The sequence below is a fragment of the Cydia amplana genome, chromosome 18 (genome assembly GCF_948474715.1).
Source record: "Cydia amplana chromosome 18, ilCydAmpl1.1, whole genome shotgun sequence".
NCBI classification, from domain to species: domain Eukaryota; kingdom Metazoa; phylum Arthropoda; class Insecta; order Lepidoptera; family Tortricidae; genus Cydia; species Cydia amplana.
In genome coordinates, this window is record NC_086086.1 from 10,941,282 (window position 1) to 11,045,112 (window position 103,831).

Here is a 103,831-nt window from a genome sequence, read left to right on the forward strand (position 1 = left end):
TACGGAGCCACTAGCCGCCTAGACCGGCAAACTGTAATAGACATATCAATTTCCAGCGGTCGGATTACGCTCCCTCCTGGGCATTTAAAACGTTGCATCTACTTTGCCAAAATAACGCCGAGTCACAGATCGCGATAACCACCCCAACCTCCCCCTCCCCGAATAATACGTATCTATTAGAGCGTATATATCTCCGATTCGCCAAAGTATTTCTCAAACATGAAGATAGTCGACGAAAAATTCGAGTGGAGAAAATATGTATGGCAGCGGTATGCGAGGCGGCGGGTGGCAGCGGTGTGGGGGTAGAGGGGGGCCCCCGCGCGCGTCAGTTCGCTCGCGTAGCTCGTGCAGGAAGGACGTACAGTTCGTCGCTAAAGTTTCGCGTGTGACTGACCGTGCGGATTGCTCCAGTGTTGTTAGTGGCTAGTGGAGTGTTGTGTTGGTGTGCAGACGATGCTTGGTGTTTGACGCGGGCATGTATCCAAGCGCGGGCGCGATGAACGCCGCCGCCGCCGCAGCTGCCGTGGCGGCCGCCAGGCATCCGGTAAGACTTCGCCCGAGATCAACCCCGACCCTCAAATCAACGGATATCAAACAGATGTGCCTCGTTTACAATGTGAAATAGTGCCAGTGCTTTGTGCAACAAATTGATGTGATGTGCCAAATTCGATTCCCGTCGGCAAAGAATCGCAAACATTAAACTCATTTCCGAAGCTCATTTGCTCCTTTTATAGGGTAATTGTGTCAGATACCGTCCAATTATAGGAGATGTCTACTTTGAAATGCTAAAAAAAAATATTTAAGTAGTCTTACTTAAATGTGCTATATTTGTTTGTATTGCTCATATTGTCTATTTTAGGTTAATATTACGTGACCTTAAATAATATTTACGGTTTATTTTATAAAAAATATATTTTGAAAAAGTAGGGTTATTTCAGTTTCCGTCCGCCTGTGAGCTACTTTTCGTCCACGTATGAGTCAGTTTTCGTCCACTGTATGAAAAAGTACTGTAGGGTGCATTATTGCATTGAAAATCAATTATACCTATCTTTATTTTTTGTTTTTATGTTATATAGATAATTCTTAGTTAGTTACTAGCTTCTGCCCGTGACTTCGACCGCGTAGAATGGTTATTTTCGTGATAAATATTTATATATATTTCCTTCCTCAGGACTCAGACCGACAAACAGTGTTACATTCGCATTTATAATATATAATATCAATATAATAAGGAATCATTTATTTTTAAGCTATGTACGTTACTAGTACCGACTTAGTTTTGTTTTGCATATGCGACAAAAAAATCGCAGCGATTTTAAAATTGTGATTTGTCACATTTTTCCGCGACTGCTCGCGACGCCATTGTCACAAAGTGAATTGCAGCATACGGAGTTGTATGGCCCCGCGCGCACTGCGATAATAAAATCGCACCCCGGACCTCAGTCGGCATTTCGCTCTCCAAGAGTCAACATATCGGAACCTGCTTCTCCAATGGAGTCACAAGATAAGACGCTAGATGTTGACCGTTTAATTATAGAAATAGAAGGAGATCACCTTTGTGGTATAAATACTCAGTCATACAGCGATTGCATATTGTTTCACGCCTGGCGACTGGTACGAAATCCATGTCGAGAATGAACAAATCGTCGACTTTTCATCGCAGTGCGCGCAGTGAATTTTCTGCGATAAATTACAGCGCGATTCTAAAATCGTCTCGCAAAAATTAAAATCGTGGTGCGCGCTTGGCCTTACAGACGCCCGGACCGTGACTTTGCGGTCCGGCGCACGTTCGATCGTGTGTAAGGTGATCCGCCGTATGTACGTCCATTAAAGCCGTGTAACAGACAACCGCACCCATGAGTGAGAGCGAGAAAGAGATGGCTTTTAAGGACGCAGTTTTATAAAGCCCCACATTCACACTCCTACCGTGTAGGCCGCCTCGTAGTCCGCCTCGTTGGGTAGGATTGTGTATGGGGGTTGTGGACTACGAGCCGTCCTACAAACGGCTAAACGGTAGGACGGCTCGTAGTCTACAACCCCCATACACAATCCTACCCAACGAGGCGGACTACGAGGCGGCCTACAAGGTAGGAGTGTGAATGCGGGGCTTAAGTGAGAGCGAAAAACAGATACTTATTAAACCAGCATCCACACGGCCTGGTACAGCTATCAGTTCATGCTGTAGGATATAGAGCGAGATAGGGAGACAATTATATGTCTCATTCTTGCAGGACTATTTTGTAACATCGTGTAAATACTGCTTAATAATCATAGACATTTCAATTATTTTAAAGCCCGCTCCACACTCGTGCGCGAGATATTAAGGAGGGAAAATCGATTAAGATTTGACATTTTTTATATTAAGATTCGAGTAATGCTTGATGCTTAAATAATTAATTGCCTATTTTAACTTATTTCCTCGCATATTTGGGGCAAACCACTATGCTCCGGTGGGAATAGCAATTCGTGGAATCGTCTCATTGTCGGACTCAGTTCAATTCTTTCATTTCGTCGAACAAAATCGAAACTCATCCACGAATTGCTATTTTCGCCCTCAGTAATCATGTAATAATAAATCTCGTCTACACCACTCATAGTACATGGACGGAAACTGAAACAATATTTAAAGCTATTTTTAGTTTTCGACCACGTATTTTAAACATGATTTTAATCAAGCAACACTGACAAAATCGTGGACGAAAACTAAAATGTATAATCTTATAAGCAAGAAACATCATTTTAAGAGAAAATATATAGTAGTTTATAAGTCTTTTGAAGTAAAACGATCATAACAAATACTCACCTAGCTGTTCCAGTTACCGTCCGTGTGGTCGGAAACTAAATATTTTTCAAAATTAGTATGTCAGTACTCGTCCACTAAATTTATCAAAGATTATTATGAAAAAACTATAAAAAACACTTAAAATTGCGTTTACTATACTTTTAAGTTGCAGTATGTGCCAATAACGTAACTTAAACTAGTTAAATTAATTAATAAACTTACCGTGAACATTTGCCGCCAACACTTTTTTTTTCTTGCAAAATGACGTTTTCAAGCTCTGGATGCAATGCCGCCACTAACATAATTTTTTTTAAAGCCGCTATTTGTCAAATAACACTTTTATTTTGGTAAAAATATTGCTTAGACATTATGGATTGCAACAAATCCAAACATGTGTGAGAAGGCTTGTTTATATTCAAATTTTCCGCAATTCTTTGTAGCAACTCCGCCAAGTGGACGGAAACAGGCACTGGACGGCAAACAGACACAATTACCCTATATGAATTTGGAGTCGACTGACAGCTCCTACCATTCTTATTATTACAAATGGTCCCAGACTGAGAGAGCGGTGAAAGTGTGCCACCACATGACATGTCTCTAACTTAATGTGCTTATTCGCGTTCTTTATGTGCATACTAATTTGCAAAACACTCAAATTGCAAACAAACAGTTAACTTTTTTTTGCAGAGAGCTGTGAATAGGAAAATTGTAGAAAATGTAGAGTGGACTTAACAGTGCGCACACGAATCGTTGTGATGTCTTAGTCATTATCATGAACCGGGAATAGTTACAACAAAGAAATGCATTTAATATGTTTTTCTTATTTTTGTACAATTTGTGCAATAAATAATGTGTTTTTGTACGAGTTCCTAAACCAAAAGCGACCCTTCTCTCCTTTGATCTTTAACGACAAAGGGGCGACACAGGTACGCCAGGCCAGTATTATAAAGTTTAATACCTTTCAAGTAATTGAAGAGGAAAACTGAAATGATCGCTCCATTATTTTATATTTTAATGAAAGTTCAGGTTGATTACTTACTTCGCCCGATTCGAACTTTAAGATTACGTCAATATGACGTCAATTAATAGATCTAGAAGCGATATGGATTAGATATGTTAGTGTCAAATGTGACGTTTCTTCAAACAAAAACGTCACTTTTGACACTGATACATCTAATCCATATCGTTTCTAGATCTATGAATTGACGTATCTTAATTCTTAACGTTCGAATCCGGCCGCTAGTTTCTTCCGCATACATAATACGGCAGAATGTTGATGCAGAAATAACTACTGCCGATCTCATTTTGTCACACCCCGTCAAAGAACAAAATAGATTACCGCTCCGGTATTTTAAAAGCGAACAATAGTAAAACATAGACAGTTGTAAATATAAAATAAAACAGTGCTGTAGAATTAAGCTGGGGTGTAATAAAACGCCCCCCGCTGAGACGGCATGTCGCTACCGGCGGTACCGGCGCCCTCACTACCCGGTATTGTTGCCGTGTTTTATTTTACTAAACGGTTCTCAACGAACATTCCAGCTTCCACGAATAATGTATTGTTGTAGAGGGAAATATTCATCATTCGTTACAAGAACTACAATAATTTCAGCGATTAGATATTAATGATATTATTCTTTGGCCAATAAAAGTAAATAAGATAAATAATAATAAATGTTTTTGACGCTTCTTCAAGTCTACAGTTATATGAGGCAGGTAAGTAGTAAGTGTACTCGTTCAATGCGAGGTTAAAACATTGAGGAATATAACAAGAGACGACATCTCGAACAAAATGTTTCCGCACCTCAGAGAAGTGCATGCATGCATGCGAAGCCGAAAATTGTTAATAAAGACGCCACGAGTATTTTTTGACTCAGTTAAACAACGTTGCATACAATACTTTTTCTACGACTAAACATTTACTTTGAAAACTAAATAATAGTAAATCAACAGTTATTCCATTGCTTACCGGTGAAATGTTATTCCATCCCTTTTATTATATTTTCTTGTGCTATTGTTGCAACTTTTTAACACGCACGAAGCCATTTTTAGGGTTCCGTACCCAAAGGGTAAAAACGGGACCCTATTACTAAGACTCCGCTGTCCGTCCGTCCGTCCGTCCGTCCGTCCGTCCGTCCGTCCGTCCGTCCGTCTGTCACCAGGCTGTATCTCACGAACCGTGATAGCTAGACAGTTGAAATTTTCACAGATGATGTATTTCTGTTGCCGCTATAACAACAAATACTTAACAGAATAAAATAAAGATTTAAGTGGGGCTCCCATACAACAAACGTGATTTTTGACCGAAGTTAAGCAACGTCGGGCGCGGTCAGTACTTGGATGGGTGACCGTTTTTTTGCTTGTTGTTTTTTTGCTTGTTTTGCTCTATTTTTTGTTGATGGTGCGGAACCCTCCGTGCGCGAGTCCGACTCGCACTTGGCCGGTTTTTTAATTTTTAATTGTTTTTTAAATTTTCTGTACATGTGTGACATCTTGGTGGTCGGTGACGTACTAAGCAAAGAAGTGCATGCACTTCTCTGAGGTGCGGAAACATTTTGTTCGAGATGTCATCTCTTGTTATATACCTCAATGGGTTAAAATTAAAATACCCATCTTATTAGTATATAGCTAGAAGTTAGAACTTAGAACCACTACTAGAATTATATGTACCTAATCATATTTTGCCTACCTACTATTTTAAATCAACACTAGTCTTGAAGTCTGTAGCCAGGTAGAGGCCGCTTTCTGATAAATCCTCGTCAGACGCTCAATTATCCGTGAAATTGCTTCGGCGGATATCGAACCTACCTACCCACGGTCGCGCGGCACTTCATTCTGCTTAGTGAGATCATTATGCTAGGCCTTCGAGTGTAACGTAATCGTTTGTTATCCGTGTGTGAAATGTAATGTAAATAGTATCAATTATTATAATTATGTTGTTATGTGTAGTGTTAGTTTCACGACGTATTGGTTTATCTGTAATGTTGTGTAAACGTATTTATAAAATAAATAAATAAATAAATAAATTATTTAATTTTTTTAATAGGTATGCAATTGTGCACCTACCCTGTAACTTGATAGGTAAATATTGTATTTCTGATACAAACTCGGTCTCCAATGTCCTTTTAGATTTATTTGACTTAGGATTTATCGCGATTACGTGCAAATTGTCATCCCATTTGTTTAAAATGTGTGTTAATGAAATCATGAAATGTCCCTCTTTATTCTTCGGTATGACAAGTTTCCCATGACATCACCAGAAAAGTGGCAGCTATAGGTACGTTCCTAATGAGACATAATTGGAGCTCTTATACGCTCTAATTAGGATGTTACAATTGCCTGCCTGTCAGTAGTGAGGTAGTCTACCTACCTGGCAGCAGTAATGGCTAGATGTTTACAAAGGTACCTACCTAATGTGCCTACATAGGTACTACAAAGGATATAAATAATCCTAAAGTGCATATTTAGATATTTTTGAACATTTTGAATGGTATGAGTAAGGAGGAATAAATATTGAACTCATCAGCCTTAAGTTTAAGAACGTCATAATTATAGGTCAAATACCTAAGCGTCCCTCGACCGTCATTATGTCAATAAACACATCATTTGTTTAAATAAGTTCAAGCATTTGGTTCTGGGGTCAGTTCAATTTATAGACACTTACATCAGTGGAAAACACGTGTCTTATCAAAGTCATAGTTTCTTAGAAATAAGTTATAATTGTGATATTTATAACTCAATTGTGAACCAAACCAAAATCGTTGAATTTGATTTGACATACCATACCAGATTTGTGGACCTTATTTATCTGAGTGCGAGAAGATTTACTATGTACCTACGTAATTGGCTAGTTTCAATCACAGACTTGTCATAGGTACTCGTATTAAAGTAGACCGCGTTATCGCCTCTTAAAAAAGCGTCGAGGGTGACCTCTGTCCCTTTCTTTCTATAGGGTGACTATCAAGTTTCAATTGAATTAATGTTGCCAGAGCTAAACAAAACATGCATGTACAGGTACAGACTGTATAATTTATATAAACCTGGGCTAAAACAGCCGAAAACAAGGCAAATACCTTCAGGCCTGCAAACTAATCCCGCAAGAATCGTGTTAACCAGCAAATTAACACCATAGTCGTTGAGCTACATGGAACACTTAATTCAAACCAACGATCGATCTGACTTGGTTATGCTAATTTGCTTCCGCGACCACAACCAAAAAAACGCTAAAGGAAACTGGACCCTCAGACTTTAGCGGATGGTTGATTTTTGCTGTTCTCGGCTAATTCCGAAGTCCGACGCCCACCGCAGACCGCAGTGCATCTGTGTGACAATATTTCCCGACGTATACAGACCACAATTTAAATATCAATTTGCGCTAAAACCGTTTGTCATACAGCAATCGTAAACATGATTTGAATGGATTATGGAGAAAAAAAGTGCGGAGGGATTTGTATAGGTACTTGTAGGGGGAAAACATTGTTATTTGTCAATACGATTGTGACGAAAATGGAAAGAAGAATAATGTTTTGTTATCTTCACTTCTTTTGTCTGGCGAGAATCTCGTGATTCCATGCATAATAATGTTGACTGCACATAATGCGAAAATAAGTGTTATTTATTAACGATTTGTCACCAGGTTATTTGTTCAAGGCAATTAGCCGTTCATCACGCGATCTCTATTATGAATGATCGTGTACAGAGCACGGCACTCGAGACGAGAAGAGGTCGTATGTCACGGTTATCTCCAGTCGCATACAACTTTTCTGTATTGAGACATGAACGTCGCCCGTGTTTTAAAAATGTCACATGTGTTTAAAAGCTGTTATGGTAACATGAGTCGTTATTCCATGAATATATTGTGTGACGTGTCCACTGTACTGGGATAATGTTACATACGTTCGCGACAGCCATACTCGCATGAGTCGTTATTCCTTTGGGAGCGGTACAATAGCGGCTGCCGACCGTTCCCACGCCGTGTCGGAGGTTATGTTATAAGTTTATTGTTGACAATGCCTGCCGAACCATTATTTGCTATTCACGGAGTTAAGTGAGAGAATTTAAACCGCTTGGATTGATTGTTCTTTTCTGGTAGGTAGAATTTAGCAGGCTTATGTTGTATCGTGTAACATAATAGGGACTTAATAATAGTATATGTATTTACCACGACGTTCTCGAATTGTAATTGGTTCCACAGTAAAAATAATAAAGAGTTGATCGTAAACATTACAAAAATATAAAAGCTGTAACTTATTTAATTTCAGGAATTGACATTTACCATAATATATGCAATATGCATATTAATTTAATATTATACTTACCATCTTGTAACAATAACAATCTGAAAGAAGAATTTAAAAAACCCTTTTTTTTAATTTTTTTTTACCCTTAAATTTATTTAGTCACAAAATCATCTTGTTATCTCTGTATTTGTAATATATTCCCTCTCACTAGAGTACAGTCAAGAATATTTGTTTAGTTCCGTGTTTACGTGGGTAAATTACGATAATGTATGACGAACTTGATAAGACGCTCTTAACTTATCGATGTTTGCAAACCGGCTTGTAATGGATCTTCTGATTTGCAGGTATCTCTAACAACCTACACCGCAGCACTTAACGTAAGATCAACATAATTAAATTAATCAAATAATAGATTATGATAATTGTAGTTGTACTAGCGATTGCGCTGGCCGGATTGCTCATGTCGTTACACGCAGTATAAGAATTTTCATTTTAATATTCAAGATCGTATTGTTTACTGCAATTAGCGTAATAGGCTCAATAACAAGTTTCTTCTAGAGCAAATTTTCTTAAGTACCTATATCCCAACTCTTTCTCTGTAATACGTCACGTCGGTGTTTGCTGCGTCATTTGTAGTCACCGCCGAACGTCGAGGTGAGGAGATGTTTGTCAAAGAGCCTATTTGTCTGTTTTCTCGAAATCCGTGTCGTCCCACTGCGTCAATATTTGACTGACGGCATTACCGCTACATACCTACATACAAATTGGATCCTCGTATCCAAGTTTCTTCAAACATAAATATCATGTGAGCAAACAAGCATAATTTATATGAAACCGTGTCATTAACGATTATTTTGGTACATTTATAACTTAAAAGGGGTTATCGTGTTGATAAGTGAAGTGCCTTGTGAGCTTGAGTCAATGTTCGTCCGAAATAATTCCTGGCATTCGTGGTGATAGTGTTATCAGTGAAAATATACTCGGCATTTGGAGTAGGCAAACAGTTTGTAAGCGTCGAGATTCCGTGGCGTTACCGCTACGTAAGAGTAGCTAACAATGACAAAAATCACTGTCATTTTTGGGATTATAAAATATTTATATAAATATTTTCTATATACACCTATAGATACATATGTAGGTAATTAAGCTATTAATTCGTCTTCAGTTTAGTTGATTTTATTATGTAATTCAATACAAATAAGTCAATACAATACCGTACATTTTTACTCGTTACGCGAACATAAATTAACAAATAGACACATGAAGGCATTCACAGAATATTTAAATACAAGACACCCGTTTAAAACATAAAATCATAAATAATTACACATCAAAACAACTAAGGAGGTAGCTGGCCCAATGTTTTATTTAGAACAGTTAACTAATTATCATACCTTCCACAACTCTACAAGTGACAGCTCTCCCGCGCTGCCGACTCATTTGTCACTTTCTATAGGAAAACAATTGGACGTTATCTAAACAGAATCGTTTTAGTCGATTCACAGAAAGCCGTTGTCAATCGCCTTAGCATGCGGTGAAGTTTCTTAGAAAATAAAATCACTTTGGTGATTCCAGCGCTACCATATTAGTTTACTAGTTTTTTTTTTTTCAAAAAGCCGTTGAACATACTTTCAATTATTTCCCAACTTTAAGGCTATTGAATAGGGTTTATTTTTGTTTGAATTTAAGCGGAGTTAGGGCGTTACGGCGCCCAAGACTTGAGTACACTAGTGAGGAGTTCAAATATTTGTATATTCTTGTTTGATTTGTAAGTGCGAATGGTGTTTAGATGTTTACAGAGTCGCTGAACTTGTGTTGGCCGCGGACCTCTAATGCTGCTAATAAATCGTTGACATCGATCCACTTTATTTATTCACCGATAGAAGGCTAAATAATATGACCTTGTTTTTATATTTGTTGAACGAATTCCCGAAAGTAGCAGTTCATAAAATAACTGAAACCTTCAACTTATAAAGTGCGTCTACAAAAAGTAAACAGAACATGAAAGAGTCGCGGGTAATTAACCAACGTGTATAGTTTATAAGCAGTGATTGAATAGTCATGTTTCTCGAACCACGCGAGGGCTGCCCCGGGCCGCAGCGCTTAAAATAAAACTCGAATTCCGGCCCAATAAAAGAAGTCCTCAGCAGGTAGACGTGGGCAGACAGACGTATTCAATAATTTGAAGTAAGAACACGTTTTTCTTTTTATATCCGTTTAAACGCGTTCTGTTTAGTTTTGTTTTTGTGAGCGGCCTGCATGCGGGCCTTTCATCCGGGCTCAACACAATACTGCCACTCAAAAACGGTTCATTGTATTTTAATTTGACCTTTTCGGTGATAATTCATGGGAATCTTTTTTTCTTAAGCCGAGGGGACGTTTATTCAGTCTATTATTGCCGTCGATTATTTTCCTTTTGTGATCGGTTTGAAGATTGAGAATGATCTTACTCTTACTTATGTTATTACTTTGGCATTGAAGTAATAATAGGGTTGCTGTAATAATAATTTAACTGCGGGGTTGTAATTCTCGCATAACATAATGGTCCATTTGATTTCACGGCAGAATTAAATTTCACTACACCTATTCTAGTTTCGATATCAAGAGTGTCAATGGAGATAATTTATAAAACATTCATATTCAGTAACAATATAACGGGTTTCATCGAACCGTTGTTACTGTTGTTAGGATGTCAACTCATGAATCAAAATTACCTATTAACAAGCATGAAAACTGCCGTAAACTATATTTATACAGTAATCGAGTTAAATAACCAAATAGCAATTAATGCGGTCCGCATTTATTTTCCTACTGCATGATGTTTTCCGTTTTAATCGTGGCAATAAAACTTGGTACTACGTAGAACGTGGCGGGCGAAAGCGAAACAGCGGCGGTCGCGTAGCGGTCGCGCGGCAAACAAATAATTGAATCCAAACCGTAACTTATTGGCCCCAGATAAATCGAAAGGGTTGTTTCCGAAGTATTAAATTACAACCTAAATGTTAACGAAACATTGTAATTACTGATAAGTACACAACCACAGGGTATCCTGAAACTTCTAATTAAATTAAACATCGAGTACGCGCCCGTAATCAATTTGTTAATCTGGTGAGGTAAACGTGTTGGAATAAACTAGCCTTCGATCGGCCCACGTGTTAAGTGAATCGCTAATTATAATCGAGTGCGCACTCGACCTTAGAACGCTAATAGAAACTCGGGTTTATGGCATTGTATTGTACACACGTAAGTACAATGTCTCCCGTGACATGTCTCTGCTCCGATATCGTGCCAGACTCGCTATGATATGAACGCAGGCGCCGCCTCGCTACCGACTCGGATTTCTTTTTGCCTTTTATAATGCCATGTCTGTAATGTAACTGTCGATTTGTTTTATTCTCCGATCGTGAGATGTGTACATGGATAAATAATTGCACGCCGAGAGAAACAGAATATAATTGCCGCGCGAAGTGAAATGAAAACAAATCGCACCTTCTTTTATAGATCGCTCTCGTTAAATTAAAAAAAGTAGCTCGGGGCCGTCGTTACGAGTACATTAAGTGCTGATAACGGTAAACGACTGCTATATCATCAGTGTCCACATAAAATATTGATGGGCATTGTAAATGTCACGACATTAACGAAGTGATGGAGGATAAGGCGGTGCGGCGTGCTGGCGGCTGGCGGGCAGCGGGCAGGCGGGCTCACCGCAGCCACATTCACTAAATTCCCGGCATTTTCCCCGAGCCGATTGTCCGCAGCTCCATTTACAACGTCTACACGCTGCGCCAGTTCCTTTTACGCTTTTATTTACGCTCCTTTTATTATTTTTAAAGTCCGTTTGTTCGGCGTCGGCTCGCAGCGGTTATTTATTTTTTGCCGCCCGCCCGCCCGGCCTCCCGGCGACCGTGTGTTGTGTCTCTCGCTTTATTTTTATTTTCGTGCTTCTTATTATGGAGCTAGTTTTTTATTTTGTTTTTACTTTATTACGTGCTCGCGTGTTCGCGTTACTTTATTTGTGTTAAGAGGCGAGCGATGTTTTTTTTTTCATTAAAGCGAGGCTCACACCGAATTATGGTCATTAAAGGATAATTTGTATTACGATAATTTGGGATGCGTGTAATTTTTGTTTCGTGATAGGAATGTTTTGTCGAGACTGTGATTGATGGGATGTTTTTGTTGTGTCTACTTAATGCGTTTAACTTAAACTTGGCTGTCATTGTCAACTTTGTGACCATTAAAAGACCTGTTAGCATTCGCTTTACTAAGGCTTTCTGTGTTTCCTTGTTAATTATTTTTGTATGTAAAATGTTCTTTTACAGGGTCCCCCTCAGCCCGGGCAACCCATCAAGTTCACGGTGGGGGAGTCCTGCGATCGGATTAAGGAAGAGTTCAACTTCCTTCAGGCGCAATATCACAAGTCAGTATTTATATTTACCTACTCTTCTATTGAAGTCGACATCACATGATTATACATATCTGGTTATACAAACATTGATAAAGAGCTGTTAGCCTATGAGTGATATATTGAAGTGCAATAAACGCTCTGAGAATTTTCGGAACCTGGTTACATTCAATTGATTTGAAAGAACGACAAAAAAACATAAAACATACTTTTACTGTATGTTCAATTCAATTAAAAGTTTTAGACACAAGCATTCCAGAAAAAATCATTATCATTCAAATCCAGCGATGTAAGTGGATTCCGAGGCGTAAACCTAAATACGAGTTGCCCGCGTAAGAGTAGGAGCGCCGTAAATGTCATAATTCCACAGAAAATACTGTAATTAATCAACTGTGAACACTCCTTGGCTATGACTCGCAAGTTTACACTATAACTACCCGCACGAACGTAAGACATACCGACGTGCATAATTATATTTCAATTCGCCGTCGGCGGGCTATTATGGCGGCAAAAAACCGACATGATTATTAAAGTAATGCTTTGTTCGCATCTGGCGATAGCGCGATACGACGCTAATCATTGTAATTAAGACTCCTCGAGCGAATATATTATGCTTAATGTGGAATTAATTTACATGTGTGATCTGATGATCTCTGTGAGAGTTTAAAGCATTACACGTATTGTCCCCATTCATAAGCTACAAATTGACATTTTTAACAGACAATTATCTTTTGTTTTAATTAACTCAATTACGCTGGAACAAAAATGTACATAATGTACGTTGTCTGGTTTTATTTAAGTATACGAAGAAACAATCAATATTGTTAGTATAAGGAATACGCATCCCTAATTCCCGTAGGACCCTAATATTTTATCCATACCAGCGACAACTATATCACTTAAGTATCAGGGGGTAAAAAATCTCAACAGAGATTATCTCGGAATCCCCGTTAACAGAGATCCAGCTACCTGCCCCACAAAACCACCCTTCGTTAGATTTTTTTTCTATTGTCTAGCAAAAGAATTATCTATTTGTTTACATTGAATCTCTGACATAAAACATAACGATCACGTTACAATATGGACCTGAACATAAAACAGGTGGTAAAGAGCTTACGCAAGCAAAACCATTCGTTCAACTATTAATTTGGAAAAATACTCTTGTTGGAAATTTATAATTATGTAATTAGACATATTTTAATTGCAAGACATTTCCCTCTCATCTGAATCTGGTTGATATAGATACTTGACAATTGAATAACTTCAATATCGAGGTACATACTTGTTAGAAGTACAAGTCATTCTAAATTATACGATAAAATATGAATAAAATGTTCCGACTGTTTTGATAAGCATTCAAAAATCGTAATAGTTCATCTGTTTACTATAATCTGTTTGTTCCAGTTTAAAATTAGAATGCGAAAAGCTGGCTAGTGAAAAAATAGAGATTCAAAGGCATTATGTTATGGTGAGTTGACTGCTAATTTTTCCCTTGCATTCGAACGAATCGCACTACAAAATTAAAGTGCATTAAATCACTGACTGACCAAAATTAATCTCTGCAACCCCCGACCGAGTGCTTATTTGTGATTTCATGCTCTTTCGATTTTGAGTAGCGAAGCGTTCCACATAAAATACTCAGTAGGTTTTTAGTAGAGCATATGCGGGAAAGCTCGAGATGTTTATCAAATGATACCTACATCATTAATGTTTTGTCATTTAAGTTTAAATGAATTGTCCCCTTCGTCACCCGCATGCCCATCAATATTGCTCCATCGGATTCGACCGTTCATTTTGTCACCCTCTTATAATTTATTTGGAGATTATTATCGTCCCTTTCAATACCCCAAAATATCTATGGGAGTTATAGCAAACATGCATTGAAGAACAATTTATTGAGACGTAGGTATGCTAAGAATAAGTAATTGTAGCACCTGTGATTTAAATATAAAAGTTTTTGGCATTCGTTAATCCTCAAATGTTCGTTCCATTCAGTTATGAATCACGATTAAGTGTTGCCAAATCGCTTGCAATTTATTTTAATACGCTTGAGAGGAAATTTTTGTCAGTATTTTTATATGTCGGGAACACTTCTGGCGGCGGTCCAAGCTGCGCCGCGGATGTTTAGTCACTCGGCTCCTATAATTTGAGGAACTTATCTGTGCCAAATGCTTCCCGTGTCACAGCTCTGACGTTTAACATTTTAACACTTGTAATCGAATCTGTTAATCTGTATTTATGTTTCAGTACTATGAAATGTCTTACGGCCTCAATGTGGAAATGCACAAGCAGGTATGTGTTATTTTTGTATTTTATTTTAGTTTTATGCAAACACGCGGTGGCGGTGCGTACTTGCGGTTATTATTTGTGCACAGCGAGTGAATAATTAAAGTCAGTCATGACCCTTGCCTATGTGATAAGTGATAAAGACTAGCCTTGCCATTTGCCCCCACAGGAAAACCTCTGATCTGATCTAACAACTTTAGATAGTAACTGTCTTGCGTCTCGGTTTCAAATCGATTACGTGCTCATTCACAATGAATCCGTTGATTATTCTTTATCACAGTCATATTATTCTTGTATTTGTGTTGCTAGACTACTAGACATATGCAACTATTACTATCCTATATTTTATAATGGATATCACTATCATAGTGAAAGGCAATTTGATAACCAAATAGTTAAAAATGACAAATCAAAGTTCAAAAGCCGCGAGTTAACGCAAGCGTTAAACCGCACCGCGACCGCGTCCGGTGTACTTTAACGATAATGTTGCTACATTCCACGCGTAATTCCAACATAAATGTAACATGAAAAACACAGACCTGGTACAAATTTCCAAAGTAAAAAAGTGTGTTATTGCGCTGCTTGTTTGCTGGATAAATGTTGTTTGACGGCGCTCCCGGCCTTAGGGCGGGCCGGCGTTGACATTTCGGTTTTTAAATTAACAAACGTTTTCCGCTGAGCGCGCCGTTATTTTTCACTGTGCTGACTTTTTCTTTCAACTAATAATAAATGATAGTAGAAATAATAATTTGTCGAACAATTGATGGCGGTTAGGCATTTGTGTTGTGACGCCATTTATTCGAATGCATTATTATCAGCGAGGGACGCTCCCCCAAGCGAGACTAAAGTGGAGACAATATATCTGTGAGTTACGAGGTGCTTGCGACCATTCACGGGAAAGGGCTTCTAAGGGTTGCTTAAATTATAACTGTAATACATATTATACTACGTATCTTTACCATTTCTAACTTATGACTATCAATGATGATATTGATGACAGTTCATCCATAAATATTAAAATAATTTTGACTAAGTAAATGAAACCTAATAATCACGGAAAATAACATTTAATTAGTTTATCCCCTGACTTTACGCTCAATTACCTCGAGTTGAAACTCTTTATTGGTATTCAATATAAAGATTTAACTACTTTTTAAGTATCGGTAATTACAGTCACTCTTCCACAATTTGTTTAATTCTTTTGATATATTCCAAGGCATTTGAATGGTCTCACGAGTAATCCTGCATATTTGTAGCAACCCTAACCGCAGTTACAATAGCTATCGCAACGAATGGATATTATGCAGGGGTTCCTCAACCCTCGGGGCCAGGGGCGATCCGTAGGGGCTCCGTGGTAATCTGTTGATTTTACGCTCGGCCGGCCGACACGCTCCGACCCCGCTTTTTAATAATAACCGTACTTTAACACGTCCTCCAACCAAAGCCAATTTACGCAGATTCTATACGACTAACATGAAACGACTATAATTTTGTTTTCATAGTTGTATGAACGTTCATACTTAAGAAAGTTTGATCTTAGTTTTTCTTGGTAGGACAATTGTGTACATTGTTTAAAGTTAATTATTAGTAATAACTAGTATTAAGATAATATAAATATAAATAATTATGGCAAGGGGCTTGTAGGCTGTTTATTTTTATGCATATATCTAAATATATTTGGAGGTATTAGTAATACGGCTTCCTTAATACTTTCATAATAGTATTGGAGGTTAATCACACTTGTTGCAATTAAACTTCAAAGCAACACATTATAAATTAAAAACATGCCACTCACAAAAGCAAGCAAGAGATTCATATCAAAACCAGAAACTTTAAGACCTGTTTGAAACATAAACCAACGCTGTCAGTGCGTGAATATTTGCCGAGGGTCTGGTCTGCCCCGGCGTAAGGGTTCTTATTCGCAATGTCAAAAGGGCGTATGTAATAGGAATCACTAATATTGATACGCCTTTTCAGCCGAGAGCACTGTTGTTTGCTCCGGACAGATGGCTCACTAGCTCAACGCTTCAATGCGCTATTTAGCGTTCACTGTTCATTGTAATGGATTATTACATTAGCACTCAGCCCGCTCAGTCGAGCGATTAGAAAGAACCGTACCCCTTCAAGCTTTTATAGCGAGCGTAATCGCACAACAAGTAATGTTTTCTTTTTTGCCCGCCTTTGTGTTTGCCATAGCGTGACTGTGCCGGATTAAGCACTCAATAAAGTTTGAAGTCCGAAGCGAGTTTCCGATCCATGATCGGAGATCATCCTCATAACGCTGCGTGTAGGTTATTTTGTCGCGTCTAGTCGCGTTTTGGCGCGGCTCGGTCAGTTCCCGCGGTCGTGCACGCCCGGCGTGACCGCGTCTAACGCGCGTTTTCCGCTCTTTCTGACGACGACTAATTGCTTAGATTTTCTTTTGTTAGTCGCGGGGCTAGAGCACCGCGACCGTGCCGAATCGCACCTACTTACGCCGTGAATTGATTGTTTCGTCTTTGTGTAGCTGTATCGACACGGAGAGTTATTGTTCCGCGCCGCGAGACATTATTCATGCCGACTGACTTTCACGCTTTTGATTATTGCAACAGTTTCTATGTTTATATTTTACTACGGAGCGAATACTACTAGTAATATTATTTCAGTATTATTTTACTACATAGATTAGAACAACTGATAAGGTGTTTCTGAATGTATATATGTTATCGAACCGCTATTTTTATTACCATGGTTTATTCATCGATAAAGTTTATATGCTGATAAAATACTCAAAGAGTCAATATTTTAATGACCATTAAAGGAAGAAATCGAGTGTCACCGATTGCGATAACACAATGAGTTGTAGGGTTGTCGAAAACGTTCGGGCTCGGAGGTGTTACCCCTACGCTCCAGTGCACACATTCGCCACCCTTCACTGACACTCGCTCGTTACGCGCAGTAACATCTACTTTGTAAATACGAACAGCTCTTCGAGCGAAGTTGTTGTCACACAATAGAACCTATGAAACTTGCTAGAATTTAATGCACATCCCCATGAACTCTCTTAATACAGCATCATATTCCATCTCACGTACTCGATGTGGTAGTCTTACCTACTTATAATGTGAAATATTAAATCGTTTCAGAACGTTCAAAGAGCTCGTAAAAAATAACATAAATCTTCCCTCCGACGACGCACAGTCAGGTTCGGTATAATTCAATAATTTACTGGTTATTTCGATTCCATACGCCCTCACCCTCGAGTTGAAATTATTCATAAGCGGGCGGAGGATTGTTTGCCGTTGCATTAGGGTGCACCCGGTCATTGATAAAGCTACTGTTTGGGCTCAACCCTATATCACTTATAAGTTATTATTGTAAAGTGGACTCTATTCTTTGCTTCGCAAGGTGGCATTTGCACTAATCAAAACCGTATGAGATATGAGGTTTTAAGGATTGAATGGGGCTGCACGTGCGATGTTTATAATGAATAACTAGGGCTGTTGAGCGTACCCTGTAATCCTGTTTGTTTTTCTGCCACGCTCTATTATTATCAACAACATGCAAGAGAGTGTACTATACCTACAATACTGATTGTGAATAGGATTAACTTTATCTACTACGATAGGTACCATGGATAAGCAATATGATCCAACATCATTAGCTATTAAATTTTAACTCCAATCTTATCTAACGACATGAATTTATTTCGTTAAAAATGTATCGATCAAATCATTTTAATCTGTTTGTCAGCTGCTACATACCTACGTACAATACGAGTGGCTTAAAATTTATAAGATATAAGCAGCTGTGAAATAATAAGGTTTACCCAGTGACTATTAAATTATGTAATATTTATATAACAATAATCAATTATTCTTACCTTTCTCTATTACAATGTCGTATTTAGGTCTATTTACAATTTGCAAACTCGTATCTTTGGATGTGAATGTATATAATATAATAATTCCAAGTAAAACATTTAAATGGGCATAGGTACAATCCGCAAAAATGTTGATAGTAACGGGTGGCGGCGTGCTTTATCGAAGAGTGAGCGTGGAGTGTGAAGTGCTCACATCGCAGCGCAGACAGTCTTCGAGGGCCCACATAATTATGGGCGCTAATATCGTCCCATCTACAGGCGGATACAGCGTTGTGAATTGTTTAAACGAACGCAACAACTCACAATGAACGCTCGGTCGCCCCCCGCTTTAAAAGCGAAATTATCTCTCCATCTACAGGGTGCGTGCGCGGCAGATGGCGCTTGCAATAAAACCACTAAACGCGATATCGCTCGCTGCTCGCTGCCCCTCGCTTTATTATTTGATCGGGGAGCCAAATTAAAGGATTTACAGTAACCCCTCGCAGCGACCCTCGCTCGCCAACAATCACCTCTGTATTAAGTCTAATTGTGTTTTCAAATTCGACCCCTATAATATTAGGGGAAGCGATGCGCGCCATGTGAAAAAATAGGGCGTTTTCACCCCACCGGCTTTATTAAATTCGCTCATACAGCGTGCTCTCGAACGGCTATTAGTATTCGTTATTTGCGACATGACATTTGTCAGGAAAGAATGAATAAATTACTCGAGCGGTTTCCGTGTAATGTAGTTGAACACTCGTGACTGGTAAATATAGCTTTATTGCTAGTCCAAATCACGCAATGAGTCGACATAATAACAGAATCGTGTACTCAAAGCGCTCTCTAATAACAGTCGATTATCTCTCCGGTTTTCGTTCATTACTGTCGATATCAATCTCGTGATTATCCTTAATTTAATTTGACTTATTAAAAGGTTTAGAGGACATTCTGTAGATTATCGCCTCCCTCAGTCGCTGCACGTTTAACGTCATTCTAGTCGTTTATTTATTGCCCCTCGCCGGCGGCGACGGCGCGAAACTAATTACATTGAATACGGCCCTGCTCCGCAGGCGCCTTAATTGCACTGATTGAGACACGGATATTGATTTCGAAACAGTTTGTTGATGCCAGCTCCGGTACAGTCGACGGAGATATATCATCATCTATACTCGGAACCGTATTGTCAATGCCGCAAGGGCGTATTCGGACAATTTTGACAGTCTACTCGAGTGTCGGATGCATACATACTCGGCGGTGGCCGGGCGTGAAACGGCCCTCATGAATAATGTACGCCTTGTTCGCTCCTTGACTTTTCATTTAAAACAGACGATTTCTATTCGCCTCGTATTCTGCGCCTATGACTCACTCATTTTTCATTCAGTGTAATAGCCCGTAAAACTGCAGCTCGCGCGATGTAAGAATTTTAACAAGCGGCATTTCATTTACCTACTTGCATACTAATCGTGTTCGCAAACTCTGATTCCCACATAATAAAGTCTGGTCCCATAATTACTAATGTAAAATTAAGCCATTTTACTAAATAAAGTCCACTCTTTAAAAGCAGTTAAAAAACCGAGAGCGACTTAACAAACCGGTTTAATCACTTACACTTATCCGTTTTATTATATGCTGGATTAGGAATGTTTTATTAATAAATGATTACCTGTTTCCTGAAGCTATAAAGTAGATATAATAAAGAGATAAGCCAAGGAGCTCCTCTTCAGTTCGGTAAATTAATTGTGAAGGTTCGCACGGATTGTATCATTAAACCTCGTTTACATATCATGGAAACAGTAACAGTTGTACGGCGGTGGGACACACTCTATACAAATAGAATGAAACAATGCAAACAGGGCGAAGGGGTTACTACAAACATAGGGGGTGGCGACCCTAGGGGTGAACCCCTCACTGACAGTTGCTCAAAATGCTGCGGAATTAAACTTGCATTTTATGACTATTACAGAGATTGTATACAATGGAATTACAAATGAAAATGTTGCTGATTTCTATTTTAATACAGATTAGATTTAGTTACCTGTTTAAGGAGAAGGCGTGTGAATACCAACAATTCAATCACGTTATTAATATGCAGTTATTTTTTATTGATCATTCGCATGACTGCTGTAATTGATTGAATTAATTCTTTTGCTCTTTGAATGCTAATTAGCCAGCCATTAGAATTGATTTGGCACTAACGAGTGATTATGATTCATTTAATGTGTAAAAAATAAGTCCAAAGTATTTAGAGTGCATTAATACTTATGATAATTTTGGAACTGGTAGGTAAGTAGGTATACGCGTGTAAAAGGACCGCCAGGACCGGTTATCTTGTTAATCTTGTAGTGATAAAAATAGGAATGCGGAGTTAGCGGAACTGAATTCGAATCCGAGTAAGGCCAAATACCTACCTACAAGTGTCTATGAGTATGTTACTTTGTATTTAAATGAATATTATATAAATAAATACGTGTGCCAAAACAGTCAAGTTAGTAACTGTTACATATAACTAAAATATGGCTCAGTTTAGCAAACTCCTCTAATATTTGCTCTTGTATTCTTTACCCAACCCTCTTTCCAGCCGGGATCGGGTTTCCTTTTTCGATATATTTTGGCAGAGAGCTCTGTTATAGATTTTCTGAGTAGTTAGGCTTACACTCTTCAAAATTCAACCTTCTCTTCAAAGTTACTTGTTCACACCAAAATGAAAGGATATCTTTATCAATAAAATGAATTGTTGGCCGTAACTTATATAGTGATCAACATACATACTACTAATAGCCTCAGGAAATGCTCGTATGTGCAATTATCGCATCCGCGACGCCTGTGACATGTGCACGCCGCAGCCGCAGTGTGCATTACTTATGACTCCAATCGATGCAGTCGTCTGCGGTCGCACGATGCATAATTGCACATTTAGATGCTAATTAATGGCTATTTGATACCTTTTTATTGGAACCACGTGTTAAACAGTATGATGTAGATATTTATTTGTTATTAGCTTCTGCCCGCGACTTTGTCTGCGTTTAAATGTTAAGAGGTAACGAGATAGTTACTTTTGTATTTATAATATTACTAGGGGGCTATTCATAAATTACGTCATTTCAAATTAGGGGGGGGGTCTGGACCGATGTCCAGATCCGATGATGATGGTAGCATAACGTAATTTATGGACAGCCCCTAGGGATAAGTATGCGAACTGAATATTAAATAACAACTTCAGACTTTAGATAAGTTGTGATAATCATAAAGACAAGTGGATTTAGAAATCTCGAGTACAATACGCCTGAAATGTACTACTTTTATATTTTGCTATAAATAGTTTTATCTGACATCTATTTCAATGATCAGTACTTTATCAAACTTGAAAGAGTTATCGATGTAGAGGCACTAGAGAGTAGACAGTGTAGAAACACGTGTATTAGTTTGGTCTTATAGGTACCGAGGCAATTATTAACAAAAATAAACTCATAACTCTGGAACGGGCCCAACGATCAATCCTTAAAGTACTTTTAGGTAAAAACATACGTTACAGCACTATTGATGTCTATAAAGATGCAGATGTTCTAACAGTCAGACAGTTATATATCTTGAATTGTATTCTGAAAGTTCATAAAAGTATAATACCAGATGTTGGCATGTTAAAAAAACGCAACCCTTACTCAGTAATTAATCAACCAAGTATTTGTAGGACGTATTTTGTTAAAATGCAATTTAATGCAACATCTATTTATCTATACAACAAAGCTAACCGAATAAATAGTATTTACAATAAAACTTATAGCGAGTGTAAAAAACAGACTACAATATGGTTAAAAAGTAAAACATACGAAGAAACAGAATCAATTATACCCTGACCTTTATCCTACCGGATCTGAGATCCACATGGCTCATTTCAACCATACATTACAACCATACACATCAATAACACACACACACTTACTATCCTATCTAAATAGATCTTTACCCCTTTTATCTGAAATGTAAACAGTATTTTAGCTATGTAAGAAACTCCCCCCACTTTAAATACTTAGTTATAATTTTAATATTGTAAAACATATTTTTACCCTTATAACCTTTGTATGAAAGAGCGAATACCTCCTAACACAAGTGTCAAACTTAAAAGGAGGATTCGACACCTAGGCAAAAACTGGTTAAAAATAAACGAATTTTGAATTTTGAATTTTTGAATTTTAATTATACAATCAGATAGGATAAAATAAACTTTTGTAAATTATTATCACGTTCCCAAGGCACCCCCACAATTTCACAACAAAACGTGCTCTGGTTTGTTTGCATTACCCGACAAAAGACTTGTATATTTTGTCGTGTATTTGCTTAGCTGTGTACAATTTTCCCTGATGCCGGTATCAACCACGTGTTTCCGGTCTGATAGCGATCGCCGGAAGACCGACGTGGGCCTACTGCCGAATTCACGCTACCTGTCAAGCCATTCATCTGTTGAAGGACATTTACTTAGTATGGGAATGATCAACTTTATTTATTTATTCATGTCAAGAGCTAAGCGTGTAAGGTATTAGAGAATTAAATAAACTGTGAATTTCATAGCTTTGGTATTTAAACGGGTTTAAAATTTATTGCACTCAAGCAAAGTTACTTTAACCAAGGAATTACACTTTAAGTCGGCTTAGCCCTTGGTATGTTTTAGCACTGATCACTTTATCAGTATATCCCAATCAAAAATTTCTTATAACGTAATAAATGGCATTCCATGCATTCAGTTTTAGCAATTGTTGATTGGGATATACTGGGAAATTAAATAAAAGATAAAATTAAATAACATTTAATTTAATTTTATCTTTTATTAAATTTTACAATGTTATTATTATTATTCGACTATTTTTTATACACATTAATTACGATAGATATAGGTACATATGTATTATGAATTGTGATGAAATGTTTTAATAGGTGTTAGATAGTAAGCTAAATTTTGACTACCCTAACAGGGTGTCATGGATTGACCAACTTAACTGTAACATCTTATTATGTAATTTATGTTCATGACTATGCAATAAATAAAATATGAAATAACTTAAGCACGTCAATATTATGTTCATGTTTTGAACAGCCAAAATTGTACATTCGGATACGAAAGGTTAATAAGAATACTGCATCACATCTACAAATATACGGTAAAAATATATAAAGAGTCTTCACAAATTGGTTTATGTACTCGTATGTTGGACAACGTGTAGAGATCACACACTTTAATTCATTAACAAACATACTGATCTCACGTTGTCACCCGAACCAAAAATTCGTTGTAATTTATTTATATCAATACACGACCTGCTTATTAACAAACTGATAAGAACTTATGAAGTTTGCCCTCAATTTCGTTTTTAATTGCCTCCAAAATAATCTTTAATAATAAAATAAAGCTAAATATAAGGTGTTATCAACAACATAAAGAACGCGATAACTAGGAATGTTTGCAAGGGTTATCCAACATTGAACTGTTAATCAATGTTTGTGTATATTTTAACAAGCTTTAATAGTAATACTCAACCTATAAATAGAAATGACACTATATTTTTTTAAGTACATATTAATATTTATATTGAATTATTTTTAAAGCCTAAGATTTATAATTATTCTCAGCCAAAATATGTACCTAGAGGAAAAGTCCCCAAAATTAAACATTTTAAACTTAAGAATTAATTTTTATGTCTACTCACGCGTCTTGCTGTTTCTTATGGCAAAGAAAATAAGGTATAACATAACCGAATTCTATTTATATAAAAAATATGTAACAGCTATAGTAGGTACATATTAACCGATAAGTTTCCGATCAAAGTTCACGCTGAACTTTGGAACACTTAAGAAGTTAATCAGCTTTGTATAACACTTTGCTAGCTACTTGCTAGTATAATAGTATAGTATTATACGCGATACTTTATGCTATTCATGCATTCTCAGCATTCTAAAGTAAACTTTTTATTACTTAATGTTAGAGTATAAATTAGTAGAACACTCGCATAATCCTTTATGAAAGACTCAACATTCTGCTGTTTATAACTATGTATTTACTAACACAGTTACAAGGCGTTCGCGTGTGGCGCCACATGTCCCTACAAACAAACAGCTGAAATAAAACCATTTACCGGCCAAACCAGAACTTCAGCTTTCCTTTTTACTCACACACTACTGTGGCAAGTTAGAAAAGGACAGTCTGTATCCTGAATGGGCTGGAACGGAACGTGCCCACTAATGACTAATTCATGGAGCAAATGAATCGCTCGGCAACTATGTCGGAATTTAACGTACTTATGCTCCGCTCACGGACATAATTGTAATTATAGCACCGTTGTTTTGACCGAGAAATTGAATTTCACCTGAAACTAGACCTTGTGATAGAATTTGATATACTTGTTACGACTACTAGTAGTGTGTAACGATTAAAACTATTAACAATTTAAATGTGTACTTATCTATTTATACGACTAAGCACCGAATTATTATGAATATATAAACATGAAGAAGTATTTTGATGCCACGTTTGTGAATTTATTCGTACAAACATTAATGACCGATTACTCAAAAATTAAACGAACTTTTACAATTATTTCGTCACATTACTCATGTAAAAAATCAGCCACACAAAGTTTAAATGAGTGAAAATACGCTTAGTTTAAATTAAACATTATAGGTACCTAAAGAAGTCTAATATTAGAACAGGGGGCCGACCGCGGCGGCGGCGCGCGGCGGTCGGCCGCGGCGTGCGGTCGCGGTCGCCCGACCTCCTAGCGGCGAATAAATAAGCCCAGCTTTGAACCTGAATTTATTTAATTGTTGTAATTAAAACATTTACGCGCTGCTACTGGGTGATTTAACATTATTTGATGAATAGCGAATAGGAAGACTTTTGTATAATCTCTGTTAATAAATCTAGGTGTGACACGATATTTTGGCGGGGCATGTCTCTACTTTTTACCTGATATTTAAGGTTTTTTTTATAAATTTCACAATAAAATTGTTTACTTTTGCATTTTAGAATACGATGGTTAATTAGGAATATATAAATACTTTATCTAAATAGGTAACAATTGTCTCGCGTGTTAAAGAGCTTTACATGCAACGATATACATATATGTAAAATCAGGGTACACTACATAATTCCGAAATATTTAATGCCGAATTTTAGAATATCGAACTTTATTATTCCGATTTTTAAATGCTCGATCCATCAAAATTCCGACTGTCGTAATAACGAAGGATGAAAATCACGAAGGTATATATTTCCGAATAGCAAAAAAGCCGATTTTTTAAAATTCCGAACCACATAATTCCGAATATAAAAATTCCGATAGTGATAAACACCGAATTTAACATTTTCGATTTTTGAAATCACGAATTTCGAATTGTCATTATTCCGAAATTTTGAATTCCGATTTGACCTGATTCCTATTTTAACTATCCCCATTTTTAAAATTCCGAATTTATCGAGTCGTGTTCCGCATCTGCTCCGGCGCTGCGGGCAAAGCAGCCCCTTCGCCCTTGCGTATCAAAGCGCAGGCACAAATGCTCTGCGCTTTGCTACGGCGGGCGAGGGCTGCTTCCCCTCCGCGCCTCCGGCTTTTTACATACACTCTAGGGGTAGGACAGACAAGACCACGTGGATAGTGGGGTGCTCCGATTCGGATTTTCGTTAGTTATACATATAGACTTTTAAGTCTAAGTGCGTTTAAATCTTATTTTGAAAATCACGAATTTCATTATTCCGAGTTTACAAAAGATCGAATTTCTGAATACCGAATTACTTTTTTCCGATCGGTCAATGATTTTTTTCGGAATAGACGAATTCGGAAAAAATATTTTCGGATTTTTTTAAAATCGGAACTTTAAGCTTTCGTGCATATGACAATCGGATTTTAAGTTTTCGGTAATAGCATAGTCGTGATTTTCTTCTTTCGTGGTTTTCAAAGTCGTAATTTCGATATTTCGGACATATAAAAAATCGGGATTATGAAAATCGAGGTTATGAAAGTCGGAAAAACATATTTCGGAATATTTGGGTGTTCCCGTAAAATCATTCATTACATATAGGGGACCACTTTTTTTTTTCAAAATACACGAACACTTAGGTAATCTCATGATCTTCCAGTGTACTTTTACTTAAGTCTGGAACGGACTACAACGTGTATAAAAGTATCAATATTTTCTCTAGCATTCATCCGCATTCGTTATCTGTAGCGCAGCATTCCGCACACAGGTACAGTCGGCAACGAGTGAGCAAACAGCGCAGCGTAAACGGGCTTCGTAAACAATCCTCCGCAACGCAAGGGCGTTGCTTCGTCCAAACTTGTGCACGTTATATTCCGTATTTCATTTCATACCTTTAACAAAAATAAATTGGTATTAGAAATGGTGATACACACCGAATTCTCGGCTGGTCTGAACTTTAGCAAATGTTGGAACCCTGGTCTTACAAATAGACCACATAAGCATCATGTACTAGATGAAACAAAAGGGAATAATCCACCGAAGATCCGGCTTCTCAACCCAGAGATAAAGATAACAAACAATGGGGCAATCGGTCTCTGTAAACAGGCTGTCCAAGATACAGCATCGCGGCAGTCCTTGCTGCGTCATATAAAACAACAAGACGTCTAAGAAAATCTATAAAGATATTTGCTGCTCTTGCAATGTTGTCGGACATTGCGATCGTATTTTTATAAGATTGCTGGTACAATTGAGTTTTGTAAAAGTACAACATTTATGAAAAATCATATGATTGTAAAGAAAATCCTGCAATGCTTCAGCTAGTTGGAAGCCTCAAGTTTCGTAATTTATAAACTAGAAATACGAGTATGTCAGATGATGGCCGAATTGGGCCCCTCCGCCAGTACAGACGAGCTAGCAAACAGGACAGAGTAAACGGTCTCCGTAAACAAGCCGGCGTAGGTGCAGCACTTGGGTACATATTTAACTGCACGGGCATGGTTCCCTCCCTACGAGTAGCTCCCTGTCCGCAATACTGAGAGTAAGATTTGCGAGTCTTAACAGTCACATTTAATCTTTTAAATATAAAATTGAGTAAGATCTTATTAACTCATGTCAGTACGGATATGATGGTCGTTCTTGTCTACGTGACAGCGTGATAAAACGGTGTCCGTCACTTTCTTTCCCACGGTGTTAAACAGTGACAGTTATTTTATCACGTGGATAAAGATGGATAAAGCTATCCATAATAGGCTGGGGTGTTCATTAAAATAGGAAAATTACACATAGTTTTAAACTCAAAAATCAAGAACTTTCGATATGTAAAGGAAATGAAACCCAAAGGAAAGAAAAGAAGGAAAATATATCAAAGTTTAACTAGACTAGAGTGTATTGTATTTAAATAATCCATTTCCATACCTATGTATTTGGTCTCGGGAGTTTTTTCCATCAAAGTATATATTAATTAATTACGCTGGTTTTTAAAGCTACGTACCTATAACCTTATCGTAGTAATAATAACTAATATTTCCAAACGTCCTTTATCATCATAGTAAATCCAATGCCTTTCCGAGCAAATAACAAGCCGATATCAGTTTAGCCATCGTTCATAGCCTTAATCCGATAGCACAGAATATAGTCCAAAATACAGTGCCTGAGGATTTAGCATAATCAGGTAATCAATATCATGCAGGACACGATAAACGATATCTGTTCTTGAAGTCGGACGGTCTACAAATATAGAATCGTGGGTTGGCTAAGTGTTGAAGATATAGATAAAAGCTGTGCTGAGAATGTTCTCATAACTGTTACCTAATAAAAAATAATGAAAACCTCTTCATATATCATTTGAAACTTTCTTAATTGATGATAACATTCATTAACATATTTATAATGTAGTATCGAATAGTTACACTCATTATGTTGCGGTAGCATCCGCGCCCATAAAATAAATAATTTGTAGCCCCCGAGTCCACGTGGACTGCAGCAAGATAAACGCTGTAGCGATTTAATATACCTGTTTTGATATAAAATTATCTCGGTATTGATGTTATTATCCAAAATAAGCGGTTGATATCTGGCGTTTTATAGCTAACTACGGTTCGCCAAGCCGTCGCTGTGAACTAAAAATATAATCGATACTCGTCCGCGCGGCACTAATTCGATACTCGCTCGTGAGCGTTCGATTTTAATAGCATTTTTTGGAACTATATTCGCTTCCATTCGCTTGATATTTCGCAGTTTTATTTTTTATAGTTACCTGCCTAAAACAAATATTTTGAAATCGTTGTTTCGTTCGTTTGTAGGTGTACAATGAAATACCGATTTAAAATATTGCATATTTAGTGTCGATTTGTCAGTCAGATTATCAACGACTTTCAATCTTGCATAATCATCGATGAACTCGTAATCGGGGTGGAGCTTGCTATGTATTTCGATTTGTTTATTTGCTCGTGGTTAATTGCTGCTATTATGTTATAGAATGGTGGGTATTAGTTGCCGCACGCTATTGTGTTCTTGTTCGTACACAAATACACGTGTTAAGCGATCGGAGCCCGCGGCGCCGGAAACGCGAGTCATTACGAGCGGCTCGTTAATGTCGGCAAAAACCATGTACCACGCCTGATTGCTTACTACCGCAGCTTGTGAAACTATCTAGTGTTAAACTCTTCAATTGGTCAATTCAGCATATCGAGGAATTCGCACGTATACACTACATTAAAAAGTTAAAAACGCTTTATTTGCTAATCGTTTGCGCCATAAAATTAATTCCATTTGCTTATGCAAAGTCACCATCGCTTCTTAAACAAACATCAGACCGCTTCAGAAATTCCAGTAATCAACTTCGGTATACGCGCACTTGTAAAAAGTGCCGAGTCAAAAAGGCTTTACGCTTTAGCGAAAAGCAAGATACACAATGGGCAATAAACGTTTGGCAGGACCTAAACAAACAGGTGTAGCTAGGAAGCTGGCTCTTTGTTTGGCGAGAAACATTCGAGTCAACACGAGGGTACATGCATCTCGGACGCGGACTATTGTAGGTAACCACATGCCGTAGCAGCCATGTTTGCGTCGCTCGGCGCACGCAACATCAAGCTAGGTAATAAAATGACAATCGCATAAACCGATCCACGGAATCGATGCCACTGGCGTGTCGAGCGACCGTTTTCGTTGCTTTCAATCCTTGAATAAATACTTAATGATTTGTCATCAGTCGTAGAACAACTCGAGTTGTCGTGTTAGAACCCAATTAAAAGTGTTACGGTTGAATGTTGAATGTTCGAAAACTTGCAATCGTTGATAAAGAAACCTGCTTGCTGGGGCCTTATTCGACATGCCACTTTTGACGTCGCATGTTGAAGTTCATTTGAATCTGAACAATCATGGGTTGTCGAATAGGTAAAGTGTGTCACCTGTCAGTGAATCTCATGTAAACAAATCATTTCATCGCTAGACTTGGTTGTCTATTGGTATGGCCGCCATGTTTGGATTTATGACATTTAAAAGGGGATTCTATGGCATAGAGTAAACTGCATTTCTATTTTCTATAGTTTTTTGATTCCCCTACTCGACGCAAGATGGAGTTAACAGTCAAATTTCGATCTTGGCGTTATAAAAATAAACCGCAAGAACATGACATGCAGTTGCGTTGGTGTAGATCTATCATGAAAACGAATATATGACAATTGTCCAGAATTAAAAAAAACTTGACAATAAACATACAGCAATACATATACCACTAAATGTCAAAAAGAAAACAGATTTAGTATAATTACTAGGTAACAAATTATATATAAAGTTTAAATTTTAAACCAATCGTCGTGGGTCCTAACCCCGGCTCTTAGCAATGAACTTCTTGTAACTTGTGTGAAAAATATCATTTGATATTACACCAATTACTTTATGGTGAAGTAAAATATCATGAGTCATGAGGAAGACGGAGTAGCCAGTAGCCACAATAAGCTATATTTTTGTCCTCTGGGTTAGATGGCAGTGAAATAGGGAGAGATAGTGAAGAATGCGGCAAAATAAGCATTTATTGTGTTGTTAGTAGTTAGTAGCCTAGTTTTTTTTCTAAAAATGAAAATTGACGCAACAGCAAGCTCATAGCCCCCTATGAGCCAGTCTGTTAGGTGCAGGCTTAAGGGCTAATCCCGGGGGAAGCGGAGCGTCAGCGACTAGCTGGTGCATCTGCTTATTAACCTCTTCTCACTTTTACCTCAGGTCCTTTGATTAATAAATTAAGGTAAAATTCGTAAGAACTAGTGCCTGTGTCATATTCTAAATTGGACGCTATGCCTAATTAGTTGTTATAAATTAAATACAATAATTATTTATTTAATTAAATTTATAACAACGCAACGTGGGGTTATTCATGATGAATTTTAATGGCTTATATAAGACAGCGGTCGTATATTGCCTCAGAAATTTGGATTTTGTCAGTTTGAATGAACAGCAAACTGGAGACATTGAGATTAATTTTAAACTTATTATTTTAGGTGTTCGTAAGAAATAAGGTATTGACAGACATTGACGGAAAATCGCGAAAACCCGGCCAGGTGCGTCGGACCACGCAAAACGGAGGAGGATTCCATACTTACTTCTTCTACCATGTATCCATATGCCAAAATAGCAACAAAAAAGCCGAACAAAAATACCGTTTCTTCGCAGCGCTAGATTTCAGTCCTTTTTTTTTAGAAAAGTAATATATTTAGGTACATAATATATATATATATATATATATATATATATATATATATATACAGTATATATATATATATATATATGTAAGTAATTTTGTTATGTGAAACTTATATGTTGTGTTACGAGACTTACGAGTAGGTAACTTTAAACTTTAACAGCCTAACAGATCCCAATAAGGCCTAGTTTACCCTCTGGGTTGGAAGGTCAGATGGCAGTTGCTTTCGGAAAAACTAGTGCCTACGCCAATCCTTGGGATTAATTGTCAAGCGAACAATAGGTTCTCATGATCCGTGGCAAAATCGAGATAACGCGAGGAAGAATAACTTTGTCACAAGAATATTTGGCCAAATATAAATCCTTACTCTCGTGTATTTGACCTACCTACTCGTATTGAGTCGTATTTTGCCACCTAGTAGCCTCGAATTGGTTGTTATATGTGGCTTTCCATAAATTAAGGGTCCTTATGCTTCAATAAGGACGTTTTCATGGGGTCCCGTTGTTTCCCATAAAGTTTTAAGTCATAATGTATTGTTTGTCATATTATCATTACTCATAAAACTGAAACCGTTAACATTTCAAGATTTTAGTTAGGTTATCCTATAGATAGGTTAGGTTAGGTTAGATTTGTTTTATGGCAATCCTGAAAAGTGACGCGTTTCTGAACCAAATGAATTATGACTAACGAAAATTCGAGCAAACAATACATTATGGTTTAAAACTATTTGGGAAACAATAGAGACCCATTACCTATATGCCTATACGTAAAAACTAGCCAAGACAAATCCTTTATAATTTCAGGATTTTCTACACAGCACAGAACTTGGCACCCATATAGATCTCAATTCTTTTGTCGGCGAGTTAACAACGACACATATTCTCAATATTGAACTTGGCTCTCATTTCACATTTATGTTTTTGTTGGGATATCATTACTTTTTGTACAGAAATTACTATAGTATTCATCATGAAAGCAGTTTGCCTAAGCTGAAAAGGAGACCCTCGCTAACGCGCGGTTAATTGTCAAAAAGTTTCAGTTTCACATTTTTTCTTTTGTATACGCCTTATACTTTCATTCCAAATATCAAGTTTCTAAGTAATCTAGAAGTGAGTTAGGTTTTTGGTCTATAAGTATTTTTTTTTTCCATCGATATATCAATAATTTCCAGTTTTCAGATTTTTCCCTCTATATTCACCTAATAGTCTACCTTGATGCCAAATATCAAGTTTCTAAGTCATCTAGAAGTGGGTTAGGTTTTTGGTCTATAAGTATTAATTTTTTTTTTCCATCGAAATATCAATCATTTCCAATTTTCAAATTTTTCCTTCTATATACACCTAATAGTCTACCTTGATGCCAAATTTTAAGTTTCTAGGTCACCTGGAAGTGGGTTAGGTTTTTGATCTATATGTCAGTCAGTCACAAAAATGCCGGTTTTTAAAGGTTAATTTATCAATAACTGTTTGAGCTATGTTTATGAAATAGTGTATTTTGAACAAGCTAAGGGACTTGAATACATGTGCCAAATTTCATGTGTGTAGGTTAAGTAGGTTTCAAGTTGTGAAGGGGTCAAAAGTAGCTCGAAATGGTTCGTGTAATATTACACACGGTTGCTACGTCGCCAGTTCCTTTTTCTTTGAACTTGGCTGGACACGCTACCGCGTGTCTAGATTTGACCCACTTCTCGGGTGTTCAATGAAGCTGAAAATTTACATAAGTACATAATATGTAATATGGGTGACAATACAATATTTTTATGGTTACCATCGAGCTGATCTGATGGTGATGATACAGACAGTGGTCTTTTAAGTCTTTTTAACTTTGTGATAAAATAACGCAACTTAATTATATTTGAAAATATTTAAAGAAAAATACAGTCAGAAATTAGAAATTTTGTTATCTAACCTCTCTATTACTCTTGCATATTCGAGCGATAAAGAGGCAAATAGCTGAGTTTCGATTTTCGCACTTCCCGATAGGCCCCTTTGTAAACAAACCGCCTTGATGTGTCTATGTCAAATTATTAATTGTCTGTGAAAACTTGTTAAAAAAAAGTTTAAAACAAAGGCGTAGGCAAAGAGTAGTATAATATGTATATAGCTGGTCAACCAAATCTTGTCAGTAAAAAAAGGCACGAAATTCAAATCTTCCATGGGACGATATCCCTTCGCGCCTACAGTTTTCAAAATTGCCGCCTTTTTCTACTGTCAAGATCTGGTTGACCAAGTATACCTATATAGCGCTGGCGGTACACCGAGAAATTCAGTAAAATGCTGCAAATGATGTTAAAGGTATGAAAATCGGTACGATTGATCTGTAGAACATTTGAGACAATTTGACCCGAAGCACCAACACATAAAAAAAAAACGAGAGGAGTTATGACGTCATCTTTTTTTGTAAGGAATAAAAAAATATTGTTTAAAAACTTATCGTGTTTGGTATTAAACGAAAGGGCTTTCTGAGCCGATTCCAAACATATATCACATCATTACATTTCAGTATTTTTTTTTAATTATAATATAAATAATTTTCAAAACATACCAATTAAGTTTGGGTTTCTCCAGATACAATACGGTAAATTATTTTTTGTAAAATATACCTCTAATCTTATACCTACTATCCTCATATCTAACCCTAATAAAGCAATTTTGAAATTATATACATTTAGGTTTTTTTTATTTTTCAATTTTACATAGTGTGATCTATGAATCTCTCAATTAAATATTTAAAAAGAAAGCATAAAATTAATATATAACGGTTTTTTTCAGAAAGTCGCTTATATCTCGGAATCTATAAGTCGTAGTAAAAATTGTCTATGTAATAATTAAGAAAGAATTAACCGAAAAAACTCAACTTTAACGTCCCCCCTTTCCCGAGTTCTCCACCCCCCACTCATCAGAACTTTTTCTTACTTAAAGCTTAGATATTACCAAAGGAACATGTAATAGTATTTTATGCAACTGTTGTTTAAGAGAGGTCAAAAAAGGCGAGTGGCGTGAGTAACAATAACAACAAACAACAACCGAAAATTGTTAATAAAGACGCCACTAGTATTTTTTGACTCGGTTAAACAACGTTGCATACAATACTTTTTCTACGACCAAGCACTTACTTTGAAATGCAATGAAATAATAATAAAAATGGATGATGATGATTGTTTCATGTCCTAATGTGATAGGTTGTTCAGTGCGTGGGTTTCTTAAGGGGAACGAAAATTTGATTATTTTTGTGCTACGACGCACGGTTTAGGAGATACAGCCCTATAAAGATGAAAATAATCGTACCATTAACCAAAACATGTCTATGGTTTACTCATCTGTCAGAAATGACAATTAAAATTAGGTTGGAAACAATGTATTCCATACAATATTTTGTAAGTGGTGATTACACGAAGTATCGTAAAAGTGCCAAAAAGATACTGCGTGTATGCACAAATATTTTTTTGGGGAATAGACTAAAGACTTGTGTTGATAACTATAAGTTAGGGGTTTAAAGGTGTGTGCACGACCCTTTAAATGACAAATAAAAGTACGGGAGTAGAAAAAGCAAGTTTCAATACTCTTATTTTACCCGAATGACATTATTACTCGTATTGAGTAATTCGGCAGGGCTATTATTACACTTTGTAAAATTGAAAAATTAAAAAAAAAAAACCTAAATGTAAATAATTTCAAAATTGCTTTATTAGGGTTAGATATGAGGATATTAGGGATAATTTGAGGTATATTTTACAAAAAAAAAAATATGGTATTGTATCTGGAGAAGCCCAAACTTGGTATGTTTTGAAAACTATTTTTATTATAATTTAAACAAAATGACTGAAATGTAACTATGTGATATATTTTTAGCATTGGCTCAGAAAGCCCTTTCGTTTAATACCATACACGATAGGTTTCTAAACATTTTTTTTTATTTCATACAAAAAAACATGACGTCATAACTCCTCTCGTTTTTTTTTATTTGTTGGCGCTTCGGGTCAAATTGTTTCAAATGTCCTAAAGATCAATCGTACCGATTTTCAGACCTTTAACACCATTTGCAGCATTATACTGATTTTCGCGGTGTACCGCCAGCGCTAGAAGTGGGCAGCAAAGAGTAGTATAATATATAGGACAGTCGGCAGTCAACGTTTGTTCCTAATAAATATAACATTGATGAATCAAGGCGGTTTGTTTAAAGAGGGCCTGCCGCGAAACCAATTTCGTTATCTGCCACCATTAAATTTCGCTCGTATATGTAAGAGTGATAGAGAGGCAGATAACGAAATTTCCCCCACCCCCCTTTGGATGGTTCTTGTTTGAGTTATAATGTCACTGTATTGAGGACTCAACCTTTCCATTTTTAAAGTGTTTTTATATCGACATGATACTGGCTACTGTAGTAAATGCCAAAAAAGAAAAAAAAAACGCTGTCATAGTAACGAAAATAATAAACACGTCAATCGAAATAAACAACGTAATATCCAAGAAAAATTTGCAAAATAGTATATGATAAATATGTAAAACATCATTAATTATCGAATTAAGATAACATACAACTTTGTGTAAAAAAAATTGAGGCAATTATACAGCCCGATTATACGGGTTACATTTTGAAAAAGATGATTATCTTGGAAAGAAGAGTAAATATACATAGGTGAACATAATGGTGAACAAAGGTATAGTAAAATAGGTAGGGACATAATTCAGGGTTTGCTTGTCTGGTCCACGCATGCTGTACCTATCACGACCACGGCACGGCCGTCTCCTGCTAACTTTTCGCTATAATAGTAAAATCATAGGTCTAATACCTATGATTTTAATATTATAGCGAACAATATTTCATGTTCATGATCTCGAATTTAAGACTTTAGCTTAGATTTATGGCGTACGGCCTAGCGCGCGTTGCTTCTATGAGGAGCTGTCAAAGCGCTTTATATCTGTATGCTTTTGATGATGCGGATCAGCATTCTTATCCAGCGGGGCAAGCGGCCAGCCTGCAGAAGGGCACCCTACCGCACTTGGTAGGTCACTACACTCACTACCAGGATTTAGGGCTAATAATTTATTTATAAGTTTTTAATACCTTTAAACGAGCAATTCTTGTATATTTATTTATTTATTTATATGTATATATATATTTCGGGGATCTCGGGAACGGCTCTAAACGGATTTAGATGAAATTTGCTATATGGAGGTTTACGGGGGCGCAAAATCGATCTAGCTAGGTTTTATCTCTGGGAAAACGCGCATTTTTGGGTTATTATATGTTTCCAGAGCAAAACTCGGTCTCCCAGACATTAAGTTTTGAATTTAAGTGTTTTTATCATGTTTCATGTTTAAACTTACAGATGTGAATCACCAGCAGAGTTTTTGGAGAGGTGTGGTTTTCTTATTTCCTGTTACCAACCTGAAACACCATACCTCCCTAAATATCAGAAAATAATAAAGTGAAGAAAATTAAATAAAGTTGAATGCTTAAAAACTTTAATGTTTTATTAAAATTAAACGAAAAAAAATGTGTAAACTGAAATAGATCAATTTTTTTTATTTGTAGTTGAATAACATATATGTATTTAATCTCCTTTAATTAAAAATCATCTCTGAGTAGATATATATTAAACAATAGGTACTTTTAGGTCTTGGTAGTAATGTTAGGTCTTATGACCTACTGTATTTGACTATATTACTTACCAAGACCGGAGCCTGACCTGTCAGTCACCAACTATTTTGATGCTCTTTGTAGATAGCATCAAAATAGTTGGTGACTGACAAAGTTACCAAGTTACTAAGGTAGTAGGTACCTATATAGTAGGTAGCAGTAGCGCAATATTTAGTCAAAATATTTTGACCAATTTAGATTATTTTTATGCCAAAAAAGTAATACAAGCTATTCATGTTCCACTTAGTAATAAAATACGGACTTTTCTGAATATGTGGTTTACGAAATGTGTTAAGGTACAACTTGTGGTTTATTAACGTGGTTTAGAAATAGGCAGCTTGAGTTGAGAGAGGTGATGAGTAAATTGTTTCATTTTTTTACAATTTTGCGCGTTTATAGGAGAATGTGTGGAGCAAGCATTATTTGACGTGTAGGTGTGGGTTCAACAAAAAGATCGCTTGTCAATAAGGCATTCTTGCTGTTAAAATTCAATTATTAATAGCCTTTATCGACCATCAGCAATGTAGTCCCTTTTTGATTGATGGAAATTGTCACGTAAGTTCCACTACTCGCCGCCGCATCGCCTACAGCGCATTCGTTAGTCTATCGCTCACAAGATGTCATTAATCATGTAAACTTACGTACTGAAAAAAAAAAAGTTTTACTCTTTGCTATAAATTACCCTTTCGCACGTCAAAAACTCCAAGATGGAGCCGAAGGTCATAGAGAAACAAGTCTACATTTGGAATCATTACTTGTCAAAATTTGACATTAGCAATCCACAGTTAGGTGACAACCAAACCAAACCATTATAAACCTTAAAGTAATAATAAATCAAAGTTGTTTTTTGTTAAATTATTGTTTGTACCAAATGAACTTCAGCACTTGATGAACTTCAAATGAACTTCAACAGTTGAATTTCAAATGACGCGAAATTTGACAGTTGCACATGTCGAATAGGGGCCCTGTTTTATCGCCATTTTATTGGGCTCAGTGAAGTAAGTTACGTATTACAGACTCTTTAAGTGGCAATTTGCATGTAACTGCAGGAGAAATAATTATAAAATATATAACTGAAAGTGATGTTAATGATTGACAGCGGCACTTGGTCGCCACTCGGTGGATCGCAATTACATCGGATCTGATCACGGCGACAGCGTATAACGACGTGCCCGATCACTACCGCCTCTATTCCGCTTTTGAATAAACTTGTCCTACATAATTACACACTTTGCTTTAATGAATATCGACGGCGAGCGCAGGCGCGATCCGGTTCTCCAAGTATCGGGGCGTTCGAACACCAATTATTTTAAGTAATTTATAATGCTGTCCTCCAGTAGCACTTTACTAGTGATAAATTGACTACATGTGTTCCCCGCATGCTATTTGTCAAACTTCATTTTACCGTAAACTTCGAAAACCTTGTAAGCATAATAAGCAGAGTAGTTAAGGCCATTAAAATGTAAGGTGCAATTAGAAAGCTAACGACCCGCGAGGACAGTGGGCAGGAATATGTACTTTACATTATTGATGTGCGCCATCCAGCCACTAATGTACCGCGACAGGCTGTGTTTAAACAATTATTGCTGAGCGAATGCGATACGAATCGATGATAATGTTGGCCTCTGTCTGCTGCAATAATAGCCCATTTATCGACTCGACTGCCATTTCGTCGGAGGAATTATTTATTACCGCGCCATAAGAGCGACCGCGTCGTGGCTTTTAATACAATAGTGGCCTTTACGAGACTGCTTTGTTTAATGAAGTGTAGAAACTTCGCCACGAAGATAACGTGCATGAAATAATTTATGAAACGATGCCGCGAGGCGTAATGAAGGACGCGACCGCAGTTTGCTGGGAAGCGTCCGGTTTAATTTCGTAAAACAATCGCGGTAAAAGTTCATCGGGCGAAGTGGTCGGGACCGTAGAGTTGCGACCTCCCTCGTTTCTTGCCCTGCCACCGAGGCGTGGACATCGCGCTAACACAAAACAGACATAACAAATGTATGTACTAACGTTCAAGCACTCGCGTCCGCTTATTCCCGCACCATGTGTGAAGTCGACGTTCGTTCCGGGAGGGAAGACAATAAATTGCACCACGTGGCGCGGCCGCGCCTCCATTTGGGTCAGCCTCGCCGTATGCGTTGCACTCGGTTGCATTCGCAAGATAAGCGCGACTTCTTGAGAATTCGCATTACTATTTCAACCACTGTACGTGTTAAGCATTAAATTTAATGCTCACGCCGAGCACTATCAGTTTACTGTTAGTAAATGTGTTCTGCTGGTACAATAAAACTGCGGTAAACTTTTTTAATTTCCCAAGTGACTCCTGCTCTCGTGTTAAGAGCCGCCGTGCGCGACTCCGATTAATTTAGATATGGATGTTCAAATGGAGGGTAGTGCGGGGACAAATGGAGCGTCACCGCAGGCAAGATGCAGTGCCAGATTAAAAGCTCAACCGACTAAACCACGTGAAAATCGCGCAAAAAGAGGAGTCACGGGCGGCATTAGCGGATGAGTGTCGGAGCCATTAGTGCAGCCCTCCCCGCCCCCCGGCGCCCGCTCACCCTGAAACCCAACGTTCCTCTTTTATTTCTCGCCCGGGATGAACTCCTTAATGACAAACCGTACTATATCTTTTGTGGAGAGCTCGCAAAAGTACGTATTTTTGCGGCTCTTTTGTACCCGCTTTTATTCCGCCGCTCGTGGCTGCCGGTCTAGCTATAATTATGTACGTGCCAGTGCAAATGGTACGAGATTTTTCAACTTGTAAAGTCAATGAAATGTTTTAATCTGGAGGGTCTTTGTTCGTGTGTATTCGACGGCGTGGGCACGGGCTGATATGATGGGAATGCAATTGGATTATGTATTGGTTTCGGTCGAAACTGAACCTACGAAGCCGTGAAATGTGGTCTTTATCACATTATCTACGCATCATGGATGACCAGACTGGGGCCATTACGAGAGTAATAAATTTAACTTTGCATATTTATTAGGTTAGTTATAATAAATTTCACTTTAAATTTATTGATATTTAAATTTAAAGCAGTTTCCGTCTGGGATTAAAAACAAGTAATTAAAAAACTGTATGTAATCAACAATATTCCTCATTAACCGATCGCATGATAAATTGATATAATCTGTTTAATTTGCTTTCCAGAAACGCAATATAAAGCGAGATAAATAAATTAAATGAGTTCTCACGGTCTGAAAAGCTAGGTCTCATTAATGCGGACACGATGTTGCTCGGCGAGCCATCGGGAGGGAATGAAAATGTAATTTGCGGTAATTCGGGTTGTGTCGCCGCGCGCCGCGCACCGCGCCGGCCGAGAGTCGCGGTTACACCGCCAATACATATTATTTACACTATTTTAACACTTAATTCCTACATTGAAAATTATTTCAATGCATTGCATGCATGCAATTATTTGCATATTAATGCATTTATTGTATCGTCGTTACCTTTTTAGACTTGACTTATACATATTTGTCATTAAAGATCGGAGATGCATGCTCAGCAAATCTTTGGCTACATAATCAATTTACATATTTAGAGAGTAGTATTAGGTATTCTCTATGAAATGAAAATGTAAATTGTTTACCGCGATCGCCGCGTTTACACAGCCAACAAGCACTACATTTACACTATTAATTATTAATACTTTGAAATAATACGCGAGCTGATTAATGTTCGTTGTTCTTATTTTTTCACAAAATAATAAACATCTAAATCATTCAGTTAATAGGACACTTGAATACACTCGAATGGAATACTTACGTAACATCAGGAACTATGTACGTACATGTACATGTACAGATGCAAGGCGATGAAAGCTAGAAACTACAGATATTTGCAAACGAGTGTTGCGCTTTGTGTCGCTGTGCCATTTGCGGTGCCGGCAGCCGACGACGCAGAATTGTTCAGCTTGCTCCCCAACACGACATAAATACAAGCACTCCAGCCATACTTATACTACCTATTGTACAATTGGAATATACTTATACGATTTTTGACAAATAGGTGCATACATACATAACATAACAAACATGAAAAAAAAATCTGATCTGAAAGTCCTGCGAAAGTTATTTTTTTTTTATAATACATAGTGGCATAAGAAAAGAAAGTTGTTGGATAAACCTTTTTCATATTATCTCATAGGCAATTATGTACACATTTTCACAAGCCTTTTCTAAATTAACAATATAAAACTTATAAACTTTAAATAAATGTCATATACTAAGAAAAAGTGACCAAGGCCTCCAGTGCCCCAGGCTGGAATCGAACCAGCGTCCTCTGCTATCCAGCCGAAACAGCCTGATCCAGATCGATTCCAGCCTGGGGCACTGGAGGCCTTGGTCACTTTTTCTTAGTATATGACGTTTATTTAAAGTTTATAATTTATAGATAGATAGATAGATAATATTTATTTCTGATTGAAAATTTACATGTTACTTCCTTAAAAATAGCAGAAATTCACAAAAAGATCGTCAAGTGTATACAAACAAAATTTAAAGAATAATAAAAATAATAGTAAATTGTGAAATCAATAATGTCAAAAATAAAATAGAAATAAAATTAAAATGTCGTACAACTTAACTAAAATCTAAAACTATTTTGTATATAATACTAGTGCTTTCCTAGGTAATATAATGTCAAGTTCCATAAATAAAATGTCAAAAATGAATACAAAAAACCAAAATACCAAAAAACCATATAGTAGTGTGTCTACTTGAAATAAAAACAAATTAAAATATTTTCTGAAAATAATTTAATTTGTTCTAATACAATATAAAAATTGTCCGAAATTAAAAGTTACATCCAAACTAGTAGTGTTAATTTATTAATATCGACATATGAATACAAATACTCCAGCCATACTTGATCATACCTACTATACATTTATTATACCTATACGTTTTTGCTTTTGCGTTACACTACAAATAAGTTCAGAACATGAATAAAAATATTCTGTAAGATAATTGACATTGGTTGGATTTTGTAATTAGATAAGAAAATAAAGTTGTTGGTCAAATATTTTTTGGGTCTAAGTTAATTGTTTAATTATTTTACGTTCTGTATTCATTGAACCTCATCTCAAAGAAATCTCAAATCAACAACAAAGAACTTGTCTGAAATTTTAAAAAGTTAGGCCCAAGCTAGAAGTGTTAATTTAGGTAATATCGGCTGTTATTTATTATGATTTTAGTTGTTTTTTTTATTTAATATAGGTAAAGGTATCTATCATTTTCATAAGCTTGCCTTAACTCAGTTTACACGTATTCTAGTTATACGTATACTCATTTCAATAAAGCCTTATTTCTATAACTACGAATAGCTAGTACCTACCTTAACAAACTTCGTTCACATACGTACTTAACCATCGAAGTTCATAAAGAGAAGCAGTTCCGAGCAGTAACAAGGCAGGGTAGCGACAAACAGTCCGGCTATTTAGCGGAGCGGAATTGAAGTGCAATTTGCGGTGCGGCGACACCCGCCGAGCGCCGCCCTTGTGCAGCGCTGCTCTCGTGCGCTGCAGCGGAGCGTGCGGGTCCTTGCCGAATGGGGCTGTTATTCCGAACCTAGGCAACTCGACTAGGGCTGACTCGCATTGTTTTGAGACTTAGTGTCACAATCACGCGCTAGTTATAACTGTATTTGACAACAAAGTAACAGCGTTTGTCTTGACTAAAGATGGATCACCATCATCAGATGGTGGTTAGGTAGAGATGGTGGATGCCTATAGGTTCCCCAGGGAATGAAAATCATGCATGCAGGTTCAATCTTTCTAGGTCAAATATAATATAGGTGTGTTTTCATTGAGCTTCCAATATTCTGTATTCCAACATTTCCAACACGTATCTATAAAAATCAAGATAGTAGGTAAAATACGGTTTTCGCTCAAACCCGTCAACTATTCTAATTTCAGTAGAACAATCATTATGCGCTCAGAATGGGAATACAGAGTTGATCACTGATGATCACTAATCTTCACCTCGACGCGTCTTGCGACCATTCTAATGAAAAGCGTGATTTCTAATACCTACCTATAATTGTTGCATTCAAGATCAAGTATATGCTAGGGAAGATGTCACAGACTGCTAACGAACGTCTCTTTCGGAGAAAAACACCATGAATTTATGTTTTGATGTTAGCTAAGTAAAAGCTTCTATAGTCGTGGGCAGTAACACCTCTGAAAATTAATCTGAAAAGGGGTCACCTGTTACAAAACTAATCGAAATGAGTTAGTCAGCTAAACATATCATAATTTGCGAGAAATTACTACTAACTCTGCTACGTGATGGGAAGCACGAATATTTAATTTAGTCTGTCCAGGGTAAGCTTATCGATCCATAATCCGATTACACAATTATGTCGCTTATACTACGCCCCGCCGACCAATTATAATCTGCTGTGAAATCAATCGACACTCATAAATATCATTGTGGAAAATCGGACTGAATAAAATTTAATAATTAATAAAATCGGCCGACACCGACGTCGTGTTTACAGGGGTCATATTAAACGCATCATACTCCGCGGGCTCATTATGTTAATTCGTGCTCGATTCACAGCGGATCTGTGTATAAAATTACTGTGCATTTAAACGTAAAATACACGTACGCGGCCAATGAATATGGCGCGCCAGCGATTTATCATTTCATTCATCGCATATTGTTTATCGTGTTAATTGTAACTGTGCTACGGTGCAATTTATTTGGTCGTACATTTATTCATTTGCTTAGTTTTCTGATTTATGATGACGGCGAGATACCTATATATACCTACCTATACGCTGGAATAAAGCAAACCTACAATATACCATAAAGATCTGTATTGTGCGTGTGTATGTCTACCTACTAAGTAATCATAGTGCATGCATAATAATATGAGTTAAGTGGTATATTAGGTAGGCACCTTTGTAGCTGCTATTTACGCTAAATGGTTACGATCGGAGGTACTTAGGTACTACATACACGACGTAGGTACATATGTACCTACATAATATTATAGGTACTAACTTGCGCTACGTCGCTCACTTCTTTTTAATTTAACTTTACATTACATCGGTGTGCACATCCTTTTAATGTGTTTATTAAAAAATCGCATTTAAAATAAACTGAACCGATCAACTATTAATACGTATTTAACTAGGGGCCCACAAACAACTTATTTTATACAGGGTGCTTCCTGTAACAGGAGCAATAAATAAAACTGTAGCCTGTACTCCTCAAATTGACCAACATTTGTTCAGCAACTTTTGAAAATAACTCATGTTTTGATTTTTATTACACTTTAAAGTTTATTCTAAGACGCAATGTATTGCAAATTTTGTTATGTTTAAAGCGTGACAAGCAACGTCAAACACACTGATGTCAGCGTACATTGAAGGCAATATTTATTTTGTATGAAAAAGAGGAAGTCTAAAGGATTCATAATTTTTAAAAGTCGCTGAGCAAATGTTGGTCAGTTTGAGGAATACAGCCTTTAGTTTAATTTATTGCTCCTGTTACAGGAAGCACCCTGTATAAATAAGCAGTGCAATTAAATAGTTTCAGTATACGTATTGGAAATATTGGAATGTAGCAACCTCTGCGCGTCAATTAGTATGTAAAATACGTCCAGCTAGCGTTTAATTTAGCCGATGACAGCTTTTATTGAATGTAAATTGTCCATATTATACAAAGAAATAGATCACTGAATTTAAATTGCTCTCAATCAATCTGTGACCGTTTAAATGTCATGTTTTTATTCATGTTATCTGAGCTATTTTATGGTTCCGACTGCGTGATCGTCGTATCGTCGTGTTTCTTGGCGTGGAAACATTTCTGAATTAATGCTCGATAACGAGTGGTCATAACATCCAAAACATTTCAGAACATCCGACCAGCGAAATTGCTGATGTTACATTAGTTATTTCGATGCTATAACCTTCCGAAACATGCGATGTTTCACACTGCAACTCTGCAGAGTAATAAATATTTTTCACCTCAGCAGCTCGAACAAGGGTACTTTGCTGAGTGAGACAAAATGAGCAAAATCCGATTTTGCTCACTGTTTTTAAGTAGCAAAGTACCCTTGTTCGAGCTGCTGAGGTGGAAACTTAATTGTTGGTATATCTTAAGAAAACATGAGTGAATAGAGGTAAGATGATGAAGAAGGAATGCATTTTTCGGGTTCTCTAATATGTTCTCACTGCTGAGGTAAAAAGTTTTGTGAACTACACCAGATCAAAGTTATTTACATCTCGTGCGCTTTTGAGTCCCTTACTACGCTCAAGATTCTAAATTAGATTCACTCGCTACGCTCGTGAATCTAGTATAGAATCTTTCGCTTGCACGGGACTCAAAATAAGCACTCGAAGAAATATCAAACTTTGATCTCTTGTTGTACAAATAACTATTGAAGCGTATGTCAATCGCTTTCATTTCACAAGGTTGTCATTTCAAATCTCTTCAATCACACATTAGCTGGTATGAATAAGTAGCTAATCTAAACTTTGTTTTTTCAGACGGAAATAGCAAAAAGGCTGAATGCAATAATAGCACAAATCCTACCGTTCCTGTCACAAGAACACCAACAGCAGGTGGCCACGGCCGTCGAGCGGGCGAAACAGGTCACCATGACGGAACTCAATGCCATCATTGGGGTAAGTTACCCACAAATCACATGACTGACGACTGACTGACAACTATTATCTGGCATTTGAAACAGGTTAGTGGCTACTATTGCACAATCTTACGAAAATAATTAAGGAAGTATAACTAAGCAACTTACAATTGTCGCTGCAAAAAGGTAACGCGCAATCAAGCGTATAATCTATGCCTTCACTGAGTGCAGTCTAAACGTTACATTGCGCGTAACATCGTTAACAGAACAAATTCACGAGCGCAGCTTTTCATGCGAAACCGATTAAATCTACACGTGTCTTGTTTGCACAGCAGTATTAGGTTGTTGGTTGTAAATGCGAGCGTGGAATGTTTAGCGACTACTGCTCTACGTGGCATCTGTCCAAACAGTCCACTCTTTGCTTAGTTATGCGACTGATTGCATGACTAGCTGCCTCGCCCGTCTGGCGATGACAAACTGCGTTTTTACTTAAAATAATTACTCGTGATATCTTTAATGAAGCTCGTTTTTCGGTTCACAATAAAACTGTAAAAGACTTGTAAAACTTGAGCAGGTACGAAACTCGAGTGGATTCTATAAAAGCGCTTTCAACAGGTCGAAAGTTCGGCGCTCGTTAATTAAACGATCTTAGACGATCTGGCCGCGCGCCAGCCGCCTGATAAAATTACAACAAACTACAACGCCGACCAATTTATAAAGAAAATAATAATTTATTGTATTAATTTATAGTGATGACCCCGCTGGTAATTATTAGAGCCGCGTGTTTTACGGCATTACACATGTGAAGCGGCCATTTGTCACCCGCGTGGGCGCGCACTGTATCAGCCTAATGACTCCGCTGTTAGCATTTACATACGAGATGCTAACCACACCTTTCCAGGCGCGAATTAGAGCCCGTCCACAAATTGCTGCTCTAACTAATTTCACGATATTCTAATTGTACTTTTTAAGAGAAGCGTCGTGACTCGTGAACGCTTCATCGCGACGGTCTATTACACTCGAGTCTCCTCGCACTCGTGCCAAGTCGTTAGTGCGACCTATTCTCGCGATGTGTTAACGCTTGGCATGTGTTAATGTAAATAGATACCTATCTATTAGTTTTGAAGATGCGGCGACTGAAATAAATCACTTTAAAGATAATGAGGGCGAAAATAGTGGTGGAAGTCAGTTGACGCTGCGCTCTGTGGTTGGAACTTGGCGGTGTGCCAACTCGATCACACGGACCACATTGTTACCACCTCTGCCCGCGACTGATCTGTTCCCTATTTTTAAAGCCAAAACCTCACAATTCTATAATTAACTTGGCGCTATTTAATAGGGGGCAGCTTTTGTAACATAATTAGCCAAAGATTAGCATCTGCAGCTTCACGTGTTGTTGGCTATGTATCAAGATTCTAATGGATTGTTTGCGCATATTCGCACATTTCATTCCTGGAATTGTGAGCCAACTTTATGTCCCACATTACAATTCTTCAAGCAAAATATCGTAAACTCTATACCGTAAGCGTCTTGGGGTATTACCATCTCGGTCTTAAAGAACCTTTTATACCGCTTATATATACGGTGCGAAAACACATTGAATATGAAAGAATCTACCTGCCTAAAGATCCCCCTTAATATTTGCTAAAGGTTCAACGCCCCGGCGTGGATTTACCTATAGATTTACTGAACAGCTTTCGAGATACCGGCAAAACGCAATATCGTCTCCCCCTATAAAATACTCTAATTTAAATAAAAAAGCTCCGCCACCTTCCGTATGTCGGTCCTTTTTTTATTACGAACCTTTTTTATTTTCGGGTCAGCTAGGGATCAAAGGGGCTCTCCCCGGAGAGTGGCCTCCCCGGCCCGTCTGATTTGCGACGATTCTACCGCGCGCCGATTTGTGAAGAGGGAATACTCTTCAAATTGGGGACTCTGTTTGCCTGCCTATTAAAATCACTTACCGTCTTGCAGAGTGCTCCGTTTCCAAATTTAAACGTCTTGCTTTTGTTAAAGCTTTTGTTTACGATCCTCTTGTTTCACTTTAGGTGCTTTTATATTTGTTACCGTTGACTTTAATCGTATTTCATTAAAATGGTTTCAAGGTTTTTTTTACGACTTTTCCCGTAACAATTTATGAATACTTGTATAGTCGGAAGCAGTACTTATTCGTTTCAATCTATATCAAATAAACTGGCTTCTTATTGAGTCGAAAGAGGGTAAGGTAGAAAAATGCGTGTTACGTGAAGGGTAAATGCGTACGGTGACAATATCGGTAAGCGCGGCAGATAGACCCGCTGAGTAGAGTTCGGGGGGCTCGTTCCGTTGGCGTCGCCCCGTTATCGGCGGGCGCATCATTTCACGTTCTGATTTTATTCCGCACCGCCGGTTTGAGGGGTAGCTCCGACCTCGAGGTAATAGCTTCCAGACACTCGCACCCTCTCATGTTCACCTATACATGACACAAATGTTCGCATTGAAACAATATTCATGAAACCCCCGATCGATACGAAGACGTGCTCTGTCACACACAGATGCACGAATATCCCACATCGAGCCGCTTTATGACTATTAATCTAATCAGAATTTATGATGCATTTATTTGTAATAGAAAATCCATATCGATGATAGTAATTGTGCGGAATAAACAAGTGTATTATGTATCTCGTTTATGCAACATTATCTCGAGATATAGGTGCGCAAACACGAGTGCTCGCTGTGTAAATAGAGCGTATCTGTTTCCCCGTCGATGGCTCTATAAACAAGCGAGTCGCGAAAACATTTCTGTCTAGTTTACGTCGGCTCTCGCGCCCTCTGATAAAAATTACGACGAGAATAAATCGGGGTAGCGGCGGGGAGGTTGAGAGGGGAAACATGAATTTGTCATTTTTTCCGAGGCACGTTCGCGGCGGTGATAAATATTGCATGGGATCGTGTAGCTCCTCGGTATTTCTTGTGCGTCTGCCCCGCTCCGCTACCGCATTAACTTTTCCCCGTCGCTTAGGCGCTTGTTTTTCAACCAGTGAGTTAGGGCCGGGCCTGTCGTCGCTTCCAATGAAATTATGAAATCAGTTTTACGACTCATCTGGCTCACGAGTTTTTCTTTTACCTAAGGATTTATTCATTTCTTTTCGGCGTGTCGGATTTTTTTATGGTTGGGATAGGCTTTTTAAAGAAGATCCTAAATAATAAAGACTTTCATTTCTCAGTGACTTCACACCGATTAATTACTCCTACTTACGTAAAAAATATCTAAAAATGAAACCATTGGAGTGAAAAAACATTAGTTCGATTCGAATCGAATTACAGCTAGCTGCTTAATGTGCCTTAACTTTATAATGTACACTCTAAAAAAAATTTGGTTGGCCCTATCAATATCTTGATAGTCGTAATCAAGCATCTTGATTCCATACGAGCCTAACAAGAACTTAGACACATCAAATAAGGTAATTCTGATTGCTATTACTATATCTATGTAACTGAACCAATTAAGATCTTGTTCAATATTTACACGAAAAATAATTATGCTAACTAATTGATCCTAGCAAGATCAACTAAGGGCTTGATAATTATTATCATGATAAGTTACTGTACCAACTAATACAAACAAGTCAGTTTAACTAAGATGTAGGTCAATATTAACATGAAGAATTACTGTATTAACTATTTGACCCAAATAAGTTCAACTAAGAACATGATTACATCGACTAATGCACCTTATTAGCCTGAACTAAGATATTGTTAAATTTGAATCTCAATTGTTTAATCATTTCAACTAAGATGTAAATCAATGTTAACATGAAGAATTACTGTATCAACTATTTGACCCTAATAAGTTCAACTAAGAACATGATTGCATCGACTTATGCATCTTATTAGCCAGAACTAAGAAATTGTTAAATTTGAATCTCAATTGTTTAATCAGTTCAACTATGAAGCTTGTCTAGTACAATATACCATTCTTCATCAATTGTACAATAAAACACAACAAAAAACAACAAGCTTCATAGTTGAACTGATTAAACAATTGAGATTCAAATTTAACAAAGTAAAATTATATGAAAAGGGGGTAAATGAATAAAACAAAAAATATATATAATAAGATGTTATTTATTCATCTAAACATTTAGAAAACTAAACGTTTTACATTTAAAAATCGAACTTTCTTTTACATACCTTACATATATATTATAATTAACATTTAAAACGGGCTACAAATATAATGACCGTTTGGCGTACAACCGTCGATTTCCCCCTTATGGGTACCCGTTGGCGGCAGGCTCGGGGACGTCTGTCGCCTACACGAGGGTCCCTGGGATGGCCAATGCGCAAAAAATGGCGCACTCTTAGAGAAGTAAAGGGAAACAGTTCCTCCGAAGTCGAGTCCGCAGTTCGGACAGCCGCTGGCGGGGTTTCGGAAGCATGGTCCCGATCGTTTCCCGTGCCTCGCCTTAAAGCCTTGAGGCGGCCAACAGGGGTTTTACTGGGTAGACCTGGGGTCTCATTAGTCCACAACAGGGATTCCCACATAACCATCCCGGCCCGTCCCCGCGCCTTTTATTCCCGTCGCCGCGATTAGCACTTGCTCCATGTTGCACATACACTATTATACATTAGGGTCATTAGGTACACAAAGCAAAGGTAACACGTTCACTGTTCCAGGCTTGCCGTGAAATAAAGGCACAAGTAAAATTTATTTCGTTGACGCGTACTTGAATGACTAAGTAGTTGAATGTTGAACGTCGAGGCTGAGACTGACTCCCCACTCGCACGGTCACAGGCGCCGCAGGGGCGCGGGCGGGGAGGACCGCGGGTGCACCGGCGCCCCCCTACTTATCTCTTGATTGAACGGATTAACTGATTATTTAATTTAATTATGAAGAAAATCGATTTAACAAATAATTCTTAATAGAATGGAATATTAGTTTCGTAATTAATACAATAACTTGATCATAATGGGATTGAATGTTTTATCTTCGTTGTTATAAATATTATATGTTTAGTTGATTAAAATGCCAAGTCTTATGTAAATCAACAAAGAGAAAATAATCACATAAACTATTAAAATGTTCATAACTATTACCATATTTATCTGTTTTAATTTATTTGTTAAGGATTGAATCAACCTACGTTACATAATTATGCCAACAAGTTAATGATAGATGCAAAGTATACAATTGTTAGGATTAATAACATACCTACTTTATTAGTTCAATCACAGATACACTTATTGTTTTAAGTAATCAGGTTTCTTTGATTTATATAAGATCGTTATTGTTATAATTAACTTAACGTCAACTAAGAGAAAACTGCTCTTAGTTGGTCTTCATTTTTTAGAGTGTACTATTTGTGTTTAACTGTAAGTGATAAAAGCAATTATGTTGAAAGTGTAACATGTGTGTTGGCGCGTCGCGTGTTGCCGGTTCACGTCTAATGGTGCGTTAGCCGCGCCCCCACCCTGTCTCAATAAACTACCCTCTTTGTAGCTTATGTCGTCGTTTTATGCCCCGCGTTCACGGGCGGGTGGTTCGGGGCACAATATCGATAGTTATCAACTGTGATACAATGGGACGGACGCGAGCTATCAATGTTGTCATCCTAATTCTTTGTTGATCCTTTCAGTTACGTTTTTTTTTCTATTAATGTTATTTTTGTATAAAACCTTCTGAAATAAGTGAATGTGAAATATATATGATTATATCGCTGCAATATATCGATGCGTCAGACATCGCAACAGACTATTAAAAAGTCAAAGCCAATTAGATCATCAATACATTTTAATTGCCAACATCACTGCGTCAATTGCCAAAATATACGGGCAATCAATCAATTATTTTAAAGCAGCAGCAATATCTTAATCCGACGGCGGCGGTGGCGGCGGCGGAGCAATCGCTGGTAATCGCACTTTAATGTGCTCCGACCGCAAACTAACTGATCTTAATTATTCCGGCGTTAGAACGGAAACTTTCCTCTTCTCTTGATAGAACTATTAAAATGTAACTAATTGTGGGTTAATGATATAGAAACAGATTACAATCCCACTTATGTTACTTAGAGCGCTCTAATTGTCCGAGCAATAAAAAAGCAATAAGCATTATCGTTAAGCGACTCGTTTTTATGGTCATCTGTTGGTTACTCTACATTATAGCAATGTATTACATTTTAAACTGTTCATCATTCACGGGAAAATGCTGTATTTCCTTATCCTCTTATCCTGTTTCATCTATACAAATAAGTACCCCCGGCCCCAAAATCTATTCCACAATTTCACAGTAATCGAAATAGTTTTCTTTGTTTTGTGGATCTGGAAAGCCGCCCAACGCACGGCTCTGAAGCTCCATATTTGTGTCAAAAGCATCGCGGCGCTCAGAGAAATATTTTCACGCAAAAACCTGAGCCGTAGAGGCACGCTATCCATTTATAAATCGAGAGTAATCCCGCCGAGACGTGAACGTGGATAGGGAAGCCTAACGTTTTCTTTACAAATTTTACCCGCTACAACTCTTACCAATTTTACAATATAGGCTTTCCCGACTCTAAAGCAAACTCAATAATTCATTCTGTAAATAAAAATACTATTTTGAGATTTTACAAAGACATCATGCCATGCCTACCTTCATCCATTCTAATTCCAGTGGGACCGACATGCCTCCGCCCATATTTAAAATGTCTGATATCTTGTGATTTCTCTTTCGGTTCGCTTACGTTTGAATAACAGATTGACCTTGGTAGAAGTTGGAAGGATTCACAATTCTCAAAGGAATTGTGAGCATAATATTTTTAGACTGAAGTTACAGTCTGATTATAATAATTGTTATACAATTTAAGTTTTAAATTAATTTTGTATCAAGCAGAAACGTCTGCGAACGATGCTATTAAGCTTAGAAATTAATTAAAAGTGGAAAAATCACTGCCTTGGGTGGGACTTGAACCCTATGGCTACTCACGACCTATGGCTCAAATATGGTGGTCTTGGTAGCTCAGATGGCAGAGTACCGTACTAGTGATCCAGTGGTCGTGCTAGGTTGGGTTCAAGTCCCACCCAAGACAGTGTATTTTTCCAGTTTTAATTTATTTCTAATCTTAATTAAGTATCATTTTTCTGAATTGTATTTAACGTATACCTAGGTACTTCGATAATAATCGTTAAAGAAATTTAATATAACTTCAATCTAGTTCATATTATAATCTCCTTAACACCAGGCTTCTCCGAAGTTAGCTGGGTATACGGTATACGCAAACGTCGTTAAGAGGATCAAGTTTTAATCCCTAAGGCTGCTTTGCTCTTTAATCAGGACTAAATTATGCGCTTTTAAAAATGTTACGAACTCCTACTACCCAAAAGTAAATGGGAGTATGCCCTTATGGCCTACAGTGGATCTGCGGTATTGTCGTTCATAAGGATCTGTGGGGGGCGTTAGGGTTACCTCTAAGCAAATAAACGAGACAGCCAACTAAACCGACTCCACTCTGAACTGTAGCATTAATCATAAAGCACACTTAATACAAATATTATGGTTCTCAGCACACACATTAGGATTTCAATTTATACTTGTATTTACGAAATTTCAACGAACAATGCCCTCTGGCGTTGTACGTTTGGGAAATGTGTAATGCGTACCTATTGTTATTACTGGTGTTTATAAAATAGTTTGTATAGATAGAAATAGAAATTGCTTAGTTTATAAACGTAACAGATGGGGAAATACAATAGAGATCACGCGCCTGTCGACATGACTAGGGCTGTGCACTGCACGTACCTATAATACACAGGGTGACCGGGGCCGAGGAACCGGGGTAGCATTGCCAGCATGGGTGACACGGGGTAAACGGTGACAGTTAACGCGGGTGCACACGGTAATTACGGCTTTGTTTGTATAATTTGGACCGCTGGGACCTCGGCCCACGCTTTATGAATTTATGACGCATGTTCAATGAAACGTGGTGTACTACTGACCTGAGAATTCATAACACTGCTCTGTGTAAATGATTATGCTTGCAGGAGTTGCAGGCATACTCGAAAATTTGTCTTGACATAATTATGTCATCAGTTCAGTTTGCAGTTTTTTATTATCTCAGCGCTTATATTTCTAATATTTTTATTGATGTCAAGTTTATCAAAATCAAAGATAACTTAAATACGTGCCGCTTGCTATGGCAGCTAAACAGATTACTTGCGCATTTATTTGTTCTCGTGGGGTCTGAGGAATTGGACCAAAAATATAATTGGAATTTATAAATTCCCTATTGTAGAAAAGCACTCTAGCTAAGTGGCGCTCGCCACCTTTTGACACACAATAAATCACAGCCGTGAGCGGCCAATAAAAAATATGTTCCACCCTCGGCGAAAATCCAATTAATTTTCGGCCGCTAAAAAAGAACGTGCTCGTCCGACCGGAAAAAGCTTGGAGCTTCGGAGAGAAGTGCGCGAGGAGCGCCACGGACCGCGCGCAAGCGGGCGCGGGCGCTGACGCGGGCGCGGCGGCGGGGAGCGGACCAAGCCGGCAGATAGGGACAGATGGGCGGGCAACCGCTCGCAGTGTATAATAATAACGTTAAACGAGACGAGATACGAACGGGAAGCGCGGGAAAAGTGGAAAAAGGGGAATAATGGAGAAGGAGTAATCAATTTCGCTCAGTCGCCGCCGCCGGCGGAGTTCTCATTTAAAATTTAAAATATAGCGGCGGCAGGGGGCCGTGGAGGACTTTTAATTTGGGCCGGCTACGGTTTAAAAATGCACGACGCTCTGCGGTGACACATCAATTCACTTTGACTGTCGGCACTCCCAACTAAAATGTTTTCTTTTTTTTTTTCACTTTAATCAGAGTAGCTAATTTGCGTCGCGCGAAACCCATGCATAAATTGGGCTTTTGCAATCACGTATTAATCTCACTACCGCGCCTGTGCTTCGTCGTACCTGATGCGGCGTCTATTGCCTGCCACCTGTGCCAACCTTGACCGCCTCTAAAAAAAAAAAACAAGTAACAAATTTAAATGCAAAACTCACCCCTTTATAGGCATCAGGCACCTATTCAAGTATACTTACACGTTCCACCCCTATAATAATACGTACAGCCATTGTATCGTTTGATCCCTTTTGTTACTTTTTTTGCTTAGGGATGAAGGAGGTAATTGTGTTATAAAACTTGTTTTTTGATTTGTTGAAATGTGATAGTGGTCCTAAAATTACTAGCCATAACTAGTTTCGAACCCAAACAAACCCATAAAGCTCAGCATAAGATCGGTTTTCCTAGGATAGCGGTGCGTCATATAGCGGCCGTCTCCATACTAAATAATACGGCTATTTATCCATATTTATGGATGTCGTAGTATTTGTATGGAGACGGCCGCTATATGACGGCACCGCTTTCAGAGGAAACCAAAGCTTAGGTATTATTATTAGTATTTACCATTCATCCCTCTTATCAATTATTCGATACACTAAAAATGCACTAGATGATTGTCTATCAAACAGGTTTTGTAAATTAAGTATTGTATTGAGAATTCTGAATGTACTAGTTTATCTATTCTATGCACTTACATATACCTAAACATTATTGCAGCAACAAAGGCCGGACCTGCCGCGGTTGCTGCAGCAGATGCACGCGGCGCACTTGCCCACGCACGGCGCGCCGCCGCTGCCGCTGCTCGGGCAGGGCGCGCTGCCGCCCGCGGGGCTGCTCGGGCTCGGCGTGCCGCACCACCCGCTCTCCGTGCTGGCCAAGCCGCCCGACCTACACCGGCCCGATGACAAGGGGAACGGTAAGTTACAACATATTAGGTACATCTGAAGCCGTGTCGTATCGCCAGCTGCGTAATTTATCCGACCAGTAATGAGAACATGAAGCAATTGTCTTGTAGACCCTGAATCACCCCTAATTACGTGCCAAATGTTCGCGACACCGCGTCCTGTCTCGACTTTCAAAAAAGCGTGCAAAGTATCTGCTGTAATTTAATGTTTCTAGGGAAATAATTGAAGTGTACCTAAATACTAACGAAATTGATTGTGTCGGACAAGCACACCTTAAAAGTTAAACCAAATTACATGTTATGAAATGATTTGAATATTTTATTAAGACGCATAAAATACGAAAAAGATAATGCGAGTATAGCTATTCATACAAAGTATTTACCTACAAAGAGCAAGGGGAAAGCTGATTGGATTTCCCAAGCGCACAAATCCTACCCGGAATAGCCAACAACACCCAGTCTGACCGATTTATATGATTATTGGTAGCCAGGCTAGTCAGTCACTGGATCATTCCTGGCCGCAGAGCCATATAGCTGTAGCCGACCGCCTTTTGTCGCCTTGCCAATTATATCCAACAACGGCCCGCTATGTACTGCACGACGCACGTCAAAGGCATTTAATGCATAGCCTGAATCGCCTGAGTTTGTGCGCAAAGCAATCGCTGGAGCAATCCTATTACGGTGCACGTACATGGGCGAGGGGTATTAGTACTGCATGTGCTGCTACAATTAATTTAAATGCAATAGCCTCAATAATTGGCTCTGTTAGCACGGGTAGGTAGTTAGCATCCCGTCTGTCCGCATGATAGGTAATTGAAGCGTGCTCGCTCACTGGAACAATTATTATAATATATCTAATCGTGCATTAAGCTTTGATATAGAGCAGTTGGCATTATATACTTACAGGGCAAATTTCACTTTTAAAAAAAGGCAACGCTATATTTTGATAATTTGCGTAGTAAATAGGTAGTAAACATGTATTAGTCAGCAGTCAGCGCAAACAGCAAGCTAACCTAATTTGTTTTAATTCGAGTAATTTAAAGCTTGGATGAGTTCACGACCGCAGACATTCAAGTCACCCGCAAAATTACGTTTTTAATTGACTAAACTGGTAAAGTCATAGAATTTCCACTATTCATCCCCCTGACAGTAATACACATACATACCTAACTCTCGTCCTTATATACGAGCGCCTACGTGAGTTAGGCGCTTATTTATTTTAATCCTCGTAATTTAGTAAACATTAAAACGCGGCTGAGTTCGCGACCGCATACACTCAAGTCACCCGCAAAATTACGTTACTAATTGACTAAAACACGCGACGCTCACACCAGCAGGAATAATTAATTGAGGCAAGGTAGAGTGGAGGAGCCGGAGCCCCCACCTGCTCGGTAACTCTTACATCAGTACACCGATAATGGCACAAATTAGCCGGGGAAGTGGCTGGGGGAGGTCGGGGGGCGCTAAGCCGGAACATCCCGGAGCGCAGATTACCGCTTGCTTTTGTAATTAACCGGAGCGACGGGCGGCTTCCAAATCCATTTCTGTGTTACATTTTCATTTGTGGCGCGCTCGCCCCGCTTGCCTGGTTTATTCGCGCTCTACGCTCAAACCGCACCGCTCCCATTGTTTGTATGAATAATATTATAACTATAGGTATAACTAACTTATACAACTTATAGACCTACATCTGCTGCTATACGGAGCGATGAAAAAATCGGTTCATGTTTTCCAAACTGAACGCTTGTTTACTTATTCTATCCAAACATTGACAAGTAGCTTCAATTCGGAGAAGTGACTTTTTCATACTTCCAAAGCAATATCGGGCAAGCCATATAGCCGTCAGCGATCCGAAAACACGCAAACAGCGAGTTCAAAAAGCCTCTCGAAGCTGGTAAATATTGAAACAGTAGTGGGATTGGAGACGTCGGGCGGTCGAGGGGGGCTCTAATAGTCTCCCGTGCCGCACGGTAAACAACACAGGCCAAACAAACACTTCCCGTATTAGGCACATTCATTTTGGCGCGCCTGATCATAATTAAATGATGTGGAATAGGTATGCGTGGAACGGGCAAAATATAAATCAAAAAAGTTCATACATATGTATGTAAAAAAATTAGTGTTGTATGATAATTAATAATTACTATCAAAATACTACACTAAAAAAACCTTAATCATAACTTCTGACTTTATTACAAAAAATGAATATTATATACCACTTGCGACTACGTTCGTATGTTTATCTGTCTATGTAGGTATCTAGAAACATATAAACAGGTAGATAACTTACATGCTAAATCTACTAACTATACTAACTTTCTCAGGAACCTTTAAGATATGCACTACGCACACATCACTATTGATTAATGCTAGACAACTCTAATTCTCGAAATAAGTCGCTGCAGACGAAGTGCCCGGGTACAATGCACCGCGCGTGTGCCGACTGCCGATGCGGCATTAGTATGCCCCGGGAGTACTGCAGGTATAAGTTTTGTTGCGCACACTGTACTTCAGAGTAAAATAATTATTAGGTTACGTATGCAAGCCGTTTTGTGATGTCGCTTTAAAATGTTTTAGAGTAGGTGCTTACATATATAGGATATTTAATTTACTTACGATCTGCAAAACAAAGTGCATAGTTTCTATGTATACTATCAATACATATTTAACCAGATAATTTGATGAAAATGCTCAAACAAATATTAACAGATGTGCATTCAAAATTTAAAGTTATCCAAACGAAAGGCATTTCTCTAAAAGTCTAAATCATAAAGAAAGCTTGGCTACTTCATCTGATTACCTAAATTCTTTGAAGCGCCTTTTTGTAGACTTTGAGTTCATAATAATATTGTTGTATTATCTACCCTAACCATATTGGTTGGAAAGGTTCGGTAATTATATTAGCGTCCCTACTGCGGTTAACTTTCTTCGAAGGGTTCCGTCAGAGGGTTCCGTAGGCATCCGACAACTTCGCGGGGCTTCCATTACCGCACATTCTGCAACTTCGGAGTAGGTATTTGGCGACAGCTAGTTCTATCGAAACTTGGTAAATAACTAAGTACGTTGAACACCCATCCATGCGGTATAAAGTCAAAAGCACGATAGATAGTTAATATGACGCTTACGAAGGTGTGCTTGTTTTAAATTACAATGAAAAACAATCAAATGTTAGTTTAAGCTCACAAAAAAGTAGGTACCTCATAAACCGAAAACACAGACACATTGCAAAGTTATCAACAACAAAAAATATTGATACAAATATACTTACTCTTAACTGTTAATACTTATTATAAGTAAACAACATACAGCCATTAATACAATTTAGTCTTTAAAGTTCTTCAGCGTAAAACTCATAAAGCGTCTCTTTCCTTTTTGAGGCTTACCTTTAAAGAGCTTTACGAGTATCATTATAATAATTGCTATTAAGTAGAAAGTTGAGCTATTTCGGCAGCCCTGAGATGCGTGACGCGACAGCCCCTGCAATATTCATCGGGCACTTTACACCCGACCCGGCTCATGCCCGGGTACATCGCCGAGATTATACCTACCCCTATCCGGTTTATAATACGTTTCAATTTCACCCGCTTTATCCACCCGAAAAACGATTTATGGGTTAACTGGCCGTAGGTGTTAAACAATTTGTCTGGAACTTCCGTGTTATCGTTATCTGTGCTTGTACACCTATCTGTGCTTGTATTTTAAAATTAATAAAATAATAATACACACATTATTTTTAAATGTACATATTATGTATTTAAAATAATGTTCCCTACAGCTTCAAATCTGTAGTTACTGTAGTTAGCTAAGACTTCTAAAGAAAAACCCTTTAAATTTGGAGTGCGGGCTATTGTTGATTGTACTTCAAACAATTTAATTGTCTCATTTGTCGACAGGTATCAGCTCTGCAGAGGAGAGGCATGTGAGTACACAACTTTTTCCAATTTAGCCGAGGTTGTTAAAATTTCAACGACGAAAAAATATGCTTTGAAAAATTCCCAACAGGCGTTCCTTTTCCATTTTGGAATGCCAACGCGCAGGAGCTCGCTCGAACACGTTGATTTCATAACAGGGCACAAGTGGGTGGCGCTATGCAAGTGGCACCCCCTACAGGGCTGCCGTGATGCAAAACCTCTTTCAAAGATTAAGGATGTCACTCGCTTACAATACCTACCTACGTCTAACGCTCGGGTCGGAAGATTAACGTTTTAATTAAAATCGGAAGCGTCGTAAAATATTTTTAAGGCTCAAGTTGGTGACCCTAGTGCAATATAGAAGTGTGCTTCACAGTGCGTCGGCGAGATGTTGCGAATGTCGGGTATCGTGTTACCGCGCGGTGGGGGTGGTGCCTCCCTTGTTGTGCTCGGGTGCTCGCGGCGCACCGCACAGATGTGCCTCTGCCGTCGCTCTGCAAGCGAAACGAAATGCATGCGAATCGATCCATGCCCCCGCTGCTGCGAACATTGTCTTTGTTCACCTAACCTACTTCTGTCTGAGCGCGCCACAAATCTCTCATTTTGACGTTTTGATTTCAACTCCGTTTGGAGGTAAAACTTTAGATACGTGTTATGGTGGAGTTTGATTATATACCTCTTATAATCATGACGACACTCTTGACTTTACTTTGTGAACGTTGGAAACCCGATAATAAGATTAAGTTGGTAAGGCATACCGTAAGTTAGAAAACTGGCGCTCCGGAGTTTACAAGTTTATTCTCCGGTGTGACCCGGTTGCCGCTCGAGCCGCCGATCTGTGCAAACGCGGCGAGCTGAGTAATGCACGGACGCGCCTTACAATTTCAAGTGGGGGTGGGAGGGGGTTACTGCACTCCGTAATAAAGTTTACATAAACCGAGCGTCTTGGCTGCGGCCGGGGGCGTCAGGTTACGCCTCGCCCTACGGACGAATGTTTTCACTGGAATCACGCCGCTGACAACTTCGCGTTTATTTGCCAACATCGAACGGTGTTTGATGTTCTGATACGTTGAATAGCTTGTGAGCCATGTTCTGTAACGATGTGGGTGTATGCTATGACTTAATAGAAGAAACTGAATACTAGACCTGAAATTATTTCACATATTTTAGTCTATTTTATATAATAAAAATGGGAACAAAGCTACCATTATCTGGCGAAAGTAGACAGCATCAGAATAAGGCAGTAGCCAACGTAATTTAGTTAAAATTTTACCGCATTATTTAATTCTCTACCTTCTTTCAAAAGCTCCTTAAAATCTCCCAAAAATAATCAAGGCTGGGACGGTTACGTCTGGCAATTTACACCGAGGTGAAATTGAGCAGCGGCATTAAGCCTAACAGCTCATTTGGGTAGCATAATAACCGCGGATTTATTTCCGTCGCCCGTTCATCCGCTCTCAAATCGCGCCTAATATTCAATTTGGGCGCCCGAACCACACAAAAACTGCTCGGAGCCGGTTCATTACGCCGCGCATCTCGCCTCTTCATCCTCCTTACCTTATCTAAGCCACTCCCCCTCTCCCCCCCGGGAGCACACCACTTCAAGTGGAAAACTCGCAGGGCGAGGGCCGCTCAACCTTGTTTAGCATTCTCCTCGACTTCTTTATTTAATAGATGATGAAAAAACCCCGGTCCGAATAAATTTGCGTTTGTTCTTCGACATGCCCCGTTGGTGCGTGTTGGAGGTGGTCCTTTCATTAAGGTGGTAGCGGCGCGTGTAAATGCGACTACTACCTGCTGCGAAATGGACGGGCGCGCTTTATTAAACCTTCGAGTTTAATTTGGCCGTATTTGTAGCTAGCGACAACCCTAGCGCGTCATGTTTACGCGCGGTAAAACAGCGCTCGACACAACCCTCACAATTTATCGCCCCAGACTTTTCTTAATTGGAAGAAATGGCCACTTGTAATTATTAAGACGCCGTAAAGTGAAACAGATTGCGCGGTAGTCCTCTCCGCGGCAGTTAGGAGTTTACTCTCGTTTGCCTTTTCTTTGCGCTTTATGCGCGGACCTAGTACGTTTATGTTTTACTTTTATTATGCAAGCAAAGTTTACTGTTTACCGTGGAATAGGTACTTGCTCTTTACTACACTCGCAAAATAGGTATAAAAGGAGATGATTTTATTGAGTTTCAGTTTAATCCAGCAGTATTTTTATCTAGTACTCGATAAAATAAAACATTGAATCCGATAAATGTTACGTGAACCGGTTAGTATTGAGTGAAACCATCAGATAGCAAAGCTTGGCATACCGTCTATAGATATTAATCAGGCGCATGCAGCCGAGGGCTCCGATGTGGAGCACTCCAGACTAAAATCTATTATATGGATTATGCTATAATACTTATGTTCCCGGTATAATAATCAGTACTTATAGTTTACTTGACGGGTAAATATAACTTGCACGAACGAACGAACTTGCATGATTAAGATAAATTCCAAATATGTACTATATTCTACTACTAAACCATCTCTGATCGACTAAATAATATTGACCAATGATTGACCTCATCCTCACAATGAAAAGGGACAACAGCGACAAAGATATAGCCCGCTAGTTCAATAGTCTTTGTTTATTTGATTTTTGCCCTAGTGTCCTAGATCATTCCTATTCCCTATGGAGAAAATTCCTGTCTATAGTGAAAACGGTTGACCTTTTCGATTAATTAGCAGGCGATATCGAGATTTAGGAAGCAAGCCTATCAACACGAGAGCGAAACGTCACGTAATGAACACATCAGTCCGGCTGAACGGGCTTAACCTTTCGGCCGCGGACGGTCCCCTGCCTACAAAATGATCCATTCAGCGTCGCTGATACATTTAGATTATGCTCACTGAGCTGATCGGCGCCTAGCGCTCCGCTCTAATCTCCTTATGCTCCGTCTTGATACAGAATAACAGATTAGTACGTCGCTGCATCTCGACAGATTATCTGTCTTGTCCTGGTTGGTAGGTACATTAAGGATTGTGGCGCTGAAGTTTATAAGCGGTTAAATAAATTATACTGGAGCGTAAACGTGTTAATCATTATGGTTTAATTAATAACGGTGTATGAGTATAGAGTTTATTTTGTAGTACACCTTTTCAAATTGGACTAAAATGCTAATGTTTATAAACATCTATCCTTGATACCTAAATACGCTAGAAATGTAAAACGAACCAGTTTGTTCTCCGCTTTCACAGCTAAACGATTCAAATAATAAATAAATGTTGGTACTGCTCGCAAGCGCTTATTAATTTGGATCATGCTTTGTTATTTCTGCGATTCAAATAACATTTAATGCCGTGAGTTAAGAGCTTACCTCCACAGAGGTAGGCGGCGCTGGTCGTGCTCGCGGCTTTGTCCCGATACCCGTATCGCATCGATTCATGCAGGCTTGATCGAATCGCAACCCCCCTCTCCCACCCACAACAATACCTCAGAGCGGTACGTGAGCGAATGGAATATTCAATATTTCAAACCTATTTATTCTCAATGCGCCTGAAGAAATTCCTTCATTCTTTCATAAACAATTTCGATGATATGAAACCGAGACAAAAGGATGAAAGATTCTGAGTTTTGAATCTCTTCATTTGTCAGATAGTAGATATTGTCCACATCTAGTAGTAGTCGCGTTTTAAGGTTTTCACAATCACAGTCACATTTGTTTTAACATCTCAGAGCAGTAAAAGCACCCATTACCTACATTTCTATTCACCAACACCAAACGATTTACAATATCTCAATCTTGACTAGCAGAACCTAATTGACCGAAGCGTAGCGAAGGTCTACGTTTTGACTCGGGCATTTTGCTTTTGTATGTCCGGATGTTCTCCTCTACAGGTCGCAATTCTTAACCGATTTTCGTGAAATTTTGTGACCGAATTCTATGACTAAATAAAAATTTTTTGTCGATCCGGTTTTTGGAAATTTTTCAAAATGGCGGAGTCGTGATAGCTCCCGCCTAAACAAATAGTCGTATCGGTATCATAAGAGTTTTTTCTTTTTGAGATATGTTTATACATTAAATGGCCAAAAATTCAGAAAATTTGTATCGCTAGTTTTGGCGGTATTTAGATATTTAGTTTTTACTTGAGAATGAGTAGCTAAATTTCGTCAGCTTTAGTAAGAACTATAACGGCGTATTTTGCAAACGTTCGCTTTTTTGTTTGCATGGGGAGGTCCCTGGTTCCATCCCCAGTAATTGTATACTGCTACATAACTTTTTGTATTTTTTTTTTATACTTAAATTTCGTATAGTTGTTTTTTATTTTATTTTTTATTTTGAAAAAATTAAAAATTTCCAATTTTTTATTTATCAAGCGCGGGTTAAGCGTATTCGTTTAATTTTTGTTTGTAGCTTTATGTACTTTTTAATTTTTTGTTTATAGTATTACATGTACTATATTTTAATAAATATTTTTGCCATACATTTATTCAGTTTTAAGCTCTGCTCGCGAGGTCTACAGCTCACAGAGCCACTAGTCTAAAAGGTGTCATTTGCCTTAAATCTAGTTAAAACATTCAAATTATGTATCTATGTCCATTTCAGCGTAAACGAACGTCTACAAAAATACGTTAAATATTAGATGCGCAGTTCACAATAGATGTTAGCATCTATTTCATAGTCATTGTTTCACCAACCGTTTAATCAAATATCACGCGGCAGCGACGAACCGTGTCATAACGCCACTTCCACAGATTCAATATTCCAAATGAAATATTCAATACGTATTGCATTCGCTGGTAACGAAAGTGCAATATTTTATAAATGCCAGTAAACAAAACGAAATGTTCAACTTAAAGTGCACCATTTCTCTCCGAATTCATGCCGACGCTGTGCTTGATTCCGATCGATTAAGACTTAATTAAAAAGTAAGAATTCTAGTGATTCCGTTATGAGCGCAACGGATTAATTGTTATTGGAATTCTTATTTTGATAGTGATCGAAGATATTCAATAACGCCGAGTATTAATAAATGTAGTTATTAAAATGTTGTAACATACCTACAGTATTTATTTTGATACCTATATGGATAAATATGTAGGTTGATTGACGCGAGTTGTTAAATATACAGGTGCAATTTGACCGTTTGCTCGTAAAATCGGCACTTTTAACAAACAGCCTTAAGTTTGCTATCACTAATTGGCTTAAAATTTACAGTTGGGCACTTGGAATTGGAAAGTACCAGTTCTTCCAAATTCGAGTAAAAAGTTGTTGTTAGTGGCAGAGCGTGTTGTGACCGAGCCAGCATGACTGCGGTCGCACATGCTCCCGGTTGCGGTCTCCACTCTGCCACGGGGGCTGCCACACACATGCTGTGAAAACAGACTACATTTATACAGAGTACCCATGCACCTTGTCCTCATGCATCAAATAATGCGCGGGTCGCGCGTCTAAAGTGACCGACGATACGCGTTATAACTTTCCTGCTATAATTTCTTTGTTTTAGCTTTGGCTGGTATTCGTTGACAAGTAGTTTTTGCGACCGAGAATCGAACGTGACGTTACTAGAATTCCTAAACGGCCGGATATAAGTTATCGTCTTCGTCCCTTTACTGTGCTGACAGTTTCACCTTTTTGTACCACAGTAACTGCCTCTACTCACAATCATTTCCATGGAAAACCAATTACAAAAATTGGTATTCAACTCGGTGTTGAAAGTAGAATGTTTGAATCGACATGGAGATACGTATGCGAAACACGCAATACTCCTCTAGTGAACATGCTTAAAGGAGCGAGTTTTCTTGATCGTTTTGCAGCCCTGCTGATGCTCATACCGACGTGTGTGGCCTGCGCCCCGCATACATAATGGCCACCGTACCCCCGCTACCTACAATACAACAACATATTGCATTTCACTTCATTACATTCTTAATTTTTACGACATAACCGCTGACTTAATCGTGTTATTGTTAAGCAGGAAACATTTTACAGTTTCCTTTTTACCGACCCATTTTATTGAAATATGTACTAACTAAACACGAATAATGCGTTCCGATCAAGATTTTCTCAAGCAGTCAGCAATACAAAGAGCCGCGTGAACGTGACTAACTAGAGTGTGGTTAATTTTTTACTTCAAGCCCTAATTCTCACGATGCTTTTAAATCGCCGTGAACTTGTTTGAAATAAAAACATAAGCAGTGGTGGTAATTGAAATGGCTGCATGTAATTAGCAGGTCGGCGCGCGATCGCTCGCGGCTCGCTGCACGTCTTCATAATTTATCTCAATTAGTCGCGCGTAATGAGCGGAAGGGCGACGGCGTGAGCGCCTAACGCTTCGTTGGTTTACTCCAAGCATTTTCACTGTTTATATGCTTTTATGACTACATATTCTTTTGTTACTTATTATTTGTATAAGCCGATGATATATATAATATTGCTTATTTACCCGCAGCTTCTCTGGTGCGCCTCGTAAAATAGTTGATACTCAGTTTGACGAGTATCGATTTAGATCGATTTTTACATGATTTTTACCGCAAGGCAATCGGAGTCCATTCGATGCTACAGAGAGTCAAACTTGTAATACCCCTCTTTTAGCGTCGGGGGTTAAAAACAAACTTGAGACTGCAATTCAATTTAGGTAATTCGATTTTTATTTAGGTATGAGCAATGGGAACAAAAAAATATTCTTACTGCTTTAAATTTGAACCGATAGACTGTTAAAAATCGGTCTGCGTATTAGATCAAATACCACGATTACGTAAAGTGTGTCAAAGGTCTGTTTGATTTCAAACATAGACAGAGATAATCATACTATCTTTGACTTACACTAGTACTAGCACCCATAAGAAAAGGATGAGTATAGTTTTTTTTGTTCCTATATTTACTGACCAGATTTGGTTGACCCAGTATAGAAATCAAGATCATTTAATAAATATTAACTTTAGATTTATCTAGTGAATTGGCATCATTTTGTGCACATTGAACAATCTGCCACCGAGCCAATTGCGCACAAATTATCTCAGCATAGTGGTTGCGGTTACCCGTAGCCGGCGGTTGTTCACGATATTGGCCCGACGCAAGGCAAGGTGCATGCGCTGCGGTTGTCGGGCGGCGTGTTTAACAATGCGGCGGCGGCGGCCTTGTTCGCTGCGCCGTGTTGCCCAACACGCCGACGCCGTGTCGCCCGCCACGCCGCACCTCCATGCCTTCGTGCTTATCACGCATTTACATATGCTTCACTCGCTACGCCGTGTACGGGCATCGAAAATGTTTCATGAATAAATTTGTAATCCAATTTGATGGTTAGGTAACTCCGGATTTACGAACACGTGGAACCGATAAAAACAAACAATCGAACTAGACGACTAACAGCCGATTCAAATAATCTCCGCTCCGCTTAAAACGATTAATCATAAAAAAGCGAGCGGGTCGCAGCCCTTTTTCGAGTTTTCCTCGTTACGGGCTAAGACGAGAATCATTAGGAATTAAATTTCCCCTTTCATTAGTCCCTCAACCCTCGTATAATTCCGGACGCGGAGCAATAACAATATAAATCCCCCGTCGCGCCGAGCGGGGGATTACGGCTTGTCTCGACCCTAATTTAGGGCTGCCCCCGCCCCGGATTAACGAAGTGGCGGAATCCGCTAGGGTTGTCGCTGCGCATAAACTTGTTACGTGTTTAATGTTTTATTGACGGGTGGCGAGGGAGCTCTCATTTAAATAAGCGCGTCCCCTTCGCACGCGCCGCCCGCCGGGGTCGCGGCGATCATGCGAATGCTGCCGCTGACCGCTAACCCGCTTATCGAGATACTGACCCTTCTGCCCACTGCGAAATAATAAACTGGAAAAGAAATCAAGATAAATGCCCACTTACCGGTATCTTCTCCCGGAGACTCATTAGCATATCTTATTGACACTTCAACTGTTAAATCTCATGTGGGCGGTATTCAATTCAAATTAATTTGCCTCGAGTCTTCTCCAAAACAGGTTCATTACGCTCTTTCAATACAGAACAACGCCACATTTAGTACTCAGAAAACCGTAACGGAGTATTATGGGTAATAATTTAAGAAGGCTGAGCACGCTACAAATTAATTTAGCTATTATTTGGAAGGGAATCACTTATGAAGACGGAACGAATTGTTTATTCCCGGCATTAAGTCCCGAGAGTGTCGACGCACATATTGCCGCGGAGGCAGCCGAGCCTCCCTCTCTGATTTAAGCGGAGGGATCACAATTAAAGGAACGGAGATGTCAACACGAGCGGCGCACTCCGCCGATACATTTTATTACCATACCTAATAACTCCACGGATATTTGTCACGCGTTAATACGGTTTATATTAACAATCATTGTTTTTATTTATATCGGTTTACAAGGTACCTACCTAATTCTATATTACAAATCTGTATGTGTCTAGAAGTAGGCAATTTCGCCTCTCCCAATTTTATAAACGAGCTACCTCTCAACTCTGCGCGACGAAACTCGATTCAGGGTAATTTATTTAAGTAATTCTACAAAGCGAGGCCGTGTACACCGTATTAAAATTTTGCCTCGAGACCGCAAAGTAGACGCTAACACAAAATTAAAGTCGTCGACACTTAAGGGCTTCGTACTTCCCGAAGGGGGAGAGTTTCCGTGAAATTTCTCTCGGAATGTCGAAATGGCGGGCGAGTTTCGCAAGTCAACTCAATTATCGTTTTAATTAAGGCGCCGTGCCACGTGACATTTGTTTGCGTGCGTGAAAGCGATCGCCCCCGCCCCGCCCGCGGCCCCTGCTCCTGTTAATTGTGCTAATTACTCCTGTAATGGAGCGAGGGAGGGTGAGATTGCTTATCGACGACGCTCCCGGAATTTGCTTTGTGTGATATATCAGCCCGACTCTACGAGTACTTCTTGTTAGCTGATTACTTTACATCGGATTATACCTACACCTCTCTTTTACAATAATATACAAAGGCGCGTTTATAGGTATTATTCGTTAGTTGACTGGATTTAGATGCCACCTACCCAAGTCAGAAAGTATAAAACTGAAACTGAAGTTTATAAAAATCGAGTGCAGGCAGGTAGCAAACAAAGCAGTAATGAACATCAATTCTATCGGGCAAGTTTCCAAGCGGTGCATTTGTGAGTGGTACGGAGTATGGCGCAGCCGGAGTTCCCTCCGAGAGCGCTCGTAACGCGGAGTGGCGGCGTAATGGCCGCGCACTCCACCGTGCGGTCGGGCACGGTGCGGGCGGCAGCGGGCACGGGCGCGGACGCGGACCATGAGCGCCAGCGGACGCCCGCCCGACAACGAGCGCCGGGCAATTTGGTTATTTGGGGTCGGCCATAAACCGATAGCGCGCAGTAAACGCAATCCTCCACTCGCGACTATAAACTTTACGAGTCACGTAAAAACGCGCTCGAAACGCCGACTCGCTACCATAAATTTATGCTAATGTATTCTTTATAGGAGTTTAATGTGTATTCAGAAATTCCTCCATTATTTATGTATACGAATGAACCGGTAAAAGTTAATTTTAAAGTCGTACTGCGTCCCGCGGTTTACGCGAACAATTAATTTTTTGGTGCAAGTCTGACGTTTTTGTGGGTTCCGATGGGCATGTGTGGATGTCGTTTACAAACGATGTTTGCCTACAGGCTCGTTTTTGTTTGCAGGCGCGCTGCACGGGCTAAAAAACAAATGTGTGTGGACTTGGTGTGGACTAGCTATAGACCTATAAGTAGGTAATTCAATACGTTTGGTTTAAAAATTGGCACGTTGAAAAGCTTTCTCGACTCACATGCATAAACCTATACAAAGTTGTAAATTGAGAACGTAATGGGACTTTAAAAGTAAATGGTGCGCAATAAAACTTTTCGATGACAGTATCATAAAACGAAGTCGCATAAAGCCGGTAGAGCCGCAGTTTCGATAAAAGCTGAAAGCGTCGCGTGTAAATCATGTAACTTTTCAAAACTATTATGCCTGAAATATAGTCCGAACTCAATCCGTACATTTCCGAGCGGACGGTCTATTTATCTATTTCCCCCGCTTCCGCCCCCAGCGTCCGGTTAACCGCCCCCCCCCTTCCGGTTAACCGGCGGCGGCGCGCGCGGCTAAACGGCTCGTCGCGTGACCGCAGACAATAAGCCCGGGCGGCGTTAACAGCGCGCCTGTGTGTTGCCACTTTATACGTTACGTCACTGCCTCCCCCTACGGCACACACACGCCGCGAGTGTGTGCTCCTTGGCTCGCGGCGCGAACGGTAGCCGATAAGTCGTGTTGTCGAAGCTTGTAGCGAGACGGCGCCGCCCGCGACCCCGTCTCCGACTCAATTGCCTTTTTCTTGAGGTCGACCCGCGTAATCGGATAAAGTAAAGATTAGCTCTGTCCGCTTTTCTGTTGAAAATGGAAAAGGTTGGGTAAATTACTACTCAATACATTCACATTTTTTTATTTTAAAGAAGGAAAATGTATCACGACTTTTTTATGTTTTATTAACTATTAGGAACATACTGATATAGTGTGAGAACGTGAACGTACATTTATAGCCACAATAGACGCCTCGTTAATTAAGGAAAAGTTAAAAGCCAACATTATCAAATAACAGCAAATACCTAGTCACAGTTCCAGCAACAACCATGACCACAATTCGATTTAATAAATTCAGTAATAACCGCAGACCTTCGAGCGAGTTCCTCGTATAACATAAAATCCGACCAATCGAACCCGACACGTCACATTACCGCTGCGGCTCTCGAAATAGCCCACTTGAAATTCGATATCGAATGCTGTGGAGATCGGGTGATCGTAAAATTAAGGCCCAACCCGCGCGTGGACGCGGTTTTATGACCGCGCGACTTGTGCCAATGATAAAAGTTTATTGGTTACATTTCGACTACTATCAAAATATCCAATAACGCCGCCATACGCCACGTTATTTATCTTACATACTAATACCTATACGAGCATAACGGGCTCGTCCCGTTTTATTGTTTCCCTAGTCTTTAACTGCGGCGCTCGTGCGAACCTTCTTTCTTTTAGCGATATTATCTGGGGACATTTTATTTTCCCTAGTTTCGTTGCCAAATATTTTCGCTATTAAAAAGTTAGGTCTTTTCGGTTAGTTTTCTTTTGTTCATCAAATAGGCTAATATTAACTAAATTTGCTTTATATTAAGTTTTTAAATAGGTACCTATACTAACCGTGCGTACTATAAACATTACGGTTCGTGTACAAGTTAGACCCTCTTGTGACAAAATTATGAGAAGGTATTCAACAGTGAGATAGAACGGTATATTAAACAAAGCCAGTGTAACGTTAAGTACTCGGCCGGCGATAAATAGATGTGAATCCGACATAAAGTGTTATTGTCTGGGTGCGATGCGGAGCAGCACGATAAGTCACAGCGGGCGGCGACAGGCCGGCGTGGCGAGCAAATTAACAGGCGCTTGCCACTCGCTTCTAACTTACTGCCTCGTAAAATTAGGCCCGTTCCACCCTCCAGGCTTCGCCACGGTACAAGTATCTTAAACAGCACCATGTCTTCATCTTACCGATGTTGTTTACTTTTGTGTCGAGATCTGTCTTATCAGGCGCAAAAGCTAATCGCCGTAACCTTTTCAATTGAAAGTTCATAATTTTGATCAACCTGGTGCATCTCGGCAATAATCTGCCCATGGCAAATTTGATCCTCGGTGACCTGTAGGTCACCTAGGTATATATCCCTAGATGTAGATCACCTAATAAGTCACTAGAAGACTAGCAGTGTCGTTCTTTCTAATTCTGCCCTGGGGGCCTAGCCAAGATGACAATGATTTGCAGAAAACGGAACAAAATGCTCTTGTCTCTTTAACACTCTTCCTTATTAGTGCGATAGAAACAGATACCGTTAAGTTTCGTTTTTCTGCGAAACGATTCTGATCTTGGCTAGGCCCCCTGTAAGGCTATTTACAGACGCTTTATCTGTACGAGTAGATCTTAGTTAACAAAGGAAGCGTCTTGTTCAGAGTATCTTTGATTGAATGGAAGTCACTATGCGTTTATGTCATATTCCTAAGTCGCCAATTACCATTGGTTTAGTAAGGCCAGGTGCATATTAATCGTAGCAGTACCTACACCGCAACTACTCGGTTTACCTACACCGATTTTGGCGCTTACTCGGAGTCAAGGTACTGATTATGTAAATAGGTCTGGCGTGCGGACGCCTCGCTCCCTGAGGGCCGAGGATTACGGGCCGTTTCTCATTCATGACCAGTTACGACATAAGTAATTACAGTACAGCCACGCCGTGTGACAAAGACGGACGTGAGGGTGGCACAGTAGCAGCATCTGAATTAGATTTACAACTGTATCATGGACGTGTACTTTAATTATGTTATCATCTTGCCTATTTACTCAGAACCACTAGAATTATACAGTCATAGTCTCATAGATAAGTGAAGTCTTGTCGGTTTTATAGAACGATAAAAGCGCATGGAGCGGTATCATAAACATACGAACTCGAATGTCTGCCACCACCTGGTAGATTCATAGCTACATTCGCAATATGTTGATTTCACGATACGTAAGCCTTTTCACCCGACCGGTCCTCACGGCTGCGTGCACTTGAAATAGCATCTGTCTAACAACAGCGCAGCGCACTCGACCGAATATCAGTAATCCGAATACATTTCGATATCTGGCGGCGAATAATATACGTGATACGTACGTCAACGCGGCAGAATCAGACCGAGCAGGTCGTCACGTATATGATTATTTCATTAGTCCGTATTTGCGCACTCATCCAAATGTTGCGGCCGACGGCCCCGCCGGGGGGCAGGCGGTGACCACTCCCCGAGCTAATCACGCGGTCAGTTTGCTCTGCCTCAGCTTGTTTTGATATTGATATTGACTAGCGCTCGCTTCGCTGCACGCCGATTTATTTGCGAACAATGATCGATTGATTGCTTTACGTAAGCCCGACCGTAAACGGTTTGATTATGTTTACCCGACCGTATTGTTAGAGTAAAAACGTGGGTGTATACTATTTCTGTAGCTGGACTGTTTTGTTGTTGTAGAGAAATTCCATATCACCCGGTGAAAGAGAAAAGTACCGGACGCGAAGTCCGGCTGAACCTGACCATAAGAAAATGAAGAAGGAAGAAAAAGACATGGGCCATGTAAGTTCTTTTTTCTTTAATTTGGCACTGCGATTGTTGGTGTGCCCTTCTTTACTACATAAATATATCCCACCAGTTGGTGTACCTACTTGGTCTTCCATGCGTGTTAAGCCTACAGTGTTTTTATTTGTAAATGGGTACTAATCTGTAGATGATATGACTGAATAACAACTTTCTTCATAAATATTTTCAGGAACTAGTGGTAGACGACGCGAGTGAAGAGCCCACCTCGCCCCACAACGGAGCGCCCTCTCCCCGAGAAAATGGTCTCGACAAGCTGCAGCCCAAGAAGGAGCACCCACCTCATAGCCCTAGGTAACATTCTTACTATTTTAACTCTTAAATTATCCAATCCTTTTCTTCCGAAAACCTATGCTCCGCTGGATTCCTTCAAATTGTTTCACTAAAATGAATCTATTCACGTTTTTAGGGTTCCGTACCCAAAGGGTAAAAAACGGGACCCTATTACTAAGACTTCGCTGTCCGTCCGTCCGTCCGTCCGTCTGTCACCAGGCTGTATCTCATGAACCGCGATAGCTAGACAGTTGAAATTTTCACAAATGATGTATCTCTGTTGCCGCTATGACAACAAATACTAATAATAAAATAAAATAAATATTTAAGGGGGCTCCCATACAACAAACACGATTTTTTTGCTCTATTTTTTGTTGATGGTGAAACCCTCCGTGCACGAGTCCGACTCGCACTTGGCCGGTTTTTATTTATTAAATCATCGAAATTAATATTTTTATCGATTGCTTTCAATTTTGTCGAACGGGTGATTTACTTTATTTCATCAGCAAATCGGAAAATGACCTCTGATATATTTTTCGTTTGATCAGACTTTACACCTCGCTCCGTTTCTTTCTAAGTTCTATGTAGAGCGTAAATTCTCCATAATCGCTTTATCCATTTAAAAGAAGCCTTACTAAGCAAATACATGCCTCTAATAGGGTCAGTGTATGTAGGAGCCGTCCGGCCGTCTAATCCGTCTTCTCACTAAATCAATTACTGACACCGATGTTTAGTGTACTCCTAATAACTGTAATGGGATTAGACACGCTTTGATGGATAAACCGTTGGTAAGCTGTGGCGATACTGACTTGTTTTAGTGTCAAGATGTGTTACCACGCTTTCACTGTTTCGTGCTACTTGATATTATCGTGACTTAACACTTCTTTATAACGAAGCGTTTGATGCAGAGTGAGATGACCCTTTAACCTACTTTCAATTTAATTCGGTTTCTTACACAAACGCAGAGCTAGTAATGTAGAAAAAGTGTATACTCCATCTACACGTTCAAATGTTTGTCCTTACATTAATAATTGTGTTTCCTATTTGTATTTATGTTATTTTACAACAAACTATTCTTATTCTTCTTTTGATATCGTTTACGTTTACACAGACCTTTAACAGATCAACTTCTTACGATTCCAGGTCAGGCACGTCAAGCAACGCCTCAACGCCGTCAGCAAAAAAGCTCGATGAGAAGCCAAGCACGCCGATCTCCAAGCCCGTGACGCCGACTTCCGGCGCGAGCGGCGCGGGCGCGGCCGGGGCTCCTCTCAAGGCTGCAGTGAAACCCCCCGCGCTGCAGTATCCGTATCTAGGCAACGGTGCGCATGATGCGTACGGCCTGGCGGGGTACTCGGCGCGAGCCGCGCTGGCGTACGAGCCTCTGCGCCCGCCGATCGGACCGGCGGCGTTGGCGCCCATTCCTGGTGGCAAACCGTAAGTTTTTTTTTTTCGATGTGGCGCGCGCACAGCTCTTGTGAGCAAGGACCCCGCTAAGGATACGGGCGAGCCTTGCTCATATGCATATCTGTCGCCAGTTTTCCCTTAGTCGCCTTATACGACACCCACGGGACGAGATGGGGTGGTGCTATTCTTTTCTGATGCCGGCACCACACGGCACGGGACCGTAAGTATAGATGATTAGTCTTATGTGCCATTGCTATGCCCATTGCATTTCCCAAGTACGATGGCCTATTGGCTAGGTACGACGTGGCAAAGTGTGTAAGTTGAGGAAAATACGAGCAAAGACAACGCTTGGTGTGGGAAAAATGAGAATTTTCATGGTACGACATCTTTGTACTATTGGACAGCCAGCTTTGTAAGGCCAATAATGTGTACCGTAGCCAACTAAGTCGCTACGCACACGCATTCTAAATCTATATATATAAACGTGAAAGACCTGACTGACTGACTGACTTAAATCAACGCACAGCCCAAACCGCTGGGACTAGAATGTCCAAATTTGGCAAGTAGGTTCCTTATAAGCTCTAGGGGTCCACTAAGAAAGGATTTTTCAAAATTCATCCCCTAAAGGGGATGAAATGGGGGTCCAATTAAAAAAAAACTCTCTTGCGCGTGTGAAGCCGCGGGCAAAAGCTAGTTACTCATATTAGCATTTGATCCATTTTGTAGTTATAAATTTCACAGTTTTATCCAGATCGTTAGTTTTATCCAGAAGCCATCCTTACATGGCGACCCTGCCAGCCTCACCGTGTAACTCAAACCAAACCTTACTCTTTCAGAGCCTACTCATTCCACGTATCAGCGGAAGGGCAAATGCAACCCGTGCCCTTTCCGCCTGACGCGCTAATGGGCCCCGGGATACCCCGGCATGCGCGCCAAGTGTCCGCCCTGGCCCATGGAGAGGTTGTCTGCGCGGTGACAGTGTCGTCGCCGACTAAATACGTGTACACCGGCGGCAAGGGCTGCGTGAAGGTGTGGGACATCAGCCAGCCGAGCAAGGCGCCCGTCAGCCAGCTGGACTGCTTGGTGAGTGGGTAACTGTCGTGGTTTGGGTTTTGGGTACATTTTTAATATTAGATCATATCAATTCACGTTTTCTGTGAAAGAAAAATATATATAAGCCGTTCCTTTTTTATAATTAAACCACCATATATTTTTAAGGCAAGAATTATTTAACATACAAAACGAGAAACATATGTATAAAAGGCTTACAAACAATATTTGGGTGACCGCTTCACCAAATGGCATATCATGGTCCGGTTTAGATATGTCATCGGTTTCTTTTTATCACGTCGTATCTATATCAAATAAGCCTTCGATCACTATTACCCTACCTGATTGCGCATGACTCAGCTGAACGTGTATTCATTTAATCAAACAACTTCACCCACTCACAATCAAACTTATGTTCCAGCAAAGAGACAACTACATCAGATCAGTGAAGTTGCTGCCCGACGGGCGCACGCTGATCGTAGGCGGCGAGGCGTCCAACCTGTCCATCTGGGACCTGGCGTCGCCCACGCCGCGCATCAAGGCCGAGCTCACCTCCTCCGCGCCCGCCTGCTACGCGCTCGCCATCAGCCCCGACTCCAAGGTGAAACAACTATTACATACCTCCACCCAAAAATCCCCTCGCAAATTAGAATCTTCTCAAATCTCATCCCCAGGAGTCTTCATTTTCCAGCCAAAAACAATTGTGAAGTTTTAAATTTCGAATGGAGTTTTGACTCATTGCTGACCCGGTATCGCGTCGGTGAGGAGCGGTAAGGATCGGTCGCAAACTGGGGTAGCTTCAAAACCCAACTTGGTGCAGAGCTTTTGGCAGCAGACCTAAACCCATGCGCGCGGAACGGGTCTCTTTTGTTTCCAAAATAGTTTTAAGCCATAATGTATTGCTTGCCCGCATTTTCGTTAGTCACTTTTCAGGATTGCCATAAAACAAACCTAACCTAACCATCTATAGGATAACCTAACGAAAATCCTGAAATGTTAACGGTTTCAGTTTTATGACTAATGATTATATGACAAACAATACATTATGACTTAAAACTTTACGGGAAACAACGGGACCCCCCGCTAACTACAAGATTTTCTCTGATTTTATCTTCAAAGTCGCAAAAAACACCATTCCCCGAGACCGCTGCGTAGAGTTCCGATATGGGCCGTCTTTTAATCACGGTTACTTTAACCAGATATAATATAGTTTCTCTTCTAAGCAAAGATACTATTTACACAACACTATAAATAAATTTAAATAAGAGTATGTACTTAAATTTCTTTATAGTGGTAGTTAAAGAGAACTAAAACAGGAACGATAAAAATCTAGTACTAGGAGATTACCCAGTTTTAATCTTAGCACAGCCGCGTTGCAAAAGTTAGCGGTTTACAACCGATTAAGCTTTACAACTTTACGCCGACAAAGTAACAGATTATTGACGCTGCTGCGGAAATTAAAATGTGGTTTTACTGGAACAATAACCAATATAACCATACTACTAAAACTGAATAGATATTACATCATTTATCAAAACTTTAACTAGGTAAGTTTTGTCAGCAAAACAAACATTCGTTGGCAAAAAGCTATCGAAATTCCTTAAGAATGATCGTCTCTAAGCAGCTGTTAGCTTGTAAAATGTCAAATACTAGGACAAAACAGTCTCTTTCTGTATTCTTGCATCGTCCACAAAAGTTCGTGATGAAATAATAGGGAAAGAGCTTGAAGTTCCATTATTCGGAAAGTCTGACCTTACATTATTTACATTACAATTTGTTAGATGCGTTTTGTACAATCCGCCCTAACTCCCCTATATAACAGTGTCAAGACCTGCGTTTAACCTTTTCCACGCCGTGTCAAACACAAACGCTGTCACTCAGACGCCACATCATTGAAGTGTCAAAACTGAAGTTGAACTTTATTATGTATATGCACGTAGGTCGATGTTGCTCTGTGGTCTGTGACCGATTAATAGGTCTTTGGCGTTGAACCTACGGTGCGGAGATATCGGTCGTTGGCGTCCAAAATGTTAAGTGTGATATGTGTATTCCAGGTGTGCTTCAGCTGTTGCTCGGACGGGAACATCGCGGTGTGGGACCTGCACAACCAGACGCTGGTGCGGCAGTTCCAGGGCCACACGGACGGCGCGTCCTGCATCGACATCTCGGCAGACGGCACCAAGCTGTGGACCGGCGGCCTCGACAACACCGTGCGGTCAGTACACTACTTAACTACTTATTACTCCATTTTATAAATACCTTTTAACCTCTAGCCGCCCATACGTCAAACCTTGCCAAGCAAAATGAAATTTTATTTTGTCAACACAAAGATCAAATTAGAATGGAACAGGAGACCTTTTTATAGGTCTCTGGGCGGCTAGAGGTTAACTACTAAAGAAAGACATCAACTGATGCGCGCGGCTACAGCCCAATATCAACCTTTGTGCATTCTCAGGGCCGTCTTAAACTATAAGAATTTGGGGCCCTTTTGGAAAGTACAGAAAGCTAATTAAACTAATTTTTTTTTTACTATGATCTGTTTATTATGAGTAATCAAATATACTGTTACTGTCTGTCCTTGGCCCCCTGAGAATGGGGGGCCCTGGGCACGGGCCCCGCGTGCCCTTATGCTAAAGTGGCTAAAGACGATGCACAGGCATTCTGACAAAAATCACGGTGACGCGCCGCATACGATATGGCGTTCAAAAGGCACAAGGCGTAGCATTAAATTAGCACCTTTGAAACACCTTAGCGAATTTGTATACTAATGCTACAATTTGAAACGTATATGTATCTGACGCGCATTTATTTTGACTTTACTGTCACTCAAAGAAATATCAGGTTTGAAACAACTGTGTTGAATGGTAGTCGCAAATGTATCGCTACTAAAATTAGCTGAGGTTTTTGCTCTTGGGAAAACGCACGGACTCTATTTTGTTTAGCGTGGGCATTGTATTGTATTGTAGTACGGGCGATTTTCCGCAACTCGACGTCCTGCGCCTATTTTGCGTGATAGGGGCTAGTCCTGCCAGCCCAGCTCCTCGAGGAATCCTATCAAACCTTTGATGTTGAGTAGGACCTCGGGGAGGTCTCTCGGGGATCCGAGATGTTTTGCCCTGTATGGGGCCACTCCGCTGCATTCCAGCACCACGTGAGGGGCTGTTTCTTCCTTCTCCATGCATCCACGGCATAGGGGACTGTCTGTGACACCTGTTATAAAAAGATGTTTGTTAAAAAGTCCATGACCTGTTATGACACTGGTTACCATACTCATAGCGTGGGCATACTTAAAATTTAAATCCTAACCAAAATGTTATACTTATTTAAGTTTGATAACACTGGGCAGTGTGTTGCTTTGTTTTACCATAATAATTTTGTAGTTTATAACCGGATCACCTTAATTAAAATTGCTTTGTGTTATTTTTTATTTTTTTTAAATATGTTTGATATTTATGTTTGTTGTTTGCGTTACAGGTCGTGGGATTTGAGAGAAGGCAGACAGTTGCAACAACATGACTTCAGCTCTCAAATCTTCTCGTTGGGATACTGCCCTACAGGTAAAATACCTAATTCATACACACAATTTGGTAACATAGAGTATTGCATCTATTATGAAAACCGCAAGTGTGGACGGAGTGAGGCATTCGGCCGTTGTAGCACACTTGGCCCACTTGGGGCCCGCAGTTACGCTTTTTACTGGACATTGCTGCAAACGTGTTTACAGCAATATTATGAATACTTTCTAATTGTTCTATGGAACTGTAAATATTACAAACTTATTTCGAATTGAAAATTTACGAAACATTGCTAAAAGAGACAGAGAAACGTTGTTAATTGGGTCGTATGAGCTTACAAGTTCGAACTTGGATCTGTATTAACCAGCCCGTTAATTCCCCAGGCGAGTGGCTAGCGGTGGGCATGGAGAACAGCAACGTGGAGGTGCTGCACGCGGTGAAGCCGGACAAGTACCAGCTGCACCTGCACGAGTCGTGCGTGCTGTCGCTGCGCTTCGCCAGCTGCGGCAAGTGGTTCGTGTCCACCGGCAAGGACAACCTGCTCAACGCCTGGCGCACGCCATACGGCGCCAGTATATTCCAGGTAACACATCTTTTCTCAAAAATGGACGGCAAAGTCGACGTTGCCGGTTAAAAAATAGGTCGCGAAGTGCGTAGTTTATGGTCATTCAAAAAATTAAAAAGTTAAAAACATTGCAGTCTCGATTTCGGGACTGCAATGTTGCATACAAATTCCATTATTTAACGAGTTCCAAACTTTTTAAAACTTTAAATGGCCATATCAAATGAAGGCATAGGTCCATTAAACAGCCAAACTGATGATCAGCACTTATTATTATAATGTTGGTACCGCGACTATTTAGGTGTCTCAAATACGTTGGCGTATTTTCAGCAGAAAAATACACGTCTTTTTTTTAATTATTTTTTTAAAGGCGGCAAGCAAATCTTTTTAATGGTTTTACTTTATTCTGTGAAAATTAGAACGTAAAATATTTCTATTTCTTGCACCATTTTTGAGAAAAGCACTATATATGACTCGGCTGGAAGGCTACTTGCTGACTTCGGATTCAATTAAACGGACTCCCAAGGTCGTCCGTTTAAAACGAATCCTCAGCCTGCAAGTAGCTACTTCCGAACCTCGACAATAATGTACTATTAGTAGCTAGAAATCAGTTATAGATTGTAGATGGGATTATGTTATTATATAGAGCCTGTTGGGCAAACGCCTTCCCCCAATTTCTCCACTGGTCTCGGTCCAGTGCTCTATGTCCTACTCCTTCAAGAAAGAGTCCAGTGTATCTCGCCATTTCGAGTTTTCGAGCTCCGATTCCGTACCGTATCGTTCAGTCGTCACTCCCACAACTCATTCGGCGTTCATCAGACATGATAGATCCAGTTCCATTTGAGCTTAACGATTTAGAAGAGATGTATACTTAGGGCCGGTTGCACCAAACTGTTCGTATCGTTAAAAAGTTCGCTAAAATATGTATGGAAAGTTTCATAGTAAAGCGCCGGGGCGCGCCGGCTGACGTTGATCAGCCTGTCAAATGTGGTTGGTGCAACTGGCCCTTAGACTTAGAAACTAACAGCTGATGTTGAGTGCGCTGTACCGGTTCGGTTACGTTATACGGCAACTCTAGTTTCAAAATTTGATGTTTCCAGTTGCCACTATATATTTTCTGATGCTGTAAAGTGCCGTCTACTTCAGCTGGCTAATTTGTAGGGCACATTTTCATCATCATTTTATTTCTTAGCTTAGACTTTACACATCTTAGGGCCACCCCACATCTGGCGTCTTTCGAGCGTCGGCGTCGGTCAGCGCTATGGAAAATGACGTCGCTGCGCAGTTGCGTCGACGTCGCATCGACGTTGCGTCGAGCAGGGCCATAGAGTTGTAGACGCCGACGAGACGCCGACGCTCGAAAGACGCTAGATGTGGGGTGGCCCTTAGGTACAGGTGCACCAACCACATTTAGCAGACTGATCCGTCACTAAAGATCGGTTTTCCTAGGATAGCGGTGCCGTCTTATAGCGTCATATATGGATGTCGTAGTATTTGTATGGAGACGGCCGCTATATGACGGCACCGCTATCGAAGCAAACCAAAGCTTTAGCAGTCAACTATACAGTTTCCTATACAATAAAAATTTGTGAACGCTTTAACGTTGACAGACCGTTTGATTAGATTTTCTACCTATACTTTACTTTAAATTAAAGCATCTAGTAATTTAACTTTCTGTAACTATAATTTCAATCCATTTACAGTAACATTTTTGTCCACAGTCAAAAGAATCATCATCAGTACTAAGCTGCGACATCTCCTCCGACGACAAATACATCGTGACGGGTTCAGGCGACAAGAAAGCCACAGTGTACGAAGTGATCTACTAGTGAGCGACAAGAAAGCCACAGTGTACGAAGTGATCTACTAGTGAGCGAACAAACGTGACTGTGCCTAGTGGACGTTCTCTGAACGACAGTGGTGATATAGTTATAGTGTATGTATAGAGTATATTGGGAAGCCTGTATGTACTTATGCGACTTGTTTATATAGATTAGTGTGCGCGGTTTATGTTTATTTGTTGAGCGCCGGTAGTGTATGTTGGCAGCAGATCTCAAAATGATGATTTCGTTTCAATATTGTTGTAAAATGCTCGTATTAAAGAAAAAATATGCGCAAATTAATATTTTGTTTTTTTTTAACCCACGTGCTTTGACTTACTGGGCATCTGTTACTGGGTATACTATAGACGTGTATGTCTATAGTATACCCAGTAACTAATCCTTTCTCTCAAAGGTTACGTCATTTATGTAAGGCAAAGTATGCTCGGGGCGGGTTGGATGTTTTCAATTCTTTACAATTAGCTGTTATTAAATAGTTAGTCTTTGCGGAAAGAGAAAAGTCGTAGAAGGGTTTTACCACACCAATCGATCGACGTCGATCTATTGATGTGGTAACACCCTAAGGGAACCCATAGATTCTGCGACTCTTCTTTTTCCGCGGTCTCTACACGGTATAAAAGTCTGTTCACGAAAAACCAAATTGAAAAATACTGCTGGTCGGCAGTTATCAACATCGCTCATCGCATCGTCGTTAGATAGGGAAAACTTTGTGAAATCGACGGCCGATAATTAACTATGGCAACAGTTTGGTGCAACCGACCCTTAATCAAAGAGTTCCTCTTTCTTTCTTTCCTCTGAAGTTTGGAATCCCAAATAAAACTTTACTAAAAAACGCCGGCTTCTCCAGCAAAGCGTACGGATTATGATTTAAGAACTTGCCATAGAAGCGGAATTAACACATTAACGCCGGTTGCACTCGCCTGACTACACCCGAGTTAAGTGGCAGCGTTAAGCTTTGGTTTCCTCCGATAGCGATGCCGTCATATAGCGGCCGTCTCCATACAAATACTACGGCATCCATATTTAGCCGTATTATTTAGTATGGAAACGGCCGCTATATGACGGCACCCCGCTATCCTAGGAAAACCGATCTTTAGAGCGTTTTCGATATCGGATCGAAGTCATACATTTAATTTGTTTAATTTGAATAAATAATGAATCATATACGATTAAATCAATTTTGTAATTTGCATTTTACATAAGTGTTTTTTCTGTAGGTAAACATGTATTAATTTAAGAAATCACTATTGCTAAAAACATTACAGGTAACGTAAAAAAGGCGGACTTCAACTGTTCTCATAGGGGCCATGGAATATAATAGGGGTCTGTGGAATCACAAAACGGGATGCATATTCTCTGCTCAGCGACTTAGAAAAAAAGAGAGCAATCGATTGGTGGAAGTTCGCTAAAGGACAAGTACACTCGAAAGCTCTAATCAAAGGGTTCAACAGCAAAATCGCTAAGGAGCTGCTGGGGCTCAAAAGGCACAAAACTTGCGCGGTGACTAGAATACTGACTGGACACTGTAAGTTGAACAAGCACATGTTTCAAATTGGCAAGAAACAAGATGCGACATGCAGGTTCTGCCAGGAGTCAGAGGAGACTGCAATGCACATTCTCTGTTCCTGTGGACCACTAATGTCAAAAAGAAGTACCTACTTAGGGCGGCATGTATTGCAACCCTATGAGGTACAGAACGTTACGGCCCAAAGCATCTGTAATTTTCTGGATGCAACGGGCATTAGTAATGAACTTTAAAGGGCCGTCACAATAGATCAATACTTGGTCGACGTGACACTCAAAGGCCCGATACCACCCCAATAATAATAATAATAGGGGCCATCCGATATCGAATAGGCACTTCCGATAAGTTTAGACACGTCGACAATTTTTGTTTGTGTATGTAAATATATATATTAAAAAAAAGCTGATCTAAAATTTGCAAAGAAAATCTAAAACATTTGATTTTCTTAAAGAAGTTTTGTACATCAAAACTTTTTGTAGTGTGCTATTAATTATTAATTACACTATAATCGGTAGATTTGCGGTCAACCTTAAAAAGTAATAATGTATCATCGGCAAAATTTCTACCTATTTCTCAAAGGTTTTCTACTGCACAAGAGAATGCAAATCCTTTTTAAAAATATAAAAACTGGAGAGGACCCATAATAGAACCCTGTGGTACCTATTCCTAATTTGACATCAGTTCGGATAGACTGGGTTTTATTTACAACAAGTTTGTGTTGCTAAGGTGTGAGGACATGAGGTTCAGTACGCACACCGTAGACCAGGGGTCGGCAAACTTTTGAAAAGAGTCAAATGCAGTAAAAAGCACCAGGTTTAGGAAGTTCAAAGAGCCGCAAATGTTGTTTTCAGCGGTGTAAGAACTCTCAAGTGTTAATTTTAAGGATGACTTAAAGAGCCACTTCCAATCCTTTTAAAGAGCCGCATGTGGCTCGCGAGCCGCGGTAGACGAATGATTGAACGTGCGCGTAACGCTTCTCGTCAGTGCACGTAGGTATACGTGTGGCAAGTTGGTAACCTTAAATACAAATACAAATATCTTTATTTCGCTTTAAAATGTGGTACAAAAAGATGTTATAAAAATATGTCGTGGTCACACACATTCCACCAGAAGCTGGCATGCAAAACTATTCTAGAAACTACCTAAATATAAAAAGAAGCATGCAACGGTACGTACTTAGAGTACTTAAATCTAACAATCTATTGCACTTATATCTAGCGTATTACTAAAATGTCAAAATTACAATTGTAACGCGAACTTTCCCAAATACATTAATACGCTATGTTTAGCTCGTATGCCCTCTTACTAGATGGCGCTAGTAGTCCTCGATTTCGACGTAAACATTAGCGATATTTTATCTTTCCCGTAGTTTTAAAAATCCAAAACCTTGCGTAACCTGTGTTAAGTGTTGCCTAGATTTTTTGAGTACACATAACGAATGTGCAAACTAAGATTAATGTAAATTAGTTAGCCATCAGTTCCTATGCAAACCATAGTTCACGGTACCCACAAAAGATGGCGTTACTAATACCCAATGTTTGATCTTAATCCTAGTTTTCCTGGAGCCTTAAAATTATGACTTCACGCATTTCGTAACACTTGTATTTTTACCAAAACGTAGCAAATGTATAGATATAGATTAATGTCATTTTGTCAACCCATACATATGTAATTCACCTATGTGCACAGAGATGGTGATAGTAGGCCTATGTTATTTCGTTTCTGAAACCTGTAAAATACAGAACATCATGTAACATGTTCCTAAAAATATAGCGAATGTATCCAAATAGTTTAACATATAAAAACAACGCGCATGTTCGTACAACTTTGGTTACCAAATCACTCACTAGATGTCACTGTACAGTGCGCATAGCCATCCTACATGGCGGTGTTAAGATTTTTCCTAGAATAAGGACCCGATGCACCTAATTTTGTAATTGTTGAGAATAAGTTAGGCGTCATTAGGCGAACGGACTGCGTACCCTCTGGGACCTTTCTGGACCTTCTTGACACATTTAGTTAGATCTCAGTACATTTGCACCTAGGCGCTCGACTGCTGTCCTTTAGGACGCCGCTCGGCCTTAGGCAGTTAGTTTAGTAGTATTCTGTTAGTATAATTGTAATTAGCGCCGACTGGAATAGACTTATACCAACGTATACCGACTTTGCTTTCGCCTTCACCCTGCACGCCCCACCCCTCTCGAAGAAAACCACTTCACATCTGGCGCACAACGTGAGGGCCGTGCCGTAACGTCGCAAGGTTTATGCCTGTCGAGACACGAAGAGCGAAGCTATTGCGGCAAAGCGAAGAGATGGCGGTCAATTTAACAGAGAGCCAATTCCAGCAGCTATTGGGAGCAATTACCAGCGCTGCACGACCTGCTCCGTCTCCGGCGAAACATAGTTCCTTCGCCAAGGCCACCTTCTCATACGACGGTACAAGGGATCCAGCCTGCGTGCGAACGTTTCTGACGGCGGCTACGTGCTTTAAAAACGTCGGAAACATAAGCGACAGCGACGCGCTACGTAGCTTACCTCTCATCCTGAAGGACAGCGCAGCCGTTTGGTGGAACGGCATAAAGGATTCTGTTAAAACCTGGGCGGACTTCGACAGCAGATTGCGTAGAGCATTTGCACCCAAGAAACCTGCGCATATGCTGTACAAAGAAATCGCCATGACTGATCAAGGTCCAAGTGAGCTGACAGAGACCTTTGTAGCCAAGAAACGAGACCTGCTTGCTCAGCTACCAGAGCCACTCTCGGAAACGCAGCAACTCGACATAGTATACGGGAACTTACACAGACGTATAAAAGAGAAGGTTCCGAGGGAAACTGTTTTGAGTTTTGACTCTCTCCTGGAAGCTGCACAATCAGCGGAATTGTTATTGAACGACGAGCCATCGCTACCAGCAAAGAGTAAGGAGCGGATCCGATGCAACTATTGTCGGATTATGGGCCACACAGAAGATGTGTGCCGGAAGAAGGCGAGGGAAGCAGCAGCACGCGAGGCAAACCGAAACACCACGAAGGCCAAACCTTCAGCTGCTGTTACAACCGCAACGGCCACACAAGCGCCATCTCCATCTCAACCACTTTTTGCTTGCTATGGTTGCGGAACGCCAGGCGTAGTTCGAAGCAAATGCCCGAAGTGTGCCGAAGCTAAGAAAACTACCAAGACGGAACGCGTCGATTTCTGCGCCACTGCGATAGCTGAAGACGACTCGATGGATATACGCAAGAGGCCTATGATTGGCATTGGCATTGATACTATCACGGGGACAGCCTTCATTGACACGGGTGCCAGGAGCAATGTGGCCTCCTACCAACTATACACTTGCTTGAAAATGCGTGGCTACCGCATCAGTGCTGAATCCGCACGAGTGACACTGGCTGATGGTGACGAAAAGCTACAAGAACTTTTAAAATTCAAATGTATAGTCAAAGTATGTGACCGTGCCGTCCCTACGAAATTCATTGTGTTCCCTAACAAACGGGATACACGAACACTCCTGGGGATACCCTTCCTGCAAGATGCCGGCATGATAGTGAATGTGCCACAGATGACATGGCACTTCATTGACAACCCCACGAGCGTCTATGAGTTGGGAGAGGAAGATGATGAGGGGGCTTCATCGACCTACTGGTCAGACCCTGCTATAGATCATGGCATAGCAGCATCGGCGGTGTCAGAGAGCGCTCCTGCGAAACTCATTTCTTCAACGCGCTGCTCAAGAAGGTCATTTCTTCAACGTGCCTTGCCATTCGACGCCGATCTACCTTCCGAGAATGCTACCGTCCCCTATCAACTGATCCCGATAACAATCGCTGATTTGCCGGAAGCACCCGCTCCCAAGAGAGCAAAAGCCCTAGACGCCCCTCTATTTGACGGTTACTCTCCGAGGTTTGTGGACTGTCTATACGAAGACGCTGAGAAGACTCTCCTAAAATCGGAAGTTGAGCTATCACCAAATTCGCTTGCGCTATTCCCAGAACCGAGCAGAACTGGTATAAATTCGCTTGAAGTAAAGGCCGCTCAATCTACTTTACTCAATGACAGCCAGAAAGCCCAGCTGGAGCTACTACTGCGCGACAACGAACAAGTGTTCCAATTTAGCAAGGAACCAACCACGATGGCAGAACACGCTATAGAAACTGTGGACCATGGACCAATCTCTATCCCGCCATATCGACTGTCACCACCACGCCAAAAAATACTGAAAGAAGAGATACAGAAGATGTTGGAGGAGAAGGTCATAGAGCCGTGTCATTCCGCATGGGCAGCTCCCGTCGTCATGGTGCCCAAGAAGGATGGTAGCACTCGGGTGTGCGTTGACTATCGACGCCTAAACGCCATCACAGTCCCGGACACTTATCCGATCCCTAGGATTGATGACCTACTGCACGCTGCCAAGCCCACGGCCTACATGACAACACTTGACCTTAGAGCAGGATACTGGCAGGTGAAAGTCAGAGATGAAGACCAGGACAAGACGGCTTTTATCACCCCATTTGGAATTTACCGCTTCAAAAGGATGCCTTTCGGCCTTCGCAACGCCCCTGCGACGTTCCAACGCCTTATTGATCGAGTGCGAGTAAGCCTGCAGACAATTAAAATGTTGGCCTACCTGGATGACCTGATCATCTTTTCAGAAACTTTCGATAATCACCTGACGGATTTAGACCAGGTGTTTAAGAGATTGAAAGAAATCAACCTAGCCGTGAATCTGGACAAATGTAGCTTCTGCTGTGCAACTGTGAAATATTTGGGACACTACATAACCCCTGAAGGTCTACAGGTTGATCCACAGAAAGTGGCTGCCATAACACAGATGCCTGCACCTGGGAACCTACAGCAACTGTTATCGTTTTTGCAAACATGTTCCTGGTATAGACGTTTTATCCCAAACTTTGCCAAGATAAGTGAACCACTAACGCGTCTGACCAAAAAGGACCAGGCTTGGCAGTGGAGTGTCGAGCAAGAAGAAGCCTTCCGCACGCTGAAGACTCGCCTCACAACTGCACCGGTTCTAAAGCAAGCAGACGAGACAAAACCCTATATAATCAAGGCTGACGCCAGTAGTTACGCGCTCGGGGCAGTCTTGGTCCAGGGGGAGGGTCAAGACGAGCACCCCGTCGAGTACGCCAGCCGCCTCTTGATTCCAGCGGAGAAGAACTACACGACCACAGAGAGGGAGGCTCTAGCAGTGGTTTGGGCGATCCGCAAATTCCGAGGTTACATCGAGGGTCTTCCGGTGACTGTTTACACGGATCATCAAGCCCTCAGATGGCTAATGACGCTGAAGTCCCCAACAGGCCGCCTAGCGAGGTGGGCCTTACAAATACAAGCGTACGATGTCACGATTAAGTACCTGCCTGGTAAAACCAACGTGACAGCTGACACTTTATCCCGACCTTTCTGTCACCAGGAAAGCACAGAGAAATGCGAGATATGTACTGTCACGGTTACCGACGCTGTCACACGTAGCCCCGCTGAAATACGCCATGAGCAGACGAAGGACGAACTCGTAGCAAAAATCGTGCACGCTTTGGAAAGCACCGATAGCGAAAATGCTGCTTATTGGAGCAACAAAGGGTACCTCCTAAACAATGGCTTGTTGTACAGGTATAACCCCAGCGAAGAATGCGAAGATGCACAGCTAGTGGTACCCCAACATGAATGGGCAAACGTTCTGGCAACATATCACGATCATCCTCTTGCTGGACACTACGGCATAGAAAAAACATATCAGAGAATTGCTCATAGGTATTACTGGAAGGGCATGCGTAAATACATAGAATCCTACGTCAAGAACTGCTTGCCTTGTCAGAGATACAAGCCCACCTTCGCGTGCTATGGTTGTGGGATACCTGGTCCCACGCTGCCCACACAGACTGAAGTTGTACCTGTCACGATAACGGCTTATGTACGTTACGTAGGAACTAAGCCCTACCGGAGTGTCAGTCAAGCAAATACGGAAACGTATGCACAGTCTTACCGAAGAGGGGGAGGGTTCCCCAAAAGACTACCCCTGAACCAGCAACACGAGCGGACGTGGACGTCCGCCCAACGGCCTCAACGCAACGAAGACTTTCCTGTCACCGCGCCGGGTCGTCTGCAGTTCCAGAGGGGGAGACTGTAACGCGAACTTTCCCAAATACATTAATACGCTATGTTTAGCTCGTATGCCCTCTTACTAGATGGCGCTAGTAGTCCTCGATTTCGACGTAAACATTAGCGATATTTTATCTTTCCCGTAGTTTTAAAAATCCAAAACCTTGCGTAACCTGTGTTAAGTGTTGCCTAGATTTTTTGAGTACACATAACGAATGTGCAAACTAAGATTAATGTAAATTAGTTAGCCATCAGTTCCTATGCAAACCATAGTTCACGGTACCCACAAAAGATGGCGTTACTAATACCCAATGTTTGATCTTAATCCTAGTTTTCCTGGAGCCTTAAAATTATGACTTCACGCATTTCGTAACACTTGTATTTTTACCAAAACGTAGCAAATGTATAGATATAGATTAATGTCATTTTGTCAACCCATACATATGTAATTCACCTATGTGCACAGAGATGGTGATAGTAGGCCTATGTTATTTCGTTTCTGAAACCTGTAAAATACAGAACATCATGTAACATGTTCCTAAAAATATAGCGAATGTATCCAAATAGTTTAACATATAAAAACAACGCGCATGTTCGTACAACTTTGGTTACCAAATCACTCACTAGATGTCACTGTACAGTGCGCATAGCCATCCTACATGGCGGTGTTAAGATTTTTCCTAGAATAAGGACCCGATGCACCTAATTTTGTAATTGTTGAGAATAAGTTAGGCGTCATTAGGCGAACGGACTGCGTACCCTCTGGGACCTTTCTGGACCTTCTTGACACATTTAGTTAGATCTCAGTACATTTGCACCTAGGCGCTCGACTGCTGTCCTTTAGGACGCCGCTCGGCCTTAGGCAGTTAGTTTAGTAGTATTCTGTTAGTATAATTGTAATTAGCGCCGACTGGAATAGACTTATACCAACGTATACCGACTTTGCTTTCGCCTTCACCCTGCACGCCCCACCCCTCTCGAAGAAAACCACTTCACACAATTAAATTATATCATAAAATGTCAAGTTTGATGTCTAAAGTAATCAAAATATTCTTCAACAGAGTAAAAACATTCTTGAATGAGCCAGTTCTTAAGTTTACGCTTAAATAAACTAATAGGCAAATCTTTAATGTCATCATGTAGGCAATTAAATATGTCAATGGGCTTACAATATGCGTTATTGCTGTACAATTGTGTCTTACGGCCAGGACCAGCGAGACGATTTGGGTACCTTGTAGTTTAAAACTAAAATATACCCGTTAATCTACGTCAAACTAATTAATTGGATGATTTAGTAATTAAAATAATTATATGCAGGCATGTTTAATTCAATATGATTGGGCTTAAAAGGATTATGGTATCTAGAAAAATAAAAGATAATTTGAACTTAACATGCCAAAACTAAACGAAATTGTAATCAATCACGCGAATAAAACCAACCCGGCAAGGTAAGCGAAATCATAATACCTAATATGTTTATTACAATTATTACGTACGAGCTAAAATTACTGAATGCTTTCCGAATACATATCATACCTAATACCTACATTGTATAATCACAAAGAGGTACCTAAGTACGAGTATAAGTAGGTTATTAAATCCTGAATACGTACGTTACGTTATAGGTACCTACTTTAACAAAAAAATATTTTATTTGTATCCTAGGTATGGGTGCACCGTAAAGGCCCCAGTACACAATGGGTTATCGCCGTCCACTCCAAGGGACGCATTTATGCGTTAGAGGGAGCAAGTGATATTGCTATCTCATTCTACCGCATGGCTGCGTCCCTTGGAGTGGCCGGCGATGGCCTCTTGTGTACTGGGGCCTTAAGGTAAGTTATAATCGACGGAATGAAACAAAGGTCTCCATTCCACTTGGTCCAAGCTGCTTGGGCAAAAAATGCTTGTCTACTTTTATTTCCGGATGTTCTTCTCTACCTACAGGTCCCATTTCTCAAGCGGCTCTCGTGAAATTTTGTGAGCATGTTCAATAATTAATAAATACTTAGGTATTTAATATTCTCTAATTACTTTACACTATGGCCACGCATACTTTCTTGCGAAGGAATTGACAAGTAGATTCCTCATAAATATTAGCTTTTGGGCCTTCTAGCTAGGCTCTTCTACCTCCAGAACCCCTTGATCAATCCTTAAAAAATATATTGCCCTCAACAACACGTTTACCTAATTTTATTTAAATTAAGTAGAACAAACCTAAAGTTAAAATATCCTCTGACAGTTCAGTCAAAAAACATCGCAATGACTGGACGTGCCCCTACTGCCCGTAGCCATCAGCCAGTTTAATATAAGAACTTCGCTTCTCGATCGTTCGATAAATGCCACCTTTTTTAATTTTGGCGCAAATCAATAGATAGGCTGTGCCCACTTTTGCGATCAAATCTATCTATCTAATACCTTTAAACGAGCAATTCTTGTTTATTTATATATATATATTTCGGGGATCTCGGAAACGGCTCTAACGATTTCGATGAAATTTGCTATACGGGGGTTTTCGGGGGCGAAAAATCGATCTAGCCAGGTCTTATCTCTGGGAAAACGCGCATTTTCGAGTTTCTTATATGTTTTACGAGCGAAGCTCGGTCACCCAGATATTATCCTTTTAAGTACAATGATTTGGGCATTTTATCAATAACGGTATCGTCACTTGGCGCGTCATTTGAAACTACTGACGCAGTCTTGCATTGGTACAGTTGGCATAATACATATAGTGACCTTTGTTACCATAGAAATAAGGATGTGTTCCGATATATTTGGCCACTTTGGCGGCACTATTTATTTGATCCTGATGCCTGTACAAGTGTACACTATCACGGCTTTCGACACATGTGATCACCACGTGTTTGTATTACTAACGATGTTTTTATCAATTAACATTGTGATGAAACATTTTTGTAAATAACCATATAATTTAACAGATAAGCCACAGGGTTCCAGACTTCCAGAAATATAAACCGCCAAATGTTTATCTTTTGACGCTCGATTAGGGCTTGCAAATATTCGAAACTTTCAGATATTCGAATATTCGACTTTTTCTGACGACGTATTCGAATATTCGAATAATTATTCGAATATTATAAAAAATAAGAAAAGGAAAGAGAAATCGGTTTATTATCGTTTTATTCAAAAGCTTTTTTCACATATTGCTAAAACTAAGGATATTTGGCAGAAATCTACAATCTGTCAGCTCCCAGCGGCTCATATTTGAGCCAGAACGCTTATGGGTGACGTCATATCGTGGGATTCGACAGGTTAATTGACTAGATTTTATCATCCTACTATTTATAAGATGCCCACATTTATAAAAACAAGTAAAACGCCAAAATTAGACGTATTTAATATTTCTAGATAAAACTTATTATAAATGCGTCGTTGCGTGAAATAATATAAATATAACTTTAACCATCTAAACACCTAGGTATGTAAGATATTTTTTTAGTAGGTAATTATTTTCCGATTTAAATTAACTTGTAATCACTCAGAGGCCTGTAAAAAGGCCTTTAATTTCATTGTATTTTGAATCTTTATTGACTTTATTTGTTTTGGCAAGTTATTATTCCTAATGGTCGGCTAATTATATAATATTGGAATATTTAAGGGAAAAAGTTAGTTGAGTACGGGGTGGATTATTCGTCAGCTAAAGGTGCATGGTTAGATTACCAAATTGGGCAGGTTTGGTATGATTAAATTTGAGAATTGCGATAAGTGGCAAGGTTTAGACTTCAAAAATTCGCTTAACGTACGCTTGTACTGAATAAACAGAATGACCCTTTAACTTAAAACTTACGCACCGCAAATATAACATACTTTTTGATTTCGTTTTCTTTTAAATTGAGGTAGGTTTCACTGTATTCACGAAGTCTATCGAGAGGAATACAGTAAAAATATTATTTTCTTCGTATTTGGGTACCTACCGTTCCTCATTCTCTGTAAATACCTGTAAAACACACAGAAACTGTAACTACAGCGGATGAATAGATTTTTTTATAGTAATAAAAAATATTCGAATATTCGAAACCTGAGCGGCCGAATATTCGAATATCAAAACAGGTCGAATATTCGAATATTCGAATTGCAAGCCCTACGCTCGATGCAGTTTTATTCTGTGACAGGTTTAGGATTTTTTTCATCGCAATTTGATATCTAGGGCCCAGAAAACATATGCTTTTCTTTTACTAAGGTTTAGCAGTTTTAGGAAGACCCAAAACTCTTACGATAGCACAAAATACTAAATTTCTAAGCTTATGTTGGCCATAGTTCTAAATTTAATTCGAACGAAGCGAAAGGATTCAGAAAACTTCACACAGGTTACGACACGACTTTTCACCCTGACGAGTCAAATAGGCCCCTTGGTTGATTTATTTACTTATTAACTACGTACTTAATAGTAAGTGGCAAGCAGACCGCGAGGCAGACCCTGGCACCGCCAGCCACCGAGTATCGGAACGGACGTCGCCGCACAACGGAAAAACATACTAATTACTTGTATGTGATTCATGTACCATACTTGAAGTCAAGTTTGACAAATGGAGACCAACCAATTTGTCAGTAAAAAAGGCGCGATATTTGCCACCTTTTCCTACTGACAAAATTGGTTTGCATAAAAAAGTAGGTACCTAATCTCGTACTAAAAGCATTGCTTTTAGATAATATTATAGAGCCTATACATATATTTTCATATAGATATACCCACAACTTACTGGATTTTTTATTCTTTTGTTTTGTTATGACTTATGCTAACATTGCTAACAGTTGTGCTGTTTGCGAGTAAACAACAGCGGAAATATCAATTACTAGGAAGGCTAATAATTAACATCACACTTCCAGATAATCAATTGTTTGTGTCATTAACTGATTAACATCGTACGTACCTATTACATACGGGTTCTCCAAAGAACTATCAAAGCTGCGTCCTATATTCGCACTCATATTTGATGCAGGTCATACAGACAGAATTTTTAGGGTTCCGTACCTCAGGAAAAAACGGAACCCTTAATAGGATCACTCGTGCGTCTGTCTGTCTGTCCGACCCTTTAACTCCGCGAAACTAAGTACTGGGTCTAAAATTTTGAAAAAAAAATACACAAAATAGTTCTTTACCTATAGATGACAGGAAAACCTTTTAGAAATGTGCAGTCAAGGCTGAGTCGGACTTAATGTATGGAACCCTTGGAACGCGATTCCGACTCGCAATTTGGCCGGATTTTTTTTTATCCTATGGCCGAACAATATATCCGATCCGAGTCGCTTAAAATATTAGTAAATAATTAAAGAGCTACTTATATGCAGTGTGTCTTTGCCCATAGGGCTGCCATTAAACTTTACAGACAACAGAACACAAATAAAAACAACAAATTAACATTTTTTGTCCCAAATTTGGATTTTGTGTTTATTCCGAGCAGAATCAGAGCTCTTTAAACCTTCTCATCAAAATCAGACAAAAAATAAAATCAACAATGAAATTAACAAAGTTTCGTACCTACGGAACATAAAAAATGGCCCATCCAAGCTTATTAGCTTGGCCTACTCAAACCAATTATGAATTCGGATTCGGAGGTCACTTTACGTTGGATCCCGGGGATACTTAACGCGCTCGTGCTACTATGTCTACTATGACGTATATTTCTAGGAACACACGACGGTTCGGTCAGCATTTTTGAGAGGGTTTATTATTTTCCTATTGATTTTATTATATACCTATTTACTACCCATGAATGACTTGTGTCATGGGGAGAGGTTTCTATTGTAGTTATGCGGGTATTATTTATAAATTATAGTAAGTTTAGCATTAATATTGGCAGTAGGTAATTAATATTGTCTTCGGTCACCGCGATAGTTACTCATGAAATAAAACGATGAAAACGGATTGGATTATATCGCGTATAATGAATTAATAATACATCCCGACATTCCCGACGTTTTGAACCCTTTAGTAGTAGTAGTAGTAGTAAACTCTTTATTGTACAAAAAGACATATTAAAAATAATATACAAGTAGTGAGAAGTACAAAGGCGAACTTATCCCTATGAGGGATCTCTTCCAGTTAACCTTTGAGTAGATGAGAGGAGAAAGTGAAAAGAGGGTGACGAATGCAGCAAAAAGTACAACAAGCTATAAAGATAGATAAAGATAAGATAAAGATATTTTATTGAGTTAATAAAGGTGCTTAAACTACTTACATAACTTACATTGTTTTATGGTACAAAACCAACAGGCAAGTAAGTGTCATCTGACCCCCGTACTAGTGTGAACTGTATCACGGTGGGTCAGGATTCACGTCCTTACATTTTGTTTACAACTCGTAGGTACCAATCGCTTTATTTTATGCTTAACAATTATAATTATATTTGTATAGATACGTAATATTTAACATGACGACAAGGTAAACAAAAGATGAATATTGAGCAATTTCTACAAAAAGATAAAGGATATAAATACATACAAAATTTGCAGCGTTCGTGGTCAATATCCCCACCCGCCGTTGACCACGAACGCTGTAAAGGGTTCGAAACGTCGAGATGCATGGTGCTCGTTTTATTTGGATGGGATATTAGATTACAATTACCTATATAGGTAGGCTATATAGGTATAAAGGTAGGTAATTGTAATCTAGGAACCCAGATACCCCAAAAGGCAAGGCATCCAATGACAGGCGCCGAGCGCCCGATTCTGCTTTTCCCGTCACTTAGGAATTAGGAACTAGACATGGGTACACCTTTTTTTTAATTTCCAAAGAAATAAGCAACTTATTTACTTAGTAAAAAAATCCAGACATTTCCATCCTACGACTTCATTTCTGAAAAATACCTACCCCTACCGAAAATTCCTAATGTCTGACAACCCTAACGAGTACGCAATACATTGACGATGAGGACCTACAGGTCAGACATCCAAATCCAAAAACGACATTTAACAATCTAGGTACATTTGAGACTTACCCACTTACACTTACCCAGAGAGTCGAGAGTCTTCGGCTTCCTCGTACCTTGTATTATTCAATTTCTGGGGCCGATTGCATAACAACTTGTAACTAATAATATTAGCGAAAGTCTCTTTCTAATCAAAGGAATGGAAAAGAGACTTCCGCTAATATTATTAGTTACAAGTTGTTATGCAATCGGCCCCTGATCTTTTATACCAACTAAAAACCGCTGAAACACGATAAAAGTGATTGAGAGCAATCTGGCGTTGTGGCAATATCGACGCGACGCGACGCGACACGGCGCCAGTAACCCGCGCGACGCGATATGATATGATAACCACGCAGATGTTGGCGGTACCAGCCTCCGGGCGGCTTCAGCCGCTGATAGATTACAATATCATGATTGTGCTTGCATAAGTTAATCTTTATACTTTAGGTAGACTAGGAAGCTGCCTACGGTATCTTCGGCATCCTTCTGCTCTACTGATACTGACCTTCTGTAAAGCTTTGGTTTCCTCCGAAAGCGGTGCCGTCATATAGCGGCCGTCTCCATACAAATACTACGACATCCATATTTAGCCGTATTATTTAGTATGAAGACGGCCGCTATATGACGGCACCGCTATCCTAAGAAAACCGATCTTAAGTTGAGTATGTGTAGATAGACATACTACGTACGTATTTACGTAGGTAGGTATAGGTACTCGAAGAGGCTAGCAGTGGCGGCGCGTCCATAAAAGCCGATTCCCACCGGCATGCCTGTTTTTGGACGTTTGAGCAGAGTTCTAAAGGAAATATGCAAGCCAAATTAGCCCCGGCTTGCCTATGGATATGTTTGACGCGCCGCCACTGGAGGCTAGGGTAGGCTGTAGGTAGCCGAAGAGTTAGAAGCGACAAGAGAGCTTGTAGTTGGTCGTACCTGATAAACGGTCTTCTCCACATTGACCTAAGTATATAATAAAATAAATGCCATAAATCCGTGAGATATCAACAGATGCCGGCGGTACCAGCCACCGGTCGCAAGTAGGGCTTGCAATTCGAATATTCGAATATTCGAATTTGTCGAATATTCGACCTGTTTTGATATTCGAATATTCGGCCGCTCAGGTTTCGAATATTCGAATATTTTTTATTACTATAAAAAATCGATGTCATCCGCTGTAGTTACAGTTTCTGTGTGTTTTCCGGGTATTTACAGTGAATGAGGAACGGTAGGTACCAACCCAAATGCGAAGGAAATAATATTTTTACTGTATTCCTCTCGACAGACTTCGTGAATACAGTGAAACCTAACTCAATTTAAAAGAAAACGAAATCAAAAAGTATGTTATTTTTACGGTGCGTAAGTTTTAAGTTAAAGGGTCATTCTATTTATTCAGTACTTACCAGCGTACGTTAAGCGAATTTTTGAAGTCTAAACCTTGCCACTTATCGCAATTCTCAAATTTAATCATACCAAACCTGCCCAACTTGGTAATCTAACCATGCACCTTTAGCTGACGATTAATCCACCCAGTAGTCAACTAACTTTTTCCCTTAAATATTCCAATATTATATAATTAGCCGACCATTAGGAATAAAAACTTGCCAAAACAAATAAAGTCAATAAAGATTCAAAATACAATGGAATTAAAGGCCTTTTTACAGGCCTCTGAGTGACAAGTTAATTTAAATCGGAAAATAATTACCTACTAAAAAAATATCTTACATACCTAGGTGTTTGGATGGTTAAAGTTATATTATTTCACGCAACGACGCATTTATAATAAGTTTTAACTAAAAATATTAAATACGTCTAATTTTGGCGTTTTACTTGTTTTTATAAATGTGGGCATTGAGATGATAAAATCAAGTCAATTAAGTGGATTTCTGCCAAATATCATTAGTTTTAGCAATATGTGAAAAAAGCTTTTAAATAAAACGATAATAAACCGATTTCTCGTTCCTTTTCATATTTTTTATAATATTCGAATAATTATTCGAATATTCGAATACGTCGTCAGAAAAAGTCGAATATTCGAATATCTGAAAGTTTCGAATATTTGCAATCCCTAGTCGCAAGAGATTGCGCACAAATTGTGATCATTTTTATAACGATGACGCATTGCATATACTGGTTAGATAAAGGAAATGCCATTGCTGTGCAAATCTACAATTAAATCCCTGATTTAAGATTTCTCATTTACAGTTTGTGATTGTACCTAGTTATTTAACCATTCATTCATTTAAGTTCCTATTATACATTCATTTATTTAGATTCCAATGTTGCAATACATAGGTAGTAACCGTACCTTATTAAATTGTACAACGGGACGTCGGAGGTAAATCTTAAAACTTAGATACGCGATTAAGTCCCGTTGTACAATTTAATTATGTGTAAAAATCGTGAAAGTTTAAATCAGTGTTAGTACCGTACCTATTTAGTTAAAATATATTTGCCTACTCAAGAGTATAATAGATTGATCTAAATAGGTAATTTAATTATCAAAATCTTGTATTCTTAAGAGCGGTAAATTTATGACCATAATTTTAGGGTTATTATTAGTTGCGTTTCTACACGAAAAAGGCTAAATACGGCTTTCTCTGAACTTTATCTTTGGCAGAAATAATCTTTGTGTTTATTAAGTGGAGCCACCCAGATTTTTGATACAATTTAGGGTTTTCAGCTTTGGCGACGTCTGAGATTAAGAACTGTTTAAGTTTAGGTAGGTACTAAATCAAGTTGGGTATCTATCATTTTCAAAGATGTAAACTACTTATATAGGTATAGGCCTACCAAATTTCATCTAAAGCGGTTCAGTCAGAGGTTATTGATTCCCCGTACAAACTTCCCACCCCGCCCTTTTTATTAATTGTAACAGTTTTAAACATTTAACCGAGAGAAGGGAACCCTGTTTTGACTACCTATTATTGTTTGTCTGTGATATTATGATTACGATGCACACACAGGTCAGGTAGACACTGCTCTGAACGAAACCTGTCGACTGATCACTGGGTGTCTTAAACCCACCAAACGCGATCATCTCTACCAAATGAGCGGAATCGCTCCTCCTCACATACGTAGAGACGTGGCAACCGCTGTAGAACGGGCAAAACAACTGCGTGACTCCCGCCACCCACTACACTCGCATACTCCTATAACCGGCAAGCTAAAGTCACTCAGAAGTTTCGTCACCAATCCAGCCCTCGAGTACCAAACGGCACAAGAGGCCCGTCTTGTAGCATGGAAATCGCAGCTCAATGAAGACTCGCTAATCATAACACCTAACGAGCACTTACCATCTGGCGCAAGAGAAAAATGGATGACCTGGAAATCTCTAAATAGATTAAGATCGGGAGTTGGCCGATCCAAAGATAACCTCCTGAAATGGAATAGAATATAATAGAATAGAATAGAATTTATTCGTAAGCACACAGACAATACATAATATGAAAGAAAACACAAAATAAAATTAAAGTGCCACGAAATGGCCTCATCTCAGCAAATGGGGAATCATCCCGGGACAAAGTGATGCACTATGCGAATGTGGCGACCAACAAACAACGCGACATACCTATGAATCCTATGATGCAGTGTTCCCTGTGTCCAATTACGTGCACTACAGAAGACCTCATAAGAGCTACCCCCCGGGGGTTAGAGGTGGCAAGATATTGGCAAAATATTATTTAGTATGATCCCTTCACACGATAAGAAGAAGATTACGATTAGAGTGTGTATTTTTTTATTGAATTTGTATGCCAATAGGCACGACATAGTGATACTGAAATATTTATTTACCATCTTGTAACATACCTATGTTGAACAAATAAATCTTTGAATCTTAAGGGTAAATTTTTAGTATTAAAAAAAATACGACTTCTACACGGCCAAAGTCGCGGAGGAGGCTAGTTCGAAACAGCCGAATTTACACATGCAGCTCTTGGACTATACGCGTCGGTTGCGCCGGTCGGTCGGTCGGTCGACACAGGCGTAATCGCAACATGCGCGCGATAGACCTTGATTTATTACGTGATTTATTCATTTTTTCATTAAGAAAAATACTACACATGCGAGCGGTTGACCCTGTCTGCGTTACGTTTAAGTAGCGGGCAATGTAAAAAACGTTAACCCGGACCTGCGTTCTATTATTATTATTTTATTAATACCTACAATTTGAAGTAAACGCAAATTCATTTTTAATGGACTGTAACAAGAGAAATTATACACTACGGCCGTATACAAATTCAAACTTGATCATAGAAAACAGTACAATTGCGTTCATACTTATATCTTGTATCGCCTATTCTAGTAGGTATTGATCTTGCCTAATTTCTGGTTGTGACTTATATTTTTAAGTTTAAATAAATGTTGGACATTCTTACACAAATTGACTAAGCCCCATAGTAATGGATTATAGGTACCTACACAATATTTATAATTTATGTTTTTTTGTATAGCTTTAAATGAACTAATTGATAATAAGCTAAGCTAAGACAAAACGATTTAAATAATATAATATACATATAAATACTTAAATACAAGAAAACACCCATGACTCAGGAACAAATAACACATCTATCTATCCAGGGAATTTGGAACGGTCAAATCTGTTATCATGCACAGATGCCACGGAGTGCATGACGCCACGCCAGCGCCTCAACATTTCGCGTTACACCCGATGACTCACTCACGGTCCAAATACCACACGGTTTTTACGTTTTACCATAGTCCATGGTTTTACGTTATTTACATTGTCACACAAGTTTATAGGAATTTTATCAGAGCCGAGCTCGTGATGGAAATGGAAGCGGATATGCTTCCTTAGTATCTTTTTTGCAAAAATAAATTAGGTTTTATCGAACGCAACTGTAGGTACATATCAGCATCAAAAGAAGGTACCTAGAGGATCAGACGGATTCTTAACATTTATAACAAAAAGAGATACCTACGTTTCTAAATATATTTAGAACAATTAGACTGTTACAGATGCCTACTTTTGAACCCGAACTGCAGACATAGGTATGTATCGTTATTTGGAAAAGTATTACAAAATGACAGATACTATAGGGGGTAAGTAATAGAACGTATACAAATCTATAATATATTGCTCAGAATATTATAAATTCAATTAGTATAATTTTGAATGGCATATCGTGCAATAAGTATAACGTGTGATACGTATAACAATGAATTCTATAATTTTATAACATATAATGAACTTTACATATAATATCGTTTATGTTAAGTATAAAAAGATATAACGTTGAAATAATATAATATACAAAACAAATACCACGCAATAAAGCTAACCTTTTATTTTTCTGGGGGGTAACAGTTCTAACCTAACCTGACCTACTTTTCTGGTAGCAGTTTCTTTCTCTGAGGGTTCACAGTTCTTACCTAACCTAACCTACTTTTCTGGTAGCAGTTTTTTCTGTGGGGGGTCACAGTTCTAACCTAACCTAACCTATTTTTATGGTAGCAGTTTCTTTTTCTGTCGGGTAACAGTTCTAACCTAACCTACTTTTCCGGTAGCAGTTTCTTTCTCTGAGGGGTCACAGTTCTAACCTAACCTACTTTTCTGGTAGCAGTTTCTTTCTCTGAGGGGGTCACAGTTCTAACCTAACCTAACCTACTTTTCTGGTAGCAGTTTCTTTTTCTGGGGAGTCACAGTTCTAACCTAACCTAACCTACTTTTCTGGTTGCAGTTTCTTTTTCTGGGGAGTTACAGTTCTAACCTAACCTACTTTTCTGACAGTAATTAGTTTCGATCACCTATGAAATACTGAGCTATCCAAATAATTTTACTGATGTTTTGTTCAGATACTTATAAGAGATGTTATTTCATTATTTTAATTTATATGCATAATGAATGTTATATATTTGTATGTTATACCAAACAGCGGTATGTATATTGTATGTTATATTATTTTTATGTTATACTTATTGAAAATATAGATTTAGTGCATTATACATAAGATTAGTATACGTTTTGAACGTTTGTAAACTGAAATTATACCAAAAGTGCGTATTCATTATGATACGCACCCTAGCACCCTACTATAGGTATGTAATATATGTATATTATATGTAATATAAGTATGTTTAGTATTTATGTATGTAGCATGTATTTTATTTTATAATATTATTTATGTATTTTATTTACTTTTGGACATTTTGGTTAAGTAGTTTACTTTTAACTTGTTACTGTGCATTCCGTAAGTTTGTCTATCTACCTAATTTGAATTCTCCCTTCATCTACTCGAAGGTTAGCTGGAAGAGATCCCTTACAGGTTAAGGATCCCTTATAAGTTCGCCTTTGTACCTTTATTTTTGTAAATATTATGTAAACCTGTGTTGTGTACAATAAAGTGATTACTACTACTACTACTACTTTTGATGGCGTTTTGTTTCATCTGCGAGTATTGATGCTGACTGTACCATTTCCTACACAGAAGTGACTTACATAATTTAAAAACTAGATCAAATACATTCAGCTTAATCAGGAGCTTATTAGCCGAGGAGGTGCCGAAAACGTCTTCTAGGAGTGAATAGTGTGAAATATGAAATACCTACAGCTTACAAAGGCAAAGAAAATCTCTACATACATATACTCTCTCACGAAATATTTTTTCTTAGACTACTAACTAAGTAATTTTAACTAACAGACCTAACTATGTAACTTTTTTTGCATACAAGATGAAGTCTCTCTGTCGGGTCAGTCAAACATAATAAGCCATATTGATAACAGAGAAAGTGAATGATCCGCCGGTAGGCACAAATGATATTTATTAAATAGCGCATAATTGATATTTTTCTATTTCTTATCAGAAATAATAATGGCATATGAGTTGTACCTAGCTACTAGGTTAATGACCTACTAACATGGAATTTTACAAACAGTGCCAATTAAGACAGTTTAAGTACGTTTTAAATGTCAACGTCTGTACCGGTTATGATAAAATTTGGCAAGTAGAAAGCTTAAACATCCTTAGGGTTGGATGTAAGTATAATCTATCCCCCTGGAAGTGGCAGCGAGGAAATGACACAGACGGAATCCCACGCGGGCGGAGCAGCGAACACAGCTAGCTATTTCGTAATTATAGATACTTCACCCCCTATACATAACAACTGACAATAATAAAGAACTAAAAAAATGGATATTTATACTTAATAAGTTTCGTCATTTCAGATGAAAAAAATACGCAGGGTGTTCAGTGATTTTATAAACAGAACAGTTATCTAATGTGATACGCAGCTAGTACAGAATATATTAAGAGTACAAGACTTCTGAGCTGCGGAAAAATGTCGCGCACCTGCGAATTAATTGTTGTTTACAAACAATTCCACGACACAATCCGTCTGTTGCACCACGCGCGTCGGGCCAGTACGTCTGATAAGGTTTAATCTAGCGGAGCTCTGCGGACATGGATCCGCCGATAATCGCCGATCGCGGTTATCACGCGTCCGCTGCTCGGCGGCGGCGCGCGCGCAGTCGACACTCACTTCGCTCCCGGCCGCTCCACAGCCGGCTGCCTGGCTCCATACACGACTATCTTTACCAAGATCCACTAAATACAACGTTACAGGGACACTTGCATTGTAAGTTAAATTAAAGTCAATTTTAAATATTACATATTCACTTTTAAATGCATCTCAGTGAATGTTCGTTTATTATTTCAGGAGCACCATGCTACGCGACGGCAGCAGTGCGGTCAGCGAGGACGTGCTCCTTAGCGACGAGCTCCTATTCGAGTACTCGCCGGCCGAGAGCCTCATCAACTTCGAGCTGCCGAGCCTCGGCTCCGACGCCGACGACTGGCAGTTCAGTGACTTGGACATAAATTGTGATGCGTTTGTGAGTAGTAGCGTAAGAAATACGGACGATGCGAGATCTCGATCGCCAGTGCTATTCGATTTCGCCGATTTGGACAATACTTTCGATTTCGATGAGTTCCTGATGGAAGCTTTGAGTAGTGACCGTTCGAATGATGCACCGCACTCGGGCTCCGAGACAACGGACAGTAGTGAGGACTCACTGGGGAGGCTGTCGGTTCTGGGCATCGATTTAGAGTCGATGCGAGTACAAGAAAGCATCTACGAACCAGAGGAGGACGCGTCGAAGCGGGAGACAGAGCCGAAAACTGAGAAGCGTTCGTGGGGCGAGCCGCAGTTCTGTCCGACGATGGGAGTGTTCCGGTGTCCAGTGGAAGAGTGCGGGAAGGTGTACGCGAAGGCGTCACACGTGCGCGCGCACCTGCGGCGGCACAGCGGTGAGAAGCCGTACCGGTGCACGTGGGGCGGCTGCTCGTGGCGGTTCGCACGCTCCGACGAGCTGGCGCGCCAC

The 103,831-nt window shown here is 39.5% G+C and overlaps 2 protein-coding genes across 3 annotated transcripts in view; both read left to right on the forward strand.

Annotated features, from left to right (window-relative positions):
- Window positions 1–306: 306 nt before the first annotated feature.
- On the forward strand, window positions 307–81,209 carry LOC134656449 (protein groucho-like). 2 transcript variants are annotated; one of them, XM_063511982.1, is made up of 17 exons: window positions 307–544; window positions 12,342–12,439; window positions 13,829–13,892; window positions 14,672–14,716; window positions 45,366–45,503; window positions 55,028–55,226; window positions 59,108–59,133; window positions 72,157–72,258; window positions 72,452–72,573; window positions 73,696–73,989; window positions 74,796–75,042; window positions 75,431–75,610; window positions 77,064–77,224; window positions 78,484–78,566; window positions 78,908–79,107; window positions 80,808–80,877; window positions 80,919–81,209. In XM_063511982.1, the coding sequence occupies exons 1-17, from the start codon at window positions 476–478 to the stop codon at window positions 80,954–80,956; spliced, it is 2,136 nt and encodes a 711-aa protein (XP_063368052.1). In that variant the 5' UTR covers window positions 307–475; the 3' UTR covers window positions 80,957–81,209. The 2 variants fall into 2 exon arrangements, with proteins under 2 accessions (XP_063368052.1, XP_063368051.1); XM_063511981.1 differs by having other exon boundaries at window positions 308–544; window positions 80,808–80,922.
- A 21,560-nt stretch (window positions 81,210–102,769) lies between these two features.
- The window catches only part of LOC134656227 (Krueppel-like factor 6), a 1,403-nt gene continuing 341 nt past the window's right edge, over window positions 102,770–103,831 (forward strand). The window contains exon 1 of the mRNA XM_063511729.1: window positions 102,770–103,831. This exon is cut by the window's right edge and continues 341 nt beyond it. Within this exon, the coding sequence (XP_063367799.1) occupies window positions 103,148–103,831 (684 nt within the window). The 5' untranslated portion in view covers window positions 102,770–103,147.

Bases quoted from the DNA above. Each gene is read 5' to 3' on its own strand.
- LOC134656449 (XM_063511982.1), top strand. From the start codon at position 476: ATGTATCCAAGCGCGGGCGCGATGAACGCCGCCGCCGCCGCAGCTGCC. The intron at 545-12,341 runs GTAAGACTTCGC...GTTCTTTTACAG, and splicing joins TGGCGGCCGCCAGGCATCCG to GGTCCCCCTCAGCCCGGGCA. The intron at 80,878-80,918 runs GCGACAAGAAAG...ATCTACTAGTGA, and splicing joins ATACATCGTGACGGGTTCAG to GCGACAAGAAAGCCACAGTG.